General features: G+C 36.1%; 1 long non-coding RNA gene across 1 annotated transcript; it reads left to right on the top strand.

Annotated features, from left to right (window-relative positions):
• The first annotated feature begins 29,798 nt into the window (after window positions 1-29,798).
• LOC107313890 lies at window positions 29,799-91,212 on the top strand. Its single transcript, XR_001555247.2, has 7 exons — window positions 29,799-29,894; window positions 35,044-35,088; window positions 81,270-81,378; window positions 82,208-82,286; window positions 85,304-85,365; window positions 88,231-88,309; window positions 91,019-91,212. It is a non-coding gene; the product is annotated as an uncharacterized LOC107313890 (long non-coding RNA).
• The last annotated feature ends 31,062 nt before the right edge of the window (window positions 91,213-122,274 follow it).

The raw sequence follows: 122,274 nt of genomic DNA, 5'->3' as shown, positions 1-122,274 counted from the left end.
TGTTTGTGGCATGGAAATTGGTGTCTAGACAAGGTGCTCCTGCTGCAAACCTGCTGAACCAGGAGGGCTGTAGGTAGATAGGAGGGACTCAGTAGCAGGGGCACAACTGATGGAACAGTGACTGCCGCTTCTTGGCTTCCTCCAGAGCCAAGAGCACCTGTGTGCCTCTCCAGTTATTCTGAATTCTCTTTGACGATGATATTTTTCTTTAATAACTCAAAATTTCCTTCAGACATGTTTAACATTAATAGAGACATATGTTTCTGTGACCGTTTTCTGTACAAGTCACTCGTTTGACTCCAGATTCTGTGTAACACTGTGTTATTGCTATTTTTGTCCCAATTAGGTCCCTTTCATATGTATTAATGCATAATTTTTGAATGTGAAATAACTTAGAACCGTAGAATCATAAAATCTTTTGAGTGGGAAGGAACATTTAGAGGTCAACTGGTCCAACTCCCCTGCAGTGAACAGGGACAATTACAGCTCGATCAGGGTGCTCAGAGTCTCGTCCAGCCTGACCTTGAATGTCCACAGGGACAGAGCAGCTACTGCCTCTCTGGGCAACTTGGATGTGCTACTTCTTCAATAGTATATCATGTCTGCTGAGCTTGTAATATGCTCTTTGTTTTGTGAAAAATTGTGTTGCCTTTTTTTCATAACATATCTCATTTAAAAATATATATGTATATTTGGCAGAATGCAAATGCCAACAAACTGCATGCACTCTTAGCAGGATTCTGACCCTGGCTATGAAAGCTTTTTTGCAAACAGAATGCTTACTAATTTGCTGCAGCAAACACTGAAGTCTTAGAATTTAGGTTTCTAAACAGGCTTCATAATTTGCCTTGAACCACTATTTACTGGCTCAGCTGGCTAAGAGCTGGGCATTTTGTTCGTGGATTTTTTCTGTTAGGAAATATGGGTTAAACTTTGCTGTTACCAAAACGATCCTCTAGTACCCTACCAGGCTCTCTGCAGTTAAAGCTGTAGCTGTGTAAGATGATATCAGTGTCTTGCAAAAATAACGAGGTTCTCCATTATGTTTGTATGATTCCCTGTAATGAATTCCCTCTTCAGATGCATAAATTTAAACTTCTGCCTCTTAAAAATTTAGACTTGCTGAGTAGAAAACACAAAGCAGACAGTTTGTATATAATATGCCAAGAAATAAGAAAATAATAATGAAGTACATTGCAAGATCTCACCCTGATAGAGAACTGTAAAGTATACACAAGCCAGACAATTATAACACAAATAAAATGCAACATTTTACAGAAGCAAACCATGGGTACCAACGTAGTTCTGGCACTGACATCTGAGTGGTGATTATTCAAATGTCTCCATGATTAATTCAGTTTGTATTGATGCAAATAATCCTAGAGGAGACCTGTGAGAGCTAATGCATTTTAGTGCTGTGGCTTTCCACTGACAGCACAAAACAGCAAAGAGGAAAGTCATTTTCATGATATTAATAATGGGATTACAGTATCAGGTCATTTAAAAGAATGGTGCTGACTCAGCTGTAGTAGTGCAGGGCTGAATGTAGAGATTAATTCTTAAGCATGCTACATTAAAATCTACTGCTGGATATCTCATTGCACTAAAGTATATTTCCTCCTTTGTTGGAAATATTTAAAATGACAGCAGTTGATTTGATGCTTTCTTCCCTGCTGTTAGGAATTCTTTCATAACGTTGGAGTGCTTTATGTTGGAAGTATTTACCTTTACCCTGTGAGAAAGGGTTTGCTTTGCTCCCTCCCCCTCTCCAGGCACTGAAATCAGTTTCTTCTTTTATAATTCCCTGAAGGTCAGTGAAAGTCTGAGGGGATCATAAGTGCTCTGCACGGGTAGCTGTCTCAGTCAGTGAATCTTATTAAAATCAGGGATGAGAAGGAGCAAACATTTCGGGTTTTTTTGTGAAAGAATATCTTCATAGATGTTACTGCAGGCAGGCTCCTGGCAAACTTTTGATACCTTAGGCATTTCTAGTGTTAGATACCGGTGCTTTTATTGTCATCTATTCTTTATGACAGTCAATAAGCTTAACGATGTGCAAAAGTCACATTTTCAGTAAAAGATTACTTGTGAAAATGGAAGGAAAAAACACAAGCTGCAATTGATTTTTCTCTTTCTTTCTTTCTTTCTTTCTTTCTTTCTTTCTTTCTTTCTTTCTTTCTTTCTTTCTTTCTTTCTTTCTTTCTTTGCAAATTACAAATGCCCACATAACAATTTTTTTTCTTATGTTTAAAAATACAGCAAGGGCAGAACAGAAGCATTTAAGTCAAGGGGCTTAAAAGAGTTCCCCCCCTCCCCTTTTTTTTAATGTGGAGTTCATAGGGGCAGACTTAAAGAAATAGGGAAAACATTATTTTTTTTCTCTTTGCAATGTACCATTCCTGCATTAGTCTTATTTTTCCTTTCTTTGGTGGAGTGCAGATTAAAATTTTGAGGGCAGGAAAAGCCCATTTATCTATTGTAGAACTATACAACTAAAACTACATTGAATTTTAAAAACACTCTGCCCCTTCATTGCTTTCCAATATCCATTTTTTTCTGATCAAAACTTATTGATGTATGAATGATATGTTACTTATTTCTGGAGTCAGTGACAAATAATTTAATAAAACATAGCCAAAGTATTGAATAAGATCATCTCTTAAGATACATAGTTTGAACTGGCTGATGACCTGGAGGAAAAATAAAGAGAAGAGCATTAATCACAGTGTTAGGCTATTGGAAGTATCACCTACTAATTAGGGATGGAGTATTACTGAAAGTCTGTAACAAAACTGAGAACTTTCTCTTTAGCATCTTGTGTGGTAAATAATAGGGCCACTTTGGCCTGCCTGAACTCAAAGTAAAGCTCGTGTTTTCTTGCTGAGTATTTTCTTCACTTTGTATTTCAAAATAGGTCAGATGCATGCCCTCCCCTTTGGCTCTGTATTAAGACATATCACATAGCTGCAAATTCGCTTTCTCCTCTGAGAAACTTGCAGTTTGCTGTGTCTCGCAACACTGGCTTTGGCTGAGGGGATTAATTCTTCCAGAGAGTGCAGCATGATAGGTTCACCCTCATGAGGACTTGTTACACAAGTACCATTAAGTTTCTTCCCTGAGTGCCGATGTATGTTTCAGGTAGGGCTCAGATGGAGGATTTATGATAAAGACTTTGATGCAGTCACAGGAGAGTGAAACACAATCATTTTGGGAAGACTTCTACTCTCAGTTGCTAATACTGCATAACTGTGGCTCTGAGGGCTATGAAGAGTCAGTGTGTGGCCAAAGGGGAAAGAAGGCAAAGGGGAAAATAAAGCTAGTTCCTCCTGTTCTAGTATATCTGAGATGAGACTCACTTGTGAACTAATATTCTTTTTTTTATCTAAAATATAGTTGAATCTCCAGATATTATGATGGTTAGCCACTTTTCTTGAGCCATGCTTCTGCTTAGCTAGGCGGAGGTTGTGTGCTATTGAATGCTGAGATGTGGGAGATCTGAATGTAACTGGGGCCAGTTTCTTGTCACATTTGTCTGTGCTGAAGAGCTGGAGATTGATACGTGATGTTGAACAGAGAGCCATGTCAGACTGAAGTGGGAAAGGGGAGCTAAGGAGCATTGTTTTCATGTTTGTTTTTGCTGTTGATGTGATTCTGTTGTTAACCACTTCATTATTCTACTGTAGTTATTTTTGTGAAGACATTTGCCAAGGATAAGTTTTTGTTCAGTTGCAAACACCGTACTGCAGCTGGAAGCCTTTTTATGCAGCTTTCAAAAGCTGAGAAATTGGTTGTCAGTGTGTGAAAAGTTCTTTGCTGGTACTGTAAACTGCCTTTCATTAGGATGTTGTATATTTAATGATTGCTAGCCCAATGGGGCATGTAGAATTTCCTGCTGCGGTCTTCTGTGCAACTTTATTGGAGAAAAAACTGGAAAATGTTGCTATTGTGCAACAATGCAAGGAAAACAAATTTGTGTAAAAGTGATGGAAATCCTCAGGAACAGTTGCTAGATTAAAACAAAGCCAAAACCTTCATAATTCTAGTGTTATCTGCACAAAAATATTGGCAGGTACAGTAGATAATAGGTTTTATCACTGCCTCTGGGTAGCCAGAAAACTTTCAAATCCAGGAATAAACAGTTTTTCTTTAGGAAGATAAAAGTAAAATACTGTTTTCTCATTTGTTTCCATGCATGTATAAAATTACAAAATGGTAACCATAAAATAAAATGCACAACTTAACAATAGAAGTTCATCTTTCAGCTCTTTCCTGAAGTCTTGAGATGTGTTGACTCATAAATCTTGTCTGTGTTTTGAGAAATTTCTTTGTCAGAGCCTGTGATTTTTCATTTGTTTATTTTGCTGTGATTACAGAACCATCCTGGAAAGGCGTATTTCTCTGAATGCAGATGTCAAAACAGCCAGTGAACTGAATGCATTGGATCAAATCTTTAGGTTTGACTGAAGAAAATAAGATGTCGCTCAGGTCAGAGGGAAGCTGACACATGTAGACTAAAGCTACTTGGATGGCTTTCTAAAGTCAAGATGCCCAAAGATTAAAAGCAATTTTTACACCAGTGGCTGGAAGAGAAGTTACTTACATAAGATGTTCAATATGGAGATGTTAGCCTTAGTTCTAGGTGGTGTTGGAGGGTCACTTTGTAGTCCAGGTACTGCTGCTCCTTCACTGAGCTGGAGAGTATTTTATCATTTCAGTTTAATATTGAAATTGTATCTATTGTATTGACATGTCTACTTTAGATTTCAATTGTTAATCCAGAACTTCCTCCAAGGTAAACATTAATATCAAGAATACTATGCTGTGAAGATGTTCTCTCACTTGGCTAGTTTGACAGGGTCGATTGTCTTCCAGACCTATTTAAAATTTATGCGGAACTCCATTAAGAAGATGTAGTTGACTGTGGCATCATACAATCTGACAATATTTAGAAAGAGTTGAGCTGAGATAGTGGAAATTCAATGTACAACTTTGGGACATTGTTCAGACATACAAGATGGTAGGAGTTGCATCAGTACGATCCAGAAACAGGTGTTAAAAGCAGAAATATGGATGAAAGTAAAGAAGATGCATGAAAGTAAAGAAGATGCAGTGCACGTATAATCTGTGCTTCGAGGTATTTTCAGCTACAGTGCAGTATTGTCGGTGGGGAGAGTAAACTGTCTGAGTTCCTTCATAATGAGATCTGGAAGACCCTCTACAATTTCTTGTCCAGTAAATGATGCCTAACTACAGCATTAGAGTTTATAGAAAGCAAGCATGTTTGGATGTGAAACGGTGACTAAAGAAGTTCTATCTCAGAGCACAGTGTGTTTCAATGAAATAGATACGTAACTTATTGAGTGTCTGAGTGGGCCACAGTACGGTGAATGTGCACTTTGAAGGAGACGAGCTTGTGTGTAGACATATAGAGGCTACAGGTGACCTGAATAGTTGTAGCCTACCAGTAATTTAAGAAGAGATTTTGGAGGTTACAAGAGGCAATAGACATAACTTCTGCTCATGGAGGTTTTGGCCAGCTGTCTTGTCTTGCCAGGAGGGCAGTGCAAAACCCAGACTGGCAACCATCTTTTGAGGGGTTTTCTGTGGATGGTCTGAGTCAGTGCTGCTGATAATCCTATTCTGAGGGCAAGACTGGTCTGGAGAGCTTGAGAGTTCTCTTACAAACAGCATGTTTGTACAAGATTCTGTTCCCCACCTACTTGACTCAGTTTAACACTTCCCCTACCCTTACCTAACCTATGAAGATGCTTAAAACCTGAGTTTATTCAGCACTCCACCAAGTTTCAGAAGAAAGCCCTCAAACATGGACTCTTTGGCTCCCTAGGTAAGTGTTACTCTTCAGTATAAATGGTAATGGTAAATGGTATTCAGTAAGGTCTTTTTAAACAGTGGCTGCTTAATAATATCTTATAGAATCTGCAATGGTTTATGCTGCCTGAAATGGTAAGAGTACTTTTTTTTTTTTTTTGACCTTGACTTCTCTAATATACACACTCAGCAGCACATATATATTTATGCAGAGAAAAACAATTCTACCAGACCCTACTTTGCATATATAATTTGGTTACAGGGAAGAGAATGAGAGAACAAGCTGTTTGTAGTAAATGTAAATAAATTAATCCATTACTACATAGCACTTCTTGCTGTGGCATGATGGAGTATTTTCAAATCTTGCAGTACAAGGTCCCATTGTCTTGGTTTGACCAGATGGACTAATGATCTTTTAGGTCTTATCTGTAATCTGTTGACTTCTTAAAATACTTGGAATCTGCAGTAGACAAATTTTAAACAGAGCACTAAAAGTCGTGTAGCTGCGTATAAGAATGTTGTTCATTATTTTCTCTGCAGTGTTTCTTGTAATTAGTTCTATGTGAATGTAAAAGGTGAATCATGATAAGTCAGTGCGAAGGCAACAATGATGTAGAAACTCAAATACAAAGACAAAGCCACTTCCCATGGACCACGCACCAACTAAAACATTTTTTTCTCTTAATTATTTCTGGTGATAAAACGGATGTGAAATCAATTCTTATGCTGATCTGGAACAACTGTTGGAGATCTAACAGAATCCAAGTAGACATAGTGTCAAGCCAAAATAGCTCTCTAAGTAATGAAGGTATAAATTAAAGCCACAAAACATAGAGTCATAGTATGAATGTAGATTTAATCCTATAGAGAAGGGAAATCAGAGAGGAATTTAAATATTCTCGACATATATGTGCAGAGTCTTCTATCTATAAATTGATATTCTCAGCAGTGTAAATTAAGAATAGGCAAGATTGAAGTGACTTGTCTGGGCTGAGGGTTGGGGGAATGAAGTTGGAAACCATACCAGAGATGATTCTTCCCTAATTTTGTGCAGATCAGGCCACTGCTTTTTGCCAGCTGGATAGATACATTCATTGATCTCCACTTGTTTTTGGGTTTATGTGTGACAGTGATGACTAACGGACTCTCATTTTTATTATTATTTTTATCATTGCATTTATGAATGTATTTATGAATGTATTTATTTTTACTGTGCAGCTGGAAATGTAACATTTTGTCTGCACTGACTTCCTCATTGCAGTATAGCTCCTTTGCAGAAAACCCAGAAGAAGAAATTACCTTATCACAACATGTTGCAAAAATAGGTATATCCTTGTGCATTGGGAGTAATATTCAAGGATCTGAGAAACACTGCAGTGTTATCATTATCAGGAACAGAAAATCAGAGCTTGCCCTGAATGTACAGTTTTGCTTTGGAAGTGAGGGGGTAGTTTGTGGCTGAAGCTAAAGTTAGACAACCAAAAGTTCAGGTAATTCCAGATTATTTTCATATAGTTCTTGACAGGTTTTCGATTAAGCCATATATCTCTTCATCTTTTTGATTAAAGTGCAGATAATCTATCTTTGTCCTCTTTTTGCTGTGTCACAAAATGATGGTGATTTGTTCACCCTTGAGGAGAACACAAAGTGTTACAGCAATGTAGAGTGCTGTGTCTGCCTGTGGCTTTCAGCACTATCTGTCTCTGGAGCTGTTTGCTCTGATTCAGCCAGCTGTAACCCTGTGGATGGATATCAGGCCCTGACATTTTGCTCCCAAAACCTCAGGAGAAGTAAATCTGTGTTCTTTAAGTCTTTTTTTTTTTTTTTTTTTTTTTTTTCCCCTAAATCCAAATGAAATCATAAGGTCCTGTCTGTTCTCGGTGAGCAGAGGAAGGGAGGGCTGGGGACTGAATGTCCTCTGTGGGAATCTGGGCCCACTGTGTTGGACTGGTTGCGCTGTGAGCATCCCTGCAGTTGGAGCTGTTAGTGAGGGCTGATGCTCCTCTGCTGCAGCTCTATGTGTTAGAAAGGTAGAAAGGACCGGCGTTTTGCCAGCCTAGGACTGTACTGGATTTGCTTTTATTAATTTACATTCCCAGAGAAGCAGAATTCACTTCATCCACTAAAATCTGATGAAATCAACTGGAGGGAGGTAATGAAATGTTCTCACATGAAATAAAATTTGCCAGAATATTCTCTGTGCTCAGCCCAGAGTTTTACTGTGCTGGGATTTTAATGTGAGTCTACAGCAGGGGGCACTTTAAGACTGGATAAGGAAGGTGGAAAACTTTGCAACACTAATTCCACATCATCATGAACTGAGTAAACAGTCTGGTACAAAACAAAATATAAAAAAAACATAAGCAATTAAATATGTATTTAGCAGAAAGTGTGATTTGATTCCTGTTTTTCCCCCAGCAACTGCACTTGCTGAAACTGGACATGCAACTGAAAATTACTTTCTTGTTCTAAACAGATTGTATCATTGTCGTCTTGTTCATCTAAATAAATGGACTTTGCTTTTCTGAATCTAGCTAGACACAGGATCAGATGCTGTATTTTTTTGGTTAATCAGCCTCTGTCTCTGCAGCTATCTGTGATGGTAGGTTTGCTATTTTTTTTTTGGTGTTTGTTTTTTCATAGGAAATGTTGATGAAATTTCTCTTTTCTGGCATTCTTGTTATTTATTTATTTATTTTTTCCCCTCTCAACTGATTTTATCTGACTTGGGTCCATCCAGAAATAGAGTTTTGTTCCAGGACAGCCCTATAGTGTCTCCTGAGCATGAGAGTCTGCTTCTGCTGCCATGTTAACGTCCATTTTCCTGCCGGGTTTATGTGCTTGCCAAAGTGTTTGAATTCTTTACTGATTTATCTTGTTAAGGACATTAGGAGAAGGTAATAATACTAATTCCAACAGAATTTTTCTTTCTGAATAGTTCAGAACCAGTCAGATTAATCTGATAAGCTGACAGAAACATAGCTTTGTTATACGTCTCTTTCAATGAAATGAAAAATGTGCTTTCCTAATATCAACAAGATATATAAACCGTGAGAAGGTAGATAAGAATGACCCATTCAGTTCTTTGCAACAAGAAAATGTGCAGTGCATGGCTGAGATGACTTTATGTCTTTTAACAATAGGCTTACACTGATTAGCATATAAAATAGTCAGACAATAAATGCAAACGTTTTTTGTGCTTCGCTTGTGAGCAAGATTGTTGCCATTTTCCTTTCCACCCTCCCCCCACCCCCAAATGCATCTGACTGCAGTTTACTATTTCAGATATTGATGGCTTTACTTATTTTAAGACGATGGTAGCACTGTTCAGCTTTCTGGGATGCTTGTTGTGTGTTTGTTGTTGTCAGGAAGCTCTATGTTGTTAAAGCTGGAACATTTTGTGGAAACAATGATTTTGATAAAACTTTGCCATGAAGGTATCTCGGCATTGGGAATACTGAGATGGTGCTAAAAATATGCTCACCTCAGAACAGCTAACACCCAATTGCAGAGGATGAGTGCTGCTTTCAGTTCTGTACTCTATGCAGCCTCTGTATATGGAGGTATGCATCTGCACCTAGCTCAAGTGCCATCTCAACTTGTTATATAAATTATTCTAAGAAAATTCTGAAAAAGTTAGAAAACTAATCTGAACAGAGAGCTCTACAGGCACGACTCAGGGGCTGCAGAGTATCTGCATAGTCAGGTGTTTGCTCTGAGCCAGCTTCTGCCTGAAGCTTTCAAACCTGTGAGTGCAGCTGTGCCTGCAGTGAATGTCCTGTGACTCGGGTGGATGTGTGGGCTCAGGCAGAGCCACGTGCTGATGAGGCTGCAGGGTGCTGAGCTGCAGAGGGCTGGATGCTGTGGGGCGAGAGCAGGGCTTACATGTTCCTGCTTCTGTTGAGCAGGGAGTATTCGTATCCTAACAGTAAACAAGGGTAGTGTGTGGCTGGAAATCGACAGACTGAGCTTAGCAAATAAGAAATGAAATCTAACAGACAATTACTGCCGGTGGTTGAGACAGTTAGACAACAGTTAGACAGTTTTCCTCTCTCCTGTCTGGAGAGAAGCTAGACTGAAGATCTTGAATTTCAGAGGTCTTGCCATGTCCTGGGATCCCTCAAGATACCTCTGGGCTTTTTTCCTCCTAGTCTTGGGAGAGAAGCAGAGACTGACCAGAGAGAAATGGAAGGAGAAGGGAGCCTAGAGGATGTTTTGGCTGATGGGCCTCAAATATCTGAGAAAGATATGTTGGTAGTTTAGACTCCCTGACCCCTGCTGTGACCTCTTGTTAGCCAGGTGAGACAGCATCAGCTGAACCATTGTGAAGTGAACATTCAAGCAAGCAGATCAAAAATTTCTTAGATGACCGCAGAAATGGTGTAGGAGATTATGGCCCCTCCACAGTACACTCCTTTTCTTTGTCTGTGCATGGAGGATTTACATGTTAGAATACTTTTTCTGTGATTTTCCATTGCTAAGCCATGTACCAAGGTACCAAGTTAGTTTTGAACTTTCAATCTGAAATATAGCTATTAGTGCTGTTTTGAAGCACAGGTCTTGGTTGAGGTTAACAAAGAGTCTTGAGTAATCTTTTGATGCTTGTTTTCTGGTCTCACTGTTCAGAGTTCTGATTATGCTAACAGTAACAACTATTTTATTAGCTTAAAGATAGCTGTGCAAACTGCAGTGATATCACATGATTGTGCACGTGTATATATATTTGTATCATATAAGTGTACGGTGGTGCAAGATTCACTAAAGGGAGTTGTGTTATAACGTATTGATTTTTTTTTTTTTTTTAAAGCTACTTCTCATTTTGGCTTTGCTTTTAAAATTAACCTAATTCATCATCGCAGAATGCCTTGCTCTCCTAAAAAGGAATGCTGTTAACATTATAATCATCCTGTGCAATGCGCTCATTAAACAAACAACCTACTATCTAAAAATACCTCTCTTTAGTTTTCAATTTTTTTTCCCTTATTTTTCTGTTTTCCATAGACTCTTAGAAAATGATAATGGTGGGTGTCTGTGAAGAAGCTCAGTTGTGCTTACATTAGAACTCAGACTGTGTCTTAGTAGTTTATATTTTAACAGGATCTAAGCTGTATTAACCCTAGTGACATTTTTTTTCTTTTTTTCTTTTTGCTTAACATAGAATCATGGAATTAGGCCATAAGGCATTGACTGGGACTCTGGAAACCAACCTTCAAGGCTCTGTTTGGTCTGTCTCAGAGCAGCAGACTGAACCTTCATTCTGGCTTTCTTTTGCAAATGTCAGAGTCAGTGTGTTACAATGAAGTGGGATTTGGGAGAGCTATTTATTTATTTATTATTATTTTTTTCCCCAAATCCTTCTGAAACAGTCTGAAAACTAGGAATGTTTTGTGAACTGCACAGCTTTTTTACATCCTCAGTCGTTGTGAATATATTGTCATTCTTGTCAGATCTTTTGGTATCAAGTACAGTATTATATGTAATTGCAGTGGAGAAAGAAGGCAAAAATACTGCAAAAATACTCCAACACATAAAACCTTCCTGGGGAGCTTCCTCACCTCTGCTGCTCCATTATGAACTTGTCAGATTTTGAAATGTTTGAAACCCTCGGTAGCAAATTACTGCAAATCAGAGTAATTCTTCCTGTGCATTCCACTACCAGCAAATATATCTCTGAATCCATAGCTAATTATAACATCTCTGTTATTGCTTAGGCTTTTTAACTAAAAGAATCTACTCTGTCAGCGTTTCAGGCAGAGTGTGTGTACATATGTTCCTACAGTACTCCAGGGCTTATAGGTCATGATCCTCTTCCGTTATGGAACTGGATACACTTGTAATATAGCTAAAACAGACCAGTGTGCTTATCTAGTGACCACAAGTGTTCACATGCCATGTTTAAAGGTTTCTGCACTTTGCTCACTTGTTTAGAAAGATAACCAAGTGGATCACACCCACAGCAGCATTGGGGTGAGAAGGGGCTTCTGGAGATGATCAGGCCCACCCCGTACTTCAATCAGGGTCAGCTACAGCACGCTGCTTAAGGCTGTGTGAAATGCAATTTTGAATGTCTCTAAGGACTGAGACTCCACTGCAATAGTTTACCTGAAAAGATGGAATTAATTGCCCTCACAATATTGTTTTTCCCCTTTTCTGACAAATGCTCCGTATTTGAACATGTGGCTGTCACCTCTCAACCTGCTGCTGGTTCCACTGGGAAGAGTCTGGTGCCATTTTCTTTACTTTCACCATCGGTTATTTATCCACATGGATAAGTTCCTCCCGAGCCACCTCTTCTTCAGGATAAATAGTCTCAGCTCTCTGTCTTTCTCTCTATGACAGATATTGCAGCATCTTAACTGACTTCATAGCTCTTCAGTGGACTTGCTTCAGAATGTCCATATCTCTCCTTCAGTGTGAGCTGTGGTGTTTTCACAATGATGGGCAGTTCAGGTCCACTGTGCTCATATCATCCAGCTCTTCAAAAGAATAGGGGCAGAAAATATGATGAAATTGTTAGAAATGATGAGTGGATTAATTAAAAGGAGAAAGGGTGAAGGAAGCAGTTATTCTCTGCTTCCTGTCAACAAACGATGTTCATCATGTTTTGGGAAGCAGGGCCTCAGTATTCCTACTGGTTACTTGGGCAGACCATTGCTTTTCTAATGGGAGTCTCCCCCTCACTTCTTCCTTTTCTTCAACTTTTATTGCTGAGTGTGACATCATGCAGTAAGGAATACTAGTTTGGTTTAGGGCTGGTCTCTTGACCATGCCTCCTCCCTACCTAATGCCTTGTTTACTGTCTTTTGGACCTGGAGTGAGTGTTGGTGCTTGGCCAGCACTGCTCAGCAATAGCCAAAACACTGGTGTGATGCCCATGCTGTTCTAGATTAAAGTGAAAAGCATAGCACTATATGGGCTGCTGTGGAGAAAGTTAACTCCATCTCAGCCAAATCCAGTACAAGAAGTCAAGTCTGGTGCACTCAAGGGAGTCATTTGGATTGTTAATGAAGAGATTAATCAACACTAGTCCTGGTGTCAGTCCCTGGGGTACACTAAGTAATTACTGCATTCTTTAATTGCCAACCTGGTCTGTCAGTTCCTCTCTGGATTGGGTGCTACCATCTATCCCTGACCTGCTGTGTTCCCTGTTTAGATCTCTCTTCACTGGGCTTATCATCCTGTTGGCAAAAATACTTTTGCCCCACCTGGTTGGTGGGTTCTGTCACTTCCAAGTTGTCCTCAGCCATTAAATAGGATGTCAGGGCTAGTTTCTGCAGTTGGTGGTGGGGATTGTGTTCTATATCATGTCACTGTTGCTGCGTAGGCACATGTGGAGTTTTTGGCCCCCTTCTTCACAGACTTCTCTATAGTCCTCTCCCAGATACCTGCTGAAAGGGTGCTGGACCCTCCCTAATCTAATGATGTGAGGTTAAAACTAGTGCATGAAGCATCTTTTGATTAAGAACAGCTGGAAGAAATTTTTAAACACTGCTAGAGGTTGCTAGAAGTGGTAGCTTCCTGCAGATATTCTTCTCTGGCAGCAGTAGGAATCTTGATGCTCCTTAGAGAGTTCCCAGGAGTCCTCTGGCAATCACATGAGGTCAGGAAGATCTAGAAACAGAGCCCAGAAACTGCTGTGCAAACTGCTGTGTCTGAATTTAACACTGAGGAATTCAGCCAGAAGCAGGTTGCACTGCCAGGTTGATGCATTAGTCTCTCTTCCTGTCTGAGCCTAAGATTTCCCTGACTGAAAAACAAGGAGATTGATGAGGCAGATGAACTGTATTGTGCAATGCCTCTCAACCAAGGTGGTGGATTGACTGCCTTTTTAAAAATCTGTTATATACAAAATATATATATATAACAGATTTATATATATATATATAAATATAAATATATATAATAGGACATAGATTTGAAAACATTCTTTTGCATTTTGTTCTCAATTTGCTTTTTTTTTTGTTTTTGTTTTTTGTTTTTTTTTTAAAAAAAGCTTTTCTACATGTTTCATGTTGCTCAGAAACAGCCCACTCTGGATTTAAGAAAACCAGCAATGTACCTAATAGTGTAGAAGGCAGCAGATTCTGCCTACTGCTGACACTTCGTACTGTTTTGTCATCATAAGTACAATGGAAGAGCACTGTTGTTGTTAAAACTTTTCTTTCCATCTGCTCATTCTGACTTTAAGCATAAGCCTGCTTAACACAAAAGGAAGGCATCTTATCTAGCAAGAAGAGGTTCAGGAGGGTTCACTGTAAACAAACTGATGAGATGAATGTAAACAGGAGCAGCATGCTCTACTACAGATGGCTCTTTCCTTATAAATCTTATGCTCATAATGAAATATATTTGTTCCTTAGAGTCCTGTAATGAAGAAAGAGGCAGCAAGAAATTGATTTTTTTCAATCAGGTTCGAGTTCTTCATCTGTCACCAATGAATGAAGAAATAAAACTCTTACTTCATAGCTAACACTGTTTTGGACAGGAGGTTTTACCAGGTGACCTCCCTCCAAGCAGAATTTCCTTATGATCCTACAGATTATCTCCCAGATTACATGCTATAGCAGGCTTTTCTTTTTTCTTTTTTTTCATAAATATAGCATTTTGGTCTGTAACTGCATCAACATAGATCATAGCACTGCTATCAAATAATATATGTCATCTCATTTCTAAGTCTTCTGTTGTATCTCTTCCATACATTAGTGGAGAAATTGAGGAAATTGTGATGTATTCTTTTTCTGCCTAGAAGATAAATTTGGACTTCTTCAAAGATAGAGCCAGGAGCACATACCCTATGAGCAGAAACTGAGGAATGTAGGCTTGTTTAGCTTGGGGAAGGAATGGCTTTGGAGGTACCTAACTAACAGCTACTCCCAGTATCTACAAAGAGGATGTAGAGAAGATGGAGCCGTTTGCATGGTGGGAAGGTGAGAGGCAATGAGCATAAACTGAAATGTTTAGACTGAATCTAAGGATAAATTGTATTCCCATTAAGACAGTCAGACACTGGCACAGGCTTACTTGAGAGGTTTTTCAGTCTTCATCCCTGGAGTTCTCTGAATCAAGTCTTGAAAATCTTGTCTGTCTTCAGAGTTAACCCTGCTTTTTGAGCAGAAAGTTGGACTAGAGACCTCCTGATGTCACTTCCATGCTTAATTATCCTGTGATCCTTGCATAACCATCTCTAAATCTGTTCAGAAAAAGATTGTACTGTCATGAAATCCCAAAACTTAGTTCTCTAGTTTTGTGTTTCTTGTCTTAGTGGCTGTAACAAGAGTCTTGACTATTGTAATCTGTGTAGTAATGTCATGTCAAATCTGTGGAGAGAATCCAATGGAAGAAGTCTTGTAATTATTAAATCCAAGGAAAATTCTTATTATTATTACTGCCTTTGCTTCTAGGCAGGCTAAATGGGTGTTGCCTGTCATTTTAATTTCATCTGTGAGAGTGTGTTAAGGAGAGGAGGGCAGTAAATTTCACTCTCAAACTGACCTGTTGCTAATTCAAGGATTTATTTATTTATTTATTTATTTATTTTATTTTCCTTGAAGATGAAATTCCACAGAATCAGAAGAAAGCTGCCAAAAATGTGCTGGATTCATGCACGATATGGATGATTAAATATAATCCAAAGTTTGAACTCTCTATACTGTTCTTTCTTCTACCATTGGTAGGCAGTCCACTTCAGAAGTGGTTACAGTGCTGGGTCATTGGTGACAATTGTTATGAGCATGGCATGCAGATTCCTGTTTGTCACTGACAAAAATGCATAGCTAATAGTGGTGACTGTTGAAAAACAACTTTTTGTAGCTGAGAATTTGCTCTATCGAATAGTGTTATTGTGCTCTTTGCATCAGTTGTGGAAACATGGAAACAAATAGGAGCCATTAACTTTGAAGCAATCAATTTAAGATTGGAGAAGTTTTCAGTCACTGCTTGGTCTGCTGGAAAAAATAGTGGAATCTCTTTGAATCGATATCACTGGGAAGCTGATCTCCAGCTTTTCATAGAGATACCAGAAGTGCTGCTTCTCTGTGGAGGTTAGCTACACTTGTTGCCCATTTGCTTTGTTTAAATGGTATGTTTAATATTTATCACTGTGCTGTGAGTCTAGGGTAAGCTGCTATTATCTTCTACTCCAAAGCCTGTTTCCCTGCTCCATTCAAGTCCAGATGGTCAGAAAACTGGCAGAACTGCAGTTCTCTCTGCTCATAACACTGACATCTAATCCTCTGCTTTGCTGCTTTCAGTTCTAGTTGAAGCCTGGGCTACTGATTTTGCACTGCCTGAATTGTCTGCATTTATTTGAAGAGCTGGACAAAACTGTGGCTTTATTATCTTGGTGCTTTCTCATTTTATTCATGATCCTTGTGCTGATGAAGAGAAAGAGAATCACAGAACTGAGTTGATAGGACCCTTAGAAGTCATCTGGTCCAGCTGCCCTGAAATGAACAGAGACATCTACAGCTAGATCAGTTTGCTCAGAGCCCCACCAGCCTGACCTTGGATGTCTCTAGGGAGTGTCACCACTTCTCTGGGCAACCTTTTCTAGTGCTTTGCTATGCTTATTGTTATTTTTTTTTTCTTATATCTAGTCTAAATCTCCCTGCTTTTCATTTAAAAGCATTTCCCCAGTCCTATCACAATGGACCCTGCTAAAGAATCCACTTCTTTCTTACAGCCTTCCTTTGAATACTGAAAGGACTCTGAGTTCTCCTTGGAGCTTTCTTTCTCCAGGCTGCACAGCCTCAGCTCTCTCAGCCTGTACTGACAGGGGTGGTGTTCCACTTCTTGGATCATTTTTGCGATCCTCCTCTGGATGTGCTCCTACAGGTCTATGTCTCTCCTTTATCAAGGACTCCATGTGTGGATGCAGTATTCTGGTTGAGATCTCACCAGTGCAGAGTAGAGGGGCAGGATAACCTCCCTTGACCTGCTGGTCATGTTTCTTTTGATGCAGCCCAGGGCACAGATGGCTTTCTGGGCTATGAGTGCATGTTGCTGACTCTTGTCCAGCTTGCTATCTACAAGTGGTTATGTCACGGTTATCTAGAATGACGGTGGCTTCCAGCTCCTTCTGCTTGTTTCCCAAGCTGTGTGCATTCATGTAGAGGCATTTCATCTGGGCTGTGGGCTTTGTTGCCTTCTTGGGGGATAACTACTTTAATCCTTCAAAGTACTTCCCTTCAGCTTCCCTGTTGCCTTTTCCTATTGCCTCTTTATGTACTCCCTGTTTCACTGACATAAGATTTCAAGTTGCTAGTGTTCCTGGAACATCTTCTGGCAGCGGGCAAAAGGCCCATACTAATGAGCAGGTTTAGCAAACCTAGAAGAAAAAAAAGCATTTTTTTTTTTTTTAACCTGCAGAAATGCACATTGAAACAGTGTTCCTTCCAGATGAATTCTAGAACATCTGTATGTTGAGTTTTTTTTCTGAGAGGATCTTTTTAGATTCTCTAAATTTCTTGGCCAAATCTTTGTTTCATTCAGTGGCTGTGCCAGCTACTGAAAATGCATATTCAATAATGGAATATTCTAAATTACATCTATTCTTAAATCTAATTTGAAGTGTTGCAAGTTAAAGACTTGTTTTTATTCCTTCACATTCATAGTTAGAAAGGTCTCTCCATAGCTCTGGGAACTCAAAGAATTTAAAGCATACTCCATAAAAGGAAGAAAGTTTTAAATGTATGAAACACCTCAATGTACAAGATTTTTTTTTTGTCATTACTAAAAGTATCTACCTGTTGTAGCTGAAGAGCTTTGCAGACATTTTCTTAAACCTGAGTTCAATTTGAAATGGTACTTAGAAGATGACAGAATTGAGAAAAAACAAGGATTTAATGAACAACCTACTACAATACATCTCAAACATTTTATATAAAAATTCTGGCTTCATTCTGTTCCTCAGACTTATATATCTTGCTTCCATTCCATTGATTTATCCAGAATTTATTGCTTACCTACCTCCAACTTCTCCATCTTTGACTGTTAGATGTCGTGTTTCCTTCTTCCTCTCAAAGCATTTTGACACAGGTTTTAATATGGCCTGCTCTCTTCCTCCCTTGACCTTGATTCCTGTTTCTTTAAAGTAACAGTCAACTTCTGATGTGAAGCAGAAAATTTCAGAAGGAAGATAAGTAAGGCAGGGAGAAATAGAAGAGGAGATGCAAAGATTGAATGACATTTTCCTGGGATGTTTCCCATCATAATCAGCCTTAGAGGTACTTCTGTGAGGTCTAACTACAAAGTAAAATATAGGTGTGATTGTAACATACTAGGAATAAAACGAATATGCTTAAACATAGGTTGCTCTGAAAGTAATTTCTCCTACTTATTTCCATAGAAACTACAGCAGACACAAAAAATACAGTAACACTATTTGACAGAGCAAATTTGCAATCACAAAACACTATTTTTTTCAACAGAGTGACTACTGTTAGTTATACATCTTTGCCAGTGTTGAACAAAAGCTTGCATACTATGCTTGTAAAAACAACCAAACCTGTACCACAGCGGAGAAGACCTGCTGCCACCACAGATGGAACATGTCACCCACCTTTTCACTGTGCTCACAGCCATGGTTTGGGTTCCATAAATGTTCAGCAAGCATTGATGAATATCAGTGGGTGCTATATTTTTTCTGCATGGAGGAGTTCAATGACTCACCTTTTCTTCATACACACTTCCCTGTCAGGTGCCATTTTGTCAGATTTCCCCTTTGCTGCCATCTGTCACATAACAACAGAAAGTAACAGCATATTGATAGGAAGGTTCTGCCTCTACTTCCATTCCACCATCTATCTCTGTTATGGGCCAATATAATAAACAGGAGGCATTACTTTTGGAGCAACCCTTATATTTTCCCAGTTGCACATGCAACAACATGGGATAATTATCAAAAGAAAACTTCAAGAAAGTTGAAATTATATCGTTGCCAGTCTGTTGCTGCACCTCCATTGCTGTGTTACTGTGTATATTGAAGTTAGAAGAAATACACCCATATGCATCTCATTTTCTGATGTAATTTTTCCCACATAACTGAAAATCTTGATTTAAGTTCTCCACAATAGTAAACTGATAGTAGAGCACATGACGTGCTAGTAGTTCAACTCTCTGCTTATTGTGTCCAGTTTTGGAGATACAGTGATATGCCCTGTTTCTCTAGGGTGGGAGCTGCCAACCACAGGAGTTACCTGTCAATCCTTCTGGACTCCTTTGACTGGAAAAATGTTTTTGGCCCATTTGGAACCTCTTTAGTTTTTTGAGTATTTCTAAACAGTCCTTGAACTGTTTCCTGACTTCCAGAGATTTCTGAGCTTTTATATATGGTAAAGACATCCTGTTGGCAAACTTCATGGAACTGTTGAGTGTCAATCAAAAGTAAATGCTAGAATTAACTAGCTAGGCAGAAATCAGCTGAAAGATCAAAAACAATACTTAGCTTACCAATTCAAACTGCACCTGTGAAGAAAAGTTAGATTGCTTTATTTTTTGGAAAATGATACCATTTCTACAGAGTACTCTGCACTTTGTTTACAATCCTTTTAATCCTTCCCCAAGAGATTGGCTTGTTTATTGTCTTGTGTTTTCTTGTGCACTCATAATTTCAAATCTATTTAATTTCTTTCTCATATCCTTTTTAAATTTTATTTGCCACAAAAATTTATTCCACTTGGGAAATCTATTTTATTTTGGCTGTTTTTTTTTCACGACTGCTGCTTCAAATGGCTCTTCACATCCTTTTCGCTTCTTTGTTAAATGTAATTTATTTTTACATATTTACTGCAATTTTCCTCAGAAATTTAGAGAATTAAGCTTTTGTTTAATAACAGAAATGTAATGTTTCAAATTCAGGCTGTAACTGGGTTTGTGTGTTTGTCTGTAATAAAGCCCGAGACTGTGCTTAGATCCACTTCCCCTCTGCCTTTTTTTTTCTTTTCTTTCCTCCTTTTAACCTTGCAAGGGATACCAAATATAAAGCTTGCATTTCTACAAGGTTCTTTTTTTACCATAATGTGCTTATTTGGGATCAAATTTACTCTGTGTATCATCTCATACCAACACACCCCCTTCTGTATTATATGAGTTGTTAAGAGAAACCTGAAATACACTGTCGATTTAGTTGAGTTGTTTCCCATAGCACTGACATATGATGGTGTTCCTGCCTGGACACATGTGCAGGAACAACAGTCGTATTTCTGAATTAACCTTCTACAAACACATGTGAACAAGTAATAGAGCAATTATATCCTGCCTATATTCTAAATTCATACTGTTTTTAAAAGATATGTATCTCAGTAAATCAGAAATGGAAGAAAATAGCCTATGTGGCTTATTAGACTTTTTTTTTTTTTTAATACCCAAGTAAATATGCACCATGGTTTGCTCACAATAGAATGGGTATACACCAGTTATAGCAGTGCACATGGGGGTCCTTCAAGGTGCATTTTCTGATTTCATATGCTGGAAATACATGACTTGCAGGAAGAAGAAATTTTTTTCAGGAAATCATGATGATTAGCACCATAATTTTATTTCCTTATTTATTTTTAAGTCTCTCCTATTGTGTAGCCACTTTCAGCATATCATCGCTAAGTTGTCTTACTCTCAAACTCCAACAACTGCTGCAATTTTTGTGTGTTTTAATCAATGAAATGATAGGTAAATATTTAATTTTAAAGATAACCAGTAAGTTCTTCTTGAACTTATGATCCTGTCTGTGACTGTATAAGGTTTTAATGTATGATGTCAAAATCCTCTTATCTGTCAAGCATGAATGATGCATCTCTGTGAAACCTCTTTGGACCCATACTGTGATTGTAAGTGCTAGGAGGTTGCAGGACACTTCTGTGGATATACTTCACATAGCTGGGCTGTTTTTTACAAATGCATTAAAAATTAATGTAGACAAATGTGAAGCTTTATAGCACAGAAGCTTTATTTGCTTGGACATGTGTTTATTTTTTATTAATAATTTTTACCACACTACACATTTCTCTTAAAAATTTGAACTTTTAAAATGATTCATTGGACTTAGTAAATGTTGTTTCATATAAAACCAAGGGAACTCAGATTTACATTTCAGTGAAATCTCATCAGTAATGCATGAACTGGGCTTCAGAACTGACTTGTACAGGACCTTAAGTACCTTCTAAAACTCATCACCTTCTATAAGGAAACTGCAAAGAAGAACTTTTACTCCTTTCTTTCCCAAATCAGAGAAAATCTGGAGAAGGGTGATGAGGGCAATTATTGATCAGGAAAGATACTAAATGCTTGTTTTTAATTAACAGGGAACATCCTGATTTAGTTAGTTGTTATGAAAGCACAGCATAGCAAATACTGAACCTTGTGTTCTGATGCATAGAGTGCAAAAGTCATTGTGAACAGTTTTCATTGTGAGAATATGAATGGATAGATCCACTTCAAAGAAACCTGGAGATGGAAACAACCACACCAGCTCACAGCCTTTCTGAAAACTTCTTTCTAAAGCTCCTCAGGTATTTTCTTTGCTCTGTGAGGATTTGGGATTCTGACTCTGGTTTTAAAATGATTGTTTCATCTGATATGAAAATGGATTTTCCCATAAGCTTATGATAATCCACTGTCACTGTCTGTCTATTCCTATCTGAGACTCATTCCTAAACCATGGCCTGTTTTTATAATAAATAAACCGCTCACATCATCTACTACCGTACATCCTTTTGCATGCTAGCATAATGGTGTCTATCACTGCTGACCTTTATTATATTATATAATCCCGCTGAATAGGATCTTAAGTAGCATCAATGCTTTTCATTCAAATATAACTCCTCTCTTGTATAACATCCTAGGTTACCATTTCTCAGATGCAGACAATCTTCTGCAAGGATACAAAAACCTAGAAGATATGCCAAATTGTAATCAATAAGATGCGGTATGAAGGCAGAGAAATTAAAAAATTCAATGACAACTCTAAGCAGCTACTGTTGACATTAGAAATTCAAGGATTAAAATGGTATCTGCATTGAAATGCTAACAAGTGTGATGATTTAGACTGTGTGCCCTGTTTCTAATTATTATGCATAGCTTGCATATAGCGTAAGTAGTTGTAACCTTTGTGTGAAGAGCAAAGTCAGGAAATATTAATCCATGGGGAAACCATCACTTTTCTCTAACTTCCACATAGAAACTCTATCTCAAATGATAGCTCTTGTTCTCTAGACCGGGGGAAAAAATATCCACTTTGCTTTTGAATATCCCCTTTTATGCTGTGTGTGCATTAGTCAAATTGATTTCCATGAGAGTCCTCCAGGCTGAGTTATATAACACTATCATTCAGTGCATCTGCAAAGAGAACTGTAAGAGAATGAGAAATATTAGAAAAAAGACCTTCTGAAACTTGGAAGTAGCTACTTCGATAAAGCTGGGAAGACTTTAGACTGGAGAGCTGATATGCAGCTTTTCTAGAATGAAATTCTTTAGGGAAAGACAGGTTTTGAATTTCTATTTTTCTTGAAGCTTTGTGCTTTCCTCTCTCTTTTGGAAGGGCTACTCATCTGACAGTCTAAGCATTGAGCTCAGGGCCACCCAGGAAGCAGGAATGGACTGTAGGAGAAGGATACGACATGTACATCACCAAAGGTTTTACAAGAGCGCTTTTGGCAAAAAACCTGTCTATAATGTTTATGTGCAGGTACTGCTTTGTCAAATCTACTCTGTCTGCCTTTTGAATGACTCTGGTGCAACAAATCCTTGACATTTCTGTAACATGAATTGTATGCAGTAGTTTTACCTGAGTGGAACAAAATTCTGTCTTATTGCTGTAGTGTAAGAACCAGGAACTTCAAGGACAGAAATAACATGTAACTGATCACCAAGTGAAATTAAAGTCTTTCAGAAGGTAGCCATCTCCAGCTGGTTGTCTGACCGTGATCCTAGAAGCTGTGGGGTTGGACTTGATTATCTCTGGAGGTCCCTTCCAACCCCTATGATTCTGTTGTCCTTTTCTTCCGCCCAACTTTATGGTTACTTCATTGAGTGGTCATCTGTTTTTATTGCAATAACTTACTATACCTTCAATTAGATATCTATGTCTTGCCCTGATTTTCATATGTCTGCTCATAGCTTGGGTGTGTTTTTATTTTATTTATTTATTTTAATGCACATCAACATATAATGTGGTCATAGAGAGTATTTTGCAGTTGAATAATTTCTTCTCACTTGAACACATCCAAAAGGCTTCTATTGTTTTGGCTGTACTACCTTGGCCTGTTGGTCATACTACTTAATAAGAAACAAAGTGCTTATACTTGGAAATTTTCATTTTACTTAATGTTCTCGACTGTTTTCTCTATCTCATGTTATCCAGGGAGATGGATGAATTGCCATCCCTGGATGTGTTTAAGAGCTGTTTGGATGCTGTGCTCGGGGATATGATTTAGCAGAGGGTTGTTAGAGTTAGGGTACTGTGGTTAGGCTGCAGTTGGACCTGATGATCTTCAAGATTTTTTCCAACCTGGGTAATTATATGATTCTATGATGATTCTATGTATTTATTAATACACTGTTCAGTGTATTGTCTATTTGCAGTTGCATAATGCTGAGTTTTTGACAACGTTAAACCACTAGCAAACAGTGTCCTTTTATTTGGAGCCTACATTGTTCCCAGAAATGCAAGATTTTGATTACTGAGCCATTTCCTGTATTTAGCTTCCAAATCTTGCTTCATATTTAATTGTATGTTCAATTGCAGTATAAATAGTTATAGCTGATGAGAAAATACTTTGTCTTCTTTTAGCATTCTGGGCAAAAAAATGAAGCTTCACAGAGGTAATTTGATTTTTGGAGAACAAACAGTAAGGTGGTTTTGAGATCTGAGACTTGAATTAGCATACATTTCCCTTCAAAATTTCCCAGTTCTGGCTGTGCTACAGTACTTTTTTATTTTGAGCAAAAAGTGTATATAAAGTTCTGGGCTCAGACAATTCCCAGAATCTTACAGAATAAAGAATAGTTTCCTTGAACAACTCTAATAACTTGGCAATAACACTCATTTATAGTCAAGAAGGTAAAATGTATACAGCAGCAATAATAAAGAAAAATCAATGGAAATAAAAGCAGGAACCAAAGATTCACAGTACAGGTACAGAGTATATATAAAGAGCTACGTCTACCTTAGTTGTACCAGATATGATCTGAGCAAACAAAAGACCTCTTGAGCACTAACCCTCAAATTTATAGGCACTAGAAAAGAACTGGAAGGCTTTGATCCCTATAGGGCTACTTGAGATTTGAGCTGGACCTGATGACTGCCAGAGTGAGCTAATTCTGCAGGATGGAAATGCTGAGCTTTGGGGGAGGAAGAAGTATGCTTGAGAAGGAGAAAATATTTTATGGCTCAGCTTGTATTACTCTGTATCCTGTATTTTAAAAGCATATCAATAACTCAAGGACCGAATCTGTAGCTGTGCCAGCAAAATCAGTGCAGTGTCCTCAAACAGAACAGGATGGTCTTTGCAACACAGAAAAATAAGCACACATTAAGGAAATTCAGGATCTTGGCAATTTTCACTATGTTTTATTCCTGTCAGTTACTTTGTTATATTTTCATTGTTCATCTTTTTTCCTTGTGACTCCTTTAGGTCAGGCTACAACTGTAGATTTTTATTGGTGCTATTCATTAAATTGAAAACCAAAATATATGTTTAACATTGCCATACACATTTCCTATCTCAACACATGCAGGTAGTTGCCTGCATTAAAAATAATAATAATAATAAAAGAATGCTCCTGAGGTGAGATTTGATACGTTAAATTTCAGCTTGTAGTAAATTTTTACAGCTGAGTTATAAACCTCTGGGAAACAGTGGGTTGGGTTATCACAGAAATGCTAATACAAACCAGACTCCAACAGTGATGTTGTATAATAAACATCATTAAGTTTCCATCCTCACAGAACACTTGGTGTACAGAATATTTACATTTATAGTACTATAGTGTATCTTAGAGTATCCCTCCAGGTAACAGTGAAATGATAGTTTCATGAGGAAAATTATGTGACATTATTTTAATATACCCAAGCTGATTTTAGCTCGGAGAAGCTCAGGAGCAGGATTGTCATAATGCTTCCCTATATTAGCCTAGAAAACGCTCAACCCCTTTTAACTATTAGTTTGGTGGTTTCTCAGAGAATAGGAAGAATTCAGAAGACTTTTTATCCCTCTGGCTTCTACAGTAATTATATTGTACAAGGAAGGTTTTTTGTTGAAATAAATCTAATATTCCAACATGCTTTATATGAGGTTTAAATATGAATGGGGTTTTCAGTGCAAATTTGCTACTTGTTCATATGTTGACTGATTTACACATGCAGGTTTTATGCTTGGTGTCTTTTACTCTTAGATGCCAGTGGACAATTTATTTGCACTCTAATCATAGCAGGAGAAAATGTAAAGAGAAAATCATTACATGGTTTGGAAGGGAATTTTTAGAACCATGGATTTAGAATTCATGACAAGGATTAGAAAGAAAATAAATAAATAAATAAAAAATGAGACCATGCTCATATTTCTTGGAGGATGGATATTACAGCAAGAAAAACCAGTGATGAGAGAGAAGAAAGACTCAAAGTCAATAAGGAACAGAAATGTTGTGTGAAGCCACTTGCAGCATTTGAGCATAATGAATTGTTCCCTGGCATTTTTGTTCAAACAGTTCAGCACAGCCATGTTATTCCTCTGCTGTGCAGTTGCCTAAGGGAGAATACCCACTTTGGTTCTATGGAAGTGCATGTGGATTCACCTGAAGAGAGTAAGAAGAAATTTTTTTATGCTATTGAATGCTTTTTAGATGGTTAGAATGTGGGGATTAATTTTGGTTATGATTTTCAAGGGTCACTGCTGCGAATGAACCCTGTAAGCTGCTCAAGAAAATATATAAAGTACGTGCCTTGTACATGACTGATAGGTGTGAATGCTCTGACACCAAGTGTTTTCTTCTAGGTATAATGTTCCAAGTGGGAGTCCCATCTGAAAGGTCTTTTGTCTTCAGAATGCATGTGGAAAGGAACTACAGATTGCCATTAGAGGTGATGAAAGGGCCATGGCAAATCTTTTGCTCTAAAAATATGGTTTTTTTTTTTTTTTTTTTTTTTTTTGTTTTTTGTTTTTTTTTTCCTTCCAGAATACATCTGGGAAAGCTATTTTGTAGCATTCCACTGCAATAGTAATTTACGGGAGCTATGATTGTATCCCTGCAGTGCTTTGTTTGATCTAAAACACACAGCAGCTACCAAGTACTCTTCTGTAGAGTGCATGCAGCTATAAGAGAATGACATTTGAATTAATTAATCTGTGGAAATACTGTTAGAGAGGAAGAGACTAATGCTGAGGACTTGACAGATTCTACTTGCTTTTTGAAAACACTTTCATGACAACAGATTCCAGCAACAGGCATCAGTACCAGCAAACCACCCCGCTAATCTGTTCTGTTATGTTTCTCAGCATTCAAAGAGCAATCAGATATTTTCTGTTGAAATGACTCTCATTTTAAATTAAGAACAACAAAGTAAGAACAAAAATAAAGCTCCATCAGAGAGTATATATTTTTTTTCCCCAGAGCATTCACTGAAATGAAAATGATTGCCAGCCTTTATAGACAGCTGTAGCTTTTTAGAAGCATAGCTCATGACAGCACCAACATATGTAGGAACCTAATGGCAGTAAGTTTTACAGTAATATATAGATTTTCCCACTTAAAAAAAACTTGCTCTAAACAGTGTTATTCGAGGCTTCATCCTCTCAGGGTACTGAACTTTGAGATTGTCTCCTTTTCCCAGTGAGAGCACCTTCACAAAGAGCACGTAGGACCATCTATTTGAAAAGCATGACTGATGTTTCTGTTTAGGAGGATGCGGTTTAGGACGCTGTTACTGTTTTTGGAGTTGGGTGCTTCTCCCAAGCGTATGGGATGTATATGTGGTGAGGCTGGAAGTTACTGTCTACAGAACAATCTCAAAGCTCAGGTTTGCTTTTAGATGTGGAGACTGTAAGCCAGCTGTCACAGTGGCTGAAAAATATCAAAACAAACAAACAAAAACAACTGAGAAATAAATCTGATCTTATTACTGAGTTACTTATTTTATTGTGACTAGATTTTGTCATTTACAAATGAAGAATAAAATAGAACTTTTTCCACTGATACATATACATAATCTGGATGATTCTCTTGAGAAATGGTATACACCATCATTTTCATACAATTCATTATTTGGCCAGACAAACTATAATGGTAAACATTTGTTATTTTAACAATTTTTGAAAGATTTGCTTTTGCTTAAGGTTATGAATGGAGAAAAAAAGAGTTAAAATTCAGAGACACACGGAACTTCAAGGGACTTTCTGCATCTTTGGCTGCCCTGACAGCTGCTGGAAAAGTAGCATGGTGAGCCTTAGGCAAACCAGGAGGCTCATGGAATGCATGAAAGATAACTTCTTGAGGCCAGTAGTAGACATCCCACTAAGGAGCAGTCTGTACTGGAGTCATTGTGGACTGATTAGTGTTTCATGGTTTTTCATTGGTATTCCACATCATAACATCATTCAGCGCACTGTGAGTTTTTTTTTTTTCTTCCCCCCCTTTATCTCATTGCCACTGTTTTCCTCATCCAGGCCTATCTCCTTGTCTTTTCCTTAACTCTTCCCCCTGCCAGTCTTTCCTGGGGTTTGGATTAGTGAGTCTTTTCACCCCCTTGTCAAGGAAACCAGGCTGAAATGTGACATAGTGATATCAGGATTGGATGCTGACTTGGCTATAGCGAGCATGAAATACTCCTGGGGTATATGGGACAGATAAAGAGTAAAATCAGGATGCTACATTTCAGGAAAGCCATCTTCCATCTCTTCAAGGAGTTAGCCAACAACCTCCCTGTGAATCTGCCCTCAAGGAAAAGTGAGCAAAGCAGCACTGACATATTTTTGTGGAAGTTTCCTTAGGGCACAAGAGCTATCCATCACCAGGTAAAGGAAGTCAGGAAGGGACTGGCATCACTGAAGCAGGACCAGAACTGGAGAACAAAAAGGATATGCACAGGCAGTGGAAGCACTGACAGGTACCCCAGGAAGAGTACAGGGATGCTGCTGTAGGGAAGGCCAAGGCCGAGTGGGAACTGAATTTGGCAAGAAGTGTGAAGAACAAGAAAGGCTTTTACAGGTGTGTCAACCAGAAAAAGAAAGTCCAAGAAGATGTACCCTCCTGTGAGCAGACTGTGAGACTGTACAGGCAGACTAGTAATAAATGACAAGGAGAAAGCTGAGGTACTCAATAAATCTTGTGCCTGAGTCTTCACTGGCCACTGTTCTTCACACACCCCTGGAGTGGATGGTTTGGAAGGTGGGGAATGAGTCAACAATGACCTTTGCTGTAAGCAAAGATCAGGTTTGTGACCTCCTGAGGAACCTGAACATCCACAAACCTATGGGCCCTGACAATATGCATCCCAGAGTCCTGAGGATATTAGCTGATGTAGTCATCAAGCCTCAACCAATGATACTTGAAAAGTCACGCTAGTCAGGTGAAGTCCATTGTGACTGGGAAAAGGTAATGCCACAGCCATTTTTAAGACAGGTAGAAAGGACAACCCAGGAAACTACTGATTTGTCAGCCTCGCCTCTGTGCTGTGTTTTGGATTCTCCAGGTATGGAGTTTTTGGAAGCATCTGCCCCTGCCTCATGTCAATGTACATTATTGTGAACAGCAGAGGAAAGACTTCCACAGCACAGTGGAATCCCACAACAGCCTCTATTCAAAAAGTGTCAGGCAGTAGATAGTTAATAAATAGTAAGAGAATCCAGAATATGAAAGTTAATGTAATTACTTCTACAAAAGAGACCTCTGGAAATGTTAGTTGTATTTTTGGAAGTAAGGTTGTCAACAGTAATGGGCAATTCTGAACGGCATTGTTACATATCCAGGGTCAATGGGCCACAACTTGATCTTTTTCTATCTGTATAATTAAAATTTTTGCACTTACACATATTGGTTCCATACTCTGCTCTCCTTTCTTGCACTCACATAGAAAAGAGCGTTTTTTTTTGTCGGAAAGTAAAAGGGTGCACTGGATCTGTGATGGGCTCAGGTTGCTTGAGCACTGCAACTTGAGGTTCTTAATTACTTTAAAATTTGTTGGGGCCAAGAATGCATCTCTGTTGATTTGTTGAGTAAGAGAATTCTCTAAGAAAATTCTTTCATAAAGACATGCTTAATTAACTATGACTATTGAAAGTCACTGCCTTATAAGTTGCATCAGTTCACATTTTTTTTTCTTCTTTTTTTTTCTCCATCATAAGTAACAGGAAGACAATCATATCGAAATTTTGTCAGAGACATAATTTCCTTTTTCTCTTTACTGCTATGTATTCACTGATTTCTCTGCCTCTTCAGGTGGTGCCTGTAGTAGAACAGCTTGTGTTTTTCCTTGCTTACCTTTCTATCCACAAGCCTTCACCAAATAAAACAGTGACATAGAGAGAAATATTATAATTGCTAACACATAGTTTCTTTTCAGGCCTCTCTGCTTTCATTTCTCTTGCCACATAAATTTCTCAAGGGAAAAAATGCTAGGTAGGAAGAATGTTTGATCTTGGGTTCTAGTGCTAAGCAGATGAAACATGAGACAACTACTTTGCTTAATTCTTTACATAAAGTCTATTAACTGCAATGATCTTTTCAGAGTCATTAAGTTGTATTATTAAAGTCAGTTAGTAATTCAGTTTGTAGTAGTTGTTTTTTCTAATTTAATCTTTTATTTTTTTTTTCCCTATGGCATATTTTTTTCTTAGCTGGTTTTCTCTTGCTTATTTGCTTTTCTACATTATAAAAATATGTAATAGTTTGGAATACTTTGAGAACAAAAATAAATATGAGCTGGAACAATTCAGTATCAGAATTTTCTTTTCCTGTTGTGACTTAAGCTCTGAAAGAAGAAATAAACCTCTGGATGCTGTGGACTCATGCTCATAACAACTGAGTGAAAATTCACTTATACTGTTGAGCATCATGGAACACTGCACCACACAACACAGGTAAGAATTAAAAATTTTAAGGGAGTAGCCTTTTGGACTTATATTCTGTCTTCACATATGTTGCAAATTGCCCATCCCCCTAAAAAAAAAGAAAAACACAAATCTCCCCAACAGGAGTCTGCAGGAAGTAGATTCTCCTTCATTTGCCTCTTTTTTTTTTCTTTTTTTTTTTTTTTTTTTTTTTTTTTTTTTTTTGTTGGTTTATGCCTCAGTTTGTCTTTCATGACAAATGCAAAGCTGATACTCTTTACAAGTTTGATGTCATTTACTATTCTGGAGACAATCTGAAATCTTTGGAATGACTTTTTCAGAAGCATAGTATTTGAGTATGAAAATTAAATGTGTACATTACTTCTTAAACAAATTCCTCTAAACTATTTATTATGCCTTTGTCAACAAAATACTAACAAGTGAGCTCAACTTTGCAGCCCAATGTACAGCTAGTCTTGTGTGGAGGCATGCTAAACAGAGAAAAGGGGAAACAGATGTTGAAGTTTTATTGAAAATCTTTCCTGGAAATTTTCTCAGGTTTGACATAGAGAGGGGGAATGGAGGAAAAGAGGTATTTGTTGCAGACAGGGCTTTCTGCAAAGCAAAGAGGGCACTGAACTATAGGACTGAGGATCTTCCTATAAATGCTAGTCCTATTACAGGCTTGCAAGATAAATCTTGAGATATAGGTATATTATCTTTTATTTTTCTGGCTAGATGTGGGCTGACATATTTCTTAGAGTGATTGGAAAATTGTGCAAGGATGAACTGCTGAATGTAGGCTTTTCTATGCGTATCACCTTCATCAACTGCAAAAATTTTGTGATGGCTGAAAGGCTTCGACCTCCAATGAAGAGTACTGCAGCTGATGTTACACAATGTGAAAAAGCTTTTTCTTTCTATCTAGTACAGATCTTTGTCATCTTCCTACCTATTATCACTGGAGTTCTGTAAATACCACCTTGGTAGAATACTACATTTTTAGATTTTATATATTCCATTTTGTCTGTGGATGTGTGAGGTGTGATGTGGGTTGTTTTTTTGAGGGGGAGGGGTGAAGAGGCTTGTTGGTTTTGTAAGACCCTCAACACCTACTATTCCTGATTCTTCCATTTCCAACTGGTACATCATAAATGGCATTCAATATACAATGTTTTGAGCACTATGAAGACTAATATCAGAGAAGACCATGGATTTTATACCCAGGAGCAGTGTTCTCAGTTATTATGATGGCAGAGGCATGTGCAATACATTTCTAAGTACTTCAGAGACTAAAGCTGACCCTTTCTGGGATAACTTGCTGAAAGGTCCCTCTAGTGTCAGTTTGTCAGCGTAGTTTTCTTTCTGAAACCTATAATTGAGAATGGAAAAAAAAAAAAAAAAGCATTTTCAGGAACTCCTAGAGAAATGCAAGTACTAAACTTAAGGTAGCAGTGAGCAAGGTTGTAATTGACAGTGGAGAATGACTTCAGAATAAATTGATTTTTAAAGCCAGCAGTTTTATAGCGCTCTTCCTCAAGATAGTAAAGACGTGGTGCAGGTTACAGAAATTCTATCATAGCAATAAAATCTTTATAAAAATATTTGAAAACATCTTATTTTTATAGAAATATAGCTGTGTAAAATCTAGTGCCAAGTGAAATATCTAAAGCTATTTTAAATGTGACATCCAGCTCACAGTGCTGTCAGTGCAATGCACGTACTCAAAGACAAGTTTATATTTTTGAACAGTGCATATTTTTAATTAGATCTAGTTCCAAATTTCATATCCAAGTTGGTAAATAGGTACTGTCTGTGAGACTGCAGACGTCTCTTTATATTTTTGGGAAAAAAAGTGGGGCTGTCTGCCATTAATCCTGAATTAGAAATGATTTGCTCACTCCCATGTGATCAGTTACCTTTGTTGATTGAATGCCTTCAGAGTGATTTTCATGAATAAATTAACACAGATACAGTGATATCCCTTATTACTTATGCTTCCAGTTTAGTGGTAATGCAGGAAACTTAAATCAAGTGCCTATTTTGGTTTTCCATCAGGAGATTGAATCTCCATTTCCTATACTGTAGACAGTATCTCTAGCCCTAAATCTCCTGGCTTCTCTGAGTCAAAATAGCATTTATATCTCCATGGTTATGATCATAAATATTATTCCAGAATTGAAAAATATTTCCTTTTAATCTTTCCCATTGTTGGATGGACAAAGGAAGAGAATATTCTCTGTGAAATGTGCTAGTAATACTGAAACCCTGGTTGTCCACTTACTTTTAAACTTCAGCAATATCTTTGTGGTAGAAAAGTGTCAACTGTCTTCTGCATATATCAGAGAATTATTGGACCCTTAAAGGCCACCTAGTCCAGCTCCTCTGCAAATGAACAGAAACCCCTACAGCTGAATCCAGCTTCTCATAACCTGGTCCAGATTGACTTTGAGTGCCTTCAGAGATGGGGCATCCACAATATCTCTGGACAATCTGTTCCAGTGCTTCACTGTCCTTACTGTAAAAAAAAACATTTTCCTTATATGTTTTATCCTTATATATATCTCAACATTCAACAAACCTTAATTAATTTCATCACTCTCTGTTATTCATTGTATTTTTGTAATTGTTTTACATCCTCTCTGACTAAAGGTAGACTCCTAAACTGGTAAGGAGACTGTGATTTTCAAAACCTTTGTGTGACTCAATCAATTTGTATTAAATTAATTCAGACTTTTAAATTTTTTAATACAGGCCAGAGCACTTTTGAATGCTTTGGGCAATAAAACAACTAGTAACACCATAGCTAATAGATGCTCTTGTGGCTGAGAAACAACAACAACAACAACAACAACCACCACCAAACTACTAAGAGCACAATGTATAATTCAACTATAAAAACAGAAAAAAAATCTATTAAAATATATGTTCAACATATATCTTATAAACAATTAGGTGTTAGGTATTCACTGAATAAGGGGGTAACTCTTCATCTTTGAAAAAATCTCTGATACTCTTTTAGCGTGACATCCAGAACCTCTTGAGAGGAGTAAACTGAAAATAAACTTCATGGTCTGTATTTCATGGTCTGTATTTCAGTAGTCTTGTTTCTGAAAAAAATAGACAAAGGAAATATTGTTTCTCTTGTCTTGAAGACTAATGAAGGAGTTTTGGAAAAGTCATCTTCAGTTCAGGAAATAATGTGTTGCTTTGAGTTCCCATCATTTCATGCTGAGAATAGTTATAGGGCAGAATCAGACTACTAAGTTGATCTACTTTAGTGTTACTATTTTGGTTTTCTTTACTCAAGGTGTTTTTTATGACTCTGATGATAAATGGACCTTGTCCCTACTTTCTCAAGGGAATGGATGCTTTTTTGTGCTTTGCTGACATTGTGGAAATATAGACGGGAGTTAGCCATTAAGTAGGATTTGCCCATCATAAGTTTGGCAGCTAAAATCATGAGTTTGGCAGGTAAAACAGCGAATCTTTAAGCCTTAGAGGCTGTGTACTTTGAAATCACTCCTCAGTTTATTTCTGTTCAGGCATTTTCAAAAGGTCATCTGTTGTAGTTGATGTATGTTTCTCAGGAAAAAATAATTATAACAGCTGCTTAAGCAGACGTCTGGTGACTGCTGTATGAAAATTATATGAAATTATATGAAAACTAATGCAGTATTACAGAAATGCTATAGCTACAGTAGTAATATATTTTTTACTCTTCAGCACTTAAAATTTAGAAGAGATGAATTTATACCTCCAATTCTGATAAGAGCCTAATATTATACAACTGAAGCCATTTTCTGTATTTTCTTTTGTATTTAGCTTATCTTTTTAGAATGCCCTGATGGTTGTGCTTATAGTTCAGTAGGCAGACACATTCTGGGAATGACTGGGTATTTCTGAGTACAAATAATGAATTGAAGAAACTTTAATCCATGAACTATTGCTCAAATTCTGTATCAGGTAGAGAGCTGCTGAAACTGTGTATTTCATGCACTGCAAACCATGAAGAAGGACCCTTCGAATAAGTTTGCTCATATACAAGAAATTGCCTACAGTCTGGCTACTCAGCAGAAGGCCAAGTCTTGCATTTGTGTTTAAATGTACTAAGAAATTGTATGATTTATTTCCAATTAATTCTATCACTAGAAAAGCTTGTTTCTTTTTTTAGGGAAAGATGAGGGAGATGGTAGTATTGCAAGGAAGTAGGTTAATTTTTGCATTCAGTTTGATGAAAAAGGGCAGTTACTACTACAGATGACCACAGCACACTGAACAAACTTGTACAAGGCTTTTGGTTTGTAAATAGTATAGGAGGAATATTAGAAGGGGCCAAGATGACCTTGGAATGAAATTAGATTCTGAAAGACATCTACTAACAAACTGCTGCTTGAATTCTGTCAGCTGCTTTGCTTCCAGTCCACTTTCCAGTTGATGGGCATCAGTAGCTCAAAAATCTCTGTCAGAACTGATTGTAAGTGCCCCTTATTAACAGCCACAGTAAAAAGAGTGAGACACTGAATGGTGCCCTAGGACCAGATATCTCTACTCTCCAAAGATGACCATCTTGGTAGATGCTGAAGAGTAATAATTTAGTGATTATGTGTGTGCTATCTGATGTGAGGAGCAAAGTGCCTCAGGCTGTGGCTCTGTGAAATGGTAGATCTGGCTTGTGAGTAGAGAACATGAAATGAAAAATTGCTCAAAAGCAAAGCACAGAAACAGTACCAGCTCACTCTGCTGTCTCAGCAGTTCTTGTTCAGTCATTTAGCATCTGTACTCCCACAGCAGGCATAGATTTGGCATAAGTATTGTATTACTTGTTGTGTGGGTGGCTGGAAAACTATGTAATTGTGTGTTTGCACTTGATCCAGGTCACGTTTATTCTGCCCGTGGTTCAGACAATACATATATTTAGTATCAATGAATGATGAACCATGCCTATAGTGTCCAGCACCCTTTCACCATGGTACTTAAAGTTAGTATGTTTTGTTTCATTAATATGAAATAGCAGGGTTATTTTAGACTCAGTAGCTGAATTTTCTTCATTTATATCTTTCCTGTAGAGAAGGCTGATATACTTTCAACTAAAAATGTAGAATATAAATAGAATGTTACTGTTTAGATTTTGATTTTTTTTTCAATATTTTTATTTTTCCCTTGTTTTTAATTTCAGGGGAAATCTCTCCCTCTACCACTTCACCTACAAAAGATGGGCAGGGTAAGTAGTAAAAATGAGTTCTGAGTTTTTCTTTTTCTGAAGGGAAAAAAGAAGGGAATCCTAGGAGAGGAATTAAAAATAGTAAGAATCTTCTTTCCATCTACCTTGATTCAACAGATGAAAATATTACTTAGAGCACACTTTTGATCCAACACAATTTTTTTTTTTTTTTACAAAAATAAATTCATTTTGAAAGAGCTTCTATAAAATAATTTTATTTATTATCAATAATTCTTGTGTCTCCTGTAATGTTTCAAACAGGAGTTGTTCATTTGGTAGAGCATATTCTTTTAGGAACATCAAGGACAACAAAGACCTGAGCTCAAATTCACCGTCATGAATATAACCTATTAGTGTAATTGGTGGAAGTGCAAAATGGAATAACATAGCACAGTTTAGGACATAATCCAACAGTACCAATCCTGCAGATACTGTGTGAAGTCCTGCCGCAAGACAGCTCTGGCACTCTTTTGATACATTTGAGAAATTCAGGACATTATCGCTTATTTCAAGGAAAATGTTATAGTGTATGTAACTATTGATTGCATAAGGGTCACTATTTTGCTTATGTAGCCATTGAGCTATTAGTATTTGATTCTTTATTCTACAAAGGCCTTTGGGATGCAGCTACTTGTCTGGTGCTGTTCCATTTAATTATTTCAAGATCAGCTTTTTTTTTTTTTTTTTCTTTCCTGGGAAATGATTAATTAAAAAAAGCCCACACATACTCAACTTTATTTGCATCACTGGATATTGTTGTCAGTGTTTCCTGGGGTGACAGAGGTTAAGATTTGCCACTGATCCTGGAGTTTTGATTATTTACTGTTGTTCTGATCTTCTTTCTCAAGAATGATTCAATGTTCCCTAAAATATGTTTCAAAATGTCCTGATAGTGGAGGAAGAGATGATTAATATAAAGTATAACAGAAGGCTACTTGGATTTGACTGTGCATCCTACCTTATTAGGAATAATAATCACACCATCTCCTCGTTTGAATTTCTAAGTTGTAAGTATCTAGTGATATTTAAGAAACGTGGTGAAAGGCTGCATATAATACGAAGAATAAAGTTAATCAAACTTGATGGGCAAACCAGACTCCCAGACCATGTTGATATAAAAGGCCAGTTAATAAAGTGGTGTATCATTTGTAAGGTGGAGTACTTGGTGTGAAACTATTGTGCCAATGGAAAAATCACAGTTTCAGTGAGCCATGTGCAAATGCTGTTTCAGCATATCGCTAATTAGCATGCTACTCCTGGTTGTCCCATATTAATCTCTTCTGCTATGTTTATTGTATATAGCTAGTAATTGTGATTGATTACTGAACAGAAATGTTGCAGAACCACTGAAATCGTAAACTTGCTGAAACAGGATGGAGAGTTTTGCTGTTGAGAAAGTGTGGTTTGGAGCTATGGCAGATTTTAGGAACTAATGGAGCTTGATTATAAGCTGAGGAATTTTCTTTGTTTTGGTTCCTTTTAAATGTCAAAATGTGACCTTTCAAAGTCATTCATAAAAAAACAGGGAGAACCATATGTGTACACAAAAATAGGAAATACTCAGAGTGAGAGCATTTACTGTGGATGATGTTACCTGAATTTGTTTCAATTCATCCTAATTACAGACTTCAATCATTTGAGTGCTGCCATGCGCTGTTTCCAGGGATACATTTCCCTGTTTGGGGTTGTTCCATTTTGAATAACTAATCAAACCTCCATTGAACAAATACTTCAATTTCTTACATCTTAAAGTACTCCAATCACTGTGATACAAACTCAGGCTTCCCCTTGATGTGGCTAAATACATTTTTAATTTGACAGAATAGAACAAATCCAAGAAAGATTTTGAGATACCTGTCTCTAAGTAGGTAGCAACCTATTTGGCAAAGACATTAACCTCATGTGGAAAGTGCTGGCTGAAATCCCTGGTCTGAACAGACTACAGAAAATATTTGCAGCCAAATGAATTGCCAAGGCTTTTAACCACTGACTGTTGTAGAACTGGGCTTCCTGAGAAGCAATTACTCTGGGAGGGAAGCATAACATGATTAAAAAATCTTGTTCAGAGCCCACCATGAACCCTAGTAACTCCAAAACATTTTTTTTTTTCTTCCCTTTACTTTCTCATCCAAACACAAATGTCAGTATTTTTACAGGAATCTTTCTCTACAATCCCAATATGTGCAATATATACTTCTGTCTTTATTCCTTCTTTCAGTTGTTTTTTTTTTTTTTAAATTTTTTTTAAAGTATATAATGCTCTAATAATTTTACAAAATAACAATAGCAATGAAAACCCTATATGCACCAAAGATACAACCATGACCTCTCTAAGTATATTAGCACTTGTTAACAACTACTCACTGGCTAAACTTTGCTGTGAGCTCTGAGATACTCAGCAAAAAACAGCCAAGGACTATTTTTCGTACTTATCTGCAGCTGCTACTGTGTGCTCTTTCAAATGGCAAATACAATTTACCCCTAATTTCTTGCATATATGCAATTGCAATAGATTTAATCTACATTTTTCTCCTTCTCTTTCATACCTTTGAGGTAGTAAGATCCATGAGGAATGAATAAATTAGCTTTTACAGTCTTAAAGTATCCTAATGTGTGGGACAGTGGAAATTTACCATTTCTAGACCCTCTGTTATTCTGTGAAATGGGAAAGATCTAAATGCTCTTCTCACATTTATTTATCACTCACTTTTGTTGATTTCCTCAGTGCATTGCTGAGAGAAGTGGATACACTGGAACAGGGCAGTATAACTATCAAGTGTGGGTCAGTTCTAGTATCACCCACCCACCCTTTTTCCCTTGCCTTTATAAGATAAAACTTTTTTTTTTTTTTTTGGTGAAACAGAATCAGTTGCTTTGGCATTCTTAAAATGTACTGTAATTCAGTATTTAAGCTCCAATGAGGAAGATTCAGCTTCATTCAGAATTTACACACTATGTATTATTTGGATGGGGTGTGAAAATTGTTATAAGAGTTGATCAGCAAGGAGAACTCCACTAAAGAAAAGAAAAATTTGAATTGTTGTTTTCTATGAAATTTCTGTATGGACAGGATACCTCATTTTTACCAGTGATTTCTATTTTGGCCAAGAAGCAATACTTTGGTGGAGGCTCTAAGAGACAGAATGTGTACCATTCCTTCACAGACACTGGGAAGTATTCGTATTCTTGTCCCTATCCCATTTTCATGCCCTCTTTTAAGATTCTTGGAGAGCTTTAACTGAATCAGTCCAAGTAAGAGATGTCTAAGCATGGATGTGTTGGTGAGATGCAGCCAGTAGGCCTATACCTCTTCTTTCATGTTATGTGATATTGATAAAATGTCACTAAGCTATGGGGAACCTCCGATCATCACAATATAGCTCATTTCAGCTGGGCTTGAAAGGCAGGAAAGTCCTGTTCTTTGGAGGAAGGAAGAAGAGATATAGAGTTCTGCAAGTAGTTTTCTGGATATCTCTCAGTGGAGAGTTTATCATGTTGGTTTTGAGTAAATTTTAGTTATTCAGCTTAAGAATCTGACCCAAGTAGTTTCTTTCTCCTCACTTTTACAGGACGCTTTATAAAATCAATAATCAGGGACAGTTGAATAAGCTTATACAACATGCCACATCTTTCATTAGTATTTTTTAATAGTAAGAAGCTAGCTAGATTGTTTTTTCCTTCAGGAGTGTTAATAAAAAAACAGATCTCCTAAATGGAGATTTCATTATAGATTTTCCAAGCAGTTACTGTGTTGCTAATTCCCCTTTTGTTTAGTACAGTAATCTGCAGGTAACTTTCATCAAAATTAGAAATCTTTTTATGCCTGTGAAAAATTTGTGTAGGACTGTATGCTACTTCACTCCTCTTCATAGCATTTTTGATAAAACTTGCCATGAATATGAACATATGTTCTAGAGTCTTCGGAAATTCAGTGTTCTGAAAGATACTCCTAAAATGACATTTCTTTTAATACCCTTACTACTGCTTATGAATTCCATATAAAGTGGAAAAAGCTAACAAGGTGGATCAAAAATTTGGTTAAGTAGTAGGGAAGGACAGAAGAAAGGAGTGTGTAAACTTAAGAAAATCTCAAATCTCAAATAGACATGGTGATTTGAAGAAAAGGCAAAATCTGGTAGATTGCACTGTTAGTTAATTCCAGAAAAGCTCAAATCTGCATAGTACTGAATGAGCTAGGACAAAATCCTATAGGCAGGTGTGGTTAACTGCAATAAATAAGTCAGCATGGCTCTGTGATGTAGCCTTTTCTGAGAGAACTTTCAATTGGCTAGTAATGAAATTGTGAAGGGGAAGTGGATGTAGTAAATGCATCAGGTCCAACAGTGCTCCAATGATTTAGTGACTTCTAAGGGATGTGTATATATCTTACTGGCTGGAAGATTTCATTTTAAGATCAGTAATCCTTGCTTTATCATTCAAAGCATTAGTCACACCCGATTTACTTGCATCATCAGAACAAAGAACACTCCCCACTACCCACCCTCCTCTGCCAAAAAAACCCTAGACTTTATGATAGTTGGAATGGATATTAGGGGGGTAGTTAAGATAAGGAAAAACCATATCTCAATTTGATGTGACAAGTAAATGGCAGAATAATAGCCAGGAAAATATTTGGTAGTAGCAGAAAGTAATGTGGAGATAGACATAATTCTTATGGCTTCACTACCTTTTGCTCATGTAGGAATATTCAATGGACATATGAATAGCAGTATATTTTGTAAACTGTTTTTTTTAATCACTGCTGTACTTTTTTAAGCCACTCAGGTTTGTGGGAAATGCACATACCCAATAATTATGTGCAGCAGATGTAAAGTGAGTGTGCATTTTATCCAAAATGAAAAAAAGCTGATATTTCACTGAGTATCTCTAGTTAACAGATAATGTCAATAGGATAGGATGTTATCACAAGATAATGGTCTCCTGCTGCTAGATAAGTGCTGAGTCAAAACAACAATGTTTATTTTCAAGGCAGGGGACATTGATCCTCTGACAACTTTCTATTTCAATGACATTCTTGCTATTTACATTAAATTGATGCGCTTATGACCATTTTGTTTAATGGATATTAGTTTACTGAAGTGACAGCTGCTTACTGTGAATTTATTCAATTCACTAGCTACAGTCAGATTGGCTTTAAGAAAAGAACTTATGTGATAAACATTAGAAGTATGTATAGATTTTTATTTATAAAAAGGGAATCTTCTCATATGAATGAGGTGTTCAAATTGTTATTTTTTTTCTTATTCTCTGTTGCAAAAAAGATTTTACTTTACAGGATTGCCTTTTGATGTAATTTTAAGCAACAATATTTTTTTTCTTAAGAAAATAACAACAAAAAAAGGTAAACTAAGGATGAATGCTGCTTTGCAAAACCTGATCCACAGAAAATTCGAGTCTTTCAGCTGAGAGCTTTTCCCAGGTGAAAACCGGTAATTTGTTCTTTGGAGAAAAAACAAATAACTAAAATGCTTTCAGTACTAGAATTACCATTTTACTGCTCTGGAGCTGACTATGTAACACATTAAAAACAGAGAGCAGATTAATTCCCAAGTGTAAAACAACCTTTTACTGTAAAACATTTTCACTGCAAGCCATGAAGTTAAGTTCTAGCTCTCTCTCTCCTTTTTACATTCCTGAATATTTTAGTGTCATTACCAAAGCTGAACTTTTAGTTTTTTGTACTTTGTTTTACCTTGTAGGAGAAGGCAAAGGTAATTTTTAGACTACGTGGAATTTTCGTTTTTTACAAACTAGGATATTTTGCAGGGCTAAAAGACAAAATCTAATGCACAAATATGATTTAGCCTCTAGGAGAAAGGTTTTATTTGAGTAGCAGCTAACAACAACCCTACTTAGTTTTTCAAAATTGTCATTGCTTTCATGCAAGTAGCAGTGAAAATGAGACAGGATAATAAATAATGTGATACAGATTCTCAATGGAAGAATGTTGTTTATTTTTGCAAATGTATTATCAGTGGTAAACCTATTGATTTTAATGGGGTAAAGTATCTAACAATACTTTAGAACACTGAAGGTGATGCACAGGAATCTGGGTGATCTAGTTGAAAAACAGAGGACTTAGTTATTTGCTTTTTCTTGTTAATGTAGTAATTCTACCTGGTACATTTATGAAAATGTGGGAGGAAGAATATATGCATTTGTATGTGTGTGGGAGAGAACTGAAGAAAAATAATTAAGTGAAATCTCCTTTTATGTTGTCAGGAAACACAATGTCATGTTACATCTTATTACATTACTTACCTTAGAAAACCACTGTGAAGAATTTAAGATAGCTTACTTTGGAAGAGCACTGTAATAAGTAAATATTAAAGGATGGAGTTTGGACATCTGTAAACCACAATACCTGATGGTAATCTAAAACTTCTGATTCAAAACTTGTGAGGATGTGCTTTGTGACTTTAGTTTCAATACAGATCAGGTAGTAGAAAAAGTTTTTCTCATTCCAGCACTTTTTTCTTACTTTTTTCCTTGAAACCTATAAAACAAAAACACTCTGAATTTGCAGAAGATAGTTTAGTGGAAGACAGGGATGAAGGCTGGCTTAGGCAATATTCATACAGAAACCATAAGCCAAATTTTCTACTGATAAAAGTTATTTTTATTTACATCAACTTTTACCTAATATGATCTCTTTTTCAAGTGTTGATTATCTTACAAAACTGCTAGAAAGCCCACCATTTCCTTTTAACAATAAGCCATGTTTTCATAATCTGGAAAATGAGTATCAGGTGTTAGTTTAAAATCTTGTTGGGCTGGAGGGAACCTCATGTAGTTGCAACTCACAAAGGTAGGACTAAGTGAGACAATTTTTTCACTGCCTGGAATTGTTTTGAAGTTATAAGGGTTGCTCTGAAGTGATGCAGAAAAGACAGCAGGCTGTTTACAGTGTTCCTGTAAGGAAGAATTTCCACTATACTTCTTATGAAGTAATTGGGCTTCATCTATGTTTTGATAGTAAGAAAATCTCTAACTACCTGGCACTGGTTCCTGCTCTGATGTGTTGATGACCACAAGACCAGAAGCAATTTTTCATTTCTTCTTTGCAAAATGAGAAACAAAGTTTTACCTGTAGGTAAAATATAACAGCAAAACATCAAGCCTGGTGGTGCTTTTTGGGAACTGGATCTGTTCTCATTCATTTCATGTACTTGGTATAAGACCAGTTGAGTTGCACTATTCTTAGAACATCTGTGAAGGACGGTTCAATATACATGAGCACAAAGTGGTGAAATACCATCAAAAAACTGTATGAAAAGGAAAGTGAGAAACCAGAGTGGAACAGTTTGTGCCTGACTCTCACCCTGGACAATGTAAAGGAATGGCATAAAGAAGAATTGTAGTAACTATCAATATATGTGTGGGAGGTGATTGACACAGAACAGAACTGTGGAGCCTTTGACAATAACTGCATATTTAGAAATAGCCTGCTTAACAGATAGATGAAATAGTTTATTACTGATAGAAGCGACCCAGAAATCTAACAAGATATCTGTTAAAACTATCCCTTTATTCAGTTCCTTATCTGGAATAGGTTCCACAACCTTATAGATATAAAAAAAGACATATGAAGGTAGTTGGAAATTAGCATGATTTGTACACTTGCGTTCGTTTGTGTCCACTGCGATCAAGTGATTGACAGCATAACACAAATCGAGATTTTTTTTTCTTATTAATATAATATGAACTGCAAAAAGATTAAAGTCTCATTTACATAACCTGAGATGAAAGGAGGTGAAATATTGTAATTATCTTTTCAAGCTAAATTTGTACTGCCATTTAAAATTAACCTATGCAAATGACAGGTTAAACCCCAGGAAAACTCCAGCAATGTTTGAAAAAAATACAATCAATTTCAACTTAGGAGTGTGTTTTTCTATGTTAGCCACTCAATTAGTCACTTGAGTTTATACATTTATATCATGAAAAATATTTATTTGCTATTTTTTGTTCTTGGCTTTTAGCTCAAAAGAGATATTCAGGTGGCAACATATCATTCCTTGTTTGCATTGAGTAGCACTCTAAATATTATAAAGAGTACTGATAAAGAAATGTAATATGTTGCCTAGTATGAGAATACTTAATTGTAACTGTGTTCATAACTAAGCTAAGAATCTATAGATGTTACAGTCTGTAGGTATACGGTGGCATCTTGGGAGGATCTGCATGAAAAGGAAGACAATTTAAAAATAATTCTTATTGTGTTTCAGAGAAGAATAGAGGTTATTTTTTTATTTACTTATTTTTCTCAGTTTCAGAACATACCGATTCAGGACCTTAATTACACCTCAGTCTATACGGGGTCTGAAAATGTTTTTCAAAAAGACAGCCTACACTCTTACATAATTCCTCTGTAGGTTGGATAATACAGAGGCATACACAGAGAACTGTCTTTAATAATCTGGTGTGTATGATACGGTGGATTCAAGCCATGAACTTGGCTTTAGCCTTGTGCCCTCAAGATGTATTTCATACTTGGCGGTTGGTGGCCTTCTTAATCAAAGCTAGACTCAACTTTTTATTAAGAGATGGATAAATAAAGAGTTGGAAATTTTACTGAATGAAGGCCAATCCCTTAATTAATACAATAATGCTTAATGGGAAGGAGGATCAGGATGATCTGAAAGCTCATTTGAATTTATGAAGAAGCACAGTGCCATAGACTTCTGGAATGCCACATTTTATTTGTTGCTTCTGCAAATACAATAGCCCTGCAGGGGACCTTATCTGTCTTACCCATAATGTCTGTAGAGATTAAATCAGAGTCTGAGACATTACTCTGAAATGCAAACTCCTACATTTCCCAGGTGATAATTGTTCATTTAAAAAAAAAAAATTAAGTTGGATGGAGTTTGAAAGTGATGTTACTTGAATTGCTGATTCTGTTTTAGCAGTCAATTTAAAACAAATAGTTCTACAGGAAAGGGTGTAACAGAGGCATATTTTATTATGGGTTTATGCCTTATGTCTCCTGCTGTCACTGCAAGTACTTCAAATTCCTCTATGAGGTATTTCTAGATATCTTTTGTGGTCCTGAGGACCATCCTGCTGTCAGATCCCTTTAGTTTCATCCTACTAGAAAGGCTTATTCTCTGCATACTTGCCATGTCTGGTCTGGAGAACAATGTGTGAATGCTGACCAGTCAGTAATTATGTGTTGTCCAGTACTTGGTAGCTGTCAAATACTAGCTCCTCTCTGCCCTTTCTTCACACTAATATGGTCTCCACTATCCCATGAGACAAATATTCACAAAACTCACATAGTAGCTTTGAACTTGTGACTGTCAAATTGGATAGAAATCATCCAGTAAGACATAGGAATGTCTGATACCCAGTGCAGTAGTGTCAGGTATTTCCTTGCCAAATAAGACTATAAAATTAAGGGGAGGGAAAAGGGAAAGGAAAGGAAAGGGAGAGAATTATTCAAATAATAATGAATGGAATATATCTTGCTGAAATGAAAGAGTGAAACATTTCATTTGGTTTGACACAAAAGGTTCCATTCACTGTGAAATAAAATATTTTGTTCTGAGGCACTCGTGAGAAAGCAAAGAAAATGAAGGATGAGTCAAAAGCTGACAGAGGAAAAACCTTCTCCTTGCAAAACAAGCACTAAAGTCTACTCCTACATGGCAATAGAGGTCTCAATTGCACTAATTTTGTATTTGGAAGGGGGCTTAACTCCTGTTTTTTTCTTGTGCTGTGCCATCCCTCAAATCTTTAGAGTGTCTGAAATTTCTCTTAGTCCTGCTTCTATAAAATGCTTTAATGTCATAATGGGTGCACATAAATGTGCAAGTCAAAGAAATAAAGGGAGAGAAGCTTTTTTTTTTTTTTTATTTTATAAACAAACTGAAATAGTTACTGAAGTCACTGAGAAGAAATGAGAATATTTACATCCACCAAAATTATTACATTCAGTTCCTGGGCTCTCCAGAAATGAATATGTATTTAACTGTAGAGAGACAATTTTGTTTGGCTTGATGTGGAGGTTAAGGTATTGTTAACCATCTGAGAATTTATGCTAGATGTTGAGCATTTATGGAAAAACATTTACCACTTACACTGCGTAGTTCTTACTCTGATTGTTTTTGACACTTAGTTATCAAAAGTTATTTTTTGTACTTCAGGTCTTGAAACTTAGAAAAAATCACCTGAGGTGTTACAGTACTGAGGTATCCTACTGATTTGTTGGTGCTTTAATATATGGTATCTCAGGTCAGAGGTCACTGAGTTGCTGGTAGCTGTAGCTGGGTTTCAGGAGGTGAGAGTAATGCTCTTTGAATTTCTGTTTTTGCAGTCCTGGACTGTTGAAATGCTTCACCCTAACTCCAGGTCTTGGGAGGGTGAGGTGAATGTAGCTTTCCCAGAGAAGTGGGAAGTTAGGGATGAAAAGGTTTAGTGGCTTGTATAGTTCATTTGCCCATGGGAGTGGGCAAAGAAAGGGCAACTGTAGGTTTTAGCCTTAAACTCCCTTCTGGCCACCACAGAGAATGAGGGGATAATTGCTTCAATATGCCATTACCCAACAAGGAGCAAGGGAGATCTTCACAGAAATTTTTTCTATTGGCACATCACATTAAAGAATATTCTGCTGAAAGTGAAGTTTGTGTGTAATGCTATTAATAGGAATTATATAATCATTCATTTAGGACTATCTGTGATGTTTGGCCATCTTTACCATTTTTCTTTTCCATCAAGAGAAATGAATCCACCCAAAAATATGCATCCGCTTATTATTTTTGTAGGAAATGTTATGTTTTGAACTTGAACTGTTTTTCTCTAGTTTTATAATAAGGCAAATTAAGTAGTGCCTGAATATGAACAAACTGGGATGCTTTCAGTCTGAGATCTATATCTTCTTATCACTGATCTGTGGTTGGTTTGTTGAACTGATCTGACAGGTGCTTTTGTGTCATTTCTTTTATCTATTTTTTTCATCATTTAATGATTGTTATTTTGAAGATCTTTGGTGACATCAGACTTTTTAAGATGGCGAATACAAAATTCTCTGTACCCTAGATAACCTGGAACACAAAAGGCTGGGTTTAGAATGCTTAACACTCACTGCTATATTTTTGAGTCAGCAGTCTCATTCTTCTGTCCCTCAATCCAATCACATATACAATACCCAACTGAACCTTGAACCAGTTAATGTGGTAATAGTTTTGCTGATTCTTAAGTGTATCTGAGCTTTCCCTTTAATTTTTGAGAGGTTGTGAAAAGGTAAAGTGTGTTTTGTGTGTGAGAGAGATTTATGTCCTCTGTGCATTTCTTGGATATAGCTATGGATTCCAAATTGTATGTGTTGTATTTAGCCAGATGAGGTAGAAGAAGTGAACCAAATATGGACATATTCAAATTTAGTGTGTGTGTAATCAAGCTGATTACAGAGTTTAGTTCTCAATTTTTGGAAATCGAACAGTTCTTCAGAATATGATGTAAATTAAGAATCAAGTTCTCTAGTACGTTTTAGAAACATCCGCAAAAGAGAAATTATTGACTTGTATTGTACATTCAAGCCATGTCTTATCTTTCTCTTCTTTTCTACCCAAGCAGCAACATGCACAGTGCAGCCAATATTTAACCATCATCATTTCGGACACACTGCATGCTTTAAGGTAACTGTGTTGTTTATAACAGTTTGAGCTTTGTTTCCAGTTATACAAGAAAATACATTTTTTCTCTGAAGAAATTAGTCTTAAGAAAACTAGAAGTCTTGGTATCTGTCCTCATCGTCATTTATTAGCCCTTTTGGGAATGCTTTCCTGAGAGAGTAATTTCAGCAGAACTCCTTTCATAACACAATGTGCAGCAAAGGATTGAACCTTGTGCAAACAATCAGAGTAATGGAAAATGATTCTTATCATCAGATGCTGTAGATAAATGCAATTACAAGTGCAATGAATTTCCAAAGACAGAGAGTTTGGTTAGCATTCTGTGATCTCCCTGTTACCAAATTTCATTTATGTTACAATGGATAATGCACTGAAAAAAAACAGTGACTGGCATGGTGCTTAAGATACAGTTTCATTTTACAGTTGAAACACAGTGTTTAATTTTATTTTAAAAAATAGATGAGAATGTAAGAATATTCCTCATTCATACTTAAGCATCATAATTATTTACAGACTGCATAGAATTTTCCTTTTCATAGTGACATTTTGGCTTAGGGATAACTTTTAAAGGTCTGTGTGCTAATGTGTCTGTAGTCTGAAAAATTTGATTCTGACTGTATCTACAAGCCAGATCATAGACCATCAGCAATAAAGATAAACATATTCTCTGAGTTATCACTGCAGCACTGTGTATACACTAGGTCAGAGTCTGAAACTTTCAGATTAATTACTAGTCCTGTCGATGCTCTATGCTTTGTTGCCCTTCAAGCTTGCAATTAATATTCAGACAGTTGTGAAGGGAGGATAATTTGGTGATTTTCATTTTATTCTTCCAGGGGAAAAAAAAAATAAGCAAACAAAGAGAATACATATATCTCTTTTACTGCAGCTCAGAATCAGTTGGCAAATTTTTGTCTGCAACACTACCCAGTCGATGTCAGTTAGTGTACAACTTTATTAAAGTTTTTTGGAATTTACATAACTTTCAGCACCATTACATGTATAATTTATCACGACAATGCAGTATAGTTGTAGGGTATTTATAAGCTTTGTGCAGTGGGGCAGAATTTCAAACTTGGTCCTTCATTAAATTTTAATTCAACAACTTAGCAAAGCTAGGTGAGCAGTGATAGCAAGAACACCAAGAGCTATATCAGTCCTTAAAATGAAAATATTTTGTGTTTTTACAACGCTGCAGATTGAAGTTTAATGCACTCACAATTAGGTGTTTATCTTCAGAGTATTTGCAAACTGTTTCTTCCAAATATGCTTACCAGCCTATGATATGATGTCACAGCTGACTGGATGCAGACATAAAATATTTCATTGAAATGAAAAGTTTTTAAAAATTATCAGGTTGTTTATTGGAAAAGGAAATGATGAGAAAAAGCTGTTTCCTCTGCATTTCCCATTTTCTAGCTCTTAACACTTTACTAGCCATAGCTCAAATAAGGTCTGATAGAGGAAAAATAGTTCCTTTTACTTTTAATCAAATAATAATAAAGTTAATACAGATTTTAAGCATGGATTAGATTCCAAATAACTCAAATAAATTCAGTTCCTGAAAGACCTGTTAAAGTAGAACAACAGCTGAAAATCTAAGCAATGATTGAATGGATCCATGGAATGGAGCACCACTCCTATGTGAATGGGCTGAAAGAGAGTGGGGCTTTTCAGTCTGGAGAAGGTTTGGAGATGACCTGATAGCAACCTTTCAGTATTTAAAGGGCAACTACAGGAAAGGGAATGGACTCTTTAGCAGGGTCTGAGTGACAGAACAAATGGAAATGGCTTCAAGCTCAGGGAGGGTATAATGAAAAAATCTTTTAGAGTAAGGGTGGTGAGGTACTGGAACAGGTTGCCTAGAGATGTGGTGGGTGCCCTGCCCCTGGATGGAGACTTTTAAGGCAAGGCTGGACAAGGCAAGTGCAGCCTGATCTAGCTGTGGTGTCCCTGTTCGTTGCAGGGGATTTGGACTACTAAGGGCCTTCAGAGGTCCCTTCTGACTCTAAGGATTCTTTGGTGATCCTTTGTGTTGATTTCTGTACTGCTGTCAAACTCCACTAATCACATTAAGGGACTTGTTTCGGGTCTTAAGATGTCCATTTCGTTTGATGGTTAAGTGCTTGAGTAATTTTGTACTCCATTGGTGATACTGGCCACTATCCCCGATGGAGATGTGGATCACCATCTAAGAGGCATTTTGTATATACATCTCTCATCTTTACTTTGTTACCTAGCTGTTGGCTGTCTCTGAGAGAGCAGCTGTGAGCTACTTGAATACTTGCAACTTAAGTACCAGGTTTTGACTTTATGCAAAAGTAGTTCCAGCAGCGATAGACTCAATTCTTCAAGTGAAATGGGGCCTGGGCAAGGCTGAGAATTCAGCCCTTTATTTGGCTGGAAAATCAAAACATTGCTCTTTGCAAATTTGTGTCTAATTCTTTCAGTAAGAGCTCAAATATCCTAAAAATGTGCTTTCTGTATTGCTTTACAACCAGTGATGCTTCAGGGATTTATTTTTCATTTTGCATGTAGAAAAGATGATCTGTTTCTGATGATGCCCTGAAACCAATGAGGATAAAGAGTTCATTAGTGACAAAACAGATCATTGGAAATGATTCATAATAAGAGATAAATAACTGATCCTACATCCAATGAATTAAAAAAAAAGTCCATTCAATTTCTGTCATTTTTGATGAGCCTTAGACCAAGCCTTGAGATGATGAAAGGCACATTTCATCCTGTTTTACTCATGTTTCATGTTGGTCATTCTAAATGCTCTTTCTGAATTCAGTAGAATTCTTAATCTTCCAGAAACGTGGATATTCTCCAGGCCCATTATACTGTTCATGTTTACTAGTAAGTATACATTCTCACATTAGATAATCCAAGATGATAGACCCTGTTAAGTACAAGTAATGATAATCTGAGAGCACATGAAAATAGCAATAATAAAAAAAAGCTTAAACTTCTCCCTCCCCTACTCTCAAACCTCACTCTTTTCTGCTAGAAATAGATACTGTGATGAGAAGCGACAGTGTGGCTTTGAGACTTTCTTCGGGCTGCAGACAAAAAGAACAAAGTTAACCTTGTTATATTTTTCTTCCATAGCCTGAAGAAGGCCTTATGGCTGAGAATTTTCATTTCTATTTCCAGGGTTTATTTTCTTATCCTCTTCATAAAAGAATGGATTATATAGCTAGGTGTTGATCCAGCAGCTGGTTTGTTTTTTAAATGAAAATGTTATCTGTTTATTATTCAGATACAATTTTAAGCAGTTTTCCTCAGCGCATTTGAATTCAAAATCCTATTAAAGATGCAATATTCCTCTGCTACTTTGTCCCCCACTGTGCTGACACTGAGTTTCTCTATTTTAAATAGAAATATAATATTGTATATCTGTTCAGGGTGATGTAATTTCCAGCATTGAATTACCAGTCATTGGACAGACTGTTCACCTTTCTATCTTGGAAATTTTTTATTCATACATATTTCCCTCCACATTTACAAAATGCATTATTGGCCTGGCTATCTTGCAATTGCTCTACAGCAGTGCTTTCATTTTAAATCTAGAAAACCTATTCCTTTCCCTCCTTCCACCTGATGGAAGTCATGAGAATTGCTGAGTTAAGATAAACACCCTCATTTTGAGGTAGAGAGAGTAGGGGAAAGAGAAGAAAAATGTTAATTTGTTTTAAAGTTAAAAGTACTGACCCATGCACTGAAGATAAGCATATCTAATTTTAAATCTTCCATATCTATTGTAATGTCTAATTGCATAGTTAAATGAGCTGTAAAAGCAGAAATGCCGCTGTAACCTCTAAACAATTTTACACAGTTCTAGAACATTTGAGATAACAAAAGAAAGCTTAAAGAAGCTTTTCTCCTCTTATAATGCTCGTACTTCAGAGGATAGAGTTTATTGAATGAGAAGCTTTCTGCTTGGACAGCAGTTTTCCGTTACTCTCGACACACATTAGATATAAGGAGGCAATTGAACACATCGTGTGGGTTATGAACACTCTAAAAAGATCCAAAAACGTTAGTGGATATGTCACTCAGTGTTCAGTTCTCATCTTGGATTGATGTAACGCTGGAATAACTTGATTGGCTTCAGTAACTTTATTCTAAATTAACATAATTGCTATCATAATTATTTAGCCTACAGAAACATCTGGAGCCCCTAACTAGGTCAGGGCACAATTTTACTAGGCTCTGTGCATCACATACACACATATGCAGATTAATGTCAGATAACTTTATATTTAGTCTGTTTCTATCTGAATACTTCTGTTGGGACAAAAAAACAAAACAAAACAAAACAAAAAAACCCAAACAACCAACAAAAACAACGGAGTGAAATGAAGAGTGCTAGCTTCTGTCACTGACTTCTCAGAAGGTCCCACAAACTTTCTGTGTCTCTGTTTTCTACGAAGAAAGTGCTGACAGTAGTGCTTCTCTTGTTTTATGAGAATAAGTGCATTTAAGATTGTGAGGTGCTCAGGCACTGTGGTAATGGGGATGTGTAAGTGCAGATGATAGAAAAGGTAATTTGCATCCAATTGTTCATGCTTTGTAGCTCTTAATGACAGATTCTTTGGGGGAGTTTCTTGTATCCTGAAGATGAACTGTATAAGATTTTTGACTACTGAAAGATAAGAGGGAAAGGACCAAGTAGCTGTGAAACAACCCTTTTTACAGACTGTAAAAGAGCATAAGCTTAATGGCTGCACTGGTTGCCATCATTTCTAAGGTTAGGTGAAATCTCAATAGTGCCCTTATAGAGTGAGAATCACATAGACTTTGGATAGTACATCTTGTATTTCCAGTAAAGCTATGAAAGTAATGCCTCATACTTATTTCCATGGACACTGCGACAGATAACACCATTTGGTAGAGCCAATTATCAGCTACAAAACACTATTTTTTTGATGTAGTCACAACAGTTACCTATGAGCGTCCATCAGCGATGAACAAGAGTCTGCATGCCATACTTGTGAATGTCTGCTTGTCTGTCTGCAGCGTGGCTTGCCTTTCACATCGTTGCTACTGCTGACATGTACCAACCACCACCTCACTGCGCTGACATGTAGTGACATCCAGATCTTCATAAATGTTCAGCAAGAATTGATGAATGCTGGTGGGTGCTATTTTTTCTGGATATAGGAATTCAATTACATGCGTTCGCCTCATAGGCAGTTACATATCAGATGCTTAGTCAGACTGCCCCTCCGCTGCCACCTGTCACACAGCAACAAAATGTAGCAGAATATTATAATAAGAGGCATTGTTTTCAGAGCATCTCTGTGGTGTGACTATGACTTTTTTTTCTGAGTTTAGTGGTGCTTTAGGCAATAAAATCCTTACTCTGAAAGAAAATTATTAAGAAAATTATTTCTTAACTCTGCCCTATCTGAACTGTCATCTAAGTATTATCTTATTCTAAGTGGATCAGAAGTACTAGTACAGGAGCAGAGTGGCTATTGCATCAAATTCATTAGTGATTTTGAAGTATCTTAATGTTCTTAGGGTGACTGGCTTCAATGGAGCAGGATCTAATTCCAAGACATTTGAAGATGATCTGTTTCAACCTTCATTTTATTTACTGAACTGAACTGAAGGGCAGACACTGTTCTCAGAGAGAACTTGCCTGATTCCATGCTTTCAAGACCTGACAATCTTTTACTATCTTTGCAATCTCTGCTTTGGGAAATGAGTTATGGAGTGAGAAAGAATTTATTTGCTACTTTTTTCCCCCCATTAGATTTGATATGTTCCCCCAAGATTAGAAGAGTTCCAACAGTCTCTTTTCATAATACATCTTAGTGCTACACAAGTTAGTGATACATGTGAGACCATCAATTCATTGACTAGTCACACTGTGATCATTCTTCTGGTATCTGAGTGAGGTAAGAAGAAAGTCCTTTTATTTTCTTTTTAGTTATAGGGATTGCGGGACAAGTTTTGACATCTTTCCATAGCAGTACTGGCCCACAAAGGATCTGGACACAAATTAATTTATTCCTGGCAAATAATAGAATGAATTTTGTGTTCATCCAAATCTTTTATTATTGTCTTCATCACCAAGTATTTTTTCAGCTATGAATTCTTTAGATAGCTTAAATTAAACTCTGCATGGCTCAGTGTTATTAAGAAATATTGGAATCAATATCAGATTGAGACTCAAAATTCATTAGTAGCACTGTAGTGTACAGAATGAATTTGCCACTCTATAGGGATATGCTAAAGTAGCATAGATAAAGTTTCAAAGAAAAGCCTTAATATTATCAACAAAGTCAACTATTCTGAATTTTTTTCTGTTCTGTTTTTAAAGGCAATATTCTCAAGGTCGTAGTGAGTTCAGGATAATGAACTTTTTGATAATGTGTTTTGGTTTCCTTTTAATTTGTTATAGAAGGCCTGTCTTGTGTCTTCATCACTGGCTGTTCAATCTGCGTTTTAAATTCTCCAGTACTTTCTGAGTATAATCTTAGAAACTGTTGTTTAGTTGAGTGAGCTCTTAGGACTTGCATGGTTTGTTTTTTCTTGCTGCAGTGCTGATACTTTTTACTAAAGCTTTCTATCATGACCTAGATGCCTGCAGCTGGAAGTTTGTAGAGGAATTTGGTGCTGTTTCTCAGTATTACATAATGAGAAGGAAATCTTTCTTTAAATACTGATGTATTTGAGGATACTTCCTTCTGAATAGACAAATGATTTTGGCTGTGAATTTCCAAATATCATTACTTTCACAGGAAAGAGTGTGAGTAATCCATCTTTAGCAAGCTGTATGTTAAAAGATTAATGGATTACTTGCTTTCATAACACTGGTAAAAAAAATGCAGGGCTCTAATTTTAAATATGTCAGAAACCTAAATATGTAGTTGAACTCAAGTGTGAAAACCTCTTAATTGCGATAGTTCTCTGACAGTTGATTTCTCAAATGAGGGAGACTTATGCAGCTGATCTAGAGAAAGCTAAACTGTTGGCCCACTGTGCATCATAAATTGAGCATAAATGTTTTTTTCAGTCTTCCAAGATGTTTGTGTCACTGATTTTACTTATGCCACTGTTGATAATACTACAAGCTTTGTGGATCTGTGAGCAATTGAGAAATATAACCAGGGGTCACTACCTGGATTAATGATACTTCATGTCTTGGATTGATCACATCTAAATGTTAATCAATTCCAACCAAATGCCTGATTTTTTATTTTTTCCAATTTATTATTTGTAAGGAGTATGAAATCAAAGATATTAAACTCCAATGTCAATTAAACTGCTGTTGCTATCATAATTAGCAACTGCTTCTTCTGATAAGGAGTTTAATCAGAAATATTAATTTTATTTTTTTCATAAATTTGACAATTTGTTTTTGATAAGTCCAAGTAACTCTGCTTTTATTCTGTATCTTTTCTTACATATAACATCCCAAAGCTTTAGTTATCATCTTGTCTAACAGCTAAGAAAAATGGGATGGAGGACTTAAATAACCTTAAATAAATACACACTGAAAATGATTTCCCTGCACTTATAAGAATACTTTCCTTTCTTATTGAGTGATAATGGTTACAGACCAAGTTCTCTTTTTGTGTATATGATGCTTATTGGACAAGAAAGATTGATATTATTTTCTCAGTGTTTTTTCAGTAAAACTATTCTTTTTTCTCTAATCTCTTTTCTGGCACAAAATCTTCAGCAAAATATTTAACACCTTGACATCTTGACCACAGTACTCCAATCATTCTTGGAGACAGAAAATTTGTATTTGAAAAATGAAAGTTTTCAGCCTACCTATATGTTCCATCACTGTGGTATGCTTTATAGAAGTGAATTTTATACTTCTGATTATATTCCAAATGGAGGCAAAAATGCACATTATCTGCAAGGTTAACATAAAAGGACTTAGTAACACTGTAAAACAAACATTTCCAGAAAGGCACTGCTTTCCTTCTTTCTATGAGTGACTACAAAAGCAGCTTTTTTACAATTTTCTGGTTTTTATTGAATACCTGTCTATTTTTGTACATAATGGTGGGAGCAGAAATGAGCAACACTGCTGGAAAGATTTTGTATCTGAATAATGGAAGTCAGAGATGGAGAAGTCCTGCTTCATGCTGTAGTCTGTCTTCCTGGTCTGGATCATTTCTGTGCAAATAATTTTTTCTTTCATTGCTTTCAGAGCACTGACACCAAAACAGTATATGAACACATGATCTAGAGCATGGTAGAGAGTTAATATTTTATCATAGAAAGCTGTGGGTGCCTGTGACAGCAATGTGAGAAGCTCATTAAAGAGGTGTGTGTGCGTTTTTCCAGTGGGAGGATTGTACTGATGACACCTACTTCTTGCATAAAGTAAGATTCTTTTTCTAGCTATTTGGATGAAACTGTTTGCTTTTATTACCTGTTTATTATTGAGATTCATCTCTCCTGAGGACAGCTTCTTTCATATAGGAGAGACTGCTGAAGGCAAAGACAGTCTATCACAACATTACCTCTCTGCACCTTTCTTTAGCTTCTGCAGTTATAATGAGCTACTAAAATGAAGTCTTAGTGACAGTAGCCTTACAATAGGTTGATTTTATTTCCATTATGGAATCTCTGATTTCAGTTACACAACATTGCTAGAGAAGGTAACATGCTTGTGATCAAAAAAAGATTTTTAAAGTAGAATAAGTACTGAAAATGACAAGTTTGGATCAGTAGGTATTCAAAAACACCTCCTCTCATCCTCTAATTTCATTGTATTGTGCTACAGTTCTCACTAGTCTAATTGCAAGAGAAAATGTACAGAATTTGTACATTGATGGTCCTAGACAAAAAAGAACTATGTGACCTTTGATTCCGGAATGCACAAAGTTAGTGAAATAGGCAGGAAGATTTCTTTACAACTCAACTTTTTTCTTTTTAGTTGTTTGTTTTTCTTTGGCAATTTTTGTGTTTGCTTTTTTATTTTTATTTTTTATTTTCATATCTATTTGTCACCTCCACTGTTTGTATCTTTTGATTCCAGCATCTTCTGCTTAAAGAAAAATGTTTTATACTGCCATTTGAATAACATTCTGTCTTCAGATTTGAAGAGCTCACACTTTTTTTTTTTTTTCTTTTTCCTATTACAATGCCTTTATAAAACTTAATGAAATAATTTCCAAAAGGGAAATGATAGAATTCTCGTGGTTCTAAGAATAATATTAAGAAAATATTTTACACTTAGTATTTTAGCATTTCAACTTCTAAGGCATACTTCTCATTATCATACTAGGGCACAGCACAGAGTTCAATGACCAGAAGCTCTAAAAAATAATTGAAAAAAAATCTCAAATGATATCTAATTAAAATCTGTTTCAGGCAGAATGAATTAAACTTTGCCTTAAAGTTGCTTATTGCATCCATCTTACTAATGTCAAAAGGCGCTGAGTTGCAAAGGTGCATAATAAATGTAAAAAGACCTTGCAGTAGCTAACTTCAGAAATTGAGTAATCAACAATCATCTGAAATTACAGGAGTGGTGAATTACATCATCAAATCTTAGAGCTTGGCAGGAAACGTGAAAAAACACATTTAATTGGCTACAAAATCTGGAGCCATAGATGTTTTTGTGGCAGATGATAGTGTTGTATGACATTAATCAGACGCTTGAGTAGAAGCCAATACAAGGTATTAAGAGAAGAGCTAATACACTGGGTTACTTTTTGCAGGTCAGCATTTCTGCTGCAGCTTGGAGTTACTTGGTCTCTGTTCAGCAGGAAGGCAGGAAGAACAGCAAGCAGACACTTATAATAATCAATCTGTTATGCAATCAAGAGCAAAAAGTTATCTTTGTGTGGACAGATTTGATTCAGTTCAGCAGCATTTCTTGGTACTATAATGAAGATGCTCAACAGTGAATAATTTCTAAGGGCTGTTATATTCAAGCCTGATTGATCAGTATTTTATGAAAAGAACCTGAATATAGATCTCTAGACAGTTTATGCCAAGGGGCAAGCAGTTGTAACTTATTCATACCTACCATAGGCTTCCTGCTTTCACATTAGTTAAAAAGAAGAAAGAACAAAATGCTAGGTGTAGAGAGTAATTTTCTAGCAAAATGGTGTATTGCAAGCTCATATTTCTGAAATGGAAATGGTTTGGTGTGTTGATATCCTGTGTTTGGGCATTTTACCCCAAATCAGAATGCTGCCTTTTACAGATCTCTGACTTGATCTACATCTACTTTTGTTTAAAGACCTTTAAGGTATGAGAGATCTCTGTACTTAGATGTGTAGTACTTACACATAGAGGGAATTTCTCCAGCTGGAAATACAATATTTTCTTAAAATGAGGAATGAGGAAAACTGAAAAAGGAACTGGGAGATAAAGGTAATCCAGCTCTGGACTCTGTAATCATGCTGCTGCCTTACTTGTAACTTTGATTCTCTTCATTGCTGTGCTATTTTAGTGTGATTAAGTATTTTTGTACTATCATGTCCTAATATGTTTTCCAGCCTTTCTGCTCAAAAACCCATTTACCTTCCTTACCTTCATCCCAGTGCCCTGCTCTTTCTAGCTACTTCCCCACTCTTAATGTAAATCTCAACCAAAGTGTCTCTTAAATTGATAAACAATATGAAAAGCTATCAGTCCAAATCCTTATCCATTTCTGCAGTGACCTCTTGCCTGTGACACTATCAAAAGCTATGTCTGGAACTCCAACACAGATTCACTAAGCTTAAATCTCCAAAGCAGAATTAGTGACCATGACAAACATGAATCAAAGCCAGCTGTTTTTGCCAAATTAGTGCACTCTAAAGTAATTGTTAAAGAGGCAGTGGCTTTGTTTTCTGGAGTATCTGGCAAGATATAATTCATAACAATACTAGCATTTATATCTGCATGAATTTTTATGTGCAAATAAGGGTAACTGTTTGTTACAGTTTTCTATTGTTCACAAAAGTATTTTTAATTATGTAAAGAATATGTCAGAATTTCCCTGTTTTGAGATGCATGGATGAACTACATATCATAGTTACTGCACAAATAACATAGCTAAGCTTTTTTTTTTGCTTTTTTTTTTTTCCCCAAACCACCATTAATTAAAAAAACAAACTATTATATAATTACAATAATAAAAATTAATTTATTGATAGCTGGAAAATAATAGTAGTAAAGCATGCAATATTCACTGAAAGATAAATAATAAATGGCCATCCATGTGTTCATATACTGCTGAATACAAATTGTGTTATAATTTTAAATTTGATTTTCTATCATTCTTTAGAGAACACTTTTAAGATGTTGCTGTTTAACTAATTGCTGTGGCAAATCCTCTGTTACTTAAACACTATGGCCAACAGCAGTCTGCAGACTTTAAGAGCCCGGGGACAAAAAATGAGCTTAGTAGCAAAGCCCACTGCACTGAAGACATATAAATTAAAAAGATTAAAACTGACTGCTTTGGGCAGTGTAGAGTAATGATTTTTAGGCCAGCACAAGATTCCAGATGCTCCAGGAAAATCCCATGACGAGCAATGTCAACTGATGTCAAATGCTACTGAAAGATCTAAGTGAGAACAGTAATAAATGTAGCAATGCTAGTTGGTGATGAAAATAGGTGGTTAGCCATGTTCCATAGGGTAATCTATGCTGTGAAATATCTGAAAATCACAAGGAAATAAATTTCTAGGAAACCCCAAGCCATCATCAAAATATTATTCTTTCTTTCAGTGTCTCTGACACTGTTGATTTTCTATTTTTCTTGTACCGAAGTAAAAAAGAAACAAACTTCTGTGACTTAACATAAATGTGTATGTTAAACTTATGTATGAGATGCATACCAAATTATGTAAAAATAGTTTGTATATACGAAGTTGTTATGGTATAGAAGATTGCCTTCCAGTAATAACCATCATAAATATCAGTGAGTGCATCAGAATTTGTGATATTTTTAAAGGGGAAATTACCACTAAGAAGGTGGGAAAACTGGCTGTAGAACAGCTGAAACAAACAATGAAGAAGACTGAAGTTTTAACGAGAATTTCAGCTTATGTTGTATTCACTGTATGAAGTGATAGAAACTCATCTGGATGAACTTGAGTAGATACAACACATTTGATGTTTATTTCAATATGTGAATTAAAAAAGAAGGGAAGTGGAGATGTCGTCCCTCATTGTTAAATACTGCACAGTGTAAAATGTGCTGAGAAAAAGGATTCCAAAAGATCATGCTTATCATATGTCATCAAACTTCAAAGGAAAATAATCAGGTGATAATTAGCCAGATTGTAAATTATGATACACTGTAATGAATCCTGAGTCAGTGCAACAGCTGGGGAGAAAAAGGCAGATTCCAACAGTTTTGTACTTTGGTTAATGGTGGGCTAATCAATTGGATTTCATTGTGTCTTGAGGAGAATATATCAAAATCCCACTACAGTCTGCTTTTTTGGAAGTACTGTAGGATATGCTGTACCTGGACTTATTGCATTTTGCCATTTTTCAGTGGTCCAGGCATTTTATTCTCAACACACTGCTCAGTGGAAAACTAACATGTAGTAAAAGTCTGTAGAGCATTCTTATGTCTCTGCTATTGGCCTTGAGTCATATCTAATGAGCATGAAAAACAGTTTCTCCTATTTCTTACAAATTTTATTGTACATAGATAGACCATTTAATCTGAATAGAGCATTTTTCAACCATAATATTTTCAGAAGGTGTAAAAAACGAATCTTTTCTCAATCAGAATCTGAATCAAGCTGTGAGTCAATACACTTGTCCTACACTAGACCTAGCTCTTTAAAAAGTTCATATATACTAATCTGCTACATTTTTAGACTGGTCCTTTCTGTGTTATGTTCTGATTATCTCTCAAATACCACTCTATTAGTCAGTTCTGCCTAATTGCTTTTCCATAATCAGGAACTGCTGGCTAAGAGAGAAAGAACTGTCATATCTTGAGATATGGTATCCAGGGAGGTCCATATCATTCTTATAGGATTATATTAAGAGTGGATTAATTGAATGAGTCTCTATTCTTATTACAATCTCTCCTTATTAGAATGGATTAATTTATCACATTTTCTCTCTTCCTCGCAGTCTTTGACATAAGAATGAATTATCATGCTCTTTCATTGTTTTTTCTTTCTTTTCTTTTTTAAACTGCTGTTTCTCCAACTGTCTGATGCCTCTCTTTTCAGTCTGTTCAGAAAAAAAGAAAATGTTAGCAATTTGTTGTAATGAACTTGCACGTACTTCAAGATAGAGGAATATGGAAGTTTTCGATTTACAAAGGAATAAAGTAAGAACTCTTCTTAAGAAGAAGCTGAGGATATGACTGTTCATGTTAGTGGGATTCAAGGAAAAATAATAGGTTAAACTAAGAGTGTAGTTGAATGCAGTGTCCTCAGTGTTTTTTTTTTGTTTTTTGTTTTTTGTTTGTTTTTTGTTTTTTTCCTGCAGTGAACTTCCTTACATTCACAATCTTAATTTTATCTTGAGAGAAATATCTAAGGCAGGAGCACCTGACTGCTCATTGCTGACTGTTATCTTACAGTACTTTCAGGCGTACAGGAGGATATTTCACAGGATTACTCTTCTCATTTCTATGCACAGTAAAGCAAGCATGCTAGGCTGACAACGTCTAGTGATTTCTTCATAAACAGCATATAAACAGTTTTTAATGGTAACTCTAATTTTCTTTGCTGAAATAAAGATGCTGTTACAGAAAAGAACTTTATGTGTAGTGTACATCTATATTTTAAAGTGCAGGTTGGGTACAACCTTGCTAGAAAGAGGTCTGAAATATATTTAGGGGAAAGAAATTGAGTTTTGTAGTGTTTCACTACAGTAGCTGTGGGTCTTGCTATCCCTTTATTATGAATAGGAGAGACAAAGTTACAGTCAGATCTGAATAGTTTATTTGTAGAAATGTTGATGTGCATTGTAATTGACACTGGACAACCAAGTCAAGCAGTCGGCCTCTTAGAATAACTACACATAACACACTCAAGCCTGTAAATTGAGCTACAGAAGTCAGTGTGTGTGAGTGTTCAGAAAAGTAGACTGTAGGTCATAGAGTACAATAGAGCTGCTTTTAGATCTGCTTTCTGAAAAGCAGTATAGTCATAAACATTATGGTAAACCTCACAAGTCAGAAAGCATTAAAAAAGTGTTAATGCCATGATCTTTTAATATGTAAATAGCTTAAGACTTTTTGTAGTTTTTATCCAGGCAGAACTAGTGTAAAAATCATACTTTTCTTGACTGGCTCAATTATTACAGCTCCAACAAAATGAGTGCAGTCTGGACACCACCCAAGCACTGAAGGCTCCCTAACTTACTGAGATAGATTCTGTATTTCAGTTTAGGAATGCAGGGATTTCTACTCAGGAATAGTTTGCATGGGTAATTTTCTCTAACAACAGTCTATTTTTGTTGTTTCAGAGGGGGTAAGGCACAGTCATGCATAATCCTATCTATTAGTTTTAGTTCGTACACAAAGGGGCAGAGTAAGAATAATTTATTCATTATTTAAACTAGTTATTAATTTGTACTATAAACATGAGGTGTGGTGACCTTTGCAATTCATTTAATCTTACCAAGCTATTTTCTTTAGTAATATCTTAAAGGGCAGAGGCAGTTATGGTAATGATATAGTTCATAAAACCTATTATTCTTTATACTCATATTACTTCCTTTTAATTTCATCCACTGTCTCTTTATGCTTGTATTATGAGGCAATATAAGTGATCATCTGTATCCCACTGAAGGTATACTATAGACATTGTTTAAATTTAGTGCCTTCCACACAAACAAACAAAAAAAAAAAATTCCTTTTCATTTCTGTGTTAAGGAAATCTTGCAGATACCTTTCCTTATTTCCTCCCTCCCTCCTTTTCTCCCTCCAATACTCCTTCCTTTCGTCCCTCCCTTTCTCCCTCTCTCTTTTCCTCCCTCTCTTCCTTCCTCTCTTCCTTTTCTTTCTCTCCATTTCTCCTTTACTCTTTTCCTTTGAAAACTGTCCTACTTTTGCTGTGGCTTCTCTGTTCTCTTGATTCTCCTCTATGAGAATAACAAGCTTTATGTAATGTTGACCTCCTCACAACATGCTCCTGTATGCTTGACTAGGAGCTTGCTAATCCCTGTGATGCTTAAATACCTTTGATTTCTTTAACTTCTCTTTGTAATGATTAGAGTGGGAGAGAAGAGCTTAAAAAACAGCCATTACACCAAAGTATATTGACTGCTTAATTATGTTCGCACATTACATGGCTGATATGAATTATGTCTCTGGTACCATCAAAATGCTCATTATTTCCTGTTAAGCGCTTTCAAGTGGTATAATTTCCGGATCTTGGCCCAGAAGATTGGAGCTGTAGATGCAACGGCTGTGCCTCCAATGGCACTTCACTAATTGGTTTGGCATGTAACATTAATTACATTCTGTTTGGGAATTCTCTTCTCCTGAATAAAAGTACATTGTGTATGTGCATGTGGAGTGTGAGTATGTTGCAAGGTGCCCTGTCTGGTGAAACAGTAGGGACTCCTTACTGTGTGCCTTTTTAAAACTGAGTATTTGATATGAAGGGAGGTGTATCTGTGTATTAATTGAGGACCTGAAGAAGCACATTGGCTTGTATTTTGTACTACTTAATTTTTTAGGAGACAATCTAGTGGGGAAGAGATGCAATTAAATGGAAAGAGGAAGGGATGATTTTTATTCTTTTAGAATTTAGAAATGAAGACACTGAAGTTAGAGACTTTCTGAACCAAGGCCTTTGTTTTGGTTGTCCCAATTCAGACAGTCAAGCATAAGACTTGATTTTGACATGTTTATTGGTATAAAATGTAGTATGCTCAATAAAGTCAATGGATTATTGTTTAAGTTGACATTGTAAACAATCCTTAAAGTCTGTAGGTTCAAATTTATTCACTAAATCTTCAAGGGAATACTCACAGAACTTTTGTCCTACAGTTTCCTTCTTTTAGTGCATAGGAATATAATTTTGTATAAGCATATCCTATCAATTTGATTTACAAACTTTGGAAGGAAAATTGTATCTATAAAGGTATCTTAATGAGAGTTACCACTGGAAAGAGGGGTAAAAATCAAGAAGTAACTTTAAAGTTCCTTGAAAAATACTTGCTTGAAATACCGACAGTTTCCAGAACAAAATCCAATATTTGTTTCCCAGCACTAGACACTGTTCCATCAGTTTTGACAAAGTCATTTGGAAACCTACCCTTCAGCAAGATCCCAGGATCTGTCAATAGTATCTGTACACAAATGGCAAATCATTCCAATTTGCCAGCTGTTCAGAAATCATTATATCAAGCAGACAAAATCAATCCAACTCCTGTTACAGATGAATGTTTAGTTGTTGTTATAGCAAGAGAAGGAAACAGACTCTCTTATGGTTTGAATGCTGTCATTCTTAAATCATTATTCTATGTATTTTTGATCATTTTAGTTGTAAAAAATAATACTGTTCAGCTTGGGTCTCTTGATCTTAATCTAGAAATCAAGCTACCATTAGCATCGTCTGCATGGTGGTGTATCAATTAAAATTAGGAGAAACTAATGTTCCACTTTGCTTACAAATAGCAAATTGCTTAGCTCTTCAAAGAGAGATGGTCAGTTGTTTTGGGAACTCGGTGCCATTAATTCTTAAGGTAAATGAGAAAGGATCATAAAGAGTGGAAAGTCAACGGTAGCTTTAATTTTATTTCTCCATAGTAATTTTGGAGTGGTGTAGCAACTTTAGATATTCATTACATACCTGTGATTACTAATTCAGCAAACTTGTGATGTGATTATTTTGCTTTCAGCTATGGTGTTCACAAAACAGAGATGTGATCTGGTGATATTTGCAGTTTAGGAATATATGGAGAAGAGAAATAAAACCAAATAATTGCAGTTACTGGATAAAAGAATGATAAAAATAGTTTTTGAAAGTTAAGAACAATCATCAGTATTTATTAAACAGTATTTATTGCACAATCATCAATATTTATTTCTCTATGAGAAAACAAGGCAGAGGAACACAAATTAATATGTGAAGTCAAAAACTGGCCTAAAGAACTCTACGAGGAAGAGGCAATTTATTACTAGGTAACCATCTTGCAGAGTATTGAGGCTTTTCTAGGAGAGATGAGAGACTTATCAGGCACTCTGTCAGGCAGTAGATCTATAGGTATTATTTACTGTAACAATACCAATCTACAAGTGTAACTACATCTCCATCAGGATCTTTGTAGTTTGTCACCAGTTCCCAGTGATTCTGAGAGATCAGGCATGCGTCTCTTACAGAACCATGTAAATGCTACCACCTTATTGAGGATTATGAGGATGAAATTTGGCTCTTTTAATAATGGCTGTATTTTTACCACTAGAGATTTCAAATAGGTTTCAATGACATCTAAATTGTGTTCTACTTATCTGTGAATATCCAGTGCTATGGAGTAATGGACATGCTTTCCTTATGGTACCTTCCACTTCACAATCACAAATATCAGCAAATAATTTGGATGCTACAGAAAAGCGCTTAGCTTCAGTATCTCACTTCAGGAAAGTGGGTGAGGAACTTTGAATTCTTTCCCTAGAGAAAAGAAACCCTTGAGCTATTTGTCTTTTTGTTTCTCTTCACCTCAGTACTCCCATGGGTTAAACAGTAATACTTGCTGTGTGATTGGAAGGTCTACTTCATTAGCATCACTGATTGCTAAACATTAGGCTGGAGCAAAAAATAGTGTATGAATGTTACGGTTTATTGTGTTATTATTTTAGAGATTACATGTAACTATATAAACATAATGACACAACTTCATATTCAGAAATCATTTTCTCTAAATAACCATAAGAATGTAATTTTCAACAGGAGATGTTATGTTTTGGACAGTTAGAAATATTAGTGTCTGGTACAAATGAATGAATCATCTAAAGACTAACCTTTTTATCAGTAGTAATGAACAAATATATTTAAAAGACATTTCATGCGTAATTGCTCCACAAACTCATTTCCTGCTTTTCACATTCAACACAGTACCTGGCAAGACACCAGTTCAATGTATTGTGTCTGAGCACAATGAACACGCTTGTTTTATGCAACAAAAACAAAACAAAACAAAAAACAAAAAAGCCCATCATCAACAAAAAAACAAACCAACAACAGCAAAAAAAAAAACAAACAACAAAACAAACAAAAACAAACAAACAAAAAAAACCCAACCAAAAACAAAAACACAACTGCAACAAAGAGACAAATCTAATCTTGAAAATAATATTCATTACCACATTTCCTTCCATAGGCAGCATGTTGGAACTCCAGTAGTGCTTCTTAAAATAATAGAGTTATAATAGAATACTTTTACATCTTAAGTCCAACCACAACTGCAACTCAGCTACACACACATATATGCTTATCTGTGCACACATGTATTAGTCCAGATGAATTCACTGATTTTCATTTTTCTTTGGGGATCACAAAAAAACCCATCTTTGTTATAGAAAAACAGAAATCCAAGTACAAGTAAATTGACAAATAAGTATCCACTTACAGCAAAATAGTGAGTTATATATTAAGGGGACAGAGAGAGGCTTAAAGGTTGGTTTCTTGTCTATGGTACCACTCATGACAGAGTGAGGAAGATGATGCAATATTGTATTGGGCAGACTACAATTTAAATACCAACTTAGCTTGTGCAAATTCTCTTGCAATTCCATTAACTGCAGCACAGGCGTCACTCTTCATAAAGGGCAGAACTGAGTATGAGCAAGTCAGGAGACTGAGAGGGAATAGGTCATTCTGAGAATTTCACTTTTCAGTTTATTTTCCTTGCCACTGTAATCACCATTCATTAGTGACTGTATGATGTCTCCTGTGTAATATTTTGGGCATTAGATACATACTAACATGCTTTACTAGCTAGGTTAATCAGTTTTATTTACTCAAATATAAAATTATAACTTTGTTCTCAGTAAAAAACAACAATGGTGGTTGTAAAGTATTTTCATTCTATTTGCTATAATCAAATTTTACATGTAATATAAATGCTGTAGTTTCAAATTTATCACAGCCAACTGATTCTGATGCATTCAGTATTTTTAATAACCATTTATTTCTTTAAAGGCATTTAGTGGGAATGCTTCTATCAAAAGTTTGACCTGGGTATGTTTGGTGATCCAAGGTAAACAATGAAGCTATTAAAAATGTTACTGGAATGACAAAGATCAGGACACAATTATAATTGTAAAATCAGGCTGATTTTAATTTAGACAATGGATGCTTTCACAGAAGTACAAATCATGCATATATATTCAGCTTTGTTACCTATTAAAAATCTTCTCTAGCTTATTAACACAATTATATTCAGAATAAGATTTTTTCAATTATTTATGGCTTTTTCTTGGAATGCTTAGTATTGTTTCTTTATCTCTCCCTTATTCACATGATTTTTGGCTGACTGACATCAGAAAAAATCTACGGGTGAACATTCTACTGAAGAATGTTTTAATGTAGATACTTTGCAATTTTTATTATAGTAAGAAAATTTTAAACTGATAATTTTTGGATCTAGGTAACAAAAGCTTTCTTACTTCACACTGAATCTAAACGAAAATCTTTGTTTTGGAACAGCATTTCTTTTGCAATGGGGAAAAAGGGAAAAATAAGGGGGGGGGGCTTTTGTATAGCCCACTGGACAGGAAGTCATGTGGGATCTGGGAAGTCAGAGATCTTGAGCAATAAATTCTTGGTATGGAGTGGAGTCATGTCAGCAAGAGAAAGAAAATCACCTCAGACCGAGAGGGGCAGGTAAAAGCTCTCAGTGTTTCAAGTCTGACCTGGGGAGAGTTCCTTACCCAGATAGTACACTCCAGGCTAATGGTTTCTCTGTAGAGGATTGCTCTGTCTCACATCAGAAAATCCAGTGTTGACCCAGTAACTTCCAGTATTCAAAACTGACCTGCAAGTGCTATGCTGTTTCCACACTGCCCCCAGCCCACCCAGCTCCAATTTATGTTGTTTTTCAACCTGTAGTGAAAACTGTTTTCAGAAAAGCGTTATTTAATCAAATTGGTTTTGATATCTTGTGATCTAGATGCTCGGATTAGGAGCTATCTACAGCAGAGACCCATCCAAATTCAAGACTAAATGCCATTCTAGCCCACATTTCTTAACAATATGTTTTAAAAAGATGTTCTGGAGTAGAGGACTTTTAAAGTTCTTTGAGCTTCTAATTTCCTCCCAGACCAGAGGAGCCATTCCTGTATTAGATAGTCTTACTCTAGGGTTGTGATTCGCATTCAAATGAATGTCAAGAATTTAAAAAACTTATATTATTCTAAAAATACAGACATGGTTGCCTATGGTATGGGAACACTTCACAACACTTTCCTGACATTATCCATTATCTGCTATTATTTTCAGCTTAAAAAAATCTCCCATTTTTTTTTTATTTAATAATTTAAATTTAATTTTTTTAAAATTTTTTTGGCTCAGTAAAATGGCAAAATCTTCTAGTGCTTGTAAATGATGGAATTTTTCCATCTATGGCAGAAATTATTGCTGGTATTTTGTGGTATGATCAGGAAAACACTGTCCTTTAAAGACTGACTAGTGATGATTCCTTCATTTATTCAGTGGCAGTAGTCCCAGGTTTAGATGTATTTCACACTGTTGATCCTCACAATTATCGTTCAAACTAAATCTACACACAAAATCTCATTTATTCAAAGCTACATTAATGAGTCAATAAAATAAGCTCTGATGAATCTGGCTCTGTGTTCCTGTATAGATTACTGACATTTAGCTGCAACAAATAGACCAAAGAAGGTTGGTTTTGGCTCCTTGATGGTTATTTTGTTGGTTTGTTGACAGCCTTCTGTATCTTTTAGACTTTTCCAGTGGAGCAATGTTATGTTTCCTTACACTGCATATTTTAGTATTACAGCATTGTATCACACTATGTGGGCTTCAAATGGTACTTGTATTGCATATGTTTATGTTACTTCACCAAGTGTCACTGGGTGTTGAGGTTAAGTAGATTATGTCCATTTATCCAGTATCAGATTTTTCTAATTTTATATATGTATGCCAGAAGCATTCACCTGTATTGCTTTGTTTTAATGTTTTTTATTTTTGTTGTTGTTTTAAATGAAGCATTGTTGCATTTCTGATATTACAAAAGAAAAAACAGACCTTGCCTCTGTATGAGTGGTACCACATGTCTAATAATTGCACTGAAGGCAAGAAACCTTGATATTTTATTTTAACACAATGCGTGCTCAGTTCTGTTTATTTGTCTTGCAATTTTTAAGCTGCAAAAGGATGATTTTCCCCCATAGCTCTGATGGTTAGTCATAAACACTGTTTTTTCAAGGAAATATGAGATTTATTGATTCAAAAAGCTTTGGGAGTTTAAGGAAAGGTACATATATGCAATAAGATTTTATAAAGGGCTGACAAAGATTTGTGAAAAAGTTATGGCAGTTATCAAGGCTGAACTCCATATGCCTACTTATAATCAACCCTAAACCCCTAAACTTCTATCATTGTTCTTTATTTTCTTTTATCTTTTAATGAGTTTTTGTAAAGGAAGATATACGTGGTCACACGTTTGAACATAAATTTAGGTGTACTGCATTAGAAGTAGTTCTAGAAGCTGCAGTTTGGATGGAGCAGCATTGTTTCATTTATGTAGTTCTGTGCTTGAGTTAATAAACCAATAATGATTTTTTAAAGTTTATGGGGAATTGGAAAACATTTCCAATGATATATATCTATATATATAATATATATATATTATTGCAAATGAGCTTACTAATTCAAACATAGCCCAGTGTCTTCAAACCTTAACTAGCTCCTGCAGAGCCAATTAGGGCGTGTCTTCACTGTGAAGTTGGGCCTCCTGGCACTGCTGTGTGGGTCTGCCAGAGAAGCTCTGAATTGTGCAAAGCAGAAATCTGCCACTGCAAGGAACATTTTCAGTAGCTTTAAGAACTTGATATTATTAGCTAGAATGACTGCATTCTCCATGTATTCCTGGCAGTCCTGTGTTCTTTAAACTCTTGCTCTTCCCGTTGTAACATCATCCATTATCTCCCTAACAATGCCTCAGCTTTCAATGTCTATTTTGTATAAGATAATGAGCTTTTGAGTTCAAAGTCTGTGTGGAAACTTTGTGATTTTTAAGCTGAGATATATATGTGGAATAGTCTGAACATCATCAGTGCTGCTGTAGACTGCTTTATTGTAGAACAGTGACTGCTGAGGAATTAGAATTGCTAAGTTTTTTTCTCTGACTTTGACATACAGCTAAAAAAACCCAAATAACCCAAACTCCTGTTTGTTGTTTTCGTGAAGAATCCAACAAATCATTCTCATTTATAATAAAAATTAGAACTTCTCATGAGTTGAGAATGTATCAACTGGAAGAATATGTTGTAAAAGGAATTTTTAAAAGGAATTCATTTTATATGACTTTTAAATTGAAATTTTAAAAATAAAATCAAGACTTTCTGAAGTAGTCATTTCACACAGTGTTTCACTTTGAAGGAGAGATGGAAGGAGTTCATAACTTTCTGGTTATGTCTTCAGAGTTTGTAAATTAAGGTCAAAGCCTGTTTTTTCTGGTAGATCTTCCTCATAGTTACGCCTCTGGTGTAACTAAAACTATATTCCATGGTAGGAAAAAAAAAGGAGGGCTCAGGAAAAATACTAAAAATGAAAATATGTACTCCTTATTTTTGTACTGAGCACTTGCAGGTACTTAGGGGGAAGAAGCAGGGGTAGAGGTAGGGAGTCTCAGACTCCATCACACAGGCACCCCCACCCCAGCCCTCCATTAGATGTATCCAAGATGCTTTGTACAGACATCTAATGAGTCTGAATGCCTTTCTCCTTCAGACACAAGCTGTGCTCACCCCTGCTGAGATAGAAGTGACAAAGGAGTAAATGTCTTGATATTGATCACTTGTTATTACACTGCTGATGCAGAGCTACTGTCTTCCTTCCTGCAGCAGGGCTGTGGAACGTTTAAAAAACCTGGTACAATTTAGACAGTCTAAGTAAGTTGGCTTCTTACCAAAAGCATATTCAGAGCATTCTAGTGTCGTTTTCCTGTTGAACTTAGAAAAAAGATAAAAGAAAAAAAGGAAAAAAGAAAAAGCACAACAACAAAAGACAAAAATCAGATCATTGTGGCAAATCACCAATCTGCAGAGTCAAGGTGCACCTTAATCTGCTATTAGGAAGGTGTAAAAAGAGTTGATTTGCACTGCAAGTATGGCAGCGAGTAGTCAATTTCTGTTTGTTCTTATAATGAATACAACTTTCTTTTTCTCCAACAATTTCAGTTAGTGATGCTTGCCCTTTGCCTTCATTTTCATGTTTATTTTTTTTTTCCCTAAGCAAACTGTATTTTTTTTTTTACTGTCTGTGTGCATCTATTTGTTTATCTAGAATGATATAACCACGAATTTGTATGGGATTTTTGGATTGCTCTTTGTTTCCACTAGTAAAAATTAACAGAATGATTATTCTGCCAGTGCACTGTGTTGTCACCTTGGCTTTATGTGAGTTTTTCTTGAATCCAGTATTAACACATGAAAGTTGATATTTGAGAAACATGTCAAAAATGCTTTTATAATAATATGACAAGGAGAAGCAGATGCTACCTACCGCATGAAACTTCATCACTGTAACTTGAAAGTAAAGCTATTGTGTCATAAGATTAATTAAACAAGAATAGTAAAAAGCTTGGTGTTGTAATAGTATTAAATAAAGGGAATGCTTTAATTAGGGATTGATATGCTGCCTGCTAGGTCTAATTCTCACATGGGACACAAAAGTACTCTTTGAGAAGATGTGTCTCCTACAAGTTTATGAGATTTGGTAGCACTTCTGTGGTGGGTTGACCTTAGCTGATACCCACCAAGCTGCTCTCACTCAGATTCGACTTAGGGAAAATAAATATAATATATTGTTAGAGTATAAGGATGGAAAACAAAGGCTAAAACTTAAACACATTCCTCCATGCCCCAACCCCCTTTTCCCAGACTCATCTTTCTAACAGATTTTTCCTCCTCACTCTTTTCCTCTGCTCAAGCATGGGTCCTCCATGGTCTAATACATTTTCCACAGAGGTGCTGCCAACTTGGCTGCAGGACCTGGCAATGCCATGCTGTGGTGCCATTGGACCTGGTTGGAATTGGCTGTGGCCAACACAGGGCAGCTCTGGCCCTTTTTTACAAAGACCACTGCAGCCCCCACTGCCAAAACTGGGACACTCACACCCAATACAACCTTCTCTTTTTGTTATGGCCCTAATGTGCCAAGTCTTCCTTAAGAAATGTACAAACAGGTACAGCCTGTTCTCCTTGAATCACACCAAGCATATTTTAATGTGAGCTTCAGCTAGAAGAACACACTGAAATTAACATTTGATGTCTTGTTCTTTGATATCTGGCATTTTTCACAGGCAGACTATAATAAAGAAGTCAGTTACTGCTATTAGACATATTTTAGAAGAATTCTTTTTTGATGCGTATCTACACTTGGATTATTAAATTTAAATCACTGCTGCGATCAGTTTGAATACTAATGATATATTCTGCCAGATGGAAGCCTTTAGTAAATTTTCACTTTTCTCTTAAGAGTCAGCTGTAAATCCTAAGTGAGATTTTCTGTGGGGTTGATGCCAGCTTTAATGCATTATGTCCATGTGGATTTCGATGTTGTCTGTACCTGGGAGGCAGAGAGCTCTTAATTAAATGGTTTTCTGTTCCCTTCACTGAGGTGCATGGTAGCACAAACTTCCTTATTTTTCCTGCTTTTTGATATCAAAAATTGTGAATGGTTCCTGATCTGCCAACCACTTTCCTGCTGTATGCATGCAGTGTGCCTGAGGCTGTCCTTCAGTGTCTTTCAGCTGATGTGTATTCCACTACAGCCAGACTTTCCAGCTCTTTGCTACTACATTACTCAAAACTCCAGGTACTGGGACTTGTGAAAGACAGATGACAAGGAGCTGCCTACTTATAGGTATATATCCCTCCAAGTGGCATAAGCCTTTCCTGATTTTAGGCAGTTTGTTCCAGCACCTTTTCACAGGATCAGGGTCATTCACAGGACCAGTCGTGACTCAGCAAATCAGATGGAGGATGAAGGAAACTTAATAAACCAGTTTGTTTCTTTTATCAGCACATTTGTTAGCCTCTTTTCATCAGCTAGCAATGTTTTTGTCCAGAGCTGTCTGCTACATTCACTTTTATTCTTCTGAATTTTTACACAGGGTCCTTACAATAAAAAGCTGTATTGTTGTGGGGATTTCAACTTTGTATTCCTTAACCTTTTCTCAGCTGCATTTTATCAAGCTAGGAGAAGTTTCTTTAGGGAAAAAAGATGCCTATCACTGTACACAAACCATAAGAAATGGTAAGCTGGAGGTCCTGGCTGTGGCAAGGAAGGGAGAATAAACTCTAGGTAACTGCAGAGAAAATGAAATCACAGCACTCAAACTTTCTGTACCTTGAGAGAAAGAGAGAACTAAAATACTTACATGAATCAATAACTATTCCCAGTGGAATCCTTGGAAAAGCCTACAGGTAGAGCAAATTTTTCAGTTATTGAGTTATTTTCTCAACTGTCTGTTTCACTTATTGATTTGTTTTGTCATTAAACCTAAAGCCACACAGTAAAATTTGCTTCATTCATGCACCAAACTCTCCAAATAATTTCATTATCTAAATAATTATCTGATGTGCCAATTAAAATAAAGTAATTAATAATATCATAATGCAGAGAACAGGTTTTGCTGAGCTTTGTGGTGGTGCTTTGTTCTTTGATTTTCTGTTTTGTTCTCTCTCAGATTCAGAGTAAGAAATGCTCATTGAAACATCTCCATCACAGAACAAAAGATGTCAATTACAGAAAAGAATGAGCATCAACAAAACATTTTAAACCATTTTAAGACATTTTCTGACATAGTCATGGTAATTAGTATATTTCAGTTTCAACAACTGTAATTAAACCTGACCTTTGAGTTAATTATGTCTTGACATTTATGATTTTAAACTAGCTTTCCCTGTGGTGATGATGTGTTACAAACAGATGCTAATAAGTAGTTTCTGTAGTGTGAGCAAGCAGATTTTAGATGTGCCCACACTGCAGTTCAGAGAACAGTGTCACGCGCATACCAGAATCTTCAATACATTAGTACAGTTCAGTTAATGCTTTGATTTTGTATTCGCATGCTGACATTGCTGCATGTGCAAGAGAAATCACTAGCGGAATTTTGAAAGGAACTTAATGATCATTAACAAATGTTGCTATTGTTATCAATCCTTATTACTAATGTGGAAATTAAGAGAAAAACAACTCAATCTATTATAAAATCTGCAGCGTAGCATAGATCACACAAAGTAGTCAATAGGTGTCGAAAAACTTAGTGATGGGACTAGAGAGAATGGACTCAAGTTATGCTATGGTAAGTTCAGGTTAGATATTAGGAAAAATTTCTTCTCCAAAAGAGTGGGCAGGGGCTGGAAGGGGCTGCCCTATGGGGTGGCTGAATCATTGTCCCTGACTGTGTTCAAGAAGCATTTATATGTGGTACAAGGGACATGGTTTATTGAGGAAATATTGGTAGTGGTTTGACTGGATGATCTTGGAGGTCTTTTCTGCCTTAGTGATTCTATGATACTATAAAATAAATGTTGAGAGCTTTTATTGCTCTTCCTAGATTTAAGAATACACACAATGTTAGGTTTAGATAATGTTAGAAGGAACATCAGTCACGTGAGGTTTTCAGGTGTAAGGAGAAGCTCTTCTGAACATAAGAGAAATTTTACAAAAGGGATAGTAAAAATGTTTTCAATAAAGTTAAGAACAGAGGTTTTAGAAATCTGTGCTTAAGGCAATCTGTGGTTTACCACAAAAAGATTTACCTTGGGTAAAAGAGATTAGTTTTCTGGAAATTCGTTGGCCCTTTTGATACTAAGGAATCTGTGTGGACTTGGGAGGAGTGGAAACTTTATCTGTAAAAAAATTTGCTTTATGCATAGTGAATGTTGTGTTTCACAACTCTAATGCTAACAGTGTACCTTTAACACTGGACTCTGGATTTGATAGAAAAAAGTTGAACTACCCTCCTAATGTTTAAAAACACAGTAATTTGCAACATTCTCTGTAGATTTTTATAACTCTTTCCAGAGCCCTACATTTATCTGGTTTATATGTGTAATCTGTTGAGAAATCTCTACTGCTTTCAGGCTGTACAATTTCAAATCCATATGGAATTATTTGTATATACATGTTTATAAATACTTAAGTAGCTTCAAACCAAAAATCATACTGGTCTGTGCTTATAAGGAAAACTAAGTGAGCTAAATAACACACTCATGCCATTTACTTGTTTTGGTAGTTAGAAGCATTCAAAAAAACATCTGATTGTTCTATGACTGATTAGAACAGCCTGCCTGAAAACAACCCCAAAAGCCAACAACCAGTACATTGCACATATTTATTGGGAAATCAGGAAGCTCCATATAACCTGATTATTTCCTTTGCTAACAATTCTTCAGCAGATTTTCTTAAGCTGTTCACTTATTTGTATAAGCTATAGTTTATTTTCTGTTTTGTTTCTGTACAAAATCTTGACATATTTTTGTGGTGGGTCACTCATGGTGAGGAAAAGGTCAACAGAAAGTTTTGCAGACTGAAAGACCTAGTCTTGTTTAGGACCCCAGCTGCCTGACCTATTCATTGACTGTGTTTTCTAATTGGGCCATCATTGCTATCCAACCAGCAGTGTAATGTTGTTAACTGCTAGTTTAGCCAGAACACGAAAATCAATCTGCCAGTAAAGGGCATAGCAAGCACCATGCCTATAGAGTATTGTATACTTGGCCTTGGAATTCAAAAGGTGCTTTTTTGTTTGTGCTACTTTGATGGAATAGTGTGGATTTATTTCCAAACTAAATGACTCACAGCTACTGATGCTATCTTTTAGATTCCTTTTTGCATTGCATTAAGAATGCTTTTTGATGTAGGACAAACTGCAGAACACATATGTTTAAGAGGTATATGACAAAGTACTGCCATGCTCCTTGAGTTGTGGCGCAAAGAAGAGTTGTGGTGTATATCCTGACATCTTTTGCCATAATTACAGCAGTTTTTCCCTTCTGAAATATAGCTTTACAGAGTGTGGGATCTACTAGAACTAATAGAACGTATGAAAACAGTAAGTGACATTGTGCAGTAAGTATATAAAAAACAGCTCATTCTTTTCCTACATAAGTTTCCTCCTAGCTATGCTGTTTTTGACATTTTAGAAAAATAAAACAATTGATCTGATCTGAAAACTGCATGAAAAGCAAGAATGCTTTCATCAAAGTGAAAATGAAAAAATAAGCCCTTGACTTTCCTATACTTAAGTTTGTCAGATCCAAAGGAAATGAGGCAAACATGTACTTGGATTGGAACTTGATTATAGAAATGACTTGGAACTTAGCCTGGAAATGGTGTTGAGCCACCCCAGCCCCATCATTTTGTTTACTGTAGTGCTTTCTTTTCCTTACATCTTATGTCCTGGTGAAGGCAGGTTATTTGCTCTTTCTTTTTTTTTTTTTTTTTTTTTTTTTTTTCTCCTGTTCTTCAGGTAGTGAATCTCAGAAGCTTATTGTAATCTGGTAACAATAGTCTTACTGCAATGTTCATAGCATTTTTAAAGATCTGAATTACCTCTAACATGTTGATATCACTCTAAAAATTCAGAAATGTATTGACATTTTTTACCAAGAAATATAGTATCTCAAGAGGGTTAGGCACAGAGGGTAAATGATCCTATGTTTAGTGGGTCATGTACCTCTTTTCAAGATGGTCCAGAGGCCACTGAAGTCAGTGAAGATCCAGTGTCTTTTAAATCAGTTCTAATTCTTTGACCTAAGCTGTTGACAAAGCTACTGAGAGAGAACATGACAACATGACCAAGGTCAATAGAATTGTAGGTTGTGGTTTGTGGAAAAACAGAGAGCTTTATTTATTTATTTTTTTAATAAGCTCCTGGGAGTATAATGTAAGACTAATAGGTGGCAGTACAAGGCAAGCAAAAGGAGACTTTTTTGTTCAGTGTGTAGGCAAGTTGGTAGACAGTTTCACGGGAAATTGTGAATGTGAATTGGTTACCAAAGTGCCAAATGCAATTAAACAAAACCTTGTAAGAAATCCAGGGCTGTTAACACATAGACATAATGCCAGGCTTGTGATGTCCCTGATCCATACATTGCTAGAGGCAGTAATCTCAGGAAATATTGCTCTCTATATGTGCTTTTGGCTCAGGGTCCATTATAGATCATAAGATGTTAGACCTGTGGTATCACCCACAAGATCCACTTGGAAGATCTTTAGGAGCAGTATGAGCACCACAACTGTTGAGACTGTCTTCCTATAAATGTGATGCATACTTGATTATGAAAAAGGAAAAATATAAGCTCTGACAGCTGTTCTGCCCACAGACTTGAGCTGTAAGTACTGTCCCTCTCTGTTGTTCTACTATATATATCAAACATGCTGAGAATGCAGTGCAGTATTTTTTTCCTTAGGGAAGTAGTATCTTCAATATACCTGTCCATTTTCATTAAACATGATAGGCATTTATTATCTCTGAGCTTGCTCCTGTTTTGTGGGAATGTAAATGTAGCTAAAAGAGGGCAGAAGGGTCTGAAATTTTTTAAGTACAAACACACATGGAGATTTGCCTCACCTTGATCATATCAGCCGTGCTTAAGTCATAATAAAGCACGAGATAAAATTTAGTTTTATTAGTAGTTTATACTCTGTACACAACAATTAGACAAGGTTCACACCCTAAAAATCTCACCACTTAATTAGGCTAGTTTCAGAACAAACAATTTGAAGCCTGACAGTGGTAGCAGGAAGGGTCAGAAGATTTCTATGTATGTGAAGAAAAAGTGATTCGTATGAAGTATGTTGAAAAGGCAAAGGATACAAAATTTCCTTCTAGCAGCATACTGTGAGGAGAATTTTCTTCTGGTAAGAACTAGGTAGCTGGGATTTTCCTTATTCATATGACTTTCATGATGAGGAGATTCTCCTGAATCCAGTGTCCTATATTCTCAGATTAATCTGTCTTTCAAGGAAAATTTCCTGTGAAATCTTAGGTTCAGCCAATTGTGCAAAGTAGGCAATCTTTTATTCATATGTATCAGGCCGACCACACCTTTGCATACAGTCATATGGCCCATGGTCCTCCAGACAAGGAAGAGATGTACAGCAGCCACTGAAAGTGCAGGTCCATTTCTAAGAGTACAGGGAACCATTCCCTGAGATGCTACTGTAAAGCTAATGTGTAAATGGAGAGCTATAGAACCTGCACTTCCCTTTCAGAAATAGTAAAGCAGACCTCAAAGATGCATTGCAACGTAGCTTGACATCTTAAGGATGATATGACATCACTAGAATTTTTACTAGTGGTCAAAAGCAGTGGAAAATTGGTTCACAAATACTTAGACCTAAGGGCATTTATTTGAACTCAATTTTTATTAGCAAGTTTCCTTTCTAAAAAGAAAGGAAAATATCTAAAAAAAAGATATTAATACTTAATACTTCAGCTAAGTCTGTATTAGACTAATACCAATTTGTCATTTTATATTTATTTGATGATTTATTTATGAGGATGATTTAATTTCAAGACCTATACTATTTTCTGAGCTGTTACCGTTTTAAATACTTCTATACCTCATGCTGTTAAGCCTTTGAACATACACACAATGCACTTCTCTTACATCTAGCTTTCTTATATTATAGCAGAAAGCAAACATTTTTAATTTATCAAAGAAAGCCTTTCATTTCTTGCCTGCATTTTGTTTCCTTTATAAATAATTTTTACGTACAGTTTTAAAAATATAAACAAATCCTCTATGACATTCTTTCTGATCATTTACGTTCATAGTCTCTCAGATCAAAAGTTTCCTGAGTTTCTTTGTGAGCATAAAAACTCCTACTCCACACACTCAGGAAGCTCGTATTAGAATGCTTTTCCTTCGATTTTTTTTTTTTTTTTTTTTTTTTTTTTTTTTCTGATTTGTCTTGATAAATCCAAAAAGTAAGTGATAAATAATATAGCTCTGTTTAGACATCCCTTGAAATTAATGGACACTGTGGTGTTTAAAAGTGGTTCAACTAGAGTGGAAAAAAAAATTAAAAAAAATGCCTATACTACAAATAAAATGAGCAGCTTTCAAAACCTATAAAACAGTACTTGTAGAATTTTTTTTATTTTCTGCCAGGTAATTTCAGACTAATTTAACTAATTTTTGCACTAAAAATGGCACATTCATTATTCAAATATCTTGATATTATAAATACTGGTCATTTCATGTAAGTTAATTTTGGAGCTAAATATAATTATTGTAATAGTAACTGATAAGAAAACAAGTGGAGTACTGACAAACTGACTTGCTATTCTACTTGCAGGCTGGTCACATTTCCAAGCTTAGAAACTGAGCAAAACTTGATACAATGAAATGAAATTGCTGCAAAAGGTATCTCCATTAATTGTTCACTAGTGAATAAATGAGATTTTATGGAAAGTGTAGGAAGAATGAGAATGCGTGCTCTTCATTTCCCACCTACATTTTGTCTCTCCACAATGAATTGTTGGGCACTTCACAGAATAGGGAACATTGTGAAAAATAATTTTATTTGTTATTGCTGTCATGTCCTCATTATATCTGCCATTTTCTCAAAGCTAATTCACCATTTCCTTTCATTTCCTTCTGCCTGTAAATTTGCTGACCCTGTCCTGACGTACCTCAACATTTCCTGTTCCCACCATCAATCAGCATTTTGGAGAAGAACCTGAGAAGTTTTTTCACCCAGTAGTATCTGAAATTTGCCCATTCCTCAAATTAATATGTTTTTTTTTTATATTTTGATTTCATGAATTTAGTCAAATCTGGGACTAAATCTTGTGCACTTCCATAGCAGATTGTACTAGTCAGCTGTCCTGAATGTGTAATTCTGAAACAGAGAACACTTTACTGTCTGTATGTTAAAATATTTTCCTAAATAAGCATGCATATTAAAGCATGGTTGCATCTTTGTGCCTTTATGTGACCTGATGCATTCACCCAGTGATTCCACACATGGGTATGTAGCAGTTCACTTGGATTCATGCATGCAAGACAATGTAAAATAGAAAAAAGAAAAAAAGAAGATGCCTTAAAATTATGTGTCGATTGAATCTTTTTCCTCTAATGTGATAGCCTACACAACTGTACCAGTTAAGCCATGAACCTAATTGCTGTTTGGGGCAGAGCAAAAGCTACAACAAAAAGTCCTTCTGAAATGAGCAGTACAAAGAATTCTGCCTTGTGTTTCCAGACTGCAGATATGAATTATGAGCCTAGTCATTTAAAGTCCCTCTAAGTGTCTTCCAGAGGCCAATTTATACCAAGTCTGAGGAAGGTATTTCCAGAGAGTGCTTTATACTTTATGTGGGGTTTTATGATTGGTGTCTATCTTCCTCTGTTGATGGCAGAGGGATCTTTCCTTGGACAGCTGTATTGTCAGATCGTATGAATTCTGCTTGAAAAGTACAGCTGTGTACTGCAGATGAGGCTGTCCATTTAGCCTTTCGAGTCCAGTGATTCTTATTAATGGATATGCAGAAGGATATGTTTGCAAAGATATTTAGATGCTTAGAGGTATCTAATAGGATTTTCAAGATCATTAAAGTAGACTGGACATCTAACTTCAATTGATTTAGCTGAGGTAGGTGAATGTTTCTATTTGACTGTATCTGTTTTTTCCATAATCCCTCTCAGCATTTTTCATAATCTTGTCCACTAAGTCCAATTTCATTTCTGAGAACTGTACTCACTAATATGATAGTTGAGTCTCTCATATTAAACAATATCCAGGTAAAATGTGTTAAACCTCAATCCTTAGACTATAAGCATAAGACTTTAAATCTCGTACAGGGTCAGCAGTTTTGCAGTGTTTGTGGGGATGTCATGTGGAACTATCACTTCACCAGAGAGCTGCTGGTACTTTTGTGCTTCATACTAACATACTGTTGGTTATTTTTTTTTTTTTGGGGGGGGGGGGGAAATGAGGTGGGGGAGAGGGGTAGTGTTACAACTGAAAATATCTATTCAATAAAATGCTGTGCTCTTTGAATCAAGAGGATAATTTTTCCTATAATGAAACATGGTGCTTTCAATATGTTGGAAAGCAAAATGCTGTAGTTTGATGGACCAGTGGTATGAAGCAGTATCATTAATTCTTGTTATTCCCATGACAATAAGGCTCCATTCATGAATGAAATTCCTGCTGGTGCTAATGGGATGACCATATAGACAGGAGACATCGTCTCACTCCTAATTTACCTTCAGTAGCTTCCTCTACCAGATCAGCATTTTATTTAAAATAATGATTACTTGATTTATTCCTCTGTCCCAGTTTTCATTTTGCTCTCATTCTGCCAGTGTGGAGTGACAAGAATATTTCTACTTGTCTTAAATTTCCTTGGACAATATATTTTATTTTTTAAAATGTTATCTTTAAATAGGCAAGTTTTTTAAAGAACTACCTGTGAAGAAAGTACATATACTTGATATAATTTGAAAAAAATATCTGTCAAATCCTAGGTAGGCATACATATGCTTTCAGAGTTGGTATAAATTTAAAACCTCAGTTCCTATATGCCTTTTTTCAGTGTCTTTTTGTCTACCTTATTGTTCCCCTCTTTCAAGTAATGCGTAGAACAACATCATTTAATCAGTGACAATACAAATGAAAAATGAGAAGGAATTCCTTTATGCAGAATGATTGCTTTATGCAGAAATTCATTGTAAGTGCAGCGTGCTATTCCTTCGCACAGCCCTTTGTTCCTACCTCCCTTCATTCTGCTACTGTAACATAGGTCAGATGGTTTCAAATGCCTGCACCTTGGACTTATCATAGAATCACAGAATGACCTGGGTTGAAAAGGGCCACAATGATTGTTTCATAGTTTCAACCCCCCTGCTATGTGCAAGGTTGCCAACCACTAGACCAGGCTATCTGCAAACTTGCTGAAGGTGAACTCGATGCCATTTTCTATGTCATTGATGAAGATGTTGAAGAGCACCGGTCCCAGGGACACTGCTTGTGGCCGGCCTCCATCCTGACACTTTTTGTATTAATTACAGTCACTAATTCTCATTGAGACCTAATGTCAGTGAAACTGCCTGGCAATATTGATGATGTCCGCAAAAGCAAGATGCGTGCTATGGTGCTGAGGTCATTGCCCAAGAACAGGATCCATTTTGAGAATATCCCCAAGAGAATATGAAGAATTGATTCCAGAGGTGTTTGGTGACAGTCTTTCCTTACTCACTCTGCACATAAGAGAACTGCCAAACTTCCTGAGACTGCAGATACAAATTTGCCTGAAGTCTTTTAGTCTTTTAGTCCTTGTCTTTTTTTTTTTTTTTTTTTTTTTCCCCCTAAATCAGTTTCTCTGGGGCTTTTCTTTCAGCATTAGCTGTGAGAAGACAATGGAATTGTACATATCATATCTGTGTGGCTAAACAGCTAAGCAGCTAACAACTTGGGATCAATAAAGGAGCAGATAGAAACTGAAAAAGGTAGGTCTGGATGAAGAAAAGTCTATGCAGATATGATGATGATGGTAATTGCATCCTTAATGTGCTGCCAGGAAATTATCTGCTCTGGTAGGGCCGCCCAGGAATTGTATACATTGGGCACATACTATTAAAGCTCTGATTCCAATAGCAGCTTACACAGAGACCCAAATCTGTTCTAAAGGCATTTGCAAGCAGCTGCTTCCACAACAAAGACAATGTTGGTAGAGATTTTCAATTATGTGAATAATAGGTGGCATTATTTTAAAGTTCTGTCCTTCATTTGTGCCGTACAGAAAAAATGCTGACTTGTGTAATTTTTAAAGCTAATTATATAGCAGGGATTTTGCAAAATATCTTTGAACTGCTTAAAATGGATATTAAAAAGCTCAAAATCCTGATATGACAGCTGCAGTAATAATACCTATTGTTAAATTTTGCTAGACCTCTCATATATGCTTAAAAATGTCTGTCTTATTTTTCAAATATCTTCTTCCTTTCATAACTTAAGACCAACTTTTATTTATTGCATATTCTTAACATTCAGTAGCTATGCAGTAAAACCACATGCCCTTGAGTTCATATTTTATATGCATAGTTTAATAGATTGATTTCCTACCAGGTGAGCTAAGCAGCGTTCATTTTCCTTTATCTTACCTGAACTATGTACTACAGGCTTTCTGAAAGCAGCTGTCTCAAATTAAACCTGACCTTTTCTAATGGGGATTCCAATCAGATGGAAACTGTGGAAAATGAGCTGTACTGGTACTTCTTATCTAGACAGGAAGTTTCATGCCCTTCAGCAGATCTCTAAGGATATTTTCCATTGCAGTATACTGGTGTGGCTGAAGAGGACTTGGAGACAGTCTTAGTTCTCAGACAGTTGCACTTGGTCTGAATGTTGGACAGTGGTAAGATGCGTATCTTCAATCAAATTTGCTTCTCTTTACATTAAGATCTACATGTAATCTTTCATTAAAGTGTGTAGAATTACTCAAATATCCATTAATACTCATGATGTGTTGAAAAAAATTAGCATTCCTTACAAGTATAATTGTTGACAACAGCGTTCTCTAAAGTTCCCACATACAGTATGTTTAATTATGTATGTGTTAACAAATAGTTACTGTCTCTAATTTGAAAGTCAGTCTTTATGCAAAGATGACACAATTTGTCTGTAGTGAAACACTTGAATTGAAGATCCATTTGTGAAATGAACATTGACTTCATTATTCTACTGCTACACAAAACTATTTCTTCCAATTCTAATGATTAGATTGTGATATCATTTGCATTAGCAGTGCTAAGAGAAAGACTGTATATGCACATTGGAAGCTGCTGAAATAAGAAGGCCATTTAGTCCTTTCCCAATCAAAAACCTCTATTAAGGTGTTTACGATGCATTAAACTTCAAAAGAACTAAGATGAAAGTCATTGTATTACTGAACTGCACATTATGCACTTACTAAAATGTGCTTGACATGAATAAATTGCTAACTGAAATTTTTTAACTGGATACTTGAATGACAGACTGATTTACTGAAAATTCAGTGTTTGGCCAAGTGTCAATAAAGGAGTATAAAACTGGGATTACACAACCCATTTGGGCCCTAATCACTTTAGAGATGTATCCAAATAAGATGTCTTGATCTGAAGAGCAGCATCACTTATAATTCTTGATTTAATTGTTCTTTGTTTTACTGATACAGTGAATTGTCAGTCATTAAGTTAGTTTTGAAATGTGCAGTTCCTCAAATCAGGCTGAAAATAGATTTGGCATTTTCCTGATAGTGTATTTGCATTTAACTCTTAATAACTCTCTGGCATTAATTCTGAAGCTTGAATTTGACAGTGGCTTTGCTCTGTTCCCAGTGGACTCCTTAGCCCTGGAGTATGGCTCAGTGCAAGCAGGTTCAAGCTCATACTCTCCTTATTAAGAAATAATTTTACTACACCTACTGCAGGAAGATTAAGATAAGAAAAGTAAAACAGAAAATCCAGTTAATTGATCCTTTGTAGACACATTCTGTTGAATCATGCTCTGTGTTGAAGACAAGAACAGCTTAACTATTAACTTTAGATAGGTGAACGTTCTGTCCATTGTCCAAAATGTCATTCATATAGAAGGGAAATAGAACAACATTGTTGCACATTGCTTCTGAGAATAAAACTGCTACTTTTTCTTATGGTGCTTTCTTTCTAGAATCTAGATCTAGAAAGATCAGAGTGAAGTTTGAGTTAGAAGTTATTTTTACATATAGAAAGTAAGGAGCAAAGCAAGTTTGATTAAAGGAACACTGTGTTCTAGATAAGAGCTATAACAATATGTATTATAGTTGAGTTATAGAAAGATTAAATGTCTGAAAAGATGTTCATTAGAACCAGCAATGAACACAGATCTTCTAGTTTTCTGTTGAGTTTTAACTGCAACCTTTTCACATTTTTATCCATGCTTTCTTCATGGGTGAGTGTGTGATTTCCAGCTGTAATTATTTGTAGCATATTTTAAAAATATAAAGACGGTTGTCTCAGTCAGAGTTTACAACAGAACTTGAGTGAATAAAACTGCAAATAGCAGATAAAAAAATAATATATGGACACAAAATCATTCTCCCTAACATCTTGAGACAGTTTAGCTCAAAGAAATGGCAGCGTTTCCACATCAGTTTAAACTGCACAGTTGCATGAAAGAATAGGATATGACCTCACTTTGAAAAGAAATTTGAAAAAAAATCATGTGGTAAAAATTTACCCAGCCTCATAAATTAGTTTGAAGCTATGAAGATAGTATAGAATATTCATTTTGTGTCAGCTTTTTCTTACTGCTCATATCTATGTTATTGCCTCTTATGCTTTGTTGTACACATCCATGTTACAAGAGTAAATTAGAAAACACTAAAATTCAGTCCCTTGTGAGACTTACTGACTTATTTCTGTTTTAAAACTGTTTTAAAAAAATGACTGCACAAATTTTAAAGTAAAGAAAAGACTGAATTTAAATTGATTGGCCAAGATTGCTCTTTTCATTGAAAGTGTACATTTTGTCCAAGAGAAAGCAAATGTTATTCCTGAAATTGAAAGTCTTTTTGTTTCTCCAGAAACTGTAAAATCACCATGTATTTCTGTAGCAGTTTCTGAGAAACTTTGGGGCTTTGTCATTCTAACAGATAATTTACTTCAATTTATTGTGATTCAGAGTAATATTCAGTGATGACTTTCATAGAAACCAATTCAGAAATGTCACTATTCTAGAAGAGACAGTTTCATTTCTAAGCTTGTAAAATTACAGAATGGAGATAAACAGTTTCCAGGGAATTATTATCTTCATTATTTTATAACATGCTGCAATTAAAATAACTGAAATACTTGCTACTACATATTCCTCAATGAATGAATAACTGTGAAACAAAGGCTCTTTTATTTTTTCCCCCTTGAAAAAAAACCCAACCCTTATCGACAAGTAATTCTATAATTCTGCAAACTTTTCTCTGCTTGAATAATCCTATGAAGCTAAATGGGGCTACGCAAATGCATAAAGTTAATCACATAATTGAAAACATAGTTTTAAGTATAATTGAGCATTTAGTGCACAAAGAATACACACTGCCAGATAAAATGAGAAAGCTAAAACCTTTGTTTCAGATCTGCAATGAATTTTTCAGAAAGGCACACGTATAATATTTCTATTGTAATCATTCTTTCTTTCACAAGATGTTCACGTCATTGTTACCAAGACAGAAAATATGCCTAAATCCACCAAGTTATGTAAGGATGTAGAGCTGCTTTTTCCTAGTCATGCTTTAATCAAATTAAAGATAAGATTATTTGAGATTTGGAAAATGAAGCTCATTCTACTCAATGGAATATTGCATTGCCAAGGCAAATAATTGATTATACATTCTGATAACGCTCTTTTCATCTATTTCAGGTAGTACTATTATCAGAAATGTAATGATTTGGAGCTATAAATGATGGAAGATTTATGTACAGGTACAGTATCTTTTTTAAAAAGTAATCTCATATAATCTGAGAAATTGAAAGCTTTAGTACCAGAGCCTTTCATCAGGTTTTGTATTTTAAACTTGAAAAAGACTTAGTATGTCATCTGCAAAGCTGCTTGAAAAAGTTATTCCAACTTTTTCACTTGCCCTGTTTGAATCTGTGGAGATCATCGTCAGGAATCAGTCAGGTTTGTCTCTTACCTGTTCAGACCTTGATTTCTGTGTTTGTATCTGTTACTAGCATGGATGCTGACTACATAGCAGATTTTGTTAGTGTTAGAAGGAGAACTGAAAGACACTGCTGGCTGACTTCATGTTGGAAGCAATTGCTTTGGGTAAACAGCTTTCAGCCAAGGCTGCCCCTGAGCTAGCTGGCAAATGCAGAAGTGAAAAGCTCTGTATCCCAATAGGATTCCTTTGGTTTTAACTCACTTTTAATCTGTTTCTGAAATAGTTTTCTCTCTACTTTTGATGTAATCTTCTTTCTTGTATTTGAAAAAAAACCACACATTCTACTAAATACTAAGTAGCTGAATGTGATTAATTTTCTGAGGAAGACAGTTTAAGCTTGTGGGCCTCAGAATTTGTTTTCACTTCCATTAAATTTTAATAAATAAATGAGCAAATTAGACTAGTTGAATGGAGTCATAACTTTCTGTCTTTCAGCTCCATGTTTGAATATCTATTAATGATTGCCATTTGAACCATTCATGCAGAAAACTTCTAATTTAGAGCAAAGGAGGAACAATGAATACATATCAGTGATATAATTTATGCAGGTAAATGCTAATTGTTTGACTGTGTTGTCCCCAGAAATTAATACTTTCAGAAAAGTACTGACTGGAAAGAAGTGTCTACCCACATTCTCTCTGGGTCATAGTAAATTTCATAGATAATTTCTTTCTGTTTCAGTTGTAGTTCAAGTGGAAAATAATTTATTAAAATACAGAAGTCCAAAATTCTCATTAAAATGGGCATATTTCATAGTGAAAAAGACTGAGCTATCAGTTCTGTATGTAGTTCTTTTGTCCATGGGCTATTTAGTCCTTTATGCTCATATATTTTTATTGGTTAAACCTGTGGTACGGAAGTCTTTCTGTTTGCCAAATGTATATTACAGAAGAAATAATTAAGTGGCAGAAGGGTATTCAAAGTCAGGTACATTATTTTGGATGAGTAAATATTCCAAATATTCTCATTTGAATTTTAAACAATGATGCTTAAAGTGGTAGACAACAGGATAAGGACAGAATATGCAGAATATATTCTTTCCCATTTTGTTAGCAAGTTCTTCACAGGTGAAAAATTGTTAAGAACATTATTTTTTTTACTGTGAAAGGTAGTAACTTCAATACCCATGAAGTCATTCAGTAGCTTACAAGTTATTGACTCTAGATCATAAACTGCATTACACTTGCAGCTGTACTGTTTTATACTGAAACCAACCGCTTTAATATCAGAAAATGCACAGTCAAGTAGATGATTGAAATGTCTGCTAGATATTTTTTCTTTAAACTGTGATTTCAGTTTTAATTTTTTAAGACTTATTATACAGAAGATTAAAGCAAATTTTTCAGTGTATCATTTAAATCAGTCATGAATACGCTGATACCAGTGGGCAGTGTGTTTGAATATTTCATTACAAAATGACGGAGTGTCCTATCTTAGCTTGTTAAAGTGCTTTTACTCACTGGTCCATTTTGCTCTTTCCTTTGATGTGACCTGAATAAAGAATGACCAAAAAGTTCAGCAAGGACAGAATCCATAAATTGTATCAATAGGGGAAAATATATTTCAAATCCTGATTATATTATTGCCTTCAATCAATCACTGCTATGAAAAGTTATTCAAAGTCACATAACAATGTTTGGATTGTGTAAATATAATTTACTAAAAAAAAAGAAAAATATTCTGGTAAACAGAAACTAAAGATAGTGAAAAATATTTATGTATTTTTTGTTATTTTGGTAAATTTTGGATCTGATTATTTGACGCAAATTTGATTTGGATTCCAGTTTACCTTTCTCTCTGTGACAAGAGAAGCCCATCTAACCCCTTGTCAAATTAGGCAAGAAAAAGAGAAATGAAAGAGAACTTGGTGTTAGCATATTTATTTATTTTGTAATAGGTCATGAGAAAATATATGACAAAATCTGATGTTGCTGATATTCCTAGAATGACTTTCCTTCCTTGGGAGCAGTAACTTTTGGAAACCATAGGAAAAGTCAGAAGTGTAAGCTTTTTTTTCCCCTAACTACTGTAAATAGGGTATAAATGTTTTATCATGAGGACATTTGAATCAGTACAACAGTGTTACTCCCTGAATTATTACTATGCTGAAGTGTTTAGATAGTGTTCCTTTGGATAGCCTTGACAATCTGTAATTATCAGTCTCCACCTGACAGACTTTTCCCACTGACATGTTATTCTTTCCAAGGGACCCTGTTTCCCAGACCTTGATATTTTTTCTGTGAGGCTCCAGAGTCCAAGTCAACTTAATGTGACAGTGCTTTTCATATATCAGTGAAAACTAGCAGGGTAGAGATTTTTCTTCCAACTTCCAGATCTGCAAAACAACAAAAATCATTGCAAAATGTTCTGTGGTTTGCCAAGAGGGAGAAGCTTTTCTCCTTGTGTACAGAGAGAGCAACAGGGAATCCAAGAGAGGATCTCCAAGCAGTGCTTGAACTGTCTGCAGATGACACTGAATTTCCCCCTCCTCCTCCTTTATTTTTTTTGTCCCATATATCTCAGCAGTAGCTGCTGCTTGTAAGTTCAGTAAGATGAGCAGATTTTGAATATAACAGAAACTCAGTGCAATTGTTCAACTGGGACTTTGTGACCTGCTTTTCAGATTTCAGTAGAGGTGGCATCCAGGGAAACTTCCTTGATGTCCTGCACAGATGTCACTGCTGACTCATTTAGGTTTAGAGGTAAGCAAGGGGGAGATGCAGCCTAATGCATCACTCTCAGCAACCATACAGAAACAGCAGATGCTGAAATGTTTGAATGCCTTATGTTGCCACAGTCTGTAATCAGCAGATTTTGCTCTCTTGACTGGTGATGTTGCATTCATATATTGCCTAGAGGCCACAAAGCAAGAAAAAGAAGCGAATATGTTGCTTGTCAGCCTGCAATTTGTCTGTACTGGCACTTCACCATATATCTTTCATCAGATGTACTCGTTTTGGGAAAATTGTTTTGTTTTGTGATTCCTCCCATATTAATATGCTACAATTCTAGGTTCATACCTCTTGCACTGTTATGAGTAGCATAGTACATTAAGAATATTCAACATAACATAGAATTTGTTATATATTAGTATGAAACAAGTAAATCAGTGAACAGTGGAAATAAGGAGATGTAGCTCTTAGAGTTTTATAGATTAAGAATAAACATCCCTGTGTCTGAGGGAGGATGAGTTTGTACTACAACTCTGATGGCAAATGGGCATGAGGGACTATATAATCATCAGTGTCCATGAATAGGCATTCACGCTACAGTCTTTTCATAAACGAGGAAATTATTGCAAAGTCTGTTCTCTACCCTGAGTTTGGTTTCATAGAAGTTAAGCAGAAGTTAAGACTCTGACACCTTGGATTCTTGGTCATGCTTGTTACAGTTAAAGGTAAGTTAAAGGAGAAAAACAGTGACTGATGAACATGCACTGAACAGCACTGCATAGGTATTATCAGACCTATTTTGAAAGTGTGGAAAGGATTGTGTGATAAACTGGATATATGAGATGAGATACTGTGGTGGTTTATGCTGAGGATTATTTAAATAATTCAGAAAATAGTTAAAATGAATCTTTTTCTGCAAACAGAACACTTCAGAATTCACCTGACTCTTCAAGAGATCTTTAAAGCAATAATTAAGTGTTTGAGAGGAATTCTAATACTTGGGGGGATTATCTTGCACATAGAGAGTGGCCTATTGACTCTATTTCACTCAAATAGACATAATTCTGAAGATCAGCTAATTTCCCTGAGAAAGGTGATGGTTGCCGAAGTTCCTCAATACAATATTAAAAGAAATATTTGAGATCATTTGTAGGGTTATTTAATTCTAGGGGTAAGTAGACTGATATACAGGAGTGAGTGGCATCTGTTGACATAGATGAGGTTTGCTCTTCCAAGTTAATGAATATAAGTATCCAAAATTGGTGAAGTTTCCATCTAGATTGTTTGCATGGCACCAGCACACACAGGGATGCTACAATTAGGCTTGAATGTAACTATCAAGGCTCTTGGAAGCAATATAATTGTGTTAGTGTGGCCCTCTGTCAGAGGTAATGAGTGCTTCTGCATGGGCACTGTTTATTAGTGAGTACACTAATAAACAGCAGTACTGTGTTTGTTTCTATGCTAGCTGAGCCTTTCTGCAAGGTCCTGCTCTGAGTTCTAAAGATCTGCCTCTTAGAAGATGCCTGCTGTGTCTCAGCAGTGAATTGCTGCCATCACAAGTGCTTATATACACTAGGCTCAAGTGGTGTAATGTGTCTCTTCATTGGTAATATATAAACAGAAAGAAAACAGTATATTTGCAGTATTTACAATTAATACTGTAAGTTAATAAAAAAGTGCATTCTAACTTCAATAGATCTGTGGAAAATTCAATATACAATATATATTCTGTAAATGTCCAAATATAAATATAACCATATGAAATGCATCAGAAATCTACTCTACTGATAATTTTAGAATTTAAAAAGCCTGTTTACATACATCCTTGATTTCTGGGTATTTTTGGTTGATATGTTTGTGTGTGTATTTGTGTATATATGCGGCTGTGCAGAAAAAAAGGAATATCCAAAATTTACACAAGATGCAAATATGGCTGAACGACGGTCCTCATGTAAACTGATAATGTGAAGTATGTGAGGAAAAGGGAGATGTTGGTTAGTGATATTAAACCTGACTTTTTGATTGAAAAATCCTGCCTTTCCCTTATTTCCCTGCTGCTTTTCTTGGGAAAGTTGAATTTCCCCAGTAAAACTTATTACAGAAAGAAACACGAAAAAGCTGAAATAGTTTCCAGTTATAGCAATGTCCTATGGATTTTGTATTTTTTTAATACTGTTTCTAAGAAGTACATGCAGATTATTTTTGGTTATATTATTTTATAGCATAGGAAGTAGGCTTTAAGACTAAATGTATAGATAATGACAATTTGCACATGGCATCTGGATTATGACACAACATACAAATTGTCATTGTCTATACATTTAGTCTTAGATTTGCTTCTGTAAAATGAATGGATATGGATATTTTTCAAAACACTAAGTTCCATCAAATAACGTAAAGTGAAATAATAGGTAGATCAGAGTATGTGTGATCTACAGTTTTGGTGTAGTATGGATCTGACAAGGTCTGTGATTAACAGCATGCACTTGGATACTGCATGCATAATAATAGAAATAAAAATGTTTAGTCATCTTCCTAGGCCTAGTTTGTAGATGAATACCTGAGAAAGAGGAAAAAAGTAATCTGGAATGCAATTATATGGGAAATTTAATCTTATATCTGGCTACAAAGCTTTTTATGTTTGCATGCAATTCATGGATTAAAGCTGAATGAGAAATATTCCTGTGCTCTTTATCCCTGATTCATGTTTGTTAATCTTTTTGTTTTTCTCAACAGTTTTCCATAAGAAGTGGTTCTTCAGAACGGGCTTGGATTTGTTCCTCCGTATCTGCCTCTTGCCTCCTGCATTTTAGAAGGTTTGAAAACCACTGCCAGGTAAGAGTTTCTTTTTGATGTGTTTGATGTTGCAGTCTCCTCTGTTCATACTGCCAGTTCATTTGCAGGTATTCTGTCTAGTAGTTTTTCATAAGTAAATTTTACTATTTATTAGCATAAGCTAGAAAGATGAAGTAGTAAAGAATTTGGACTCTTCCTTTCACAAACAGAAAGAATTGAGAACTGTTGATTGGTACTAGTTAATGATAAGCAGATTATTCTATTCTCAGACTATATCAGGTAGACTTCTTTCACTGCAAAGGGCAAAACTGGTGATCACAGCCCTGACAGTCAGGTAACCAAACTATGTGGTGTCTTCCAGGGCTGTGGATTATTTTAATAAGGAAGTCTGTCTGTGTACTGTTATTGGATTATGATGTAACAGTTACTTTCAGTTGTAATCATTGTTTTTCCTTGGTCTATTGCATGATACACTGCTGTTGTATAATATTGCATAAATATGCATTGTGCCTATTATTCCCTAATATAATCTGATTTTACTAGACAATTGTCCCTCAAAATCAAAGACATGTTACTAATATAAGCAGAATTTGGTTGAATAGGAGTGGTCGTATTTAACCAGAAGAATGGGTACTGTGGTGGTTTTCTTATGGCTCCAAAGTCTGCCAAGTCTCCCAGGTGGATTAAGGAGATGAGTGTCCAGTTCTCTTTCTTTTCCACTCTTGTTTTTTTTTTGTTTTTTTTTTTTCCTCCCAATATATGAAACATTGTGTTGGGTATTTGGGTATTAACTAAATGGGTGATGGAGGAAAATTAGAAACCTGCTGAATAAAAAATTGAGAAATTGGACTGAGAAATTAGAAAACCTGTGGTAACAAAAAGGAGGAAAGCACTAGCCAGAGAATTTTAACAAGCTCTTAAAGAGATAAGGTTTAGGTCAATGTAGTCTGTAAACATCAACCCAAAGGTAAATCTTACATCAGTTTAAAAAACGGTGTAATTTTTAATTGTTGTGTAGATGCTCATTATCATTTTGTGTCCATACTGGAAAAAAAGTCATTAAAAATAAATGCTTTCACTTGTTATGTTAAGACTGGATTCTTATATCATCTAAGCAAAGTCATGCTGGGACTAAATCTATTGAAATATATGTCATGAGCTACATGGAAATAGATGCAGCTGCATCAGAATAAGAGTTGCTGTTCTTAATACTCTGTGACTGTAAAATGGCTTAAACATTTCTGTTTGATTCACGGTGTAAAGATTATATAAATTAAATTAGAATATTAAGGATCACTAAGTGGCAAATAGATAATTCAAAAGGGTATATTAAGTATGGTGACAATCAAAACTGTTGTAATCCTCAAGTACAGCAAAATGGTTAGACTGTGCTTGTTCTAAGATATTGGGTGTTACTCATAGCTCAGCACGATACCATAGAAGATGGCTTCAGTTGTGAGGCAGTTAATACTTTTAATATTTCAAATAGATATCTCTGTAAGTAAAGTGATATTTTTGCAAAAGCATCATAAACAAAAAACCAATATATTTTCTGTTAATAAAAAGATAAAAAGGTTAAACTAAAGGAGTGGGATTCAGTCTCACTCCCATTTTCATAATAACTGTTTATGGCCTTATGAAATACATGACTGACTACACTAGGCTTTGTTTTGAGTTACCAGCATATGGTATTCATTCTGATGAGAAAGACAAATTAATATCATTTAATCTTGACTTGTCCTGGACTCTAGAACAGATTCATCTTTATTATGTCTACATTGTCTATGCTTGAAAACAGAGATAAATACAGCAGACTAAACGCACAGTGAAGAACTTGATGAAAATGTATTCTCACTACAAAATAATATCAGTGACAGTATGATTATTATGTATAGTATTATCAGTCCTGCCCTTCTTTTCGTTTTGTTCTTAATCTTTCTTCTTTCTGCTAAAATATGAAATTATCTCTTTGCAAACTTCTTGATTTCCCAGTTGTAGCTCTACATTACTGTTACCATGGCTTTTAAATATTTAGAAATTGACTTGTTTTGTATTTCTACAAATTGGAAAGAAGACAGGACCAAAAAATTTTCTCTTAAAGTTCCATGAATCTGATCCATGTGTCTGACTCACATTTGAAATGAGATAAAAGCCTAAATCCTGTAAGCTGGAATCATACAACTCCCTTGATTTCATGTGGGAGCCTAAATACTTTAATATATGTGGGCTCTGAACACTTCAGAAAATATTAGCAGAATGTGGCAAAAAGATTAACATTCAAGGAATCTGATTCTCTAATCCATTTTACAGATTAATGGGAACAACAGACTACTTGCTTTGGTAAGAATATTTATTTGACTAAAACTGGGCAGGCTGGGGAAAGCTGTGTTATAGATGGAGTTGCAATTTACATGAGGAATCCATTAGAGTGACATAATACTTATTTACTGGTGGGGGTCATTACGCATCTCTGAAAAACAAAGCAGTATAAATAAAATCTTCTCAGCTTAATGGATAATGTAATATTTAATGTACTAAGTGTTGTCGCACGGTAATACTATAAATCATTGCACTTCAATTTCATTTAGTAAGGACACAGAAGAAATCAATTTACTAGCAATTAAGCTATGTTAGGACATTGGTTGTGGTTTCATGAATATATTCTAAGGATTTACTACTATGACCTGAGTTATAGAAATACCATTTTAAGTTTAGAGAAAAACTGACATGGGTTCAAGCTGAAAACAAATGTTCTGACAACTTAAGTTTAACTCACCTGTCAGTATCCCAGAGATCTTTGCATGAAACAAGGGTATTTTTATTTTCTGTTTTCTCATTCCTAATCTTGATTGTATACTAGGAGTAGGAGGAAGAATCAAGAGGAGAAACAGGGGAAAACCCCCTGAATGAGGTAAAGCAAAGTAGTAGCAAAATGTAATCTGGACTTTAACTTTGAGTAATGGAAACAGGCAGCTTGCTGAATGAAAATTTTATACCAAGAAACAGTTCCGTCTACATGGAAATCAAAATGCTGTTGACAATAGTAGCTTCATATTTTAAATTTGACAGGATTGGTACAGTAAACAATTACTGCTATTTGGATTAGATAAGAAATAGCAAATTTGCTTGAAGGAAATTGTCACAAGGTCTGTTGCAGTTATAAGCTGTTATGTAGAAAATCAAATAGAAAAAGAAGATGACAGGTGGTTTGCTTTGGTTGAGAAACATAAGAAATATCTGACCTTTGAACTGCACATATGAGTAGATTACAAAATGCAATTTAATTCAGAATGGTAACTAGGGAAGGGCACACCACCAGCCTTCCTTGCAGGAAAAGACATCTGTCTAATCCATCACTCACTGGGAACAGTGTTTTGTCACATTGCACAAGATCAGTATATCCTCATTTTCCAAAAGCGAGGAAACTTTCTCGAGTCTTCATATTTGCTCCAAACTTAATCATGTATCCTACCAGCACTACTTGCTATCTCTGAGATAACTCATAAACTTTAGCGAAATAATCCTTGCCATAAATCTATGAAATAGTTCATTATTTTCAACATAATTCATGCCATTATTTTTGTAGGTGGTAAAACTGAAAGATAAAAACTTTCACAGGCATATAAACATTATTTCACTAAGCACTGTGACACATGCATTATAAGAATGCACATTTGGATCTTCTGCATACACTAGTATAGTTAAAGCACGTGGTATGTATGACAAAACATGCAGATGTGTCTATGCATCAAGCCTGGCAGGCTCTGCAGTGCCTCTGCCAATTCATCTTCTCATGGCTGCAAGTCAGGATGAGACGTGGAGAACTTTCGCCCCTGTGCATGGCTTTATTTGGAGCATCCAGCACAATAGTCCATGGTGGCACCAGAGTAACCTGTTTTCACGACCAGCCCAGCTGGATTGTGCATGGGATATGTAAACATGAGGTAAAGAATGATATTTTTGTCCTTTCTGTTTACCAGAACATCTTCAACTATTCCCTGTGGGATGGTTCGGTTTAAACAGGAGTGGTAAAATGTCCATTTCTCTTCTAGAAGAGTTCTGCCAGTGATGAGTATAATATGAGACCAAAGAAAACATTAAGCCAATTCTCCCCTCCTTGGCAGCTCCTGGCATCCTCAGGTAGCCTGTTATATAAAAGAAGGTATTGCTTGTTTCAGAGGCAGTGTTTTGTAACAGGCAGTCACAGCCAGCATAAAATGTACATTAGTATTTTGGAAGGCATGGCCAGCTTTCAGAAGTGAAGCTCTTGAAACAACTTGGGACTCTGAGGATTTGTCCAAGCCTCCCTAAAGCTACATCAACAGATCCCACTGAGACCTGTTTGAATGTGGTACTCATATTTTAACCCCCAGTTTCTGGTTCCTTGCTAATAGAAATCTAGTGGGTAAGATTAGTACTGTCTGACGAACTTAAAATAAGAAGATCCTTTGCAAAATTCAAACACTGAATTTCCAATTGGATATATAGGGACAAAAGGTACAGTTGAAGTATTAACTTCACACAGATGTAAGATATGAACTGGTAATTCTGTCCAATCTAAACAATTAAATATTGTCAGAATTTTAAATTGATTCCTATTAGCTTTAGAGGAGTTTATAGGAATTTTTATTAGAAAAATGTTATTGGTAGAAATTGAATAATGATAGGCAAGAAAACCACAAGTTGTTTTGTCAATTCTTACAAATAAAAGTGCCTCAGTATATAGAACGATTTGTTCTGTATTTGCTTAGTTTAATTGTGGAGAAGAGTAAATATTTTGGTTGTGCTGAGAGCTGTCAAACAGAAATGAAAGATGGAAAAGACATATTAGGTCACCTTGAGGCCAAATTCACAGCTGCTGAAAGCTGGTATAATTCCATTGACGTCAATTCCTGTTCTTTTCACTTGGATATGTAGATAACTTAGCACTCCTGAAGTCCTTGAAACCATGTATTCAGTTTCAGTTCCATTTATTTCATCACACTTCTGATGGCAGATTTCCCTACAATTTGACTGATTAAAATACTGATATATTGGCTAATGTAAAAATGCACATTTTCTTGTTCCTGTACTACTGTACCTTTGTAAACATAGAACGTTTGGTCTTTTGCAATTATGTGAGTAGAATGGTATTTGCACCTTTTATGGATATGAGTTATTCAGAAAGACAGGCAATAGAACAGCAGAGCCTGCCAGTGCACTTACAGAAGCGTAAGTTATCAAGATGGCTTCAGTTCTAGACTATTGTGATTGAGTGAATTCATGGAAAATGTGACACCAAATGAAAATACTTTGCAGTTACCATCAATAAGTAATGATTTTTAGCAGAATTTCAACTCTTTTGAGATACTTTGCCACAAACTATAATTCAAAGAACATTTTGAGATGAAAATTTAATGATAATATGTTGACAATTTAAAGTATATTATAAAAGTATAATTATAATTTAAGTATAATTCATTATAAGTGGATTTGTTCACCATTTTTTTTTTTGCAATTGTCTAACTTCTTTTCTTTCTTTGAAATGCCTCTTAATGAATGTATGAAAAGAAACAAATTCAGACTAACACAAGGCAGAATTAAACATTGAAAAAGGGGATATTTTGGAAAATTGTGAATATATTTTAAACTATCAACTGTGAGTTACTGCTGCAACATCATAACACAACAGTAGCTTAGACCCTGAGATGGAGAAATCACGCTTATATCTACTCCGAGTTCCAAGGAAAAATGTGGTTACTATGGCAACTGCCACATTACACTCATGCAGTCTTGGGAATAGATTAAATTGCTGTAAAACTGCAAGTTTTCATTTGACTCTTTGTTCAGAACTGCAGCTAAATATGCTGAAGTTACTTAATCAAAGGCATGTCAGGATGCATATTCTTATGTATCACTGACTGAAATCTTAGCTAGCTTCTAAGTTCAGCTTAGTTTTTCTGTAATGTATATTAATTCAAAATAGCTTTGTCACATTGATTTACTGTTTATGTAGAATCTGTTTCACCATATGTACATGTTCAAGTATATACTGACAAGTATGAAATGTACTATAGAATAATTCATTCCCTGTATTCATATAAACCATAGATGCAGTCAAAGGGTTTAGATAACTGAGACTTCCTTTCCATAGGAAGTTTGTTCATAGACCATACTAAAGTTGCATAATAAGTTTTCTCCTTATAGAAATTCCATTCCAAAGGCTTGACACAGTTGGTCAGCAATTGCAGGCGAATTCATCTAACAGTCATCCGTTATGTAACACAAACAATTTCTTGCTTTATGTTCTAAGTGCTAAAACACAGTGATTCTGATGAGTGAAGATTTATTCCTTCCTGATGTGTTTAAATACTTTGAAAGTTGAACTAGCTAACATGCAGAGAAATTTTACTGCAGATATTTTTTTTGGATGGTGGTCATGCAGAACAAAATACAAAATAAACAGGATGCAGCTGTAGAAAAAAAATCACAACAAAAATCACCTCTTTGAACAGCAGAGATGTCAGATAATTTCATGCTGTGATTAAAAAGAACTACAGATAATTTTGAATTTTAGGTTTTTTTTTGATATATCCAAGCTGTGACTTTGAACAGAGAAAGCAGATATTCTAGTAGGTGTATCTAGAGGAATATAAAACTGAAATCATGGGACAGCGTGCATTTGTATGTTGTATTAGGTGCTTTTGTTTCTTTCATTTTACATCTTTTTCTCTGTTCTAGGGAATAAATTTTTATGTATACGCTTGCTGATAGTTTCTTTCACTGCTTAATGAATAATTTTTGTTTTCTTATCTGAGTTTGCCCTCCTGGAGCAGTGTTGAACAGTATAACAGGCCCTTCTGTGCAGAGTCAGAGCTCTCATTAGATTTTTCTTTTTTTTTTGGGCTAATGTGAAATTAAAAGCACTGTCTACTTTTGACATTTTCTTATTCCTCCCTGTGGATTAAATTTCCCAAAGTGGTGAATATTTGGTAACCACTCCAAATAACTGGGTGGAATCCTTTTGAAGGTCTGATTGCTTCAATTGATCTCCAAAGTGCCATGAGCTCATCAGAACTCAGCTCTCATCCCCTTCTCATTCCCTTTCTGACTAACTCTTTCTTTAGAGTTCTGCTTCCATTCTTGTATTTTCCCTGATAAACCCTCACTGTATAGAAGTTCTGTCTTTATTGGATTTTCTTTGGTAAGTGATTTGTTTTGGTTTATCTATCTGGTGATTATTTGATGACGTGTCTATGTCTGCTTTCTGCTTATTACATAAAGGTTTTGACTAAATTAGGGCTTTCTTCCATGCCTCAATATAATTTATTTTATTTTTAAAATATTTTTTCCTGAGAGGATGCAGCACACTGGTGCTGAAACATTAGCAAGTCTTTTGTTATGGATGACATTTATTTCATTTGTTCTCTATTCCTAATATAATAATTCTTACAGCCTATTTGAATATGTCATTTGGGTATTTTACATAGAAATGCTGCATCATTCTCTCTGTAAATTTCTTGTTGGTAGATTTAACAGCATTAGATTATTTAGGATTGCTGTTATTGGCTCTGTGTGTTTATGAAATACGTTATAATAAATATTCATGATTTTTTATGGGTTTTTGATATTAGTTTGCAATGTTAATCCTGCCTCAGGTCCAGCTTCCATCATGACAAGTACAAGAAATGTGTTTTTCTTGCCTACTTTGTGAGCTTTGTAAATTAAAACCTTTGAAAAATACACAGTGTAATTTGTGTTCCTTTGTCCTCTATGGCATCTCTCAATACCTTGTCATTGAGATTACATAGGAGCTACATTTTCTTCTCTGCCAGGTAACCTGCATTCTGTCTTCTTTGTCCTAAACCGTCACTTTATTCTTCTGTTACCCACTTTGTTGTGTCATCTCAGAATAAAAGGCTCCTGTAATGCTACTCCCTGGCAAAACACATCCTGGTGCTGTGCTGGAGTGGCAAGATTCAGACTCTGATTATATGATGATAGGACACTTCTTTTTCAGAGTATTGGGGAAACCAAAGGAAGAGGAATATGGCCTCTAGACAGAAGCCAGCTAGCTATTTTAAGATCTTTTCACATAGAGTTGTAGAATGGCTTAAGTTTGAAGAAACTTAAATATCCTCCCTGTGGTGAATAGTATTGCCAGTCACTGGATTGGTCTGCACAGAAGTCCATCTAAACTTGTCTTAAATGTCTCCAGGACTGGGACATTTGCAATCAATCTGGGCAGCCTACTCTGGTTTCTCACTACTCTCTGAGTAAAGAGGTTTTTTTTTCTCCAACCTAAATTTCTCCTCTTTTAGTTTAATGCTATTCCTCCTTTTCCTATTGCTGTCAGACAGCGTAAAAAGTCAGTCTCCTGTTTATAAGCTCCATTCAAATGCTGGAAGGTCTTCCAGGTACTTTCCCTTCTCCAGGCTAGACAAGCCTTATTACCTCAGCCTGTACTCATGGGAGTGGTACTCCAGCACTCTTGTAATCTTCCTGACCCTCCTCTGGATCTGCTCCAAAAGCTCCACATTTCTTGTGCTGGAGGCCTCAGACCTGGATGCTCTGCTCCAGGTGGGGAACCTCACACCAGAGGGACAGAGTAGAGAGCAGGGTAAGGAAGGACAATCTCCTTCCGCCACCTCTCTTTTGATGCAGCCCAGGATACTGTTGTCCTTCAAGGCTGCAAGTACGCACTGCTGGCTCATGTCCAGCTGTTTATCCACAAAGACCCCTAAGGATATTATATATTTTTCTAGTGAATACCTTTTTTTTCCTAAGCTCTCATACTCAGATAACTATCAAATTAAATGCAATTATTGATGCATAAGGTATTTGCAGAAAATGCCTACTTAATACTCTTATATTGTTGATAAAATGTCAGTACCAAATGAGGACCTTTTACCAGGAAATCTTTCCCACATTTCTATATACTCCATCTTTCATTCATTATTAGCAAGATTCACACTTGTCAAGGCCTGTCAAAAATATAACGTTTTCTTTTCCTAGTGTCTTAGTTACAGGGGAAAAAAAAAAAAAAGAGGAAAAAAAGAACTCATTGTTTATCCTACAGGTCTCTCATTTTCTCCTTCATTTTAATAAAATTATCACCATATTTTGGTTGCTACCACTTTTTTCAGTAACTGCTTCCATAGAAACAGAAGCTGAGAAATCAATTAGATGTTCCCAGTGACTTTAGAGAGAATTCAGTTCAAGAAAGACTGTCCTGTGGAAGAATGCTATGGTGGAGCAGGTGAAAAGTGTGAGGAGGAAGGATTGGCATAGTTAAGTTAGGGACTGACCTCAGCCCTGACTCCCTGTTCCTTCTGCACTGCGTGTGATGGGAGGAGGTAGAAGAGCTGGGAACTGAGGACTGAAGTTGAGGCTGGGAGTAAGGAGAAGAGTGAGGAGAAGGGGTTTCTAGTTTTGCCTTCAGTTCTTGCCATTCTGCTCTAGTTAAGTAATCAGTATATTGGATTGATCTTCTCCAAGTCAGGTCTGTTTGGTTTATGGTAAAGTGTTAAGTAATCTTTTTCACCTTTGTCTGTGAGTGCTTCCCTGTTATTTCTCCTCCTGTCCTACTGAGAAAGGGGAGAACAGCTGAGTAGGAATCAGGCACCCAGACAGGGTCAGCCTGGCACAAAGACTTTGCTTTCAGCACTGTAAAAAGCAAAAACTGTCTCCAGTTGATGGATTCCCCTTGTATTGAAACACAGCTGTGCATTCTGTTTTACTGCTGCTGAACCACTTGCAGTGGGCATATGATATAATGGCAATAGACTCTACAAGTATAGCTTTCCAAATTCAGTTTTTGGTAAACAGGAGACTCTATACAAGTGAAATTTGAGGTAACTAAGAAAAGAATATACCCTGATATGTTCAAAATAGATTTGAAGGACACAGGAATGGAGAAATTTTCTTCCATGTTTTGGAGAGGAATTTTTATCAGTGAACACATAAAAAAAAGGAAAGATTATAAATGCTTTTATAGTGATGTTTCCTTTAATTACTCCCTTCTAGCTAAAAATTTATTCTTCTTCCTTTACTGATCCGTTTATCAACAGATCTTTTTTTTTTTTTTTTTTTTTTTTTTTTTTTTTTTTTTTTTTTTCCCCTCCACTGATCCTCTAGACACTAAGGGGCAATGTTGCCAAATCACACTGGGGTAATCAAAATGATGTGAAGTTTAGGAAAAAGGATGAACTGAAGAAAAATGAAAATACAGTGAGGTGAAGTAAGGAGATGAAGAAGGCAAAGGATAATAAGCAAATTAAAATGAGAGGACAGAGCAAAGGGAAGGGAATAAATATATTCTGGAGTAGTAGGCATTTTAAAGTTGCTATTAGTTTAATGAAACACTTGCCAAATTTCCTTCTCGGTGTACATGTATGCATGTGTCATGAGAGCTCTTAAGACATATCTCAGCTATTTATTTAGAGAAAATTATAATATTCAACTTCAGTCGTAATATAGGAACTTCCAAGATGGCACAAATGGATATTTTCCTTGCAGTCTGTAGTTTCTGGATACCTCTTGTATACTGGATCTCTCACTTAAAATTATATGTTAAAGTTAGTGAATTTTTATAAGAGCCGTTGCAGGGCAATTGGGACAGCAGGGGTAGGGAGATGAGGGAGGTATTTGGCAAAAATATGCACTGAACAGTACTGAAAAAACTTGAATGCCAAAACAATGACAGGAGATCTCAGTGAATTTATGAAAGAAAACCACAAATATTTTCTCTGAGTAAAAGCCTAGAGATCTATTAGCAAGCAATAATAAAGTGTACGTATGCTCCTTTGGAACAAGCTGCTTTAAAACACATATGGACACCATGTTTGACAGTGACAGTTCAGCATTAGTATTTTGAAATTGCATTGTGACATTTGATGTAGGGTATAACCCACATCCTTCAGGCTCCTGTTGGTCTTTCCTAATTCAAGCCATGATCCATTGAAATCCCATTGTATCCTCCCATGATGAACACTTGTTCTGTCAGTATAAGCTGCTCATGTTTTGTGAGTTTGTACTGAATTTTAATCAGCTCTCACTTGGAAAATCATTCTGGCTGTAGTTTTTTTCTTAACTTTTATGCCTATTGAAAAGACTAACTGCTTCATCTCAGATGGGAAAGAACTTGAAAATGCTGGACTGTCTTGCTGACAGCACTTTTATCCTATAATCATTTAATGTCTTTGTAAGTATCAAAGTGAATATACAGGAATAACTTCAACTGACCATGATTTTGAGTAAGAAAAAAAATAGGTTTTCCTGTGCAGAGTACTCAAGAGTCAGTAATGATTTTCCTTCCATCTTCCACTGAGAGTACTTACTAATGAAAGATATGAATTAAAAACTGGCTGATCTACCAGGCCTCTTTTCTAAGAGCTGCTCCATGATCCCTCTATACAAAATGATAATTAAGAACTTGTTTTCATTTGTGTGCAGGTTTTCAGTTTTGTTTTCAGTGTGTACAGATCAGGTGAATACAGCAGGAGAAATGGAGATGTATTTATTTGTATCTTCCAGGCTTCTAGGCGTCCTCCCCTCATTTTTGTAAGTTTTGTAAGTTTATTCCCTGTGCTTTGTATTCCTAGTCCCCTTCTCATTCAAACACACCTGGCAAAATTTTGTCATTGAAAGTAACTAATTTCCCACACTAAAATCACTAAATTGATATAATCATACAATGGAGCTAAATCATCCTCAGTCTAACTCTATTGCCATTCACTGGGTCAGAGGTGCAAGATGCTGTGATGTTTGTCTACCATGGGAAGTAAGACACAGGTTTTTCAGTTTGCAAAATACATTTGACATGGATTGTTTGTTCATATATGCTTATTAATAATGAAAGAAATTTTAATAAAGCTTTTCATAAATACTATAAAATATTTGCAGTTAGAAAAAATATGTTGTCTGTTAATACAAAACATAAGAAGACAATATACATCAAAATAATAATAAAAAAAAGAAAAAAATGGTTTCTTTAAAAGATTTCATAGTAAATATCTCCCATTTTAACACCTCTGTGCACTGCTCTTTGTTTCTTGCTATTTTAATATATTTTAAAATATTTTTAGAGGCTACACTAGTAGTATTTTTATAAATACTATGGTCTCTGATATTTCATATTCTACAGCTATTTACCAGCAAAAGAATCGTATGTGAAGTATGTTATATATAAGATTTTGAAAGAGCGTAGAAAATGAGTGGAGTGAAAATAAATTTTGATTTGGGTCACTGTTTACATTTTTTTGTAAGATTTTTAGATCACTGCTACACTCTGTTTTATTTTAGAGCTTTTCAAATGCTGAAAAAATTATGTTATAATTGGAAAACTTGTATTTTTCTCTCTTCTCCATAACAGTACCCAAACTGATTTTGTTGAAATTCTTTTTGCTTCAATATTTTAACATTGTGCTGAAGTCAAGAATGAAATTCTGGTGTGATTGAAGGCCATAGTTAATCATGGTCATAGTTTTACTGGAGGAAGGATTATGTAGCAAGGTATCTCACTATGCTGAAACTTGTGAAAACTGAAGGTATTCAAAATTAGTTTTGAATTTAATATTCCTAGCTGTTTAGTGCTATCTTCACACACATTCATGAAAAAAAGCCATAAAATTAGAGGAGGGAATGATGGAAAAAGAAAGAAGTTATCTTTGAGGGTAAATGCAATTAGTTTGAGCACTATAGCTCTAGACAAAACTAAACAATGCCATACTTAGACCAAGCAAAAACAATTCAGGAGAATGGTTTTTAAAACTACAATGCATATTGATGTATTATCATAATGAATGTGATAAATAGCTTCAGAAAAAATAAAAGCAAACAGCATGATCCAACAAAACAAACATCTTTCATTCCCTCTCACAAAATAAGAAATATGAGGTGTTAAGCTTTACCTAAAAGTGGCATTTTGAGATTAAACTTCCCCAAGTAAAATAAATTAAAAAAAACCCCTATTTTAATTGATCAAAATGCCTAAGCTCAGCAAAGGCCATTACAAAGAGGCAGACAGAAAAAGGATCTGAATATTGCTAAATGAAAGCATATCCAGAGGTGGGACATGGTAATTTGTGACATTTATGTTTTATAACCAGAAAAGTATTTATATATTTACCCGCATTTCTTAGAAACTACTCTTTTTTGTTGTTGGTTGCATTTTTTTTTAATTAACTGACAACTGAGAGGTTATTACCAAAGTCCATTCCTTTTCACTGCGACTGTTCTGTCATCCTAGTCATAATCACTGGTGTGTCAGAACTGGCCCAATAGTCACTTTATCTCTGCCAAATGAAAGCAATTTGCTTGACCAGAGAAGACACTGGAAAATTTCAGGCATCTTAAAAATGCTCAGTAACTGATGAAATTTAGTATTAAGAAATACAAAGTAATGTATATTGAAGTTAAAAATTAAAGCTACTGGTGCACTTTACAACATTCTAAGCTAAGAGTATTGCATGAAGAAAAAGGAGAGAAATAATAATCACAGGCAGTTCAGTGCACATCTACAGTCACTAAAGTTAGCAAGATATTGGTATGCATATGGAGTAGGATGAAGAATAAAAACAGAGATTATTATAATGCTTCTGTGAGTCAGTAATAGGAGTTCTTGTATAATACTGTGTGTGGGGTTGATCACCCCATCTCAGAGGGGTATTAAAGAACTTTAAGGGGGTTCAGAGAAGGACAATATCATTTATAGTGAATCTGGAACAGCTATCACATAAGAAAATTGAGAGGCTGTGTGTTTTCCTTAGAAAGGAACTGGGGACACAATAAAATTGCAAAATTCTGACTACCATAGAAAGATTAAGAACTTTTCCTTCTCCTTTATAATACAAAAACAAAAGGAGCATTAATGAAAACATTTATTTTGTTTACTTATATTTAGAATCATAGAGATGTCTTGTCCAAGACACTAAGCTTTCTTACATAATTACACAATAAATATCTTTACAGAAAACCTAAGCAGCATTAGGATAACCTATTCCACAAGGACTAGGACGATCATCTACATACAGTACAGACAGCAGTGCAGAAGCATGTGTAATAAAAGATAGTAAATTGAAAACTGATAATTCTTGTTGACATTTACTGTAATTAAATGGTAGAACTGTAGTGCAACAGAAAATGATGAGACCACAAATTTAGCAATACTAAAGGGAAATTGCATGTTTTTAATGATAAGCAGGATATCTAGAGTTACTACAGTTAATTCTAAGAGCTTTGTAAGTCACATCATATCTCATGTTTTGTAGCTTAAACTTGTCTCTAATGATGTGAGACCAGGATGAAACTAGGTGCAAGCTGTAGAGAATAATTTCCAGTCTGTAACATTTTTATACTCTCCTCTGAAACAATTTTATTGGTTGCTCTTAGAGATCATTAAGACTTGATCAACCTTGATGTGATTGAATATTTTGATTCTTCTGCTTCTATATTAGTAATGATCTTGGCATCTACCTCTGGAAAAGCAGAATTATTATGAGGAAAGATGCTCTGGGTATTAAGCTTGTACCATGAGAAAGCCAAATTGCTTTAAAATATGCATATGGACATTCCTGATGGTAAGGGATTTTAGCCAGATCCACTCTGGACTTTTGTACAGTGAAACGTCTTGAACTGACTGTAGAGACTTATCAGAGAACTCAAAGTTTTATTTCACATTTTCCAATCATAGTCATACAGGCTATCCAAAATGTTTTAAGTGAAGTAAGTTTTAATTTTGCTTCCTATTTGGTGGTTTCAGAGTACCTTGGCAAGTATGCTGCTAGACTCTGGTATAAAAATTATATTATAATTCAATTAGAATTGAATTATATACAGTTACAAACAATTCTCCAGTCAAAGAAGAAGGACAAACATATGTGGGAAATTCTGGAGCTTCATTCATTGAATGATAGAATCATAGAATCACTAGGTTGGAAAGGACCTACATCTAGTCCAATTGTCCTCCCATTAGCATTGCTACCACAAGCTAATAAACCATATCTGGTGGCTCCTCATCCAGATGCCTCTTGAACACTGCCAGGGACGGCAACTCCACCACCTCCCTGGGCAGCCGTTCCAGTGCCTGACCACTCTCTGAGAGAAAAACTTTTTCCTTATGTCTAATCTAAATCTTCTCTGGCAAATTCTATACATTAATACTATAGCATGGAGTACTCTGCATGAGAATCTCTTAGTAGCTCAGTTCTTGGAGAAGTGTGATCACTGGATGAGTAGTTGGTAATAAACTGAGTAAAGCTACATCATGACTGCTCTAAAATTTGAGAAAACCACGTGGAAAAGAAACAGGGAAAGGTGTTTATTAAGAGACATGCCATAGAATTTGTTTCACTTTTGTTTTAAATAAAAATAAAACATTCTACTTTCTGAAAGCTCAGATGTGGACAAATTAGTGCTGAGTAAGCTAGGATGTGAAAGGAGGATGTGTTAAAACTTGTACAGTACAGTGCCTGTTTGCCTACCCCTCAGTAAAAATGGAGGGATGCTTTGCTTTTATGAGGAATTTCTCAGCATGAGAAGATATACTTGGCCAGAAAATTCTGCTGGAATAATATGCATGCTACATGTTCGAGTCCTTGACTTTTTCAAGTACTTTTCTTGTATGTCCACAGCTTTAATTTGAGGGCACTGAGGAGAGATAATTAATTTTTCTAGAAAAACAAAATAAAATGGATAGCAAATCTATTTCAGCTTTCTCAGCATGTAGAGAAAATACTTCGGGCACAGTAAGACTATTTACAGCATTAAGAATATTCCAATTGCTGTGTTACACAAGCTAAAATGAAGCAAAAAGAGAGATGCTGTTTTAAGGAAAACAGGATGCAGTTTCATCAATATTTCTGAGAGCGGTGAAACATGCAAAGCTGTGGATAAGAAACTCTTAGCTTCCCAGTTGGCAATTTATTGATTATATGAGCTGTTCGCTAATGAGCTAACTAGAAGAAGCCAAAGTAAAAAAAAACAAAACTTGCAGAACCAAATGTGCTGACACTGTTTAACAATGAGCATGTTTGCACAGAAACACCTGAACTTTGCTGGTGTAAGGAAAATGGCTTTGCCTTATCTTGATTTATTTTTTCTTAGTCCATTGTAATATATTATTTAACTCTATAACAAGGATATTATTTAGGCAGTCTTTCATCAGATCCAATTATACTGTCTCAACAGAGCACTGAGGAATAGCTGCATTTCAGAGAATTTGTATGCTACATCTGTAGGTATTGCACTCTATTTTTGCTAGTTAGGAGGAGTATAGCACTCTTTGCACAATACGTGAGCAGTTAATTTCCATAGCAATGACTTGTGAATACTGAGGCCACTCATACATTTGGTTTTGCTCTATCTTGCCTTTGATTAGCTAGGAGACTCTATCTTATCTTCCTGCATTGCCGTGTCTTTGTTTGGGCTCACATGGACTATGACACCTTGAACAGTAAGCTTTGGAAAGCCAGTGAGCTTAGAGTGCACTTTGAATCTATTTGCTTTCTTAAATAACTTTCTCTTCACTCTGTGTAGATTTTCCACAGAATGCTGGGATAAGGATACTTTGTGCTTGCAGTGCAGGCAGCACTATTCTAGGTTTTGTTCTGTGGCAGTGTTCTCTTAACTGTCCGAACCACAGTCAGGCTAGGTTATACTTGATGTTTACTTCTGACAAATACAGATATAAGTTCTTCTAATGGGAAACAAAGCAAGAGACTGGGGCTCCTGTGAGCTGGATGTGGCCAGAGCATGTCTCAGGACCAGAAGCTGGGAAGCACTACTGGGCACTGCAGTTCAAGCATAGCCCCCCCTTCAGGCATCTGAAGCTCCATGCTGTAGATGCTTGGTGAATGCTGTTAGACAACTACACGCTGACACAATATACTTCCATGGTAGAATTAAGCATATCTGTTCAGAAACCTGAGCCTAAAACTATGCCATGAATTTACTACAAATACAGATCATCAGAAAGTCCATCTCAGCTGGGAGGTAGCTGGGCAACAAATAAATTAATGTGCACGATCCCTGCTGTCAAATGGCACAAAGTACTTACTATACTGACTAATTCATGTTTGTAAGTGAAGACCGTATATCTCTGTGACCTTTCCTCCCCGAAATAAATAGATGGCAATGTACTTATATTTATACATTAAAAGTACTTTGAGAATCCTATTAAATGAACTGCTCGTGTACATTGTCTGTTGTGACAAGAGTACACATGTTAATCAGGTCACTTAAACTGCTGTAGTGATGAGCATGATAAAAAACCCAAGCAGATTTTCCCTATGACTAATACAGACTAGGATAATGGGCATAGCGTTTTTGTCCAAGGATTTTAGGTAATAAAGATAAAATGTTTGAAGTACTCTGTTTTGTTTCCTTTTTTTTTCTTTCTCCTTTTCTTTCTTTTTTTTTCTGAGAGTGGAAGAAATATACACACAAGTAATCACCATATAGCATTTATGTTAAGTGTTACAATGGGGAGATAATTATTCAAAGGGGTTAGTTCTAAAGAGGCTTTTAGGGTGAAGGGGGAGGACTTTTCCCTGACATCTATGTGAGATCTGATTTGTGCAACAAAAAGCTAGCAAACCATTTGTGTGTCGTTGATTTTTGTGTGCTCGTGATCTAGGATTAATGTTCTTTGGTAAATCTTTTGTGCTTGCTGATGGAGACAAACAGCACTAGTTCTAAATTTATACAGCATGTACTGGAATCAAGTTTGCCCTTTCATTTAAATGCTTTTATGAACAGGCAGTATTTTCTGTATCTAATGACTTCAAATGGGATGCTCTAATGGGCAAGTCTACAGAAATAACAAGATACCTAAAGAAGACACTTAGCTACTGTAAATGGACTGTAATATTAAATATCAGTTCCATTCTTGAGACCAAGCAAAGTTATGTGAATTAGGTATAGAGGATTTGTTTAATGGCTACATGCAGACATGTACACATTTGTATATATGACATTGTGACCAGGCACTTTTACTGTTTCTTTTGCTGAAGGTGTTTACAGATTCTGCATGCAGAAGACTAAAAGGGACTGTTTACAGAACGGTATACAAACACTGGCTGTAAATGATATGCCACAAAGCTGTGGTGATAATGCTGTTTTAAAATGTGTACCAGTGGGGACACAGAGCTAATTTCCATAACTACTGCAGCATCTTATGCCTCTGAGAGGAAATAGTACTACAAAGTTACTGTTATGGAATATAAAGTGGAAACTACTTATTAAGTGGTCTGGAGACAAAAAAAGGAAAAAAATATTTTATCTAAATCATGAAAAGCCTCCAGAAAAGCCATTTTAAGGTACAATATTTCCGTTTCATTTTAATAACTCGAGTGATGAAAATGCTCCATAACAAGCTGAAAACTCAACCTTTGCGCAGAAGTGCTCTCTTTAAAAATGGCACAAGAACATAATCATCTGTGCACAATTTCTCAGATCCTAGTTGTTCTTTGTCATCACTTCGGGGAATTTCTTTGGAACTGTGCTAGGGACCATGTTCACAATGGCTTTTTCACTTTAACAAGGTAGAAAACTAAGACAAAAATATTTATTTATTGTATTCTTAGTCCTCAGAACATTAAAACAAACTTGCCGAAGTTTAGATCTATAAGAACTAATATCTCTACCAAAATGCTTGTTATGTAAGTAGCCAATCTTACTAGTTTTGCAGTATGTAAAAGAGGGTCTGTGAAAATGATCTGGCATCCTATCTGCAAAAGAATCTCTTAAATGCAGAAAAGAAAAAGGCTCTTCCTGGTCACCGCTTTTCTGACTGCCTTCACATCCTCTTTGAGCTCCTTTTAAAACATCTGATAGCATGGCAAAGTGTACTTCCTTCCAGCTTTGGCAGTCCAGGACTGGATCCTCAGGATCTGTCACATTTACTCCAGACACAGTTCCAGAACAGGTTGCTGGCTTTGGAAGATGTCACAATGCATTTACATTGTATGCAGAAAGGAAATACTGCTGTCAGTTGTTGAGTAGCAGAAAAACTGCTGGTAAAATGTCATAGGTAACTTCATGTTGGCCTGAGTGCACTCATAATACAAGTTATGATTACAAAAAGAATTTGAAGGACTTAAATGGGATGTAAATATAAAAAATTAGATTTCATTATATTTTAAGTGTTTAAGTTGTTGAAAGCTTTATCTAGCTTTATCTAGCTATTAGCTACACAATAAAATCTTGCAGTAGCGCAAAATAAAAGAATAATGTCTGTAACATTATTTATTCATAACAGAAGAAGCTGTGAAATTCACTGCAGTTTAGCTATGTTTACATTAAAATGCAATACATGCCAACATGCCAACAAAAGTGAGATTTTAGAGTGATCTGATCAATGCTGTGTCTGGTGTCTTCACATTATGAATTTCAGAAGGATTTTTTTAGCTAGTGATAGTCTGTCTTGGTGAATATAATGTTTGAATTGTAAGATGAGCTCTTGGAGTACATATCCCAGTTCCTTCCAAAGGACATCCAGATTGTGTGCTCCAAGCCTCCTCTGTGATTTAAGCTGAAGCACAGGCTGTAAACCTTTCAATGCATTCTCCTGAATTAAAGCAATAATGTAGATATGTTCCCATTGCCACCAGTCAATACAGTAACTCAATTCATCCCAGTGTTAAAAAAAAAATTATATGTGATCAAAGCCAGTTTAAGCACACTTCAGCTAAGTTCAACCACTCTGATTTGGGTGCCAAAGTAGGTAAACTTGCTTACACAAATGCACCAGGACCCTTTTCACATAGAGGATCTGACTTTGCTTAAGTCAGTACTGTGGTCTGCTTTTGGTATCCAGAAAAGTGTAAGAGTGCCTGTATGTATAGCAAATGAATCTCTACAGGAATAAAAGGACTTCACAGGTAGAGGAAGCAGAAGTATTTGATTTAACCTCTAAAAAGATAAGAATTATGCAAATGTTATTTTTGCACCATTATAAGAGCAGAACTGGAGATGGTTTCTCTGAGGGACTGAATTACTGGAATCAGCTGTAGAACAGAACTTATGCCTTGCACCACATGAAATGAAAACTCTGTGAGATGAGCTCTCTAGGGAGCAAATAATCACCTCATTGACAGCACTGAGCTGCATTAATATGCACCAAAAATAATGCTAGCAGTTTCTGGAGAGCAAATTATGGTATTTCTATGTCTCACATGATGCAGGAGTTTCTTCACTGTCAAATAAAATGGATCTTATTAGGCTGAGACATATATGTCTCTTTGAACTAGACTTACTGTAGCATCCAGTCTGGACATATTTCAATTTTCTCATGGGAAATATAAAAAAAAATAGTTTCCTCTTTACCTCTCCCTCCCTCTCTCTTTTATTTTATTTTATTTTATTTTATTTTATTTTATTTTATTTTATTTTATTTTATTTTATTTTATTTTATTTTATTTTATTTTTTTATTTTATTTTATTTTTTGTATGTGCTGTTTTCCTATTATTGAGTAAAACAAAAATGAGGTACTCTGGACAAATCTAAAAATCAATATTTCTTCTAGCCTTTCTGTATCCTAAGGGGACACTGTAGAAAGAGGCTGCTTTAGCTAGTCAGTTGGCTTTAAAGGAAATGGCTTATTTTAAAGCCTTTATGACATATATGTACACTCCCTTTATAATATATATATATATTTATATATATTCAGATGTCTCACTGTTGGTAGTTTTCTTTTGGAATCTTTTTAATCACCTTTGCTTTTTTAACAGAGGGAATAATACTTAATCACTGGGACATAGTGCATTTTCCTGTGTTATTTCAACTGTTTTTTTCTGTGTTGAACTCAACAAAGCAGCTGCTAATTTTTTTTAAAGAACATAAGACAACTTAAGGGCAAAATGCTATGCTATAGTGCTGTGGTTTGATGCTTATGCTGTCTAAGCTTTGTTTTCATCCTACTTCTTCCCTGTAAACCACTTTTTTACATCACTGGTGTGGTTTCCCTTTTTGTTTTGTCTTTTTTCTCTATTGGCTCCTAATCTGACAGCATAAACTGAGATCCAGTGTAAAGGGAAATCTAGAAGAAATGCATTGCTGCAGATATTGACAAAGGTGAGTCAAGTGAATGAGAGATATCTAAGTGGCTTAGGAGACTTTTTATTTATTTTATTTTATTTTATTTTATTTTATTTTATTTTATTTTATTTTATTTTATTTTATTTTTATTTTTTATCATGTTGTAGGAAACAAAGGCATTTCTGGGTAGGAATGGTGTAAAATAGGCCAATATGTGACTGTACTCAAGTACCTATACTCCCATGTGCTGAGTTGTAGGGCCTGGTGGTTCATACAAAGTCATAAACCCACAATAAGTTCAAAATAATGAAAGCTGTGTGCAACAGCATACACAATTTGGATGCTAATGTTAGTGGATGCAGCCAGTCCAGGAAGATTGGAAAGGGAGAAAGGGAATTTGTATTTTGTGTTAGGAACCTCATGTGTAACTAGAAATGTGTTTGTCAAGAGCTGGGGATATTATGCTATAGGCCATCTCACCAAGAGGAGATGAGATTTCTTGAAAGAGCTATGAGAAGCTTGCTGCTTTACACGGGATTTGAAAAACCCAGACAGTTTCTAGAATGACAATAGTGGCATGTTGCAAGAATCCTAGAAACTATTACATTGTCTGTTGGCTACTGGAGGAGGTCAAGCACTGTGACGGTATACATGACCAGTTGTTCACAGATGACTCAGGTAAAGGTCAGAAGGAAAGAGGAAAGATGAGCAGCAGAGTCAGGCTCTGGCCTTCAGAAAAGCAAATTTCTTTTTTGTTTAGGTAATATCTTTGACCAAATTTCATCTTTCTTAGGAAGAATTCCCCCTGGAAGCTGTCATGAGGGAAAAAAAATTGCATAAAGAAGATGGTTTATCTTTAAAGAAAACTTACAAAGAGTTCAGAATAAACTTCATTTGTGCAAAAAGATGAGAATTTCTGGCAGAAGAGTTGCTTGACTGGGCAGAAAGCCTCTGGATGAACAGAAACACAAGAACACAAGAAGCAGAAACTATGAAAGAAAGGAGGAATACACATAGAACTGCATGAGTATTTGGAGCAAAATCAGAATGACCAGAGCACAGCTGCTGATAAAAGTAGTGATGAGCATAAGGAGTTATGAGAGAATATGCTAGAATCAGAGAAACAGATGGCAAACAAAAGGTTGAATCACTCCATACCGTTTTTGATCCTGTTTTCAGAAGCAAAATTTTCTGCATATAAGCACAGTTGAGGGAGAAGAGGAACAAGGAGTAGGGGAACAACATGTTAGGGACTGCTTAGAGAAACTGGATATGTTCAAAACCTTGGACCAGATTAGATACACCTGAGGGTACAGAAAAGGTTCACTGGGGTGATGCAATTAGATAAGGTTGCTGGATTTAGTTCTTGTAATGATTTTCTGGCTGTAATCATGTTGTTGGGAGTGCCTGAATTGACATTTACGGCAAGGACCCAGGCTGAGGGAGTCCACACCAGAACAAATAGCCAAAGAAGTATTAGGTAAGCTGTGTAACTTAGGTGAGGGGTTTCCGGACAAAAAAAAATAAATACCTCTTGCAGTCTGAAAAGCCACGTATACTGACAGAAAAAAAATAGATTTAATGGATGTGCTTTGTGCTGAATATTCTCATCAGGCCTGCAACTGGATGCTCTCTCATTAACTGACTCCATATGAACAATGTTAGAGATTTCTGTCTTGGACTTTCTGCAGATTAATGAAAACACTTGCTGCCATAACTAACTAGTTGTAACAAACTTACTTTCTTTTATTTAGCAGAGAAATAGTATTGTTATTAAAAATAGCAGATAAAAGCATGTTTCTTCCAGAAGTCATCCTAAATCCTGGTCTAAATGTCTGTCCAATTAAAGCTTGATCCTACAGTATTTTTAATTCCACATTCCACAATGATGTCTTCGAGTTATGTATGAAAATCTAGACCATTGTGCTAATGCACTCATCAACTTCAATAGTGCAAGGTACATATAATATTTATTTTCTGGATTATCTAATCCTGTCAGCCATACATCTTGTCAGGAATGCTGAAATATCTCCAACAGTGTGTTCATGAATTCTAAGTGAACGATCTGCAATCAGCTCTTTGAAATGATCGTGTCCCTATTATTCTGTCATAGTTGTTTATGTAAGTTAACACTAATGGATTTTGATTGCATAAACACCTGCGAGTTTCTTAGATTTGAACTAGAACAAGAGCATTTATGCATAAAGAAAAATATCTGCTATTCACTATTCATTGAATCACTCAGCAAACATAAGAAACAAAACAATGAGAGTAGTTGACCAATCATGAACTGCAGAAGGAAATTGGATTTCCTTCATTGCAGAAGAAATTGCAGAAGGAAAAAACAACAGTTATGGACAAAATGACTTCATTTGCTGGCTTTATCAGTTACCCATATTCTGGATTTTGGTTGATGGAGGAAAATTAATATATTTCTTGTGAACAGTAATTTAATGGTAAAATTTTGTATTATTAACTTTAATCTCAATAATAAAGAACATATGTAAAAAAAACCCACTGGTCTTAGGAGTACAGTGCACATTTCACATTAGGTAATAATTTCATTCATTTAAATTTCCCCATTATTTATTATTTATTTATTTACTTCTGAAAGAGAGTTCCTGCTGCTTTTGAACATGGTAATTCCTGTACTGTTTTTCCTGTTTTGAACTGGGAAGAGTGAAGGGGAAGATAAGAACGGGTGTATTAGAAAGCAAGGTGTAGAAGTTGAACAACAAAGCAGAGAAAGAGCTCTAAAGCGAAGTGTCAGTAACTAAGAATTGAAAGCCTAATTCAGATGATAGGTGCCTTTTTCTCCTCTGTCCTCCTATCTCTTTCTCCCTCTCTTTTCCTTCATGTTTCAGTTTACCTCTCATATTCTCTCCTGTTCTTGCTGCCTCTTCACTGCTTCCTGCTGTGTGCCTTCACTCACAGCACTGTACAAAGAACAGTCTGTGTTCTAGTTTATGATATCTACTTTAGGAAGGTATTTTTTCTTTGTTTTAAGAAAAAAAAGTCCTCTTGTTATGGAAAAAAAGAATCATAGTTAAAATAAAACTTAGGGTAGAAATGTGCTTAAAGCCCTGGGAAATCTGTAGTCTAACCTCTTAGTTACTGACGCTGTCTGAAGAACTTATGTTCCAGCAGTGGGTGATTCCTGGAGGAATAGTCTTTTGCCAAGCTGCCAGTCTTGGTACTCAACTCTCATCTGAACTCCCCCAGGGTTCACTGATCAGATAGATGTCCTGGATTCAAATTCTGCAGAACTGTGTCCAACAGTTGTGCTCAAGACAAGTCCATCACATGACAGTCATCCTAGACTCAAGAACAGAGGTGGAGGAGCTTATCTCTAGGTGACATCGTAATAGCTAGAATTTCCCATTTAAAAGTTGGAGTGCAAATTCACAGTGCCTTTAAGACAGTCAGGGAACTCCCACACTGCTCTCATGCATGTGTTGGTACTTCCAGTTCTGCAGCTGCTCAATAAACGTAAACAAGGAACTGACTCAACTAGCAAGAATAAGTATTTAAAAGATCCCTCTGCTGAAACATACCTGTAAAAACCCATGGTCCAGTAAAGAAGTCAAGGGAACATGTGGATGGGGGCCCAATGAAATTTGAAGGGGTATTTAAAGAATAATTGCAAAATCCAGCAGTGACCTCAGCCCTTTTATGCCTGTCTTTATCTGCCTGCCCTACTTTAGCTGTAATATAAAGCTGTGTTTGTCAGCATCACTCTGAATGTAATAGCAGAAGAAGTTAAATACTTCTAATTTATCTCTACTTAAGAAAAATAAAATGTTGTAGAAGTCTTTAAAACCATGCAGTTGCACAATCCTAAACAGATTAATTGATAATCTTTAAGATTTCTTGGCATCTATGCAGCTAATTTGCGTGCAGCATACAAGACCTCTCAGCTATTTTAATATTTAATATTTAATTATTTTATTTTATTTTTTATTTTATTTTATGAAAATTCTGACTTAATACCTTTTTTTTTTTTTTTTTTTTTCCCCTCCCTTATCTTGCCTTCTAAAAGGAACAGTGTCATAGCTTCTTAGGAGTGCAAAATTCCTGAGATTTATTCATCATAAACAAAGCGTTAGCTAGGTAATCTCTACTAGTGTCAGGCAGTAGGTTTATTTAGATTGCACATAGCTGACTGAGAAAAATGACCATAGAAGTGTGAGTTAGCTTATTTATTTTGAGGCACTTATGGTATGCTTTATCTTTGAGTGTCAAGGACAACAACATCATGTTAGGCATATTTTTGTGCCCTATGATTGCTTCTTTTTTTTGTGGCAAGATAGTCTTGCTTTTGTAGAAGAAATATGAAATCACAACATCTAATTTGCCTGGGATGGAAATTAAACAAAAGGATCCAGCTGAACACATACACATCTGAGCAATTATGGTTTTATACTGACATGAATCCATTTAGGGTTTAAATTTTTGTAGCACACTGTATGAGAATGATTTTTCTGTGTGACTAACAATAGTGAAGATCAGTGAAGGTAGAAAAGAGATGCAATATTGAGAAGGGAAGTCGAAGAATTAAATGAATAACTAAAATGAGGATGAAGTGAGTGAATAATTGGAAAAAAGACTAGGGCAAAAAAGGGAATAAGAAACAAAGGAAACAACTGACAATGAAAGGAAAATAAGTTCAAGACAAGTGCTACTGCTTCTGAGTTCCAAACTGAATAGAAAAAAATAAAGTAATTGTTGAAAATAGATGGAAGGAAAAGGAGCATGAAAAGTAAACAAAGGAGATTTTTTCAATTTTATTTTCAGCTGGTTGGTGTTCCCTAGGATCTGATCCTCTGTATTGACTTGAATGATTTGGCCTACTTGATTTATTATTTCTTCTGTCCTGTCTAATAACTCACAGGTGAGCAAAACCTGCTGAAATGGAGGTGAAGAGCAACTAAGAGACAACTGCCCTGTTTTCAGAATGTTCTGCAAAACAGTGCCAAAAAGGAGGCTAAACACCTCAGAAATTAGTGGTTGGTTGGCATCAGCATAGAGTTGTTTATCAAAGCTCTTAGACCTGTATAGTACAAATGGCCTCCATCTGACCCAAACTGTAGGATCATTCTCCTCTTGCTTCTTCTTCAGTTCAACAACAACCATGTTGTGTGTGTTCCCTTGTCTGAAGGCTGTTTTCACTATCATGCTACTTGCAAGATGCCGTTTCTGTGTATTATGATGATGCAGCATGAAGCAGAGAGGTTGGGGGTGTTATGAAGTATAGCACACAGATGGGATGCTGCAGGGAATTGGCATACAGGATGGTATAAGGAGTTAAATGTGTAGGACTGCCAGGCAATGAGAGAGACATTAAAACAGCATACTTCCTGTGAAAGAAAAGTCATGTAAGCAATGTTTAATTTAAGTGCTGCTGAACTAAGCAAATGGCTGTTTTACATATCACTTACCGTGTGCTTTCAGAACTTTAATTCATTGATAATTTCTGTATTCTCTTGACCCACGATGATAATACCCACTTCACCTATCCCAGTGGATGACCTGCACCATGGATAGAAAAACCAAGGGGCAGAGTTCCCAAGCTAGCTTCTCAGTACAGGACTCTTAAATATTCAGCACATTTCAGCTGCAGCAGCAAATTTACAATTGTGTTTCTAATTGTTTTGTTACAATATGGATGTGCAATATGTCAAAAAATGAAAATATTAATACTGACTAACATATCATACTTGGTAAGTATTTAGCTGCAAAGGACAATGTTCTTAGCTGATAATCTGAAGGTTAGGATTAAATCAGCCATTTCTAAGGAGATAAATTCAGAGAAGTACAACTTCTTCCCTAATACTCTTTTGCTGATCCTACTCTCACTTGTAACGAAGGGATTAGATGACAAGTATCACCAGCATTATTTCTGATGCTAAAAGATTCCTAATAGTGTGATAGGAGTCTGGGCTGAAAACATTGCAAGAAGGTTATTGATAGCATATGTTGGTGGGGGAACCTGCCTTTTTATACACTGGCAACCTAATTACAGATGCTTCTTGCTCCTTATACGCATCAGTTCTCTGGTTCAGCTGCTAGTTTATCAGGTAGTGTGCTACACAAATCTGTCATTGTCCTTCTTGACCTAAAAATGTCTGAAAGTGGATGATCCAAAGTCATGTAAAATTGTTGTGTTTTCTCCCCAAGGAACATTGCCAGGCTTTGGGCCAAGCTTGAAAAAATAAATAAATTAGTTCTTCAGTTTTCTTACATGATCTGGTGAAAGGCTTATTTGAAGTGAAATGGTTGCACTAGGAAGCAGGAAACTTATTTTCTATTTCAGGCTCTACTATAAGAAAGAATGCAATTGTTTCCTTGCTTACTCAGTTCTGTTTGACAGATGTCTCATGGAGGAGTTGCAAGGCTGGTGCTGTTTGGGGTTTGTGATAATTAATTCCAGATGTAGCATATCTCTAAAGTAATATTACTGTATTTTTACTCACAGATTTATGAATATTATTTTAAAGGTTTTATTCCTTCTGTTTGGAAGAAATAAGAAATCGTTCATAGCTGGTATCAGTTTTACATAGTGTCTTGCCAGTTTGTCATTTGGTTTAATTTTTTTCCCCCCTAGTCTCATCATTTATTTAATATGATCCATTCTAAACTCTGCACTTGAGTTTCCTGCATGATTAATTTAATAATATTAAAAATGTGATGAAATGCAGACTTCATAAATTTGAGGGATAATTATGTTTCTTATGTTAGTCAGTGAAACAAATGATGAATAAAACCATAGTGACCTGCTCAAAACCATTAAATAATTTAAAGTGAATCTCTCAGAAAAAGGTTGGGAGAATTATATTGAAAATAATTGTTATCTTGATTTATAAGCTTTCTGATGTGTCGTATCTCTTGCAGGGCTATTCTCTTATAGAATGTTAAATACACATTTGTAGTTAATTTGCTGATACTACGTATATGGGTTATTACTTTTTCCTAACTTCAAGTACTGCTGTTCACTCTTTTCAGTCCTAAAAGGATAACTGCTGGGATTTTCCAAAGAAGCTTACAGATTTTAGGGCTAAATTTTAAAAGGTGCCTGAAGATTCAGATAGATGCCAAAAGGGATTTTCAAAAGCATGCAGTTTCATATTATAAGAAATAGAGGTTGCTATTGAAATTCTTGAAGATCATACTGGGTTTGTATCAGTAGCCTTCAAGTTCCTACAGGTATTAAAACTGTCTTATTTGGATGTGTATATTTTAGTAAGTAGTGCAACACAGTAGGAGCAGATTTGTAGAGCAAAATGACACTGAGGAGCTGACATTCACATATGTAGTTTTTTGGCTGTTTTTCATTTGATGAGCTCTGGTCCTGTCCCACTGACTAAATTCACATTAGCAGCTAAAGCACATTAAATATGTCACAGGATCATAGAACTTCTTGGAAGGGATGTCTGGAAGTCCTCTAGTTAGTTCAGTGAAGGACTGTTTTTGAGAGATTCAAATCTAGCTTTTTTGTTTGTTTGTTTGTTTGTTTGTTTTTAACCTAAGTCTGCAAAACTACAAGGAATAGAAGCTCCACAATTTCTTTAGGCGTAGAGTGCTGCACTACCTTCCCTGTGAAAAGTGCTTTACTGGTCCATCCTGAACCTCCATAGCTGCTGTTTCTGCTTGTTGCATCTCGTATTATCATTCATTCACTACTACTGAAAATACTTTGTCTCTATGTCTTCTTCCTAAGCTGTGAACTTAGAAACACAGTCGGAATGCAGTTTTGTACCTCATGAAGAGTTTCATTCCTATGTACCATTTTCTAAATTATTTCTGGATATGGACACCATAGCTTAAAGATGTCTTTATCTGGTCACTATGTCTGTGTCTCAGAGCACTATAGGGAAAGAAACCAAAGCCTCTGCCACATACTACAGTGAGGTAGAAGTTATTCCTACTATGGATTTATTCCCATTTTTGCAAATTTGTGCATGGGTTTTGCCCACAGAATTTTGTCTGCTCATTGCATCTGAGAAATATGGAATCATAGAATCACAGAATCACCTGGGTTGGAAGGGACCTCAAGGATCATGGAGTTCCAAACCCCCTGCCTGGCAGGGCCACCAAGCTTCCACATTTACTAGATCAGGTTGCCCAGAATCCTTAGAGTTGGAAGGGACCTTTAAAGGCCATCTAGTTCAACTCTCCTGCAATGAACAGGGACATATACAGCTAGATCAGGCTGCCCAGGGCCTGAGCCATCCTCATCTTGAATGTCTCCAGGGATGGCACATCCACCACATCTCTGGGCAATCTGTTCCAGTGCCTCATCATTCATACTATAAAAACAAACAAACAAACAAACAAAAACAAAAAACCCAAACAAACAAAAATCAACTTTTTCCTTATATCTAGCCCAAAACTACTGTCTTTAAGCTTGAAATCATTTCCCTGTATTCTATCAAAACAGATCTCGCTAAAGAGTTTGTCCCTTTCCTTTTTGTATCTCTCCTTTATGTATTGAAAAGGCAACTATCAGGTCCTCTTGCAGCCTTCTCTCTTCTTCAGGCTAACAGCCCCAGCTCTTTCAGCCAGGAAATACCCAGGGGGTGTTCTATCCCTTGGATCATCTTTGTGGCCATTCACCTGCAGTACTCTAGATGAGGTCTCAGCAGCAGAGTAGAGGGCAGGATCACCTCCCTTGACCTATTGGTCACACTTCCTTTGATGCAGTCAAGGATATGGTTGGCTTTCTGGGCTGAGAGGGCACATTGCTGACTCATGTACAGCTTGCCATCCACAATTACCCCCAGGTCTCTTTTGGGTTGGCTGAACCCAAATCCTTTCATCTCCTGGCTTGTATTGTTAATGGATGTTGCCTTAAACCAGGTGCAAGACTGTGCTTGGAATTGTTGATCCTCATGATGTTCACCTGGACCCACTGCTCAAGTGTGTCCCTCTGTTGAGTTGACTGCATCCCACAGCTTGATGTCATCAGCAAACTTGCTGTGTGCACTCAACCCTGCTGTCAATGTCATTGATGAAGATATTAAAAAGTATTGGTTCCAGTGCTGATCCCTGGGGGATACCACTCATAACCACTCTCAATCCAGACACTGAGCCACTGACCACCGCTCTCTGGACTCAGTACTGCAGCCAGTTCTTTGTTCATTGAACAGTCCAACCATCAAATCCGTATCTTTCCAGTCTGGAGAGAAGGATGCTGTGGGGTACCATGACGAAGACAGATGACATCAGTGGGTTTTCTCTTGTCTGTTGATGCAGTGACACCATTATCAAAGGCCTCTAGACTGGTCAAACAGGGTTTGCCATAGGTGAAGCCATGCTGGTTCTCCTGTATGAGCTACCATGGTAGGAAAAAATACCTTTCTGTTCTAGAAGCAATACTTCTTCTTTTTTTTTTTTTTTCTTTTTTCTTTTTTTTTCTTCCTCTCTTTTTTTTCTCCCCTATTGAGTCTCACTTTTGTTTTTATATGGTTTTGTCCTTAATTAGGCTCTTAATTACTTTCTCTGATACCACAGCAAGTCTCATTGCTTTGTAATTCCACTGATCTCCTGTGACTTCTTATTTTAAATATAGATGGTGTTTTATGTGAACAGATTGTTATCCTCAAAAATAATTGCTGTTGTAAAGCTTGTATTTTGCATCCTTGTCTGTGTCAACACTGCTTCAAACTTTATTTCATTCAAAGTTTTTAAGCCAAGCTAGGTTCTGTACATTGGAGAATATCAAACATATTGACTGTTTTTGTTGTTGTTTCTTTGTTTGTTTTCTTCTTGTCTTACAGTCTTCACAGTCCTGCTCTTACTTGAAAATATTTTACATGATACCTTTGTTGTTCTGTTTGCACTATTTCATCTATGGTCAGCATTGGTGTGAAGGAAACTATAAGCTGGGAAAGCAATGCCCCAAATAAAGGAGGAGAAAGGAAAATATCCACACTGTCACAAGCTGGCAGGTGGGTCAACAACATCAACCCTTGTGGGGTATGCAGACCCTAGGGTGTGATGAGATCTGAGAATACATGGAAGGTGTCAGAATCAAACTTTGAGATATTGCATATTTATTTCCTTATCAGAGCAGGCTAAGTACAGATAATAGAATGACTTCCCATTGGGATATGCATCCAGAGCCTTCTGCTACTCCTCTCATTATGTTATGGGATACTTGTTGATATGCATTGGACAGAGC

Source organism: Coturnix japonica, chromosome 4, assembly GCF_001577835.2.
Source record: "Coturnix japonica isolate 7356 chromosome 4, Coturnix japonica 2.1, whole genome shotgun sequence".
NCBI lineage: Eukaryota > Metazoa > Chordata > Aves > Galliformes > Phasianidae > Coturnix > Coturnix japonica.
Note: the sequence above shows the minus strand (reverse complement) of the source record. Positions and strands in the feature narration are given on the sequence as shown.